The 144179-nt window shown below is 42.4% G+C and overlaps 2 protein-coding genes and 2 pseudogenes across 3 annotated transcripts in view; all 4 read left to right on the top strand.

Moving 5' to 3' along the window:
- LOC115139277 (syntaxin-binding protein 5-like) overlaps positions 1-35160 on the top strand; it is a 159194-nt gene extending 124034 nt beyond the window's left edge. The window contains 18 exon segments of the mRNA XM_065026296.1: positions 1-149; positions 10285-10357; positions 10639-10786; positions 17435-17502; positions 18099-18139; positions 18267-18490; positions 19302-19492; positions 19649-19731; positions 19734-19773; positions 20247-20398; positions 22485-22544; positions 24577-24627; positions 27822-28061; positions 29166-29538; positions 30619-30784; positions 30858-30969; positions 31154-31374; positions 31864-35160. The exon segment at positions 1-149 is cut by the window's left edge and continues 6 nt beyond it. Of these exon segments, the coding sequence (XP_064882368.1) occupies positions 1-149; positions 10285-10357; positions 10639-10786; positions 17435-17502; positions 18099-18139; positions 18267-18490; positions 19302-19492; positions 19649-19731; positions 19734-19773; positions 20247-20398; positions 22485-22544; positions 24577-24627; positions 27822-28061; positions 29166-29538; positions 30619-30784; positions 30858-30969; positions 31154-31374; positions 31864-31905 (2434 nt within the window). The 3' untranslated portion in view covers positions 31906-35160.
- A 1342-nt stretch (positions 35161-36502) lies between these two features.
- On the top strand, positions 36503-37936 carry LOC115140398 (sterile alpha motif domain-containing protein 5-like; annotated as a pseudogene).
- A 27115-nt stretch (positions 37937-65051) lies between these two features.
- Positions 65052-90735, top strand: LOC115139278 (ankyrin repeat and SOCS box protein 2-like). Of its 2 annotated transcripts, XM_029676467.2 has the most exons (10): positions 65052-65239; positions 66367-66681; positions 66971-67140; positions 67274-67429; positions 73386-73631; positions 73946-74117; positions 74219-74816; positions 74903-75056; positions 89421-89548; positions 89819-90735. In XM_029676467.2, the coding sequence occupies exons 2-10, from the start codon at positions 66386-66388 to the stop codon at positions 89828-89830; spliced, it is 1932 nt and encodes a 643-aa protein (XP_029532327.1). In that variant the 5' UTR covers positions 65052-65239; positions 66367-66385; the 3' UTR covers positions 89831-90735. The 2 variants fall into 2 exon arrangements, with proteins under 2 accessions (XP_029532327.1, XP_029532326.1); XM_029676466.2 differs by having other exon boundaries at positions 65054-65239; positions 89421-90735.
- Positions 90736-93217: 2482 nt separating this feature from the next.
- Positions 93218-115920, top strand: LOC115140399 (ankyrin repeat and SOCS box protein 2-like; annotated as a pseudogene).
- The last annotated feature ends 28259 nt before the right edge of the window (positions 115921-144179 follow it).

Genomic DNA, 144179 nt, shown 5'->3' with positions numbered 1-144179 from the left:
CTTCATGATCCTGTCTGGAGGTCTGTCGTATGACACGGTGGGTCGGCGGCCATGTCTGACGGTGATGCATGGGAAGAGTACAGCCGTGCTGGAGATGGACTATCCTATCGTAGACTTCCTCACGCTCTGTGAGACGCCATACTCTAACGGTCAGTGTGTGTGTGTGTGTGTGTGTGTGTCCTTGTGTGTGGTTGTTTGTATGCTTGCTATATCATTATCTACAAATACCCCAGTAAGAGTGTGTTTATGAGTGGAATCAGTTTAATTAGCAACTACACTGACGGCTTTGTTGTTTCCAGCCGGTAATATGTTGTGTCCTAGCCCTTCTCAGCATTGACATTTGACCTTTCTGTTTTTGTATGTGTGTGAGACTGTGTGTGATGAATATAAAATATCCCAGGGGAGGTTTATGCTCGTGATTCTTTGTGGACTACAATGAATGTTAGATTTGTATCTTCTCCCTTGTTCACAATAGCTGTCTGACCTGATTATGTTATTAAATGAATGCCCTGCCCTTTGTGAGATGATGTGTCTTGGGAGAGGGCTTTCATTGATGATGATTTAGATGTTCTGTCTTCTATATCATTATGTAATGACAGAGGTGTTGATTTTGTTTTGTTTTGGGTTTGTTTTGCTAAGATGTGTGTGTTTCAATGGGAACCAATTGATTGGAGGTGGGAATAGACTTAATTCAATTGAATGGTGTTTTACATCTTGTGCCAAAATGTCTGGGTCAGAGAGGGGCTGAGTGGAGAACACACAGTGGAGTAGCCTCCTCTTTACAGCTCACATCTTACCTGCTCTATAGCCCCTGGTAGCCTTTAATGTAGGTCTGCATGGTTAATGAACCAGGTTAAGGTATGTTGGAGGTCTCAGCCTTCTTTTTCAAATGCTCTCATCTCAGTTAGCCCCATATTGATGGGTGGTAGAGAACTCAGTCATCAGCCAAGGTGTCCTTCAAGGGGGAGAAGCAGTGTCCTCTACCACAGTGGAAATTGCTACCACGTTGCCTCTAACAAACTATATGTATTCATTGGTTTGATGCTATAGTTGATATCATGTTTGGATGCTTGTTGTTTTGGGTTGGTTTAAGAAGATTGATGCTCCAGTCGGTTGCTGGTTCAAATGGAAAGGTAGGCCTCACTATTTTAGGATTCTGCATGATCAATGTTGTACATATTCAGACAATAGATGATGAAAATTGTGTCAATTATGTAAAAAATCTAAGCGGGGGGTGGTTACTAAGCGAACATATTGAATTGTTTTAAGATGGTCACACCAATGACCATTTAGTTATTTGAATTTGAATTTTAGGACCCCTTTACGTATACAACAAAATATATATATAATCATATTTGATGAAACATTGAATTTGGCCTTACTGCTATTAGCCCATAGTATCGTGTTTCAAGGTAAGACCCAGATGCAGACTGTGTCATTTACATTACATTTACATTTAAGTCATTTAGCAGACGCTCTTATCCAGAGCGACTTACAAATTGGTGCGTTCACCTTATGACATCCAGTGGAACAGCCACTTTACAATAGTGCATCTAAATCTTTTAAGGGGGGTGAGAAGGATTACTTTATCCTATCCTAGGTATTCCTTAAAGAGGTGGGGTTTCAGGTGTCTCCGGAAGGTGGTGATTGACTCCGCTGTCCTGGCGTCGTGAGGGAGTTTGTTCCACCATTGGGGGGCCAGAGCAGCGAACAGTTTTGACTGGGCTGAGCGGGAACTGTACTTCCTCAGTGGTAGGGAGGCGAGCAGGCCAGACGTGGATGAACGCAGTGCCCTTGTTTGGGTGTAGGGCCTGATCAGAGCCTGGAGGTACTGAGGTGCCGTTCCCCTCACAGCTCCGTAGGCAAGCACCATGGTCTTGTAGCGGATGCGAGCTTCAACTGGAAGCCAGTGGAGAGAGCGGAGGAGCGGGGTGACGTGAGAGAACTTGGGAAGGTTGAACACCAGACGGGCTGCGGTCTTCTGGATGAGTTGTAGGGGTTTAATGGCACAGGCAGGGAGCCCAGCCAACAGCGAGTTGCAGTAATCCAGACGGGAGATGACAAGTGCCTGGATTAGGACCTGCGCCGCTTCCTGTGCGAGGCAGGGTCGTACTCTGCGGATGTTGTAGAGCATGAACCTACATGAACGGGCCACCGCCTTGATGTTAGTTGAGAATGACAGGGTGTTGTCCAGGATCACGCCAAGGTTCTTAGCGCTCTGGGAGGAGGACACAATGGAGTTGTCAACCGTGATGGCGAGATCATGGAACGGGCAGTCCTTCCCCGGGAGGAAGAGCAGCTCCGTCTTGCCGAGGTTCAGCTTGAGGTGGTGATCCGTCATCCACACTGATATGTCTGCCAGACATGCAGAGATGCGATTCGCCACCTGGTCATCAGAAGGGGGAAAGGAGAAGATTAATTGTGTGTCGTCTGCATAGCAATGATAGGAGAGACCATGTGAGGTTATGACAGAGCCAAGTGACTTGGTGTATAGCGAGAATAGGAGAGGGCCTAGAACAGAGGCCTGGGGGACGCCAGTGGTGAGAGCGCGTGGTGAGGAGACAAATTCTGGGCCGCGCCGGAGATGCCCAACTCGGAGAGGGTGGAGAGGAGGATCTGATGGTTCACAGTATCGAAGGCAGCCGATAGGTCTAGAAGGATGAGAGCAGAGGAGAGAGAGTTAGCTTTAGCAGTGCGGAGCGCCTCCGTGATACAGAGAAGAGCAGTAACTGATTTGGATCAAGAAGGTCATTCTGAGAGAGATAGCGGGAGAGCTGGCCAAGGACGGCACGTTCAAGAGTTTTGGAGAGAAAAGAAAGAAGGGATACTGGTATGTAGTTGTTGACATCGGACGGACCGAGTGTAGGTTTTTTCAGAAGGGGTGCAACTCTCGCTCTCTTGAAGACGGAAGGGACGTAGCCAGCGGTCAGGGATGAGTTGATGAGCGAGGTGAGGTAAGGGAGAAGGTCTCCGGAAATGGTCTGGAGAAGAGAGGAGGGGATAGGGTCAAGCGGGCAGGTTGTTGGGCGGCCGGCCGTCACAAAACGCGAGATTTCATCTGGAGAGAGAGGGGAGAAAGAGGTCAGAGCACAGGGTAGGGCAGTGTGAGCAGAACCAGCGGTGTCGTTTGACTTAGCAAACGAGGATCGGATGTTGTCGACCTTCTTTTCAAAATGGTTGACGAAGTCATCTGCAGAGAGGGATGAGGGGGGAGGAGGATTCAGGAGGGAGGAGAAGGTGGCAAAGAGCTTCCTAGGGTTAGAGGCAGATGCTTGGAATTTAGAGTGGTAGAAAGTGGCTTTAGCAGCAGAGACAGAAGAGGAGAATGTAGAGAGGAGGGAGTGAAAGGATGCCAGGTCCGCAGGGAGGCGAGTTTTCCTCCATTTCCGCTCGGCTGCCCGGAGCCCTGTTCTGTGAGCTCGCAATGAGTCGTCGAGCCACGGAGCGGGAGGGAGGACCGAGCCGGCCTGGAGGATAGGGGACATAGAGAGTCAAAGGATGCAGAAAGGGAGGAGAGGAGGGTTGAGGAGGCAGATCAGGAGATAGGTTGGAGAAGGTTTGAGCAGAGGGAAGAGATGATAGGATGGAAGAGGAGAGAGTAGCGGGGGAGAGAGAGCGAAGGTTGGGACGGCGCGATACCATCCGAGTAGGGGCAGTGTGGGAAGTGTTGGATGAGAGCGAGAGGGAAAAGGATACAAGGTAGTGGTCGGAGACTTGGAGGGAGTTGCAATGAGGTTAGTGGAAGAACAGCATCTAGTAAAGATGAGGTCGAGCGTATTGCCTGCCTTGTGAGTAGGGGGAAGGTGAGAGGGTGAGGTCAAAAGAGGAGAGGAGTGGAAAGAAGGAGGCAGAGAGGAATGAGTCAAAGGTAGACGTGGGGAGGTTAAAGTCGCCCAGAACTGTGAGAGGTGAGCCGTCCTCAGGAAAGGAGCTTATCAAGGCATCAAGCTCATTGATGAACTCTCCGAGGGAACCTGGAGGGCGATAAATGATAAGGATGTTAAGCTTGAAAGGGCTGGTAACTGTGACAGCATGGAATTCAAAGGAGGCGATAGACAGATGGGTAAGGGGAGAAAGAGAGAATGACCACTTGGGAGAGATGAGGCTCCCGGTGCCACCACCCCGCTGACCAGAAGCTCTCGGGGTGTGCGAGAACACGTGGGCGGACGAAGAGAGAGCAGTAGGAGTAGCAGTGTTATCTGTGGTGATCCATGTTTCCGTCAGTGCCAAGAAGTCGAGGGACTGGAGGGAGGCATAGGCTGAGATGAACTCTGCCTTGTTGGCCGCAGATCGGCAGTTCCAGAGGCTACCGGAGACCTGGAACTCCACGTGGGTCGTGCGGCGCTGGGACCACCAGATTAGGGTGGCCGCGGCCACGCGGTGTGGAGCGTTTGTATGGTCTGTGCAGAGAGGAGAGAACAGGGATAGACAGACACATAGTTGACAGGCTACAGAAGAGGCTACGCTAATGCAAAGGAGATTGGAATGACAAGTGGACTACACGTCTCGAATGTTCAGAAAGTTAAGCTTACGTAGCAAGAATCTTATTGACTAAAATGATTAAAATGATACAGTACTGCTGAAGTAGGCTAGCTGGCAGTGGCTGCGTTGTTGACTTTGTAGGCTAGCTGGCAGTGGCTGCGTTGTTGACACTACACTAATCAAGTCGTTCCGTTGAGTGTGATAGTTTCCACAGTGCTGCTATTCGGGGGCTAGCTGGCTAGCTAGCAGTGTTGATTACGTTACGTTGCGTTAAAAGAACGACAATAGCTGGCTAGCTAACCTAGAAAATCGCTCTAGACTACACAATTATCTTTGATACAAAGACGGCTATGTAGCTAGCTATGTAGCTAGCTACGATCAAACAAATCAAACCGTTGTACTGTAATGAAATGAAATGAAAATGTGATACTACCTGTGGAGCGAAACGGAATGCGACCGGGTTGTTGAGTGCGGAAGTTCTATTCGGTAGACGTTGGCTAGCTGTTGGCTAGCTAGCAGTGTCTCCTACGTTAAGGACGACAAATAGCTGGCTAGCTAACCTCGGTAAATTAAGATAATCACTCTAAGACTACACACTCTAAACTACACAATTATCTTGGATACGAAGACAGCAAAGACAACTATGTAGCTAGCTAACACTACACTAATCAAGTCGTTCAGTTGAGTGTAATAGTTTTTACAGTGCTGCTATTCGGTAGACGGTGGACGTTTGCTAGCTGGCTAGCTGGCTAGCTGCTGGGCAGATAGCAGTGTAGACTACGTTAGGACGACGAAATACGATAATTACGCAATTATCTTTGATACAAAGACGGCTATGTAGCTAGCTAAGAAGAAATTGCTAAGATTAGACAAATCAAACCGTTGTACTATAATGAAATGTAATGAAATGTAATGAAAAGTTATACTACCTGCGGACCGAAGTGTGGATGCGACCGCTCGCTCCAACCCGGAAGACAACAATATGTCGAAGTAACAATGTTTATTTCCACAACAGGGACAAAGGTACAGGACAGCAGGCAGGCAGGCAGGCTCAGAGTCAGGTCAGGCAGGAGTTGGTAATCCAGAGTAGTGGGGCAAAGGTACAGGACGGCAGGTAGGCTCAGGGTCAGGTCAGGCAGAGGGATCAAAGTCGGGAAAAACTAGAAAACAGGAACTAAGACAAGACAGGACCATGGGGGAAAACGCTAGTGGGTTCTACGAACAAAACGATCTGGCAACAGACAAACAGAGAACACAGGTATAAATATACAGGGGATAACAGGAAAGATGGGCAACACCTGGAGGGGGGTAGAGTCAAGCACAAAGACAGGTGAAACAGATCAGGGTGTGACACAGAAACGCATTGAATAACATGGAAAAACAGATATTCAGAAAATAAATCAGAAGGAAGTTTGTTTTAAAGTGTCCGTCCTATATCTGAGAGATATAAGAAAGCTCAGGAAATTATTTATATATATTTTTACCGATATTTAACAAACAGTGGGCCAAACTGTTTGGACGCTACAGATGTTTTTGTGAGATGACAGATTTTCGGGATATTTCATTGTCTGACAAACACCGCTGTAGTTCAGTGATATCTCAGATTTTGATAGGGATTTTTTTAATGCTAATTGATTTTCCAGAGGGAGCGGACATTGACATTAGGGGGTTCTTAAAAACATAAAATAATAACATCATCCTAAGAGTGTTGGGCCGAGCTGACTAGGAGAAAAATCTGTCAATGTGCCCTTGAGGAATTGCTCCTGTAAGTCGCTCTGCATTAGAGTGTTTGCTAAATAACTCAATTGTAATGTGATAACTTATTACTTTAAGTGGGTAAAAGTTATTACATTAAGCCTTCATCATTTTTATTATATTAACCGGCAAGTTATTACATTAACCCGGCTTTATTACATAAAACAATGTCAAAGTTATTATAAATAAAAAATGTATAACATTAACCAGTACTATTACATTGACCGGTGCTATTACATTGACCGGTGCTATTACAATAACCGGTGCTATTACATTAACCAGTACTATTACATTGACCGGTGCTATTACATTGACCGGTGCTATTACATTGACCGGTGCTATTACATTAACTGGTGCTATTACATTGACCGGTGCTATTACATTGACCGGTGCTATTACAATGACCGCTGCTATTATAATGACCGGTGCTATTACATTGACCGGTGCTATTACATTGACCGGTGCTATTACAATGACCGCTGCTATTATAATGACCGGTGCTGTTACATTTACCAGTACTATTACATTGACCGCTGCTATTACAATAACCGGTGCTATTACATTAACCAGTACTATTACATTGACCGGTGCTATTACATTGACCGGTGCTATTACATTGACCGGTGCTATTACATTGACCGGTGCTATTACATTAACTGGTGCTATTACATTGACCGGTGCTATTACATTGACCGGTGCTATTACAATGACCGCTGCTATTATAATGACCGGTGCTATTACATTGACCGGTGCTATTACATTGACCGGTGCTATTACAATGACCGCTGCTATTATAATGACCGGTGCTGTTACATTTACCAGTACTATTACATTGACCGCTGCTATTACAATAACCGGTGCTATTACATTAACCAGTACTATTACATTGACCGGTGCTATTACATTGACCGGTGCTGTTACATTGACCGGTGCTGTTACATTGACCAGTACTATTACATTGACCGGTGCTATTACATTGACCGGTGGTATTACATTTACCGGTGCTATTACATTGACCGGTGTTATTAAATTAACCGCTGCTATTATAATGACCGGTGCTATTACAATGACTGATGCTATTACATTAACCGGTGCTATTACATTGACGGGTGCTATTACAATGATCGGTGCTATTACATTGACCGGTGTTATTACATTGATCGGTGCTATTACATTAACCGGTGCTATTACATTGACTGGTGATATTACATTAACTGGTGCTATTACATTGGCCGGTGCTATTACATTGGCCGGTGCTATTACATTGAATGGGGCTGTTACATTGACCGGTGCTATTACATTGACTGGTGCTATTACATTGACCGGTGCTGTTACATTGACCGGTGCTATTACATTGACCGGTGCTGTTACATTGACCAGTGTTATTACATTGCCCGGTGCTATTACATTGACCGGTGCTGTTACATTAACCGGCGCTATTACATTGACCGGTGCTATTACATTGACCGGTGCTATTATATTGACCGGTGCTGTTACATTGACCAGTGCTATTACATTGACCAGTGCTATTACATTGACCGGTGCTGTTACATTGACCGGTGCTATTACATTGACCAGTGCTATTACATTGACCGGTGCTATTACAATAACCGGTGCTATTACATTGACCGGTGTTATTAAATTAACCGCTGCTATTATAATGACCGGTGCTAATACAATGACAGATGCTATTACATTAACCAGTGCTATTACATTGACGGGTGCTATTACAATGATCGGTGCTATTACATTGACCGGTGCTATTACATTGACCGGTGCTATTACATTGACTGGTGATATTACATTAACTGGTGCTATTACATTGACCGGTGTTATTACATTGATCGGTGCTAATTACATTAACCGGCGCTATTACATTGACTGGTGATATTACATTAACTGGTGCTATTACATTGGCCGGTGCTATTACATTGAATGGGGCTGTTACATTGACCGGTGCTATTACATTGACTGGTGATATTACATTAACTGGTGCTATTACATTGGCCGGTGCTATTACATTGAATGGGGCTGTTACATTGACCGGTGCTATTACATTGACTGGTGCTATTACATTGACCGGTGCTGTTACATTGACCGGTGCTGTTACATTGACCAGTGCTATTACATTGACCGGTGCTGTTACATTGACCAGTGCTATTACATTGACCAGTGCTATTACATTGACTGGTGCTGTTACATTGACCAGTGCTATTACATTGACCGGTGCTATTACATTGACCGGTGCTGTTACATTGACCAGTGTTATTACATTGCCCGGTGCTATTACATTGACCGGTGCTGTTACATTAACCGGTGCTATTACATTGACCGGTGCTATTACATTGACCGGTGCTGTTACATTAACTGGTGCTATTACATTAACTGGTGCTATTATATTGACCGGTGCTATTACATTGACCGGTGCTGTTACATTAACTGGTGCTATTACATTAACTGGTGCTATTATATTGACCGGTGCTATTACATTAGCCGGTGCTCTTACAATGATATTTATCTTTAGGCAGTGTAATGTTGATAGGCATATGTAAATGGATGTCAAGAAGAAACTGCATCTTAACCACAGAAAATGGGGGGCTAAAGTCATGTGGATGTAGCTCATCCAAAAAGTGTGTGTGTATGTGCGTGTAGCTTGAAGTGTGTGTGTCTTGTTTGATGTTAGCGTTGGTATGGGGGCATGAGGAAACGACGATCAGTTGATGGTTGTGTAATGGTGACCATGGCGACCAACCTTATGTTGGGATGCTTTGATTCAATCTTGTAATGGTGACCTAGGAGACCTGGGATTACACAACACTGGGCTGATTACTGCACCACTGCTTCAATCTACTGTTACTGATGGGGAGGATGGGAGGATGTTGAACAGGACATTTCATCTTTTATTATGGAATTTAGTTTTTTTTAGAAAAGATCAGAGGCAGACCAATGATACAGACAGACACACTGACAGACGGACACACTGACATAGGCAGGCAGGCAGCACAGACAGCCGGACTGACAGACACATCCACAGACAACAAAGACTGAGAAACACTTAGAGCATTTCTGAGACATTCTAACAGACAAAAGGAGATAGTGAGAGAAGGCAAGAGGGAGTTGGAGAGAAACAGAGCAGAGAGACATTGATTGTCAAGGTCGTGGCTGCCCTGGTGTACAATGTGTTTCTTCTGGGACTTACAAGCTGTAACTACACTGACTCTGAAGGGAGGACTCTGAAAACATGTTCTAGGCTTCCAGTCACACACGGTTCTCTCTACAAACACACACACACACCACACGCACGCATGCACACACATGTACACATATACCCACAAACACACACACGCGCACACACTATCCTCTCTCTGGCTCAGACAATAATGCCTATTTACTCTCCCATTGCATCTCAGCCAGACGCTAACAAAAGAACACTGCGTTTTCTCCTACCACCTCTAACAGCATACTGCTATTGTGCTGCAATATTATGTGTAGGTATTTCAGGTCTGTGGTATTCCTCCATATTCCTTCAGTTCAGCTCAGTTCCTTTTCATCCAAAGCTTTATTGGGCAAAATAATGTTCCATAATCAAACATCCCACTGGGCAAAAAAAGGGGTTGAATCAACAGTGTTCCCACGTCATTTCAACCCCCAAAATCAATGTGATGATGTTGAATCAACATATATTGGCAAAAAAGTCATCAGCATAAGGGCATTTCTTATTTTTTTCACCCAATTGTTTACCTAAATCCAATGACATTTCACATTCAATTCATGTTAGTTGACAATTCAACCAAATGTAAATCAAAACTAGACGTTGAACTGACGTCTGTGCCCAGTGGGATGTTAACTCATCTTCAGTTTAATATTGAAATATGCTTTTAATATGTTACTATATATTCCTACTGTACCAAGCCTCAAGCTCATATACAACATCTTGAAGACACCTGGGAATCGTAGATTTCAGAGAATAATTTGAGAGAATATACCCTACATATTGTGTTGATGAATGACATCTATCTTTCTTTTTGTTATGTTTTTGTCATGCAGATTTTCAGGAACCTTATGCTGTAGTGGTCCTTCTAGAAAAGGATTTAGTTGTAATCGACCTTGCACAAAATGGGTACGTCTGAGTGGATGTTAAAGGACTGAACATGCTTTATTAACATACAATATTTAGCTACTGTATTATTTGGACTTCTTGAATGTTCCTACTCATTTGAAACACAACAGTTATTACTAACTAACAGGTAGTATACTTGTTATCCCTGTAGATTTAGCTTAGATTCTGTACTTTCATTCATTTCCATTCTATTGCATGCATCTCTTTCAGTTTCAATGTCTCTTGGCCTGCCATTGTAGGGACTAAAACTGTGAGCTGTAATTCTATGTCCCCTTTCCCAGTTACCCCATATTCGAGAACCCCTATCCACTGACCATTCACGAGTCTCCGGTTACCTGCTGTGAGTACTTTGCTGACTGCCCTGTGGACCTCATACCCGCACTTTACTCTGTTGGCTCCAGACAGAAACGACAGGGCTACAGCAAAAAGGTAAGGACCACACTTTTCTACAATACACCCTCTCAGCTACTGGGCCCCTCATAATGGCAGTACTGTGCTATTGCAGGAGTATTCAACTCTTGCCCTACGAGTTCCGGAGCCTTCTGGTTTTCTGTTCTACCTGATAATAAATTCCACCCGCCTGGTGTCCCAGCTCTAAATCGGCCTGATTAGAGGGAAACAATGAAAAAACATCTGTGGAACTGGCTTGGAGGTCCAGAGTTGAGTTTTAGGGTGCATCATATCCCGTCAATGTTTATGTTGAAGGACACGCAGTAAATAACATTCTCCACCCTGTTCTGCATCTTATCTCCTGTATCCTACATGTTCTCTAATTCTAGCTGTATTCTACCCTCTATCCTGTCTCCACCCTGTTCTGCATCTTATCTCCTGTATCCTACATGTTCTCTAATTCTATCTGTATTCTACCCTCTATCCTGTCTCTCTCTGTTCTGCATCTTATCTCCTGTATCCTACATGTTCTCTAATTCTAGCTGTATTCTACCCTCTATCCTGTCTCTCTCTGTTCTGCATCTTATCTCTTGTATCCTACATGTTCTCTAATTCTAGCTGTATTCTACCCTCTATCCTGTCTCCACCCTGTTCTGCATCTTATCTCCTGTATCCTACATGTTCTCTAATTCTAGCTGTATTCTACCCTCTATCCTGTCTCTCTCTGTTCTGCATCTTATCTCCTGTATCCTACATGTTCTCTAATTCTAGCTGTATTCTACCCTCTATCCTGTCTCTCTCTGTTCTGCATCTTATCTCCTGTATCCTACATGTTCTCTAATTCTAGCTGTATTCTACCCTCTATCCTGTCTCTCTCTGTTCTGCATCTTATCTCCTGTATCCTACATGTTCTCTAATTCTAGCTGTATTCTACCCTCTATCCTGTCTCCACCCTGTTCTGCATCTTATCTCCTGTATCCTACATGTTCTCTAATTCTAGCTGTATTCTACCCTCTATCCTGTCTCTCTCTGTTCTGCATCTTATCTCCTGTATCCTACATGTTCTATAATTCTAGCTGTATTCTACCCTCTATCCTGTCTCTCTCTGTTCTGCATCTTATCTCCTGTATCCTACATGTTCTCTAATTCTAGCTGTATTCTACCCTCTATCCTGTCTCTCTCTGTTCTGCATCTTATCTCCTGTATCCTACATGTTCTCTAATTCTAGCTGTATTCTACCCTCTATCCTGTCTCTCTCTCTTCTGCATCTTATCTCCTGTATCCTACATGTTCTCTAATTCTAGCTGTATTCTACCCTCTATCCTGTCTCTCTCTGTTCTGCATCTTATCTCCTGTATCCTACATGTTCTCTAATTCTAGCTGTATTCTACCCTCTATCCTGTCTCTCTCTGTTCTGCATCTTATCTCCTGTATGTTCCTAATTCTAGCTGTATCCCCTCTATGTTCTCTACCTGTATCCTACATGTTCTCTAATTCCTACATATCCTGTCTCTCTGTTCTGCATCTTATCTCCTGTATCCTACATGTTCTCTAATTCTAGCTGTATTCTACCCTCTATCCTGTCTCTCTCTGTTCTGCATCTTATCTCCTGTATCCTACATGTTCTCTAATTCTAGCTGTATTCTACCCTCTATCCTGTCTCTCTCTGTTCTGCATCTTATCTCCTGTATCCTACATGTTCTCTAATTCTAGCTGTATTCTACCCTCTATCCTGTCTCTCTCTGTTCTGCATCTTATCTCCTGTATCCTACATGTTCTCTAATTCTAGCTGTATTCTACCCTCTATCCTGTCTCTCTCTGTTCTGCATCTTATCTCCTGTATCCTACATGTTCTCTAATTCTAGCTGTATTCTACCTCTATCCTGTCTCTCTCTGTTCTGCATCTTATCTCCTGTATCCTACATGTTCTCTAATTCTAGCTGTATTCTACCCTCTATCCTGTCTCTCTCTGTTCTGCATCTTATCTCCTGTATCCTACATGTTCTCTAATTCTAGCTGTATTCTACCCTCTATCCTGTCTCTCTCTGTTCTGCATCTTATCTCCTGTATCCTATTCATGTTCTCTAATTCTAGCTGTATTCTACCCTCTATCCTGTCTCTCTCTGTTCTGCATCTTATCTCCTGTATCCTACATGTTCTCTAATTCTAGCTGTATTCTACCCTCTATCCTGTCTCTCTCTGTTCTGCATCTTATCTCCTGTATCCTACATGTTCTCTAATTCTAGCTGTATTCTACCCTCTATCCTGTCTCTCTCTGTTCTGCATCTTATCTCCTGTATCCTACATGTTCTCTAATTCTAGCTGTATTCTACCCTCTATCCTGTCTCTCTCTGTTCTGCATCTTATCTCCTGTATCCTACATGTTCTCTAATTCTAGCTGTATTCTACCCTCTATCCTGTCTCTCTCTGTTCTGCATCTTATCTCCTGTATCCTACATGTTCTCTAATTCTAGCTGTATTCTACCCTCTATCCTGTCTCTCTCTGTTCTGCATCTTATCTCCTGTATCCTACATGTTCTCTAATTCTAGCTGTATTCTACCCTCTATCCTGTCTCTCTCTGTTCTGCATCTTATCTCCTGTATCCTACATGTTCTCTAATTCTAGCTGTATTCTACCCCCTCTATCCTGTCTCTCTCTGTTCTGCATCTTATCTCCTGTATCCTACATGTTCTCTAATTCTAGCTGTATTCTACCCTCTATCCTGTCTCTCTCTGTTCTGCATCTTATCTCCTGTATCCTACATGTTCTCTAATTCTAGCTGTATTCTACCCTCTATCCTGTCTCTCTCTGTTCTGCATCTTATCTCCTGTATCCTACATGTTCTCTAATTCTAGCTGTATTCTACCCTCTATCCTGTCTCTCTCTGTTCTGCATCTTATCTCCTGTATCCTTACATGTTCTCTAATTCTAGCTGTATTCTACCCTCTATCCTGTCTCTCTCTGTTCTGCATCTTATCTCCTGTATCCTACATGTTCTCTAATTCTAGCTGTATTCTACCCTCTATCCTGTCTCTCTCTGTTCTGCATCTTATCTCCTGTATCCTACATGTTCTCTAATTCTAGCTGTATTCTACCCTCTATCCTGTCTCTCTCTGTTCTGCATCTTATCTCCTGTATCCTACATGTTCTCTAATTCTAGCTGTATTCTACCCTCTATCCTGTCTCTCTCTGTTCTGCATCTTATCTCCTGTATCCTACATGTTCTCTAATTCTAGCTGTATTCTCCTGTACCCTGTTCTATCCTGTCTCTCTCTCCTGTTCTGCATCTTATCTCCTGTATCCTACATGTTCTCTAATTCTAGCTGTATTCTACCCTCTATCCTGTCTCTCTCTGTTCTGCATCTTATCTCCTGTATCCTACATGTTCTCTAATTCTAGCTGTATTCTACCCTCTATCCTGTCTCTCTCTGTTCTGCATCTTATCTCCTGTATCCTACATGTTCTCTAATTCTAGCTGTATTCTACCCTCTATCCTGTCTCTCTCTGTTCTGCATCTTATCTCCTGTATCCTACATGTTCTCTAATTCTAGCTGTATTCTACCCTCTATCCTGTCTCTCTCTGTTCTGCATCTTATCTCCTGTATCCTACATGTTCTCTAATTCTAGCTGTATTCTACCCTCTATCCTGTCTCTCTCTGTTCTGCATCTTATCTCCTGTATCCTACATGTTCTCTAATTCTAGCTGTATTCTACCCTCTATCCTGTCTCTCTCTGTTCTGCATCTTATCTCCTGTATCCTACATGTTCTCTAATTCTAGCTGTATTCTACCCTCTATCCTGTCTCTCTCTGTTCTGCATCTTATCTCCTGTATCCTACATGTTCTCTAATTCTAGCTGTATTCTACCCTCTATCCTGTCTCTCTCTGTTCTGCATCTTATCTCCTGTATCCTACATGTTCTCTAATTCTAGCTGTATTCTACCCTCTATCCTGTCTCTCTCTGTTCTGCATCTTATCTCCTGTATCCTACATGTTCTCTAATTCTAGCTGTTCTGCATCTCTACCCTGTTCTCTATCCTGTCTCCTCTATCCTGTTCTGCATCTTATCTCCTGTATCCTACATGTTCTCTAATTCTAGCTGTATTCTACCCTCTATCCTGTCTCTCTCTGTTCTGCATCTTATCTCCTGTATCCTACATGTTCTCTAATTCTAGCTGTATTCTACCCTCTATCCTGTCTCTCTCTGTTCTGCATCTTATCTCCTGTATCCTACATGTTCTCTAATTCTAGCTGTCTAGCTGTATTCTCCTGTACCCTCTCTATCCTGTCTCCCTCCTGTTCTGCATCTTATCTCCTGTATCCTACATGTTCTCTAATTCTAGCTGTATTCTACCCTCTATCCTGTCTCTCTCTGTTCTGCATCTTATCTCCTGTATCCTACATGTTCTCTAATTCTAGCTGTATTCTACCCTCTATCCTGTCTCTCTCTGTTCTGCATCTTATCTCCTGTATCCTACATGTTCTCTAATTCTAGCTGTATTCTACCCTCTATCCTGTCTCTCTCTGTTCTGCATCTTATCTCCTGTATCCTACATGTTCTCTAATTCTAGCTGTATTCTACCCTCTATCCTGTCTCTCTCTGTTCTGCATCTTATCTCCTGTATCCTACATGTTCTCTAATTCTAGCTGTATTCTACCCTCTATCCTGTCTCTCTCTGTTCTGCATCTTATCTCCTGTATCCTGTTCTCTACATGTTCTCTAATTCTAGCTGTATTCTACCCTCTATCCTGTCTCTCTCTGTCTCTTCTGCATCTTATCTCCTGTATCCTACATGTTCTCTAATTCTAGCTGTATTCTACCCTCTATCCTGTCTCTCTCTGTTCTGCATCTTATCTCCTGTATCCTACATGTTCTCTAATTCTAGCTGTATTCTACCCTCTATCCTGTCTCCACCCTGTTCTGCATCTTATCTCCTGTATCCTACATGTTCTCTAATTCTAGCTGTATTCTACCCTCTATCCTGTCTCTCTCTGTTCTGCATCTTATCTCCTGTATCCTACATGTTCTCTAATTCTAGCTGTATTCTACCCTCTATCCTGTCTCTCTCTGTTCTGCATCTTATCTCCTGTATCCTACATGTTCTCTAATTCTAGCTGTATTCTACCCTCTATCCTGTCTCTCTCTGTTCTGCATCTTATCTCCTGTATCCTACATGTTCTCTAATTCTAGCTGTATTCTACCCTCTATCCTGTCTCTCTCTGTTCTGCATCTTATCTCCTGTATCCTACATGTTCTCTAATTCTAGCTGTATTCTACCCTCTATCCTGTCTCTCTCTGTTTTGCATCTTATCTCCTGTATCCTACATGTTCTCTAATTCTAGCTGTATTCTACCCTCTATCCTGTCTCTCTCTGTTCTGCATCTTATCTCCTGTATCCTACATGTTCTCTAATTCTAGCTGTATTCTACCCTCTATCCTGTCTCCACCCTGTTCTGCATCTTATCTCCTGTATCCTACATGTTCTCTAATTCTAGCTGTATTCTACCCTCTATCCTGTCTCTCTCTGTTCTGCATCTTATCTCCTGTATCCTACATGTTCTCTAATTCTAGCTGTATTCTACCCTCTATCCTGTCTCCACCCTGTTCTGCATCTTATCTCCTGTATCCTACATGTTCTCTAATTCTAGCTGTATTCTACCCTCTATCCTGTCTCTCTCTGTTCTGCATCTTATCTCCTGTATCCTACATGTTCTCTAATTCTAGCTGTATTCTACCCTCTATCCTGTCTCTCTCTGTTCTGCATCTTATCTATCTCCTGTATCCTACATGTTCTCTAATTCTAGCTGTATTCTACCCTCTATCCTGTCTCCACCCTGTTCTGCATCTTATCTCCTGTATCCTACATGTTCTCTAATTCTAGCTGTATTCTACCCTCTATCCTGTCTCTCTCTGTTCTGCATCTTATCTCCTGTATCCTACATGTTCTCTAATTCTAGCTGTATTCTACCCTCTATCCTGTCTCTCTCTGTTCTGCATCTTATCTCCTGTATCCTACATGTTCTCTAATTCTAGCTGTATTCTACCCTCTATCCTGTCTCTCTCTGTTCTGCATCTTATCTCCTGTATCCTACATGTTCTCTAATTCTAGCTGTATTCTACCCTCTATCCTGTCTCTCTCTGTTCTGCTTCTTTTTAATTCATTGTATTCTTTTTATATTCTCCCGCGCTGTTGGAAATGTCACCATGTACTGACCCTCTCCTCCCTCTCATCTCTCCATCCCTTTATCTCCCTGCCTGCTTCTTTCTACTTTGTGTCAAGTAAGGGGTAGCTATGGGAAGCGTTCTTACTGAAAGATCAATGTTGAGTCATACCACTGACCTTTGTATGTTCTACTGCGTTTAACACAACCTAAAAAACACATTTGCGCTCTCTCAGACACACACACACACACACGTGCATTGACAAACACACACCGTGGTAAAGGTTCCCTCTATCTCTAAGACAAATGATGTCCCATCAGCCCACTGGCTAAGAGAAGGCATGTGTCTGTCCTCTTGCTTCCCTCCTGTCTCATTCCAATGGTCTCATTACAGTATGTTTATTTTATTTGGTTCAATGTGTAGGCTCGATTGGATCTGACAACATCTTATCACTGATTTCCTTATACCTTACGCATGTATCAATCTCAACGATGCTGTTCTGTTTGGTGTATTGTGTTGTCCAGGAGTGGCCAATCAGTGGTGGTAACTGGGGCCTCGGCACACAGAGCTACCCTGAGATCATCATCACTGGGTAGGAGACCCAACTCTATTTAATCATAATGCCTTCCTCTATCCTTCCTCTATCCTGCCTAGCAGTCATGAGAGGAAAAAACTCAGAGACAGGGAGAAGAAGCCTTTTAGAAAACTTGAACTTAGCAATGTGACATTGAAGAATGGCTTGGCAGAAGGGGTCCCTTTTACTCGCCTCTCTCCCCCTCCCTCTCTTGTCACCTCCAGACATCCCTGTGTTAGTATTCCCCCCACGTCTATCTCTGTCTCTCTCTCTCGCGCTCTCTCTGTCTATCTCTCTCTCTCTCTCTCTCTCTCTCTCTCTCTCTCGCTCTCTTTCTTCAGCTGAAGAGAGATTGCTCCTCCAGTTACACAAAGTGCAGATTATACAGGTCAATCCCAGAATGCATTGCACTATTGAGACACAGGGTTATGATGTGTCTCCTCTCATGTGGATGTATTCTTCTGTAGAGCTGAATCTAGACAATCATGACAGGTAGAGCCAAGCTGAATCATTAGAGATGTGGTTGTGTATGCAAAAAGCTGAAGTGGTAATTATTCCCTCTGATTCTCTACCCTCTCTCCTTCCCTCACCGGCTTCTCTTTATGATTTCACAGGCATGCTGATGGGACTGTCAAGTTTTGGGATGCTTCTGCAAGTAAGTGCCTTTACATGGACTTCCTTATGTGTAATATCTCGGGCCTAGATGGCCTTATAGTTTCCCTATTCTATACTGTCTCCCAATGTGTTTGTGTGTAACTGAGCCATCTCCTATCTTTTCCCAGTAATGCTCCAGGTACTGTACAAGCTGAAGACGGCCAAGGTGTTTGAGAAGAGCAGGAATAATAAGGAGGACAAGCAGAACACAGAGATTGTGGATGAGGACCCGTTTGCCATCCAGATCATGGCCTGGTGTCCTGAGAGCAGGATGCTGTGTGTGGCCGGGGTGTCTGCCAACCTCATCATATACCGCTTCAGCAAGCAGGAGATCACCACCGAGGTCGTACAGGTGGGTCGGCATGTGTGTGTGTTTGGAGGTGAAAGAAACGCACACCTATTTAGGTGAGATGCTGGCTAGCGGAGTAGAACACTTGAAAAAGAAAAGGAGAGCCGCACACTCTAGGAGCTCAGATGCAATAATTGAATAACGTAATAGCCAATGTTTCGACGGACAAGCTGTCTTTGTGTGTGTGTTTAACATGTCTCTGTGCTGATCATGTTGGATCGTTGGATAGAGTAAACTGAGAAACACTCCCATTTACTCTTGATGCTTATAGCCTGGCAATATGGATGCCATGACGACAGATGCACAGTGTAGTGGTAAATATAGCCTCCCGTAGACAACTAGACAACTGAGCAGAGTCATTATTGGTTCAATGGTGTTGGATTCTGAATGCTGTTCCTAGAGACAGTGTTTACCTCCCAATGTCTCATTAGATGAGTCTCCAGCCAGTAAGAACACAATATGGTTGCCATGCCAACATAGATAGTGGTAAACAACCTGTATCATTATTTTGTGGCAGCTATGAATAGTGATGATAATAATGATCTGTGTCTGACCAAGATCAAGTGTGTGACCTGTGGAGAGATTGAAAGCAGAGTTTGAGAGAGAAAGAGAGAGAGAGAGAGAGACGGAGAGAGAGACGGAGAGACGGAGAGAGAGACAGAGAGAGAGAGAGGAGACCGATCAGTATCACATGCATAAATGCCAATAGTGCTATTGAGACTCCCATCATACACACACACTGAAACATACTGAAATGATGGCTGCTGAACTCATTATTGAGTCTCTGGAATGTGTGTGTGTGTGTGTTCCCTAGCTGTTGGAGGTACGTCTGCAGTACGAGGTGAATGACATGGAGTCCCCTCCAGAGGGGGGAGGAGGGGGGGACCGTGACCTGCCCACCCCAGGAGCAGCCTCACCTAGCCCCCAGACCACCGGACCCCCGACTCACCCCTCCACCAGCAGCAACTCCTCTGACGGGGTCAGAGACAACGTACCCTGCCTCAAGTATGCATCCTGCACCACCACCGGCTCACATACAGTAGTTACACACGCGTACACTCTGCAACAAACTGTGCCTTAGGGATGCACAACCGGCCCACAATATCTCTGAGGCTATTCAATACAATTACACTCTTTTTCTCTCTCCCTCTCTGTCTGTAGGGTGCGTAGTACCCCTCTGAAGCAGTCTTCAGGGTATCAGGTAGAGTTGGTGGTGCAGCTGGTGTGGGTAAGTGGAGAGCCCCCCAACAGATCACCAGCTTGGCCCTCAACTCCTCCTACGGCCTGTAAGTATAAGGTGGTAGACAGTATATCTACATGAGATTTACTGTGAACCCTAATGAAACAACCCAATATAACACTTCAATCTGGAGCTCTGTGCAAACCAACCAAGGATACTATGAAAGTAAGATCATTTTAGGGAGCTGTAATATTTTTCTCAACTTGAGAAACTGGTCCTCAATTCGAAGAGTCAAAATGTGGTTGTGAGCCATGGATTTGATATGATTTCCCTCGTACAGCTGAGCTGGAATGGAGTCAAGCTGTCTACACGGTTTATGTCCGCAGGGAAATTCTGTCTGAGACTTCTGCTGCTTTGGTTTCTGGAAGAACTAGCTATATTTAATCTAAAACCCAAACCCCAATCTCATATCTCTTTTTACATCTCCCTCTCTTCCTCCACTTCTCTCTCTCCCTCCCTCCCTCTTCCTCCACTTCTCTCTCCCTCCCTCCCTCTCCCTACCCTTCCTCTCTCCAACAGGATTGTGTTTGGCAACAGTAATGGTCTGGCAGTGGTGGACTACCTCCAGAAGACAGTGCTGTTGAACCTGGGGACAGTGGAGCTGTATGGGTCTAACGATCCCTACCAGAGACAGGCTCGCTCTCCACGCAAGGCACGCCAGCCCGCCGGAGGTAATGGTAAAGACCTTTACCACTTCACTGATTTACCACCACACAAATAGCCTTCTGTAGGGTTGTATCATATGAGGCTGCTGAGGGGAGGGCGGCTCATAATAATGTCTGGAATGGAGCAAATGGAATGGCATCAAACACATGGAAACCATGGAAACCATGATGTGTTTGATGTATTTGATACCGTTCCACTAATTCCGCTCCAGTCATTACCACGAGCCCGTCGTCCCCATTTAAGGTGCCACCAACGTCCTGTGGTTTGTACTATATATGGCCTTACAGTAGATGTTTTTTGTAGCATGACTTATGACGTATGTCATCTTAATAATTCTAATACTTACAGGTGTGTAGATATAGGCATACGTAGTCTTGTACGATGTTACAAGGATGAGGGGTATATTTGGTAGATGTGCTTGTATACTGTTCAGTCTGTATCATCTGCACATGTAGGCAATCAAAAAAAGCAATGTTGGTGACAAGGTGGTACGAGGTTCTCCGTCTCCTCTCCTCTGTCTCTGTATCTTTGCAATTCCTTGAAAGGATTTTGAATGGTTACTAAATTGTTATTTTGACTATTCAGTCCGTTGTCTTCTCTCTGTGGTGGCTGGCTAGCACACACACTGACACATAAACAGCCATCCCTCCTACACATACCGTGTCACTGCAGCACGGTGGTGTTATTGACAGACCGCAGCATCGCTGCATTATGACATACTGCCACCTGTTGTTTGATGACATTACTACAGTCTCCAGTAGAACCAAATCAATGCCAATAACCACTCTTGTGTAATGACTGTAACCTGCGTGGCTTAGCAACAGCTTGGTGAGGAAAAGTAGGTGTGTGTGTGTGTGTGTGTGTGTGTGTGTGTGTGTGTGTGTGTCTGTGTGTGTGTGTGTGTGTGTGTGTGGTTAGTGGTGGGCTGGCACCTGTCAGAGTGGGGGGAGTCTGAGGAGTAATTGATCAAATCAATTAAAATTTAATTTGTCACATGCGTCATAAACAACAGGTGTAGATTAACAGTGAAATGCTTATTTACAGGCCCTTCCCAACAATACAAAGATATATAAAATAGAGAAATAACATTAAAGTAAAACATGTAATAAAATGTATAATAAATACATAGTGAGTAAGGATCACTTGGCTATATACACAGGGTACCAGTACCGAGTTGATGTGCAGGGTCTTCCTCTGATTCCGTGTTTGGCCCTCCGTTTCCTGTAGTCCACGATCAGCTCCTTTGACTTGCTGGCATTAAGGTAGAGGTTGTTGTCCTGGCACCACACTGCCATGTATCTGACTTCCTCCCTATAGGCAGGCTCATCGTTGTCGGTGTTGACACTGTTGTGTCATCGGCAAACTTAGTGATGATGTTGGAGTCGTGTGCGGGTTGGGTCTGTATGTCTGACCTACCCATAGTACTGGAGTCTGTCTGGGGCAGTGGGGCTGAGTCTTTGTCTGTGTGGGGCTGTCTGTCTGTCCATCTGGTGGTGTCTGTCAGTCTACCCGTCCGTCCTACCCAGAGGACTGGAGTCTGTCCGGGTTAGGGTCTGTATGTCTGTCCTACCCATAGTACCGGAGTCTGTCTGGGGCAGTGGTGCTGTGTTTGTGTCTGTCTGGGGCTATCTGGCTGCGTCTGTCTCTGTCTGTCTGTCTGGGTCCAGGCCTTCTGTCTCTATGTATGGGGAGGGTGGGGCAATGGCTTGGATAGCAGTCTGTTTAGTCTGTCTCTGTCTGTCTGTCTGGGTCCAGGCCTTCTGTCTCTATGTATGGGGAGGGTGGGGCAATGGCTTGGATAGCAGTCTGTTTAGTCTGTCTCTGTCTGTCTGTCTGTCTGTCTGGGTCCAGGCCTTCTGTCTCTATGTATGGGGAGGGTGGGGCAATGGCTTGGATAGCAGTCTGTTTAGTCTGTTTCTGCTCTGGTCTGCATCATCTGTTTGGCAGACAGGGAAAATGGAGGTATACCCAACAACCTACATATCATAACATCCTTATCAAACAGAAAGGAGAAAAGGACAGAGAAGAATGAAGCTGTAGCTAATGATAATGACATCTAATGTCGTGCAATGTCTGTCTCTTCTGCTGCAGGTCTGTGTGACATCAACGAGGGTTCTGCCTCGGAGGACCGCTGCAAATCCCCCACTTCAGGTAAACTGTCTTTCAGCATGTTAGAGTTGGCATTACACTGGTACAGATGTAGGATCTTAATTTGATCACCCATTTTCAGGTGAACTTTCCTGCAATGCAGTGTATGTAGTGTATTGGAGGTTTAAAAAGACTTCTGAAGTTTGTAATTTCCACTTTTACATTTTAGACTTGATTTTCCTTCACGAAAAATGTATCAACCCCTACAATAATTAATTATAATCCACATAATATTTCACATTTCCTGTTGCTGCAGGATTATCCTACTGTAGCGAACTGGCTCAAATTAAGATCCTACATCTGTATTCACAGCAGTTACAACACCCACTGAACCCAGAACATCTTGTTCAGTAACAGGTTGGTTGTTATGGGTAAAGGGACTCATAAATAAGCATGATTCACTTGAAGACCGTATATTGACCTAACCTGAATATTATGAATCCATGCTAGAAAACTGGTAGTACATCTTTGCCTAAATTTGATTAGAATGCATGTGAGCGATTTGGTTGCTATTGGTGAATATGGTTCTCTCTGAGATGTCACACACACCTTTGGATGTGGGAACCTTTTTCTTGAAAACCAGAAGTGTTGCAGTTCTATCTGTCTGAAAGTTTGATTTCACACAGATTTTATTGAAGGGTCAAGTTTACAACTGGAGTGTTTAGAGTTTTTTTTACAGGTCTCTTTTGTGTACTGACACTTCACTCTCCTGCTTTCAATGAATAAAATATACTTTTAATAAAACAGAAAGAAGAATAAATAAGAGATTAGATAGATTTTGGCAGTTTTAATATGTTTTATCAAAACCTGAGACATTAGCAGTAAACTGAGGCGATGACACCATGATTTGGCATTAACTAGACAGTTTAGGACCATTAAACTACCTGAATCAGTGAATAAGTACTCTATAGTCAGTCCAAGACACAAATGTATTGATTCCCACCGAATAGGACATTAGTTTATAAGGAGGGTTAGTTCATATGGACCTTCCCAAATCTTGGACTTAAAAAAAAAAGTTTTTTAAAATGATACTACGACATGCCCACATATAATTTGTTTTCTGTCTATTGATTTTGTCTGAGTCTTCCAGACCTCATTTGACTTTTATAGGACGGGATGTAGTGGTTTCCTTTCCAGTGGGTTTTACTCATATCATGCTGGGTCATTTTCGGACGTAGGAATGAAACAGAATTACAAACTTCCTTGTGAGATCTGATCATGTAACTAGGAGATGCATATTCAATCATCTGTATGTATTACTACAGTATTACAGAACATGGTCACGAATAGATCAACAACAAACAATAATACTTTTCACACAACTTAATCCAAGCATCTGCCCTTTTCAGATTTGTGCAAACAAAACGTTATAGTCCCTTCCACAGTTACTGTCACGATAAGGTGCTTCCTCAATGGCCCTGTCCTGGACGACTAATCTCAGTTCGCTAAATTAGCATTTGAGGTGATGAGGCATGCTAATTTGAGAACAACCCAGTTCCATCTCATTACTGAGAGCTTGACATTAACACACAGACACTGGGGCTAAAACACAGAGCTGAGCTGCATTTTAAAAGGTCACACAGAAAAAATAAGTAGCCCAGAGACTGAAGTCACACTGCTAGCTATGTTCCAGGTGTTCAGCCAACTACGCCAAACCCCAGTGTCTGGTGTCACTAGCTAGACACTGCCTCTGTACATCTGCTATTTATGAGGATGGCATATCTGGTCTCCAGTCTTGACTTGAGCATATGTCTACACCTAATTGATTCTAGAATTGTCGGGAGTCAACAAGGCTTTAAAGTTTTGGCTGCTAGGAAAATAATTAGTCTGAACAAAAATGTACACTATGTCTACAAATATTCTGCATGCGCCCAGGTAGTTGAAAATTAAGATTGAGGCAAACTGCTATCAATTGGTTCTCATGTTACAATGATAACAAGTAGAAAAACAGTCCTTTCACGAATGTGATTGGTAGGCGGTATGGTAAAGTACCAGGATGTTTCTAACTGCACGTCTATCTACTTCCTCCCAAAAGTGTTGGCGTCAAACCATCAGCAATTCTACAATGGAGGTGGGGGTAGAGGAGGTAAGAGTGGCCAAAGACTTCAACCACGGAGTAGTTTGGGCAGGGATAGTACAATGTACAAGATAAGTTGTCAGCCACTGTTTTGTTGTAGCAACCTGTCTCGGTTTTCACCTCAGTGGCACTGAATCACTGTTTGGCCTAGAACAAACCTTGTATAAAATCTTATACACACACAGACACACACTTATAATGGTATACCCTAGAACTCCATTGCATGCTACATGTTTGTAGCACGTATGTCACATTGTGAAATGTGCCTGTGGCAATTGTCCTTCAATGATTGTCCTTCCTTCACTCCGGCTCCTGATTGGCTGTCTGTAGTTATGACATCACAGCAGTCTATCTGTAGTCACTCTGTACTTTCCCAACTCTGTCTTCTGTCTGTCTGACACTGTTGACTTTGCGGCAAGGTTTATATTCTGAACACTGTCATTCTCTACCTCATAGATTTAGGATAAATGGGCAGTTGAAGAAGTGTGTTCTTTTCTTAAACGACAAATAATTTTAAGATATCTTTGATTTATGTGCAAAGCATCTCTAACATTAGTTAATAAATAATAGAAATGGACTGTAAGGCTAGTCAAATGTCAAAACCAAAACCTCACAAGGCTCCAAAAGTTAACATAGTTCTGACTACCTAGCTAAAAGTGCCTTGTAGGCCCTACCAGAGATACATCTTCCCTGCTTGTACTGTACTGTCATTCCACTGTTTTCTTCCATCCTACTCACTCCCTGTTTCCTTCCTGTCTTTGGTGCATGCTCCTGTGGCATGGGGGTTCTGAATGAATGTGTATCTTCTTACTATTCCTCTCTTCCAGGACACTGTGTGTGCTATGTACGATAGCTTACTTACTTGTTGTTATTTTGTCCGTCCCAGCATGCCTCTGTGATTCAACAGGGTTGTCTCCTCTGATGCCCTAATGCTTCCTTCCTGTTTAATTCTAAAGCATTTTGCCTCCCCTGAAGCAGAATGAAGCAAACGCCAACAGTTATACCAAAGCTTATGTGTGTAGTAATGCTATAAGCACAACCACATCCCAGTCCTAGCTGCTAGCTTCTAACTCCTAGCTCCTAGCTAGCTTTGCATGGCCTGTCGTGTTCGCTTAGGTGTGTGTTTGTAAAGAGGGGTGTTCTCTTTTTTCCAGCAAAGATGTCACGGAAATTAAGCTTGCCTACTGAGCTAAAGCCAGACTTGGGTAAGCCTTAACTTCGTGTTAACATTTTGCGTTTCTTAATACATTTTTTTTCTCCCAAAACTGGACTTCACTGTATCCTTAAGTCCAAATGGTCTCTCGATATGAGCATCTCACAGGAATAATGTGAGCTCTGTAGTTACTATCCATTAATAGAAGCTTATGTCATTTTATGTATATGTATAATGCCCTAGAGGTGGCAAAGAGCCCTGTTGATGGCCTCATGACTACCAAAAGCATAGATATATCCTATATATTTCCTTAAAAATGCTGTCAGACTAACTGATGATCACCATTTGGCAGTGTCTGCTACTTCTTAAGACAAACCTGGAGACAAGAGGTGGAGAGGACAGACATACAGTACATTTCTGTTGGGTATTTTACAAACTGCTACGCTAAACTAACCAGGACTCTGTTGCACAATAGAGCTTTCTGTGTATATGTGTTTTCTGTAGCATTCTCTTCCTATTTTCTATTTCCTACCTGTTTCTTTTGTGATTGGTCCTTTCCAAAAGTTAAAACACTTTTCTTGTAGGAGACCGACAGATATAAATACAGAAAGAAACATTGTTCTTTTATTTTTTTATCTGTACAGTTGACCCAAAAATGAAAATCACAATTTCCTTCCTAGGACCCCAAATGGCAGAACCCCTAAGATGAGGAAGAGAGGGTTTATTGGGGTCAGATCCTTATTGAATATACCAAATCTGTCAAATGCAGAGATATGATAGTCTGGTAAAAGATTTTTGGAGGTGTCGACATATAACACACTAACTGAATTGTGACATACGCTGATTGTACAAAACATTATGAACACCTGCTCTTTCCATGACATAGACTGACCAGGTGAATTCAGGTGAAAGCTATGATCCCTTATTGATGTCACCCGTTAAATTACCTTCAAATCGGTGTAGCTGAAGGGGAGCAGACAGGTTAAAGAATGATTTTTAAGCATTGAGACAACTGTGACACGGATTGTGAATGTGTGCCATTCAGATGGCAAATGGGCAAGACAACATATTTAAGTGCCTTTGAACAGGGGATGGTAGTAGGTGCCAGGCGCACTGGTTTGAGTGTGTCAAGAGTTTTTCACACTCAACTGTTTCCCTTGTGTATCAAGAATGGTCCACCACCATGGACATCCAGCCTAGTTGACATAACTGTGGGAAGCATTGAAGTCAACATGGGCCAGCATCCCTGTAGAAGGCTTTCAACACCTAGTAGAGTCCATGCCCCAATGAATTGAGGCTGTTCTGAGGCGAAAAGGGGGTGCAACTTGATATTAGGAATGTCCCTAATGTTTTGTGCACTCAGTGTATAACAACAGTGTTGTTTGTGATATATACAGTTTATAAACGTTTGTTTATTCATCTTTCCAGCAACTCACAGGGAGCTTCTAAAACTGTATTAGCTTGTTATATTGACACCTGGTTTTACATTTTGATAATGTGTTGTTTTTTGTACTAATGAATAAAACAAGTACAAGGTTGTAAAGTTTTAGTGAAATCTTCCCATGTTTCCTACGTGCAAATCTTCTTCAACCAACGACCAATCATTCATTTTATGAGTTCCATCTGCTCCACAGATAAAAACAAGTCCTTTTCTATTGCTATGTGTCTTAACCTTGCACCTGGACATCGAACTCTCAGTTTGCCATGTAAGGAGAAGAGTTTTCTTCAACAGATCAAGTTATTTTACAGCTGGCCTAATCTATTTTACTCAACATTTCACAAGGTGTTTTAGACCTCTTTAAAAGGAACGTCTGCTCACTGTTTTCTGCTCCTGTATAATTGCTATTTTAGCTTCGTGATACAATAAAATGTCAACCGCAATGTTGTTTGTCAGAATCCAACTGCTCCCACCAATCATACAGCTGTTGTTCACAGTATTCATGTAGTGTGTAGTGTGTTTTCTCTACGTGTGTGCGGGTGCTTTACCTCTCTGTCCTCTCCTCTACTGTCCTCCTGTCTGTATGTCCTCCACGGGGCGCCAACCCATTAGACCACCGGGACAACTCCTTCAGCCGTTCACGATCCTCCTCCGTCACGTCCATCGACAAGGAGGCGCGCGAGGCCATCACCTCCTTCCACTTCTGCGAGACATTCGCCCGGAAGGGGGACAGCGCCATCACACCATGCCTATACGTGGGAACCTCCCTGGGAACAGTGCTGGCTGTGGCCCTCAACCTGCCCCCTGCTGGGGAACAAAGGCTGCTGCAGCCCGTTATCGTCTTACCTAGCGGTGGGTGTCTGGGTTATGAGTGAATGGATGGGTGTGTGTGCGTGAGTATGTTAATGAATACATAAGGAACAACGCTAACAACTCTTTGTTTCCAGACAAAAATTACATCCTGTTCTACACATAATCGACATCTGTACATACCAATAAATGTTTTATACATTCAGTGCTATTCGGAAAATATTCAGACCTCTTGACTTTTTCTACATTGTTATGTTACAGCCTTATTCTAAAATGGATTACATAATTTCTTCCCTCATCAATCTACACACAATACCACATAATGACAAAGCAAAAACATATTTTTAGAAATGTTTGCAAAACAACAACTGAAGTATCACATTTACATAAGTATCCCTTTACTCAGTGCTTTGTTGAAGCACCTTTGGCAGCGATTACAGCCTTGAGTCTTCTTGGGTATGACGCTACAAGCTTGACACACCTGTATTTGTGGAGTTTCTCCCATTCTTCACTGCAGATCCTCTCAAGCTCTGTCAGGTTGGATAGGAGGTGTCGCTGCACAGCTATTTTCAGGTCTCTCCAGAGATGTTCGATCGGGTTCAAGTCCGGGCTCTGGCTGATTGGTGGAGTGCTGCAGAGATGGTTGTCCTTCTTGAAGGTTCTCCCATCTCCACAGAGGAACTCTGGAGCTCTGTCAGAGTGACTATCGGGTTCTTGGTCCCCTCCCTGACCAAGGCCCTTCTCCCCCGATTGCCGGGCGGCCAGCTCTAGGAAGAGTCTTGGTGGTTCCAAACTTATTCCATTTAAGAATGATGGAGAACCACTGTGTTCTTGGGGACCTTCAATGCTGTAGACAATATTTGTACCCTTCCTCAAATCTGTGCCTCGACACAATCATGTCTCAGAGCTCCATGGACAATTCTTTCCATCTCATGGCTTGGTTTTTGCTCTGACATGCAATGTCAACTGTGGGACCTTATATAGGATAGTGAATGTCTTTACAAATCATGTCCAATCAATTGAATTTACCACAGGTGGACTCCAATCAGAGACTTTTCCCAAAGAATAAGGTTGTAAGGGTCTGAATACTTTCTGAATGCACAGTAGATATATTTTCAACACACTCCATCCCACTTATCTGTCCAGGTACCCTGGCACGACTGAAGGGCAGTATCCTGAGGATGGCCTTCCTGGACAACACTGGAACCTTCCTCCCCCCTGCCTTCGAGACCTGGTATGAGCCAAACGCTGCGGGCGCCGACAGTGAGGAGCGAGACAAGGCCCGTAAACGCCGCCCGGTCTCTGTGTCGCCCTCCACCTCCCAGGAGCTGCAGGAGAGCCAGTATGCGGTGGTGTGCTCTGAGAAACAGGCTAAGGTCATAGCACTGCCCTCACAGAACTGCATCTTCAAACACAGCATCACAGAGACATCGTTCGTCCTGAGGGCTGACGTGGTCCAGATGAACATAGGGAACTGTGTGGCCTGCTTCTGTGCTAACGGACACATCATGACCCTCAGGTGAGTCAGTGAGCCATACAAACACACACACACACACACACACACACACACACACACAGACACACACACACACACACACACACACACACACAGGTAAAATAGATGCATCACGATGTCTCTGTGATGCTAAGTCGAAAAAACACACAACCATTTTTCCAGCCAAAGATAAAAAGCAAAAAAGCAGAAATATAGACAAAGTTAATCACTAACCTTTGATGATCTACATCAGATGACACTCATAGGACATCATGTTACACAATACATGTATGTTTTGTTCGATAATGTGCATATTTATTTCCATAAATCTCAGTTTACATTGGCGCGTTACGTTCAGTAATGTTTTGATTCCAAAACATTCAGTGATTCTGCAGAAATACTCATAATAAACATTGATAAAAGATACAAGTGTTATTCACAGAATCTCCTTTTTGCAACCGCTGTGTCAGATTTAAAAAAAACTTGACGGAAAAAGCATAATCTGAGAACGGAGCTCAGAACTCAAATCATTCAGAGGAATATCCGCTATTTTGGAGTCAACAAAGTTAGAAATAACACAATAAATATTCACTTATCTTTGATGATCTTCATCAGAAGGCACTCCCGGGAATCCCAGTTCGACAATAAATGACTGATTTGTTCCATAAAGTTCCATAAAGTCCATCATTTATGTCCAAATAGCCACTTGTTGTTAGCATGTTCAGCCCAGTAATCCATCTTCATGAGGCGCAGGCACTTCGTCCAGACAAAAAACTTGAAAAGTTCCGTTACAGTCCTTTCGAAACATGTCAAACGATGTATGGAATCAATCTTTAGGATGTTTTTAACATAAAATATCAATAATGTTCTAACCCGAGAATTCCTTTGTCTAAATAAAAGCACTGGAACGAGAGGTAACTCTGTCGGGAGCGCGCGTCACGAGACCAAGGCACTCTGCCAGACCACTGACTCAAAGAGGTCTCATGAGCCCCTCCTTTATAGTAGAATCCTCATTCAAGTTTCTAAAGACGGCTGACATCTAGTGGAAGCTATAGGAAGTGCAACTTTGTGTTGTATGTGGTCTCTCTCTCTGTCTGTCTGCAGTCTGCCGGGGCTGAGACCGCTGCTGGATGTAAACTACCTGCCACTAACAGACATGCGGATAGCCCGGACCTTCTGCTTTACCAACCTGGGCCAGGCCATGTACCTCACCTCCCCTACTGAGATACAGAGGATCACATACAGCCAGGAGACCTGTGAGAACCTGCAGGTCAGGACCACGTAAATACACACACTCACACACATGTAATACAACTGTGTTAATGTGTGTATGTGTGTTTCAGGAGATGCTGGGAGAACTGTTCACACCAGTGGAAACCCCAGAGGCTCCCAACCGAGGATTCTTCAAGGGCCTTTTTGGGGGAGGAGCAACTTCCCTGGACAGAGAGGAACTATGTAAGTGACACACATAGAACATAACACACACCTACTATAGTGTACACATGCACAGAGAAACTATTTTATCTATATATTCAGTGTTAAGTTTGCCACATTTCTCTATCCCTCTCAATCTCATTCTCTCCCACTCTTTTTCCTATATCTTTGTCTTTCTGGCTCTCCCTCTCCCCCTCTCCTCTAGTTGGTGAGACGCAGGCGGGTAAGGCGTCCCGTGGCCTTGCCCAGCACATCCCAGGTCCTCAGGGCCTGGAGGGCATGAAGGGGGCAGCCTCGGGTGTGGTGGCCGACCTGGCGCGTGCCCGGATAGCACTGGATGAGAGAGGGCAGAAACTGGGCGAGCTGGACGAGAGGACGGCTGCCATGTTGGCCAGCGCCGACTCCTTTGGCAAACACGCCCACGACGTAAGACATTACATTATGATACGAAACATCAAACTAATCTGAGATCAGTGTCTTGGGGCAACTTCATCCTGTAGGAAGGTGTTATATTATGAGGCTACACTGGAAAAAAGAAGGAACCCACACTCACTGAAATATTCTTACGTTTTAATGTTAGTTTTTTTAGCAGCAGAGGTCAGAAAAAATGGACGTGGTCAGAGCAAACAGCTTTCTTCAGCATTCAAACGCTGGCGAAGGCTGCCCTCGAAACGCTGACAATAAAAACGTAAAGAATATTTCAGCGAGTGCAGGATTTTCCTTTCTTCCAGTGTATGGCTTTTGAACCCTGCACCCAAATATTTTTTGTTGCCACAAACCTTTGAGCTGAGCATGCCAATTCCTCATTTAATTCCTGTTTAATAACACAAATTCGTTAGTGTCCGGAATAGCCCTTAGAGCAAGACAATGGGGAGTTTTCTGTAACACTCGTGTTCCATTTTCCCCTCTCTAAAGATGATGCTGAAGTGCAAAGACAAGAAGTGGTACCAGTTCTGATCTGAGAGGGGGGAGCAGAGCCAAAGGGACATAACTTCATCTGGACTCTACATGCCCCCCTCCTCCATCTCTCTATCCATCCCTCCTTCCATCTCTCCTTCCTCCGCTGGACACGTGGGACACGCTTTCCTAGCACAATATTGTATACTGTATTTACTTCAGTCATAAGGTTACAAACTGAGGAACGGACTGGAGAGAAAAGAGGTGTTCTCTTTTTTGTTCTTGTTTGTTTTTCCCATCTGTGACCTGCCGATTGACTGGAGCTCTGGGGTTCCCTCATCCTCATTCGGCAAAATGTTCTGTGCCGTTGTCTCTGCTCCAACCAATCCGGGGCATACACTAACAGACACATTCAAACACAACTGAGAGAAAAAATAAACAATGAAGAAACAACTACAAAAAAAAATCTAAATGTAAAAAGAGGAAAAAAAGAATATATATACATAATTATATATACATAAATCTATATAAATGATCAAAACTGTATTCACTTCCCACTGTCAAGTGCAAAACAACAAGAGGACAACTTTCAGGCGGAGACAAACTGGTGGTGTGAGGGGCAAAGGAAGCTCTACTCAAAGTCACAGGAGGTGATATCATAGTTGCAGGATAAAAAAACAGGTAATTCCAATGTACACTGGATCCCCTCTCCTTGCTCCGACTAGACTCTCCTCATCATATAGATTCACTGTTTTCACATCGTTCCCAACTGTATTATACATGTTTTAAAGGTAGAGTCAGCTGTATGATGTAGATGCACAAAGTAAACAGCATAGTGGGTCAATTTCTGCAGCAACTAAGAGCTTTGGAGCACGAGGCTAAACCTCTCAGCTGTTTTGGTCCCGTGGCTACCATACTGTAAGTGCGCAAAACGAACCCGTGCGTGCACAGAAGCAGATACTCTGTGTGATTATGTGAGAGCGAAGTCTTGTATCTTGCTCATTGCCATAGCTGTGGTGCTGCTCGTGCAATGTAAATTCGCTAACTCTACCTTTAATTAATCTCTTCTTGTTTATTGTTTGTTTTGTTCTGTTATTGTAAATCTGTTTTTCTTTTTCTTAGCTGTCGTGAACATTGTGAATGATGATGTGTTTTTATTTGGTCATGTTGCCAGTATGTTTTGTGTCTTTATTAAACTCCCATAAAGCTATCCTTATAAAAAAGGGCTGGATTCAAAAACAGGTCATGGATATAAAATACATAGATTTATCATTCAGATCAGTACACGTCACCATCAATAATGTTTCATATCAGGTGTCAGACACAGATCAGAACTCCAGAGGCAAGACTGTCACTGTCTCCGTCTCTCCCTGAAGTCTTTTATTTGACATGTAAATGCTACCTTCCTCCCTGACCTCATCATGCCATTAACATCTGCTACAGTTTGGGCTTGTTAGTGACCCTGTATGAAAGATGTCAGTGTTCCAGTAGGCCTATACACTGCTGGTCTATCCAGACCTATTGGATTGATATTCAGGAGTAAATATACTCTATGGACATGTGATCCTGAAGTGCACGTGAACTTGGTGATTACTATTAACACATGGGAATAAACCTATTTGTTTGTGTTCAAATATGCAGGACTATATATACAGTATGTACGTTCACGCAAAGTCATACGTTTTTGAAGACTGAAACTTTTCTAGTTTTCCTTGAGAATTGTCCGTAAAATATTTTGTCAGTTTGAGTGGTCTGTTTATTGACATTTTATTTATTTAAATGTAAGAGACGCTGCTATATGTGTGGTGTGTCGAAACCGTCTGTTGTTTAGAAATCTGTTTCTATCCCTATTTCAGTGGTGAAAGCACTCATTTGTATGTCCTTCAATGCTCTGCCAGGCTTCTCTATCGTTCTGTTGTAAATAGGTAAATAATTTGACAATCTAAGGCCAATTGGAAAAGTGTTGGGTGTTGCTCAAGCAAGCGACTCAAGGACAGCTGCCATATTTTTAATGACGCCAAAGAGTTACTTTAGCTTTCGTTTCCTTGTTCCGTTACTCAACTTGGCATTCCAGAAGTTTGACTAATTAAAATACAATAGGCATAGGTCTATATGGGGCCTTGGGAACTGTGCATTCTGACCCGGTCACTGGGCTAGGTTCCCTTCTCAAGGAGAGTGGGATATGCAAAAAAAAAAACATTTACAATTCACACATGCATATTAATACACACTTGTACATGTGTGAAATAGGACAAATATAAGCACCCACCAAATGATTATTATTAGTGAGGGTAGCAAGTTTTTAGTATGGAACAACCATTGTATTCACAACATTGTGCCCATCATAAAAGTTCTAAAGTGGTATTTGGCTAACTTCTAAGTAGCCTGCACCTTCTCCTAAAAGGACCATAGGAGCATTCCACTGTTGCTATGACCAGCACATTATCTTAAATGTTCAACTTTGTGGTCTTTGACATTGTTTCGTGCTGTATGATCGATAATGACTTGTTTTCTTGTCTCAAAATGCTTAATTTTGGTGACCAATCAATCTGTGTCAAATCAATTGTGGAAAATCAGCAAGAGTATGGGAAGAAAAGAAAAGAAACAACACAGTAACCACAGTAACGACACAGTAAGCACAGTAATGACACACGAACCACAGTAAGGAGAGGATGTCTGCATCAGCAGGATGATGCAACCTCTGTGTAATGTGGCTCCATCATTGACCGGCCTCGCATGTTCAGTGTCTCAGTCTGCACACATCATGCTTCATCTCTCCCTGGCTTGTCTTCTAATGCATTCTCCTTCTACTCTAGTAACAATTCCAAGTGGCTCATTTTGGAGATCCTAACGTGCAGGTTTGGTCTCTTTTTCTGTGTTCTAGTATGCACTGTTGTGTGGTTGTTGATAGGTAGCCCTGCTTCAATCTTCCAAGGAGAAAAAATGACTTACAAAAAAAATTATTAAGGTCCTTCCCGTTCATTCTAGATCTCTTTTATTTTTCAGATTTTCGATGAGTTTTCTCTTGTCTTTGAGTGAGTTGTTTCTTGCCCACACACTCAGTACGCAGTATTCTTCTTACCTGCTATTATTCATACTCACAAGAGGGAGTCTGTCCGCCATAATGCCATTTCTGTCCTGGATTTAACAGTTATCAGTGGGTTGCAGTGTTTTCTCATTGTAGCCAATTTTCTTGTACAGTTTTATGCAAATTTCACATGGATGTTTATGACTTTATCTGCTGCCACAAACAATTTAGAAATAATTCTGTAGATAGAAATGACTGTGCAATGGAAAATAAAAGTGGAAAACATGCATACCTTTGGTGTCGGTTTATTCTCCATGTTTCTTCATGAAGACTAAGGTGAATGCATTGTGTCATCTTTGCAGGGAGGTGCTGCTCCTTTAATTATTTATCAATAAGTCAGTAATAACTGGTTACAGTACTGACTTGAGGCCGAAGCTATAGTCATACAGCATTGATATAAGATCTGGGATATCTAAAAGTGTGTGCCTCAGACAGTAACATGTAGTTTGAGGGTTAAAGCTGAGCATCAGGATGATCTCATCAAGGTCAAGTCCCAGAATCCAGACTCCAGGCACAGTTAGTGATGAATCAAACATTTTCACTAGATGGCAGCAAACACTCACATATCAGTTCCATTCATTTGAGTGGAATCCAGGCAGGACCTCTAAGACACAAGAGCATTGGTATGGTACTGGGGACTAATCATAGTGGGGCTACTGGGGACTAATCATAGTGGGGCTACTGGGGACTAATCATAGTGGGGCTACTGGGGACTAATCATAGTGGGGATACTGGGGACTATTCATAGTGGGGATACTGGGGACTAATCATAGTGGGGATACTGGGGACTAATCATAGTGGGGATGCTGGGGACTATTCATAGTGGGGACACTGGGGACTATTCATAGTGGGGATACTGGGGACTATTCATAGTGGGGATACTGGGGACTATTCATAGTGGGGATACTGGGGACTAATCATAGTGGGGATGCTGGGGACTATTCATAGTGGGGATACTGGGGACTATTCATAGTGGGGATACTGGGAACTATTCATAGTGGGGATACTGGGGATTAATCATAGTGGGGATACTGGGGACTATTCATAGTGGGGATACTGGGGACTATTCATAGACTGGATACTGGGGACTATTCATAGTGGGGATACTGGGGATTAATCATAGTGGGGATACTGGGGACTATTCATAGTGGGGATACTGGGGACTATTCATAGTGGGGATACTGGGGACTATTCATAGTGGGGATACTGGGAACTATTCATAGTGGGGATACTGGGGATTAATCATAGTGGGGATACTGGGAACTATTCATAGTGGGGATACTGGGGATTAATCATAGTGGGGATACTGGGGACTATTCATACTGGGGATACTGGGGACTTTCCTGTAACTGGCAAACACTTAAGTATGTGTGAAAGGTACATTTGGTCATTGAATATGGAGCTAGATGATGAGGGTACTACATTTGTCAGGATTTTCATTAGGAAAAAGCTAAATAACTCACTACTAGAGTGTTTATCTGGTTATTTACTGAATAATTAGGTTGAGGGAAAATAGTGAAGTGCTGTGAACTTTTTTCCTTCACAATGTTCTTCATTTTGCTCACCAAAATGACCACCAGTGGACCCAGCATCGTGTTTGAGTGGCTGAAGACCCTCAAGCTCTCTCCAGTGCTGACTCCAGGCATAAGCAACATAATTGGTCATTTCGTGCCCCTGGCCACTAGGGGGCCCCTGGCCACTAGAATAGTAGTTTAGGAACTCAATCAGGTCTCAACTTACAAGAGTTGGAATACTAGAAAACACAAGGTGCAAGTTTGAAATGTGGTTGTGCATCAGCAGTTTTTCACTTGTTTTGTCAGTCACTGATAGTCACTCAATTAGCCATGTCAGCTGACAATTATTAGATTGCAAAGTTAGTCTAGTCAGTTATCTAAATGTCTGGTAATCATGGCAGAATGACCAACCGGGCAAGCAGGGCACATACCCAGGGGCCCTGACCTCCATTGATTCGGTTACTCACTCTTGCTCAGATATCATTAACATGGCATGTGTAGAATTGCAGTAAATTATCTGTAAAACTGATCAAATTATTTCTCTCCACCCCATGGCAAAATGAGTAGAATTTCAGGAAATTAGCTTTAAAACTGCAAACATATATATATCTGCCCCATGGCAAAATGAGTAGAATTTCAGGAAATTAGCTTTAAAACTGCAAACATGTATATCTGCCCCATGGCAAAATGAGTAGAATCACATGGAACGTATTTTCAAATTGACAAAAATTCACTAACATCCCAAAATGTGTAGAACTGTAGAAAACTTGCTTTACAACTGCAACATGTTCTAAACGCCCAATGACAAAGTTGCAGAAAATTGACTTTAAAATGTAATTTTTTATCTCTGCTGTCAAGAGGGGGTAGCCATGGCTCTCTCAGTTTGTGGACTCCTTCGTGGATAACGGCTACTATGATCTGGAAGGCGATGGTGTCTACATACCACACCAACTACAAAGGATCCACGAAGCGGTGCAAAGGCTGAAAGCTGAGGATGAGGCGGTTGCCGTATTTCATGCTTGAGCCGATCCCCACCACGCCACCAAACAATCACCTGTTGGACCAGTACGGGTCTAAACTCCTGGAAATCCAAGTCTTGGATCGAACCAAATAGTGACCAGGTTGGGGGGAATGGGGGCGCGTATCTAGGTGCGCAGAGGAACCTGACACTTGGCAACAGGAGGGAGCTGGTGATTTACCCCAAACTGAAGCTGAAGAACATGATTAGGGATAAAGTCATCAGAGATTGAGTCAACCTTGCCAGGCCACCATACTCAAACAAGGTATACAGGTCACATAAAGGTTTTTGGTGTGCTTTGTCCTGTGTTGTTGACCTCATATGTTCAGAAACACTACCCTGTATTGATCTCACCTAAGTGACTGCTGCATCGCAGTGTGCTCTCAGGTTCCCAAGCAACCATTACAGGTGATTGAGCGGTCAGTGGTCAGTGCCCAGTCTGTCTTGAAGGTCACTTTGGGTTTACCATGATGAAATATATTAGTGGCTTCCAATATTTTTTACATCGTTATAATCTAAAAATGAGTTTATGTCAGCCCTCTACTCTGAGGGCAGGGGCTTCAGAGAGAAGTGCCAATCATAATCTAACCTTTAGAATAGGCCATACCCCACAAAACACAAACAAACGGTCTCTGGATCAACACCTCACCTCACACCTGTCAGGCCCGGTGCCAGTGTAACGAGTGTCTAATTGGTCATAGATCAGATTTATTTCATGCCTATCCTAATCACAAACACGAGATGAGAGAACAGAAGTGTCCCAGGCTTAGTGAGTTCAGTTCAACCTGGGGAGGTCTGAGTGAGTGTTGCTGTGGTGACGGCTGCTGAGGATCAATGATGTGCAGGATGATGAGGAGCCTTCAATCAGTCTCTAATTTCCTGTAGAGGGTTGCAATTTACAACCTGATTACTATTCATTAGTGTTCCCCTCCCTTCCCTTGGGGAAACGCTGTTCACTCACACTGACCTCAGCTGTCTAGTGTCCTCAGCTCTCAGGCCCCAGGGCTCTGGCCTAAGATGGTGGTTGAGAACTGGCAATAGAGTGGAGCATTATGAACTGTCATTAGAATGGAGCATCATGAACTGGCATTAGACTGGAGCATCATGAACTGGCATTAGAATGGAGCATCATGAACTGGCATTAGAGTGGAGCATCATGAACTGGCATTAGTATGGAGCATGATGAACTGACATTAGAATGGAGCATCATGAACTGGCATTAGAATGGAGCATCATGAACTAGTATCAGAGTGTAGCATCATGAACTAGTATTACAGTGTAGTATCATGAACTAGTATTAGAGCGTAGCATCATGAACTAGCATTAGAGCGTAGCATCATGAATTAGCATTAGAGTGGAGCATCATGAATTAGCATTAGAGTGGAGCATCATGAACTAGCATTAGAATGGAGCATCATGAACTAGCATTAGAATGGAGCATCATGAACTAGCATTAGAGTGTAGCATCATGAATTAGCATTAGAATGTAGCATCATGAACTAGCATTAGAGTGGTGCATAATGAACTAGCATTAGAGTGTAGCATCATGAACTAGCATTAGAGCGTAGCATCATGAATTAGCATTAGAGTGGAGCATCATGAATTAGCATTAGAGTGGAGCATCATGAACTAGCATTAGAATGGAGCATCATGAACTAGCATTAGAATGGAGCATCATGAACTAGCATTAAATCAAATCAAATCAAATTGTATTTGTCACATACACATGGTTAGCAGATGTTAATGCGAGTGTAGCGAAATGCTTGTGCTTCTAGTTCCGACAATGCAGTGATAACCAACAAGTAATCTAACTAACAATTCCAAAACTACTGTCTTATACACAGTGTAAGGGGATAAAGAATATGTACATAAGGATATATGAATGAGTGATGGTACAGAGCAGCATACAGTAGATGGTATCGAGTACAGTATATACATATGAGATGAGTATGTAGACAAAGTAAACAAAGTGGCATAGTTAAAGTGGCTAGTGATACAAGTGGCTAGTAACAACTTCCGGGTTGGAGCGAGCGGTCGCATCTGCACTCGGTCCGCAGGTAGTATTACATTTCATTACATTTCATTATAGTACAATGGTTTGATTTGTCTAATCTTAGCAATTTTTCCTCTTAGCTAGCTACATAGCCGTCTTTGTATCATAGATAATTGCGTAATTATCGTATTTCGTCGTCCTAACGCAGTCTACACCGCCCTGCAGCTAGCTAGCTAGCTAACGTCTACCGTTAGCTAGTCCACCGTCTACCGATTAGCAGCACAACCTACACTCAACTGAACGACTTGACTAGTGTAGTGTTAGCTAGCTACATAGTTGTCTTTGCTGTCTTCGTATCCAAGATAATTGTGTAGTTTAGAGTGTGTAGTTTTAGAGTGATTATCTTAATTTACCGAGGTTAGCTAGCAGCTATTCGTCGTCCTTAACGTAACAGAACTTCCGCACTCAACAATCCGGTCGCATTTCGCTTCGCTCCACAGGTAGTATCACATTTTTCATTTCATCACAGTACAACGGCTTGATTTGTTTGATCGTAGCTAGCTACATAGCTAGCTACATAGCCGTCTTTGTATCAAAGATAATTGTGTAGTCTTGAGCGATTTCCTAGGTTAGCTAGCCAGCTATTGTCGTTCTTTTAACGCAACGTAACGTAAATCAACACTGCTAGCTAGCCAGCTAGCCCCGAATAGCAGCACAGTAGCACAGTAGAAACCATTACACTCAACGGAACGACTTGATTAGTGTAGTGTCAACAACGCAGACACTGCCAGCTAGCCTACAACGCAGCCTGTGCCAGCTAGCCTACTTCAGCAGTACTGTATCATTTTAATCATTTTAGTCAATAAGATTCTTGCTACGTAAGCTTAACTTTCTGAACACTCGAGACGTGTAGTCCACTTGTCATTCCAATCTCCTTTGCATTAGCGTAGCCTCTTGTGTAGCCTGTCAACTATGTGTCTGTCTATCCCTGTTCTCTCCTCTCTGCACAGACCATACAAACGCTCCACACCGCGTGGCCGCGGCCACCCTAATCTGGTGGTCCCAGCGCGCACGACCCACGTGGAGTTCCAGGTCTCCGGTAGCCTCTGGAACTGCCGATCTGCGGCCAACAAGGCAGAGTTCATCTCAGCCTATGTCCCTCCAGTCCCTCGACTTCTTGGCACTGACGGAAACATGGATCACCACAGACAACACTGCTACTCCTACTGCTCTCTCTTCGTCCGCCCACGTGTTCTCGCACACCCCGAGAGCTTCTGGTCAGCGGGGTGGTGGCACCGGGATCCTCATCTCTCCCAAGTGGTCATTCTCTCTTTCTCCCCTTACCCATCTGTCTATCGCCTCCTTTGAATTCCATGCTGTCACAGTTACCAGCCCTTTCAAGCTTAACATCCTTATCATTTATCGCCCTCCAGGTTCCCTCGGAGAGTTCATCAATGAGCTTGATGCCTTGATAAGCTCCTTTCCTGAGGACGGCTCACCTCTCACAGTTCTGGGCGACTTTAACCTCCCCACGTCTACCTTTGACTCATTCCTCTCTGCCTCCTTCTTTCCACTCCTCTCCTCTTTGACCTCACCCTCTCACCTTCCCCCTACTCACAAGGCAGGAAATACGCTCGACCTCATCTTTACTAGATGCTGTTCTTCCACTAACCTCATTGCAACTCCTCCAAGTCTCCGACCACTACCTTGTATCCTTCTCCCTCTCGCTCTCATCCAACACTTCCCACACTGCCCCTACTCGGATGGTATCGCGCCGTCCCAACCTTCGCTCTCTCTCCCCCGCTACTCTCTCCTCTTCCATCCTATCATCTCTTCCCTCTGCTCAAACCTTCTCCAACCTATCTCCTGATTCTGCCTCCTCAACCCTCCTCTCCTCCCTTTCTGCATCCTTTGACTCTCTATGTCCCCTATCCTCCAGGCCGGCTCGGTCCTCCTCTCCCGCTCCGTGGCTCAACGACTCATTGCGAGCTCACAGAACAGGGCTCCGGGCAGCCGAGCGGAAATGGAGGAAAACTCGCCTCCCTGCGGACCTGACATCCTTTCACTCCCTCCTCTCTACATTTTCCTCTTCTCTCTGCTGCTAAAGCCTCTTTCTACCACTCTAAATTCCAAGCATCTGCCTCTAACCCTAGGAAGCTCTTTGCAACCTTCTCCTCCCTCCTGAATCCTCCTCCCCCCCTCCTCCCTCTCTGCAGATGACTTCGTCAACCATTTTGAAAAGAAGGTCGACGACATCCGATCCTCGTTGCTAAGTCAAACGACACCGCTGGTTCTGCTCACACTGCCCTACCCTGTGCTCTGACCTCTTTCTCCCCCTCTCTCCAGATGAAATCTCGCGTCTTGTGACGGCCGGCCGCCCAACAACCTGCCCGCTTGACCCTATCCCCTCCTCTCTTCTCCAGACCATTTCCGGAGACCTTTTCCCTTACCTCACCTCGCTCATCAACTCATCCCTGACCGCTGGCTACGTCCCTTCCGTCTTCAAGAGAGCGAGAGTTGCACCCCTTCTGAAAAAACCTACACTCGATCCCTCCGATGTCAACAACTACAGACCAGTATCCCTTCTTTCTTTTCTCTCCAAAACTCTTGAACGTGCCGTCCTTGGCCAGCTCTCCCGCTATCTCTCTCAGAATGACCTTCTTGATCCAAATCAGTCAGGTTTCAAGACTAGTCATTCAACTGAGACTGCTCTTCTCTGTATCACGGAGGCGCTCCGCACTGCTAAAGCTAACTCTCTCTCCTCTGCTCTCATCCTTCTAGACCTATCGGCTGCCTTCGATACTGTGAACCATCAGATCCTCCTCTCCACCCTCTCCGAGTTGGGCATCTCCGGCGCGGCCCACGCTTGGATTGCGTCCTACCTGACAGGTCGCTCCTACCAGGTGGCGTGGCGAGAATCCGTCTCCACACCACGTGCTCTCACCACTGGTGTCCCCAGGGCTCTGTTCTAGGCCCTCTCCTATTCTCGCTATACACCAAGTCACTTGGCTCTGTCATAACCTCACATGGTCTCTCCTATCATTGCTATGCAGACGACACACAATTAATCTTCTCCTTTCCCCTTCTGATGATCAGGTGGCGAATCGCATCTCTGCATGTCTGGCAGACATATCAGTGTGGATGACGGATCACCACCTCAAGCTGAACCTCGGCAAGACGGAGCTGCTCTTCCTCCCGGGGAAGGACTGCCCGTTCCATGATCTCGCCATCACGGTTGACAACTCCATTGTGTCCTCCTCCCAGAGCGCTAAGAACCTTGGCGTGATCCTGGACAACACCCTGTCGTTCTCAACTAACATCAAGGCGGTGGCCCGTTCCTGTAGGTTCATGCTCTACAACATCCGCAGAGTACGACCCTGCCTCACACAGGAAGCGGCGCAGGTCCTAATCCAGGCACTCGTCATCTCCCGTCTGGATTACTGCAACTCGCTGTTGGCTGGGCTCCCTGCCTGTGCCATTAAACCCCTACAACTCATCCAGAACGCCGCAGCCCGTCTGGTGTTCAACCTTCCCAAGTTCTCTCACGTCACCCCGCTCCTCCGCTCTCTCCACTGGCTTCCAGTTGAAGCTCGCATCCGCTACAAGACCATGGTGCTTGCCTACGGAGCTGTGAGGGGAACGGCACCTCAGTACCTCCAGGCTCTGATCAGGCCCTACACCCAAACAAGGGCACTGCGTTCATCCACCTCTGGCCTGCTCGCCTCCCTACCACTGAGGAAGTACAGTTCCCGCTCAGCCCAGTCAAAACTGTTCGCTGCTCTGGCCCCCCAATGGTGGAACAAACTCCCTCACGACGCCAGGACAGCGGAGTCAATCACCACCTTCCGGAGACACCTGAAACCCCACCTCTTTAAGGAATACCTAGGATAGGATAAAGTAATCCCTCTCACCCCCCTTAAAAGATTTAGATGCACTACTGTTCCACTGGATGTCATAAGGTGAATGCACCAATTTGTAAGTCGCTCTGGATAAGAGCGTCTGCTAAATGACTTAAATGTAAAAATGTAAATGTAATACATGTATTACATAAGGATGCAGTCGATGATGTAGAGTACAGTATATACGTATGCATATGAGATGAATAATGTAGGGTAAGTAACATTATATAAGGTAGCATTGTTTAAAGTGGCTAGTGATATATTTACATAATTTCCCATCAATTCCCATTATTAAAGTGGCTGGAGTTGGGTCAGTGTCAATGACAGTGTGTTGGCTGCAGCCACTCAATGTTAGTGGTGGCTGTTGAACAGTCTGATGGCCTTGAGATAGAAGCTGTTTTTCAGTCTCTCATTCCCAGCTTTGATGCACCTGTACTGACCTCGCCTTCTGGATGATAGCGGGGTGAACAGGCAGTGGTTCGGGTGGTTGATGTCCTTGATGATCTTTATGGCCTTCCTGTAACATCGGGTGGTGTAGGTGTCCTGGAGGGCAGGTAGTTTGCCCCCGGTGATGCGTTGTGCAGACCTCACTACCCTCTGGAGAGCCTTACGGTTGAGGGCGGAGCAGTTGCCGTACCAGGCGGTGATACAGCCCGCAGGATGCTCTCGATTGTGCATCTGTAGAAGTTTGTGAGTGCTTTTGGTGACAAGCCGAATTTCTTCAGCCTCCTGAGGTTGAAGAGGCGCTGCTGCGCCTTCTTCACGACGCTGTCAGTGTGAGTGGACCAATTCAGTTTGTCTGTGATGTGTATGCCGAGGAACTTAAAACTTGCTACCCTCTCCACTACTGTTCCATCGATGTGGATAGGGGGTGTTCCCTCTGCTGTTTCCTGAAGTCCACAATCATCTCCTTAGTTTTGTTGACGTTGAGTGTGAGGTTATTTTCCTGACACCACACTCCGAGGGCCCTCACCTCCTCCCTGTAGGCCGTCTCGTCGTTGTTGGTAATCAAGCCTACCACTGTTGTGTCGTCCGCAAACTTGATGATTGAGTTGGAGGCGTGCGTGGCCACGCAGTCGTGGGTGAACAGGGAGTACAGGAGAGGGCTCAGAACGCACCCTTGTGGGGCCCCGTGTTGAGGATCAGCGGGAGGAGATGTTGTTGCCTACCCTCACCACCTGGGGCGGCCCGTCAGGAAGTCCAGTACCCAGTTGCACAGGGCGGGGTCGAGACCCAGGGTCTCGAGCTTGATGACGAGCTTGGAGGGTACTATGGTGTTGAATGCCGAGCTGTAGTCGATGAACAGCATTCTCACATAGGTATTCCTCTTGTCCAGGTGGGTTAGGGCAGTGTGCAGTGTGGTTGAGATTGCATCGTCTGTGGACCTATTTGGGCGGTAAGCAAATTGGAGTGGGTCTAGGGTGTCAGGTAGGGTGGAGGTGATATGGTCCTTGACTAGTCTCTCAAAGCCCTTCATGATGACGGAAGTGAGTGCTACGGGGCGGTAGTCGTTTAGCTCAGTTACCTTAGCTTTCTTGGGAACAGGAACAATGGTGGCCCTCTTGAAGCATGTGGGAACAGCAGACTGGTATAGGGATTGATTGAATATGTCCGTAAACACACCGGCCAGCTGGTCTGCGCATGCTCTGAGGGCGCGGCTGGGAGTGCCGTCTGGGCCTGCAGCCTTGCGAGGGTTAACACGTTTAAATGTCTTACTCACCTCGGCTGCAGTGAAGGAGAGACCGCATGTTTTCGTTGCAGGCCGTGTCAGTGGCACTGTATTGTCCTCAAAGCGGGCAAAAAAGTTATTTAGTCTGCCTGGGAGCAAGACATCCTGGTCCGTGACTGGGCTGGGTTTCTTCTTGTAGTCCGTGATTGACTGTAGACCCTGCCACATGCCTCTTGTGTCTGAGCCATTGAATTGAGATTCCACTTTGTCTCTGTACTGACGCTTAGCTTGTTTAATAGCCTTGAGGAGGGAATAGCTGCATTGTTTATATTCTGTCATGTTTCCGGTCACCTTGCCCTGATTAAAAGCAGTGGTTCGCGCTTTCAGTTTCACGCGAATGCTGCCATTAATCCACGGTTTCTGGTTAGGGAATGTTTTTATCGTTGCTATGGGAACGACATCTTCGACGCACGTTCTAATGAACTCGCACACCGAATCAACGTATTCGTCAATATTTTTATCTGACGCAATACGAAACATGTCCCAGTCCACGTGATGGAAGCAGTCTTGGAGTGTGGAGTCAGCTTCGTCTGACCAGCGTTGGACAGACCTCAGCGTGGGAGCCTCTTGTTTTAGTTTCTGCCTGTAGGCAGGGATCAGCAAAATGGAGTCGTGGTCAGCTTTTCCGAAAGGGGGGCAGGGCAGGGCCTTATATGCCTCACGGAAGTTAGAGTAACAATGATCCAAGGTTTTACCACCCCTGGTTGCGCAATCGATATGCTGATAAAATTTAGGGAGTCTTGTTTTCAGATTAGCTTTGTTAAAATCCCCAGGTAGAATGAATGCAGCCTCCGGATAAATGGTTTCCAGTTTGCAAAGAGTTAAATAAAGTTTGTTCAGAGCCATCGATGTGTCTGCTTGGGGGGGGATATATACGGCTGTGATTATAATCGAAGAGAATTCTCTTGGAAGATAATGCGGTCTACATTTGATTGTGAGGAATTCTAAATCAGGTGAACAGAAGGATTTGAGTTCCTGTATGTTTCCTTCATGATGTTTGTTTCTGTCGGCGCGATGCGTGGAGAAACCCGTTGGCTGCACCGCATCGGATAGCGTCTCTCCAGTGAACCATGTTTCCGTGAAGCAGAGAACGTTGCAGTCTCTGATGTCCCTCTGGAATGCCACCCTTGCTCGGATTTCGTCAACCTTGTTGTCAAGAGACTGGACATTGGAAAGAAGAATGCTGGGGAGTGGTGCGCGATGTGCCCTTTTTCGGAGTCTGACCAGAAGACCGCCTCGTTTCCCTCTTTTTCGGAGTCGTTTTCTTGGGTCGCTGCATGCGATCCATTCCGTTGTCCTGTTTGTAAGGCAGAACACAGGATCCGCGTCGCGGAAAACATATTCTTGGTCGTACTGATGGTGAGTTGACGCTGATCTTATATTCAGTAGTTCTTCTCAACTGTATGTAATGAACCCTAAGATGACCTGGGGTACTAATGTAAGAAATAACATGTAAAAAAACAAAAAACTGCATAGTTTCCTAGGAACGGCCATCTCTGTCGGCGCCGGAAGTAGCCTTAGAGTGTAGCATCATGAATTAGCATTAGAATGTAGCATCATGAACTAGCATTAGAGTGGTGCATCATGAACTAGCATTAGAGTATAGCAATATGAACTAGCATTAGAGTGGAGGATCGTGAACTAGCATTAGAGTGGAGGATCGTGAACTAGCATTAGAGAGAGAGACCCCTGACAGAGCTGGTGTAACTGAGTCAGGTTTGAAGGCCTCCATGTTAGCTGATGTAAGAAGGGCTGTATAAATACATTTGATTTGATTTGATGTCTTGAGATGTTGCCTGAAAAGTATGTACATACTTTTCCTTTCTCATGACGCCATCTATTTTGTGAAGTGCAGCAGCTCCTCCTGCAGCAAAGCACCCCCACAAGTTGGGATGCTGTTCTTCAGATTGCAAGCCTCCCCCTTTTTCCTCCAAACATAACAATGGTCATTATGGCCAAACAGTTCTATTTTTGTTTCATCAGATCAGAGGACATTTCTCCAAAAACTACGGACTTTGTCACCTTGTGCAGTTGCAAGCCGTAGTCTGGCTTTTTTATGGTGATTTTGGAGCAGTGTTTTATTCCTTGCTGAGCGGCCTTTCAGGTTATGTCGATGTAGGACTTGTTTTACTGTGGATATAGATACTTTTGTACCTGTTTCCTCCAGCATCTTCACAAGGTCGTTTGCTGTTGTTCTGTGATTGATTTTCACTTTTGGCACCAAAGTACGTTCATCTCTAGGAGACAGAACACGTCTCCTTCCTGAGTGGTATGATGGCTGCCTAGTCCCATTGTGTTTATACTTGCGTACTATTGTTTGTACAGATGAACGTGGAACCTTCAGGCATTTGGAAATTGCTCCCAAGGATGAACCAGACTTGTGGAGATCTGCAATTTTTTTTCTGAGGTTTTGGCAGATTTCTTTTGATTTTCCCCTGATGTCAAGCAAAAATACAAATCTAATTAATTCAAATGATGTCAATTAGCCTATTAGAAGCTTCTTAAGCCATGACATCATTTTCTGGAATTTTCCAAGCTGTTTAAAGGCACAGTCGACTTAGTGTATGTAAACTTCTGACCCACTGGAATTGTGATACAGTGAATTATAAGTGAAATACTGTGTCTGTAAACAATTGTTGGAAAATTACTTGTGTCATGCAAAGTAGATGTCCTAACTGACTTGCCAAAACTATCATTTGTTAAGAAGAAATTTGTAGAGTGGTTGAAAACACCTCTGACTTCTGACTTCAACTGTACCTACCTAAGTCAGGATTCTCAAGTACAGAAACAGACTGAATGCTGAGAAACAGACTGAATGGTGAGAATGACCAGTGTTGTACTGTCAAACTGATCCCACAATAGACCTGCTTGTTGAATCTTCAACCAGCCACACACCTCTCATTAGGACTGCTACCTCTGTGTTAGGTGATCAATCAGTTTATTCCAGTTCAGAATAAAAACATATGTATTTTAACAGCAACAGTTCCAACCTAGACCTTCTATCAACAATACTTCATACAGTAAGATGTACAGGAGGCCTGATCATTTTTCATCTGTACTGTTACTTAGTGTTGCACTAAAAGGGTTGCACTAAAACTGAGCCTGTGTGTTTTATGTTATACATCTGTGTGATGTGATCAATCTGTTTATTCCAGTTCAGAATGAAATTATTTATTGTATTTTAACAGAAACAGTTCCAACCTAGACAGGAATGTAAGAGTGTTTTTAATGGGGAAAAATAAACATGAACATATATTTAATGGGTATTTCATTGTTTTTTGTTTTTGTATATATTGCATTTTTTTTTAGGCATAAGGGCAATTAAATTTTCCGATATTTACGTATAGTTGCATATTTTCCTGAGCTTGGGTCCCAGGAAAACACAGCATTTCTCATTTGGGTCCCAGGCTGAAAAAGTTCATGAATCCCTACATTAGAGTGTAGCATCATGAGTCAGCGAGTCCTCTCCGTTTTTGGGGTTCCAGTGTTTCCCCTAGATTATTTTCTAGGTTGCTGCCCAAAAAGCAGTGTGATGTTTCATGGGGATTGATTTCCCCTTCTCTATAAGTGATTGAATTTGTATTTTCCCTGTGGAAAGGGTAAGACAGTCATTTTATGATCAATGTAAGTGAAAGCCAATACAATACCGTACAGCATTGATAGTCCTGGTGGAGCTGTTCCTTTCTTACGGACCCATAAATCAGAAGTCCTCTTCCAGAGGAAAAACAGATCCTATTTTTTTTATGTATCATCCGGTGTGTACAGTTGGGAGAACATTTGGCAGGATCACCAATATGTCTGTCTGTCTGTCTGTCTGTCTGTCTCTCTCTCTCTCTGTCTCTCTCTCTCTGTCTCTCTCTCTCTCTGTCTCTCTCTCTGTCTCTCTCTCTGTCTCTGTCTGTCTTTGTCTATCCTTTCCCCCTCTTCTCTCTCTCTCTCCTCTCTTTCTCTCTGTTTGTGTGTGCAACCGTGTGTACTTGTGCATTCATGCATGTCTGTATGTGCATCTGTATGATGTGAGTCACTTTGATGTGAGTCTATGTAGCCTCCACAGTATGTGAGCCTGTGAGCTGTGGTAGGCTATAGGGAGTTTAGTGCTGCTAATGCTTTATTTACCAAAACAAAATTATCTGGCAAATTGAGGTCTTAATTTGATTAGGTAGTGAAAATGTGTTTTTCATCAACTGGAAGGATCTGTGTGGGTGTGTGTTATGATGTTGTTGGGTGAGGTAGAGGGGTGAGTGAGAGGAGAGGGGGAGGAGAGTGGGTGAGAGAGAGGAGAGGGGGAGTAGACGGGGTGAGTGAGAGGAGAGGGGGGAGGAGAGGGGGTGAGAGAGGAGAGGGGGAGGAGAGGGGTGAGTGAGAGGAGGGGGGGAGAAGGGGTGAGAGAGGAGAGGGGGAGGAGAGGGGGTAAGTAAGAAGTGGAGGACGAGAAGGGTGTTGATTTGTTATAATTTGTTATAAGTCATGGTCATTGAGGAGAGCTGTTACCATGAAGCCATGGTCATTGAGGAGAGCTGTTACCATGAAGTCATGGTCATTGAGGAGAGCTGTTATCATGAAGCCATGGTCATTAAGTCATGGTCATTGAGGAGAGCTGTTATCATGAAGCCATGGTCATTGAGGAGAGCTGTTATCATGAAGCCATGGTCATTGAGGAGAGCTGTTATCATGAAGCCATGGTCATTAAGTCATGGTCATTGAGGAGAGCTGGTACCATGAAGCCATGGTCATTAAGTCATGGTCATTGAGGAGAGCTGTTACCATGAAGCCATGGTCATTAAGTCATGGTCATTGAGGAGAGCTGTTACCATGAAGCCATGGTCATTAAGTCATGGTCATTGAGGAGAGCTGTTATCATGAAGCCATGTTCATTGAGGAGAGCTGTTACCATGAAGCCATGGTCATTAAGCCATGGTCATTGAGGAGAGCTGTTACCATGAAGCCATGGTCATTAAGTCATGGTCATTGAGGGGAGCTGTTATCATGAAGCCATGGTCATTAAGTCATGGTCATTGAGGAGAGCTGTTACCATGAAGCCATGGTCATTAAGCCATGGTCATTGAGGAGAGCTGTTATCATGAAGCCATGTTCATTGAGGAGAGCTGTTACCATGAAGCCATGGTCATTAAGTCATGGTCATTGAGGAGGGCTGTTACCATGAAGCCATGGTCATTAAGCCATGGTCATTGAGGAGGGCTGTTACTATGAAGCCATGGTCATTAAGCCATGGTCATTGAGGAGGGCTGTTACCATGAAGCCATGGTCATTAAGCCATGGTCATTGAGGAGGGCTGTTACCATGAAGCCATGGTCATTAAGCCATGGTCATTGAGGAGGGCTGTTACCATGAAGCCATGGTCATTAAGCCATGGTCATTGAGGAGGGTTGTTACCATGAAGCCATGGTCATTAAGCCATGGTCATTGAGGAGGGCTGTTACCATGAAGCCATGATCATTAAGTCATGGTCATTGAGGAGGGCTGTTACCATGAAGCCATGGTCATTAAGTCATGGTCATTGAGGAGAGCTGTTATCATGAAGCCATGGTCATTAAGCCATGGTCATTGAGGAGAGCTGTTACCATGAAGCCATGGTCATTAAGTCATGGTCATTGAGGAGGGCTGTTACCATGAAGCCATGGTCATTGAGGAGGGCTGTTACCATGAAGCCATGGTCATTGAGGAGAGCTGTTATCATGAAGCCATGGTCATTAAGCCATGGTCATTGAGGAGAGATGTTACCATGAAGCCATGGTCATTAAGTCATGGTCATTGAGGAGAGCTGTTACCATGAAGCCATGGTCATTAAGCCATGGTCATTGAGGAGAGCTGTTACCATGAAGCCATGGTCATTGAGGAGAGCTGTTATCATGAAGCCATGGTCATTAAGCCATGGTCATTGAGGAGGGCTGTTACCATGAAGCCATGGTCATTGAGGAGAGCTGTTATCATGAAGCCATGGTCATTAAGCCATGGTCATTGAGGAGAGATGTTACCATGAAGCCATGGTCATTAAGTCATGGTCATTGAGGAGAGCTGTTACCATGAAGCCATGGTCATTAAGCCATGGTCATTGAGGAGAGCTGTTACCATGAAGCCATGGTCATTAAGTCATGGTCATTGAGGAGAGCTGTTATCATGAAGCCATGGTCATTAAGCCATGGTCATTGAGGAGAGCTGTTATCATGAAGCCATGGTCATTAAGTCATGGTCATTGAGGAGAGCTGTTATCATGAAGCCATGGTCATTAAGCCATGGTCATTGAGGAGAGCTGTTATCATGAAGCCATGTTCATTGAGGAGAGCTGTTACCATGAAGCCATGGTCATTAAGTCATGGTCATTGAGGAGGGCTGTTACCATGAAGCCATGGTCATTGAGGAGGGCTGTTACCATGAAGCCATGGTCATTAAGTCATGGTCATTGAGGAGAGCTGTTATCATGAAGCCATGGTCATTAAGCCATGGTCATTGAGGAGAGCTGTTATCATGAAGCCATGTTCATTGAGGAGAGCTGTTACCATGAAGCCATGGTCATTGAGGAGGGCTGTTATCATGAAGCCATGGTCATTAAGTCATGGTCATTGAGGAGAGTTGTTATCATGAAGCCATGGTCATTAAGCCATGGTCATTGAGGAGAGCTGTTACCATGAAGCCATGGTCATTAAGTCATGGTCATTGAGGAGGGCTGTTACCATGAAGCCATGGTCATTGAGGAGGGCTGTTACCATGAAGCCATGGTCATTGAGGAGAGCTGTTATCATGAAGCCATGGTCATTAAGCCATGGTCATTGAGGAGAGATGTTACCATGAAGCCATGGTCATTAAGTCATGGTCATTGAGGAGAGCTGTTACCATGAAGCCATGGTCATTGAGGAGAGATGTTACCATGAAGCCATGGTCATTGAGGAGAGCTGTTACCATGAAGCCATGGTCATTGAGGAGAGCTGTTATCATGAAGCCATGGTCATTGAGGAGAGCTGTTACCATGAAGCCATGGTCATTGAGGAGAGCTGTTATCATGAAGCCATGGTCATTAAGCCATGGTCATTAAGTCATGGTCATTGAGGAGAGCTGTTATCATGAAGCCATGGTCATTAAGCCATGGTCATTGAGGAGAGCTGTTATCATGAAGCCATGGTCATTGAGGAGAGCTGTTACCATGAAGCCATGGTCATTGAGGAGGGCTGTTACCATGAAGCCATGGTCATTGAGGAGAGATGACTGTTACCATCAAGCCATGGTCATTAAGCCATGGTCATTGAGGAGAGATGACTGTTACCATCAATCCATGTCATTGAAGAGAGCTGACTGTTGACTTTGCATTCTGACCTACTGGCCTGTTGACAGGGTCGGACACACACTCACACAAACACACACACGCATGCCGGCATGGACACACAGACACAGTCCCTCAGACAGGGTCAAAGCTGCCCTGCTCAGTAGATGACACATCAGTGTGAGTGGTTGCCAAGGCGACCCAGATTATGAATGACCCTGCACAGCAGCGAATCTGTGTGTCAGGAAGAGCGAAAGAAAAATAGAAAAGAAAAGGGAACAGGAGAGAAAAGAAAGAGAGATCAGTCTGGTCCAGGCCTATGATAGGTTATTATTTAGAGGCTTTTAAAGGGGCAATATGGAGTTGCTACATCAATTTTTTTAACCAATTAATGAATGATATGTACCCATCGATTCTTGAAGAATATAACTTATAAATGCCTCATGAGCTTAATTCAGCTGTGATACCTCATCAAAACCCAAAATATAAGCTTGTTTTACTTTAAATAAATTAAATGTAACAAACACTGTACAGTATACTCTCAAAACATGGTTAATAACTATCATTTTGATATCATTGATGGTCAGTCCTTGCATCCATAGCTCGGTCTAAGAACTTGAGAGTGGTATGTTTCTCCAGCCCTATCCCTCAGTTTTTGACCGAAACAAGGGCGGGGGGGATGCTTTGTTATCGTTTCTACTGCTGACAGCCGCTTTAAAACATCAGTCGATGGCAGGAGAAAGATGGCTGTTTGATTTTCCACCAGACAGGGAGTGTTGTCTTCCTATACTATGTGAGGTTAATAGGTTTCCTCATGGTGTTTGAGCGGTTATTCTTTGATCGCTCTACTGTAGATAGTGAATGGCACCTCACTGTTACATGTTGTTTATCCTTACCTGAAGACATGTGACACTCTTCCCAATGGAGCCTGAAACAACACAATTAAGAGCCATTGGTGGATGACATTATCTCCTCATCTTCTCTTCAGCTCTATATTTACAATGTTTTTAAAATTAGTTATCCCTGCCTCCTTATTTACATATCATAACAAGGTCATATCCACGATAGGATCAAGAGATCACATGGGGGGTTTGACAAAACAATAAACAATAGGTACTTTATTTCTCACATACACCAGGTAGGTGCATCGAAACTTGTTGTTTTACAGGGTCAGCCATAGTAGTACAGTGCCCCTTTTGAGCAAATTAGGATTAAATGCCTTGCTCAAGGGTACAGCAACACATTTTGAAGTTTGTTGGCTCGGGTATTCAAACTAGCAACCTTTCAGTTACCGGCCCAACGCTCTAACTGCTAGGTTACCTGCCGCCCTAACCCTATAGACATACTATAGCCTACGTTCAAAACAATTCAAGGTGCCTATAGATACAGGTCAGTGACCTGTACCTTTTCCCTTATTAGAATGCTATACATATAATGCCCTTTAATTAAGCGGTAAATTAGCCATAGTCATGGTTAAGCATTAAAGCGGTAAATTAGCCATAGTCATGGTTAAGCATTAAAGCGGTAAATTAGCCATAGTCATGGTTAAGCATTAAAGCGGTAAATTAGCCATAGTCATGGTTAAGCATTAAAGCGGTAAATTAGCCATAGTCATGGTTAAGCATTAATGCGGTAAATTAGCCATACTCATGGTTAAGCATTAAAGCGGTAAATTAGCCATAGTCATGGTTAACCTCTTTCAGCTAGGGGGCACTATATTTTTATGTTTGGAAAAACATAAAAAACATAAACATAATAATTTCTCAGGACCATATGCTAAAATATGCATATAATTGACAGATTAGGATAGAAAACACTCTCAAGTTTCCAAAACTGTCAAAAATATTGTCTGTGAGTATAACAGAACTGATATTGCAGGCGAAACCTGAGGAAAATCAGACCAGGAAGTGGCTTCTATTTTGGATATCAACCAGATTCCTTTTCCTATCGCTTCCTCAAAGTGTCAACAGTCTTTAGACATAGTTTCAGGCTTTGATTTTGAAAAATGAGCGATAAAGATAACATCTCGTCGGTGGATAGCTGGGTATTCCCTTGAGTTTTGCTTGAGTAACACAGTGGGGCAGCCACTAACTCTCCCTCTCCTACTGAAAAAGACAGTGCCGGTTGAGATATTATCGATTATATATTTTAAAAACAACCTGAGGACTGGTTATAAAAAACGTTTGACATGTTTCTGTGGACATTACGGATATTATTTGGAATTTTCGTCTGCGTTGTCGTGACAGCTCTTTCCTTTGGCTTTCTGAACATAACGCGCCAAACAAACGGAGGTATTTTGGATATAAAAATAATCTTTATGGAACAAAAGGAACATTTGTGGTGTAACTGGGAGTCTCGTGAGTGAAAACATCCGAAGATCATCAAGGGTAAACGATTAATTTGATTGCTTTTCTGATTTTCGTGACCAAGCTACTTGATGCTAGGTGTACATAATGTTTTGTCGAGCGATCAATAAACAATTCAGCATTCTGACATAGGACCGTCATCCTACCTCATCGGAACAGGAAGTTATGTTGTCGTCAAGGCTTTATATAGGAAGGGAGAAGAGGGCGTGTTTGAAAAGTTTTATAGCCCATGAATATCCTATGAAAACCCACATCTCACATTTTAGAAGCTAAAATCACATTTCATCCCATCACAAATAATTTCATATTCAAACATTTAAATTGAACAACAATTCCATGTGAATCCGATAACTCTAAATGTGTAGACTTTCCACAACCGAACTGACATCATATTCATTAAGTACCACCGCATATGTTAAATTGTTCGGATTACCAGAATATAGTTCATTTCCCCCCACATTCTGACGTTCCCAGAATCTCTATGTTAACCAAGGGTTTTGCAAATGTAACCTTAGTAGGGTAGAGAGAGGAAAAAGGGGGGAAGAGGTATTTATGACTGTCATAAACCAACCCCCCAGGCCAACGTCATGACAACTCTCTACTGAAGATTCCCTTATACCCGACCTTTCCCCGCTGTGAGCATTCATAGAAGTGAAAGTATGGCTTGGGAGCCATGGCTTGGGAGTATCGTGGGAGCCATATTCCTGATACACCATGAACCACCCCCCGAGAAGGCCAAAGAGGGTAACTTGACTCATGTGCTAGACGAGGGGAATTTGATATTACCAAAGCATCTCAAAAGGTCACTGGAACTGAATAGTAAGGAAGTGAGAGTGGAATTGGGGAAGGATAGCTCAGTCTAATTTTATGTAGAGCAACTGGGGTCATTCACTCCTTGGCAGTCTAGAACCATGGGTCTCTATGGAAGGTATTTGTGTAAATCACTGTGTAATTCATGGAATCAGGTCATAGCTCACATTGAGAGGGATGGCTATGTAAACCTATACACCCAATTTGGGAGCAGATGGAGTCTAGTAAAGGTGGGAGTTTCTGACTGTGTTCCCGAGCAGGGGAAGTATTGTATAAATGTACTAATTACCATTAAAACGGTAAAGAGCCGGGATCTCGGGTTATGGTATGTTGGTTTCGACCAGTTATCAACTGATACTATGGTCCCGTTCCAGGTGGCAGAGGTTAGAGCTGGTAAGGACACTATGGTCGGCTGGAGTTCAATCAATCTCCCTAACACAACAGATATTCCTAGTGTAATCATCCAGGGCCAAGGACCAGTACGAATAGTTCAGACAAAATACCTTAAATCCTTATGGCTGCAATCCCGTTAATGGGAGCGATATGACACCAGCCAGTGAAAGTGCAGGGCGCCAATTTCAAAACATCAAAAATCGTATAATTAAAATTCCTCAAACATACATGTATCTCATTCCATTTTAAAGCTTGTTGTTAGTCCCACCACAGTGTCCGATTTCAAAGATGCTTTACAGTAAAAGCACCACAAACGATTATGTTAGGTCACCACACAGCCACAGAAAAACACAAATAGAGAGCAAATTAATCATTAACCTTTGATCATCTTCATCAGATGACACTCATAGGACTTCCTGTTACACAATACATGTATGTTTTGTTTAATGAAGTTAATATTTATCAAAATATGAGTTTACATTGGTGCGTTACATTCACTAGTTCCATAAACATCCAGTGATTTTGCAAAGCCACATCATTAAACAGAAATACTCATCATAAATGTAGATGATAATACAAGTTATACACATGGAATTATAGATATACCTCTCCTTAATGCAACCGCTGTGTCAGATTTCAAAAAAACTTTACGGAAAAAGAAACCCATGCAATAATCTGAGACGGCGCTCAGAAGTAAAAACACCACAGCCAAAGATGGCGTCAACATAAACAAGAAATTACATTATAAATATTCCCTTACCTTTGATGATCGACATCAGAACGGTACGGTCAGTACAGGTGCATCAAAGCTGGGACTGAGAGACTGAAAAACAGCTTCTATCTCAAGGCTATCAGACTGTTAAACAGCCACCATTGAGTGGCTGCTGCCAACACACTGTCATTGACACTGACCCAACTCCAGCCACTTTAATAATGGGAATTGATGGGAAATGATGTAAATATATCACTAGCCACTTTAAACAATGCTACCTTATATAATGTTACTTACCCTACATTATTCATCTCATATGCATACGTATATACTGTACTCTACATCATCGACTGCATCCTTATGTAATACATGTATCACTAGCCACTTTAACTATGCCACTTTGTTTACTTTGTCTACATACTCATCTCATATGTATATACTGTACTCGATACCATCTACTGTATGCTGCTCTGTACCATCACTCACTCATATATCCTTATGTACATATTCTTTATCCCCTTACACTGTGTATAAGACAGTAGTTTTAGAATTGTTAGTTAGATTACTTGTTGGTTATCACTGCATTGTCGGAACTAGAAGCACAAGCATTTCGCTACACTCGCATTAACATCTGCTAACCATGTGTATGTGACAAATAAAATTTGATTTGATTTGAAAGCACTCCAGGAATCCCAGGTCCACAATAAATGTTTGTTTTGTTCGAAAAAGTCTGTTAATTATGTCCAAATACCTTCTTTTGTTAGCACGTTTGGTATACATATCCAAACGCTAATTCTGGTCAGTGTTATAACGGACAAAAACTTCAAAAAGTGATATTACCGGTCGAACAAACATTTCAAACTAAGTACAAAATCAATCATTAGGATGTTTTTAACATATAGCTTCAATAAAGTTCCAACCGGAGAATTCCTTCTTGTCTTCGTGAGCAATGGAACGCAAGTGACTACCACGAGGAATAAACATGATCAGAAAATGGCTGACTGCCAGACACCTGACACTCCCACAACATCATAGAAGTCTCATTATAATTTCTATTGATGGTTGACATCTAGTGGAACCCCTAGGCAGTGCAACATCATTCATATCTCAAGGGGATTTCATTGGGGACTGTATGGTGAATACATACAAAGCTCAGATTTCTGACTTCCTGTTTTGATTTCAACTCAGGATTTTGCCTGCCATATGAGTTCTGTTATACTCACAGACATCATTCAAACAGTTTTAGAAACTTTAGAGTGTTTTCTATCCAATACTAATAATAATATGCATATATTAGCAACTGAGACTGAGGAGCAGGCCGTTTACTTTGGGCAACTTATTCATCCAAGCTACTCAATAATGCCCCCCAGCCATAACGTAGAAGTCCGTCACTGGCCGAGGACAGTATTTGGTACTTTAACGCACGCACACATTCATCACTCCTCCCTGCTCCATTATAAGATAAATTAACACTGTGGGTTGACGCACAAATTAACTTCTGTCTTAGTACATACATTTCAATTTTGTCAGTGTTCATATTTAATATAAGCAATATTTATTATACTTATCCATGTTGTGGATGAGCACGTTTGCTTGTTCTGTTCCTCTCTCTCTATCTCTGCAGCTTTCGGGTATACTGGATAAGGACCCGAGCTAAGGGAATTGGGCTGACTTTGTAGTGCCTGTCCCGAATGGTTCATTCATGTAAATGGGCATATAGAAAGAAACTGTCAGTAGTGATGTAATGTTGTAAATGTTATATTGGGATATTGTTTCATAAAAAAACATGTTGAAATGTATATCCTTTAGTATATTTAGTTAAAGGAAAATGTAGGTTTGACTAGTTAATTGCTTAATTAATTAGTGTTAATTGTTCTGAGGGGAGGGGCTAGCCCTATAAAAGGAGCCTCTCTTTCCGTTCATGGAGAGGCATTTTGGATTGAGCTGTGGATGGTGTAGCATTGTTTTTAGCGGCCCATAAGGTATATGTTTGATGGCAGTACTGTTGTTTTTGTTCCGGAATCACTTTGTAAATAAACACCCTTGCACAGAATAACTTATGCAGCTCCGACATCTTTTTATTTTGATAGAGGTTAGGTTTTCCAGTATAGCCTTCTGGCCTACTCTACGTGACAGAAGTTAAAGAAGTGATAGATTCAATATACACCCAGATCAGTAGCTAATGAAGAATGTTATGCCTGTGCCACAGCTAAACCTCAGTTGACAACTATCCCTTTTCCACTTAATGTTAATTCACCTAGAGGTATGGCCTGTATGGTAAAGCTGTTCATAAAAGCAGGAATGCCAGATAATGACAGGTGCGCTGATCTGCACTATTTGTATCCACATGTACCCCTTAGATCTAGGCTCCCACCCTTCACTGTGGCAAGAGGAGATTATTATTGTATGGCTCGCTACATCACACGGATGGGAAGTAAGAACATGCAATAGGACAGAGAATGTTACAACCGACAAGACAATGAGGGACTTGACTGGCAGATGAAAAGGCCTGGAGCGAAACCCAGATAGAAATCCAATCAGGAAGTGCTGCATTTTTTGAAACCGCCTCATGCCAATGACTCCTTATATGGCTGTGAATGAGCTACGAATGAGCTTACATTTTCTACGTATTCCCCGAGGTGTCTACAGCATTGTGACGTCTTGTTACGCATTTATGTTGAATAATAGCCATAAGGGACCACATTTAGCAAGTGGTCACATGATGGCTCCCGCAGAAAATCTTGCGTAAAGTACACAAGTAGTCATTTTTCCAATCGCTTCTTATGAGAAACCAATTGTCCCGACGGATATATTCTCAAATTGTTATGTGAAAAACACCTTGAGGATTGATTCTAAACAACGTTTGCCATGTTTTTGTCGATATTATGGAGCTAATTTGGAAAAAAGTTCAGCGTTGTAGTGACCGCATTTTCCGGTCGATTTCTCAGCCAAACGTGACGAACAAACGCGAGCTATTTCGCCTACAAAAATAATATTTTTGGAAAAAAGAAACATTTGCTATCTAACTGGGAGTCTCCTGAGTGAAAACATCCGAAGTTCTTCAAAGGTAAATTATTTAATTTGATTGCTTTTCTTATTTTCGCGAAAATGTTGCAATATATTTCATTTGTGATTTTCATGAATAGGAAGATTTTGTAGGAAGATTTATGTCTGCTGCGTTATGCTAATTCGTTTGAGGCTATGATTACGCTTCCGGATCCGGGTTTGATAGTCGCAAGAAGTTTTAACCACCCTAGCTCACGAATTGGCAGAAAATTCTGGGGTGGATACTTCTCTGACTAATTGGGTTGACAGTATGTTTGGAAAATGGAAAAATGTAATGATCATTGTGTTGTGGGCTACCTTCACCTGTGTGACGGTGTTAGTTTTGTGCGGCTGTTGCTTTATTCCGTGCGTGAAAGGTCTCATTTCTAGGACTCTGGAGAAATCGATGACACACCAGATGGTGAGATAAGGAAAGAACCAAAGCTCTCACCAGTGGAATGATGAATACATGCCCCCAGACCTAGAGGATGGATCCGGTTCCTTCACATACGAGGAGCCTAAGCTGGGTGAGACCATTTTTGATGTTTAGGGTTTTTAGTTTGTTTCCTGTTTTGATGTTTAGACTGTTTCTTTGATTAAGATTGTAACGAAAATCCTGATAAGAAGAGTTATGATTCTGATGTAGACCTAGAACAGTCGGTGAAAATACAGATGTTGGTTTCTGTTAGGTTGATTTTGGGTACCCATAGATATTGTTATCTAATAAAAATAGACGTGTGCTTGTGAGTATAATATTTAGTCAAAGTGTGGATTGTTATGAATTTTATGAATAATGACTAAACAATGTATACATTTAACTATAACTATAACTAATTTAATTCTACCCTGTTTTACTATATCTGATTAATAATGTTAGTTCATAAGAAAGAGGTTATGTAGCATGGACAAGGGGTAATTAGAAATGATAACCCTTGTGGAAGAAGGAATGTATGTGTGTACCGAAAGTAAGCAAAGATAATCCTTAACCTATGTTTGAACCGACCAAGCTATAACTCTGTGGAGATAAAATAAGACAGTGAGAGCCCCTCCAGGTTTTCCGTATCTGGGGGGACTGGAACTGTCAGCTAAGTGGTAATAAACTGTGGTGAGACTTCAGATGATAATCCAGATATAGTGTGTAATGTATGTGCGTTAGTGGGTTGGAATGGACTTTTGAAGCAGCTTTGTCCTTGTCGGAGAGGAGGAGGGACATTTAAGACGCTATGACGTTATGTGTGATATATAAACTAATGTACATGGAATTTTAAGCAGAGCTCTCGGGAATAAACGCTATTGATTCATTTTGAGACTGATCTTTGTCTATTTTATGCAAATAACAACCTTACAATTTCTTAGAAACGGACAAAGTGTTTTGCTTTGTTATAATTGAATTGGTTAATGAACATACAGAAATTAAATTCCTCTAACACTATCATACATGGAACTTTAGATAAACTTCTCCTTAACTTCTTAAGGTATAGGGGGCAGCATTTTCGCTTTTGGATAAATAGCGTGCCCAATTTCAACTTCCTGCTACTCATGTCAAGAATATAAGATATGCATATTATTAGTAGATTTGGATGGAACACACTCTGAAGTTTCTAAAACTGTTTGAATCATGTCTGTGAGTATAACAGAACTTATGTTCTGTCTGTCTGTTCACTGAGATCTCATTGGCAAACTATATTTCTTAGGCACTTGTTTTCAGTTCCTACCGCTTCCACTGGATGTCACCATTCTTTGGAATTTGGTTGAGGTTATTCATTTGTGCAATGAAGAAGTAGGGCCAACTAGGAACTGCGTAACACTGTTGAGAGTTGCGCAAGACTTGAAAGGTAGCTTGGTTTGTTGTCTTCCTGTATTGTACACAGATAGACCCAGATAGAGTCTTCAATTTGATTGATTATTAACGTTTAAAAATACCTAAAGTTGTATTACAAAAGTACTTTGAAATATTTTGGCAAAGTTTATAGGCAACTTTTGAAATATTTTGAAGTGACGTTGCGCATTTTGGAAGCTGTTTTTTTCTGGATCAAACGCGCCACATAAATTGACATTTTGGATATATATGGACGGAATTAATCGAACAAAAGGACCAATTGTGATGTTTATGGGACATATTGGAGTGCCAACAAAAGAAGCTCATCAAAGGTAAGGCATGTTTTATATTTTATTTCTGCGTTTGTGTTGCGCCTGCTGGGTTGAAATATGCTTCCCTTTTTTTAATACCATAAGAAGTGAATGCAACCGCTGTGTCAGATTTCAAAAAAACTTTACGGAGAAAGCAAACCATGCAATAATCTGAGTACAGCCTTTAGACAACAAAGCAGCCAAAAATATACCCTCCATATTGGGTAGTCAACATTACTCAGAAATAGCATTTTAAATATTCACTTACCTTTGATGATCTTCATCAGAATGCCCTCCCAGGAATCCCAGTTCCACCATAAATGTTTGATTTGTTCGATAATATCCATCAGTTATGTTCAAAGTCTTCTTTTGTTAAGGCGTTTGGTAAACAAATCCAAAAGCACGTTCGGGTCGCGCCGAACATCGGACAAAGGTTCAAAAAAGTTCCGTTACAGCCCGTAGAAACATGCCAAACTAAGTATGGAATCAATCTTTAGGATGTTTTTAACATAAAACTTTATTAATATTCCAACCGGACAATTCCTTTGTCTGTACAAATGAAGTGGAACGTAGCTACCTTTCACTTGAGCGCGCCAGACCGAGGCTGTGGCACTCTGCCAGACCACTCACTCAAAGAGCTCTTATGAGCCCCTCCTTTATAGTAGAATCCTCAAAACAGTTTGTAAATACTGTTGACATCTAGTGGAAGCCTTGGGACGTGAAACATAACTAATATCCCACTGTATCTTCAATTGGGGGCTGAGTTGAAAAACTACAAACCTCAGATTTCCCACTTTCTGGTTGGATTTTTTCTCAGGTTTTTGCCTGCCATATGAGTTCTGTTATACTCACAGACATCATTCAAACAGTTTAAGAAACGTCAGAGTGTGTTCTATTCAGATATACTAATTATATGTATATTCTAGCTTTTACGGCTGTAGCAGGCAGCTTAATTTGGCCACGTTTTTCATCCAAGCTACCCAATACTCCCCCCTACCCCAAAGAAGTTAAACTGCCATATGTAACTTTTTGGGTGACCCAACCAAATTCACATAGAAATGTGAGTTATAGACCTGTCCTTCTAATTGAAAGCAATGTTAAGAAGCTGTAGATCTGTTCTATATGCGACAGTTCTATGCTTTCCGTTCTTAAGTTTAGTTTGTGTGTCTTTTACTTTCGGTTCTGTACACCAACAGATGAAAATACAATATTTTTAGTTATGGAAAATATATTTCACAGCGGTTTAGATAGTACAATGATTCTCTGCACAATGACAGCTGGTTTTGTCACATAAACAGAAATTAGGCAAGCTATTAGAATTTTAGCAACCAGGAAATGGAGGAGTGATTTTTGCATGATGCATGTTTAAGGTTACAACCACAAAATGTAAACACTCCGTAATGGCTGAAATGGACTCAATGGAACACAAAGCTTTTCCTTGCATCTATAGGAATGCCAACTTGTTGGTTGGGGATTTAATGCACCATCTTGACAGTCAAAATAGAATAAATATATTTTTGTGCAATTGAAAAAGTAAGAATTTAATACAGTTGAAATATTGACACATTAGTGATAAGAGAATTTCCAATCCCAGTGATAATAGCAATCAATCAATAGCTCGGACCAATTCCCGAGGTTTGTAAGACCATGGGTATAATAATAATTAGTAGTCAAGAATTAAAGTCAAGAATACAAAACAATTCATTTTATACTGACTTCTCACGCCCACACATTCACACAGCCATACGCACACACACACAAACAGACATGTTTGACACATGTCCTGCTACCCAGCCGCCAGAGCTTTGTGACCTTGTTCTTGACACGTACTCCCTGTTCTCTCCCAATCTATAGTCAGGTCGGTACCAAGCTCAGACAGTCTGTGTTGAAAATACCATAAAGACATATTGTTTTACCCTAATTCTGACTTCGACTACACATTTATTGATTATGATTTTATACATTCTAATCAATTCCATACAATTATATGTTTCAGGGCGGAATATTCTAATCATTCAATTAACAGACAATTCTCACCTATCAATTAGATGCGCTGAAATGAAAGCATCTTCGAAAATAAACACTTTGATTATGGCCATTACATTAATTTTCTCATTTTTTTACTCCTAAGAGTCTAAGTCTTTGTGGGGAGGGGGATTCTACTAAGCTAACAGATGGACTTTCTTTTAAATGTATGCCACTTACTGTAAAAGGGAAGGGAAAACTCTTTGCTGAACTTTGGGCTCCACTTTTTCTGAGCGCACATGCAGTATAATGTGAGGGAACTGAATAGAGGGTTAGGGTTAGGCAAACAAACAGCTTGGCAAACAAAACATAAACTTATGCACATAATCACATTTGTGGAGATAGGTCCAGACAAGGTTGCTGTATTGTACTGTACAGTACACATTGAGTACATCTTGAGTACCCACTATGGAAAGCTGGGACTCTCACGAACAGAGACTCTCCTTTTTGCTCAACGAGCCCCACAAGCTTCACGGGACTTGTCTAAAGTCGGTAACTCCGATGTGCCAACTTCTGTCTGTAGCATATGGATGGTTTGGGCTACAAACTAATATGACCCCACCTTCTGAGACTTTCACAAACACGTACAAAAGTAGCCCGACACTGGTTTAAAAATGAATGGGCGTATTGAAGTAGTTTTGTGGCCAAAAAAGTGTTATGGGTATTTTTTTAAACTATTTCCTGAGCTTTCTTATATCTCTCAGATATAGGACAGACACTTCAAAACATAATTCCTTTTTATTTATTTTTGCCTTGTAGTAATGTATTATTCAATGCATTTCTATGAGCTAATAGTAGTAAGGCCAAATTCAATGTTTCATCAAATATATATATATTATACCTACAAGGGTCCTAAAATGTTAAATCAAATATCTAAATATATATTCTTAATTCCATTCCTTTACTTTAGATTGTGTGTATTGTTAGATATTACTTGTTAGATACTACTGCACTGTTAGAGCTAGAAACACAAGCACTTCGCTACACCCGCAATAACATCTGCTAAAAACATGGGACAAATATGATTTAATCATGTTTTTTTAGATAGATCCTTGGTATAACCTAAATAATACCCCCAAACACACACACTCCCCCACCCCCCTCTAGGAACTTAGCTGTCAGCATAAACCATGCCATATCTGAAGAAGGGCACCCTATTCTGAGCAACACATGCAAACAAACTTTGTGGTCATAGGTCAGCTTGCCAAAACATGAAATCAAGACCCACTTTGGAATATATCATGAACATTGGAGCTGCTGCTTTTTCTTCATTCACATGGTGGACCACTCAGAGTAAAATACTTTTTCAAATCCTCATCACCTCTCGATAACTACAATCTAACAACTACTGGTCTACAGTTATAGTGTTTTGACTGCACACTGCCGACTCTAAAAGGTAGCGATAGCATGTCTGTACTTTTTATTTTATTTTAAACTTAAATTTTAAGGACTTAATGCATGGATATTTTCATTAATTGCAATTTACACTAAGTTTCCTTCAGCAAAATTACTTTGGTAACCAGCTAGTAAGTTATTGCTCAGATGTATCTTATAACTGCACTCTCTCAAAACAATGGTCTAGAAAACAATGACTTCATTGAAAGAAATGGTTGAATTACTTTTTAAAATTGGATACTGGTATAGTTGCTGCAAAGAAATGACATCAAGAAATGTCATGAATTAACCCTAACCCTAACCATGTGGTTTGCAATCGACATTACAGTCTAAGATTTTCTGTCATTTCCATTTATGAATGGAATATGATGTAGGAATATGATATAATGAGATTGGTACAGCTAATGTATGTTACGTTATCATAACCAAAAACTAAATATATACTGCTCCATTGTTTATGTTTATGTTGCCATAGGAGACTTTGTAAACAAATGATGTAAAGCTTCAAATCAATTTAAAGAAATATGCATTTTTCTCTCCCTTAAGCTTTTGACTTCAGTTCCCACTGTCTGTTTGAAATGGGTTCTATGATGTGTATATTTATGTTATATCCCAGCGTTAACACTTATCAAGAGCTTGGTGGCAAGTAGAATAAAGGTGTGTTAGTCCTAGACTAAAACAATACACTATATGCCCACAACACTGACTTGGCAAAAAAATATTTGAACTCAAAGTTGTCTTGAATAACCTCTTTGACATTAGTACATGTGCAGCAAATTTCAGCAACTACTTGTGCAGTCTTTCGCAACTTGTTGACACACTCAAGTTACATGAGTATTACAGGCTAATTACATTTTTTTGGCAATTGATACCAACATTGAAGCTGAAATGTATGCTATAACTTAAATATGGCGCCAATAAAATCTGAATCCTTAATGATCTCTAGTTTTGACTGAAGTCATATATTGGTTTTCATATAAAATATGTATTTTTTTCTCCATTTTTAGCAATTTTACTTTGACGTGCACATGCTGTTGGTGATTTTGGTTACGTACTGAATGCAGTTTTAAAAATGCAGTTACATCTTAATGAGTTTCATTGTCGTGACTTTTGTATCCTTGCAACCAGATCGACCATATCTGGAGCAATGGTCACCCCTACAGGTTTTGATGACTACAGTCTTTACAGTGTCCTGTCAGATGAGGAGCTGATGAAGCTGGCCATCGATCGCAGCCTCATTGAGGACAACAACTCTATTGGGTCAATTCAATCATCACAATCTGTGAATCGACAACCCAATTACCAGCCAAACCAATTTACGACCCGTGTCAGGCTCCCCTCTGCAACAAGGCACATGTATGACTTTCCCCGAGCCAATCCAAACCCAGCCAACCCACATCCAAACCCATCACCTGCAAACCCTCCATCAGCAGACCCTATTATGTGAGTCTGTCAACCCTTTAACTTATTTTGACAGTATGAATTCCAGAAAGAATGAGTGTGAAAACAATTATTATTTTGATGAGCATTAAGTTGGTGCACAGGTGTATTATAATTCCAAAATGCCCAACATAGAAATCCGATGGTGAGTATTGATACATTTCCCTAACAGGGACAGCAGTAATAAGGGTGTTCCACAAATGTGTGTCCTGATGCTGCTAATGTTTAGCAAGATCCACAATGACACTAAACTGAATGACAAATTTCCCCTTCCTCTTTGCCTATGCTTTAGAGATGCAAGACCTCTGGTGAATGTGATCAAGAATGGGGATTTAAAGGCTCTGAAAGAGATAGTGAAATGCAACCCAATGAGTCTCTTGGTACCAAATGAGGGAGGATGGATTTCTCTCCACGAAGCTGCATATTACGGTCAAATAGAATGCCTCAAGATTATATTAAGAGGTGAGAGTGAAATAAAGACAAGTGTAATTGATTTTATACACACAAGTCTTGAATCTCAGGCAGATCCTTTATCAGTACGTGCTGATTATTTTTCATTTTCTTGGGTCACAAAGTTCTGTTGTCGTTCCTATAGCCCATCCTGGTATGGTGAACACATGTGGTAGTTACAATCAGACCCCACTTCTTTTGGCTGCCGCCTTTCACCAAGTGAACTGTGTGGAGTGCCTTCTGGACAGAGGTGCCAATCCAGACATTGCCAATGAGAATGGAGAAACACCACTCTTCAAAGGTAAATAAATCCTACAGATGTTAGATCTTAACTTGATCACTCTTTTTTGTCAAGGAGAATTTCAAATGAGGCTCGCTAGTGGCTAAAAATAAGTAGTTCTCTTTCTCTCCATGTGGGGGCAGTCAAGTCATCGGAATCAGGGCTCGCTATCTTAAAATAATGTTCTCGTTTCCTCAAACACTATAGGCATAGGTCCTATTACTGCAACATTCAAACGTACCAAAATGTATCTGAAATGCAGCCATACACATCAACAACTGTCATTTTAATAACACAATATAGATATTGGCAAAGGTGCTAAGTACTTAAGTAAAAATACTTCCAAGTACTACTTCAGTAGTTTTGTGGGGTATCTGTACTTTACTTCACTACATTCCTAAATAAAATGATATACTTTTTACTCCTTACATTTTCCCTGACACCCAAAAGTACTTCTTACGTATCAAATGCTTAGCAGGACAGGTAAATGGTCAAATTCACGCACTTATCAAGAGAACATCCCTGGTCATCCCTACTACCTGATCTGTCGGACTGTGCCTCTGCCTATCCGTAATTTAAAAACAAGAAAATGGTGCTGTCTGTTTTGCTTCATATAAGGAATTTGAAATTATTTCTACCTTTACTTTTACTTTTGATACTTAAGTATATTTAAAACCAAATACTTTTGCTAAAGTAGTATTTCACTGGGTGACTTTTACTTTTACTTGAGTCATTTTCTATTAAGGTATCTTTACTTTGACTCAAGTATGACAATTGGGTATTTTTCCAACACTGGATATTGTTCTCCACTAGGCTTTAACTTAGTGTGTCTAGTGTATCCCAAGGATTCGATCAAGGCCCATGGCTCTTCTGGTACTAATGATGCAATCCACATATTGACTTGATGTAGTTACACATTTCAAATATGGACAGTCCAGGGTTAATTTACCCCAGATCTTGACAAGAAATAACCATACCAGACACTTATGAATAACATGAATAATAAAATAATAACAGTCAGTAGGGTAGGCTATACCAAGATTTGTTTCCATTTAAACAAAGTGCCAGGTAAATACAGTACTTCTATAGCAAGGTTTCCATCCAATTGGCGACAGTTTCATGAAAATATCCGCATGGAGAAAATATGCGCATTTCCCACCAGTGGTATGTTTCCACCAAACGGACTTGTGTGTGATGACAAAGTGCACACAAAATGTACCTTTTCACTTAAGTTTTCATCTACCGAATAAAAATCTGAAGTTCAATTTGTTTACATTACATTTTCAACTCTACCTATAGTTTTTCTACAAACTGTTGCGTTAAATAGCAAATGTGCCTACTCTGTTCTTGACACTTGAGCTCTAGTTAACCGCTGGCGGATACAGTGCCGGTAATGTAATCTATCATACATGATGAGATTATTATGGATAAGAGCGAGAATATTTTCAATTGTCAAACGGCAGTCAAGCATCGATCATCATGTCACCAGAATAAGACCCTCAATATTTATTGGAAAGGAGAATCAAGCTCATCGCCATGCACTTTCACCACCCTGTGAAGTTAATCATTATTTGTTTCATTTGTAGCCTAAGAAACTGCATGGTTTCCCAAGTCATAGCGGGAGGTTCACACACCATATCATCATGTGACTTCAGAATTCTATGGCAGGTTATTTAAGTGTCAGCCATTGTTGCCAGAATGACGCAATTTACTACAATCTGCCACCATCTACCACAAACGGTCGCGGCAAAAGCTCAAAAGAAAGAACCACTGTATGTTCAGGTTAGAATAATTTGGTAAGCAACATTATTTGGTTTTCTTGCTGGGGAACATAACATAAATAATCCAAAAGTACAGATATCAATTGTGATAGTCAACTCAATCATCTTTTTCCTACCAAGGTCATTTACCGGTCATGTCTAGATGGGATACAGATTTTGTCAAATTGAAATCAAAAGTGTATTGTATTTGCATTTCAGCAAACTCTAAACCTTTTTCTAAGCTTAAGCTCATAACTTGCTACATTCATTCTCCCAACTTGCTATGAAAAGTACATTTGACAAAAGCTGTATCCCCTCTAGACAAAACCGGTTTTACCCTCCATCCTCCTTCTCTTCTGAACCTCTCCTTTTTTGAAGGGTATTACAGCGACAAGCTGTAAATAAAAACACACACATACACAAAAACCTGTGATTTCTAATACATGGCACAAAAAGCTTACTGAGATGACATTTAGGCACAGACAGACAGACATAGAGACAGAGAGAGACATAGAGAGAGAGAGAGTGCAATGCGTGGGAGGATGCTGCATTGGACTGACCCGCTGATCTAGCTAACTTTAGCTAGCTACATGGTTGTCTCTGCAGCTAGCTAGCTTAGCCAGCTTACCTAGTGGCAACCTAATGTATATTGCCAAACTAATATGTTCGCTATTGCCACACACATCTGATTAATCTGTTCACTCTTTACGCCACAGTTGGCAAGTTGGCTGACAAATATAGATCATATGGGGAGCTAAAACAGGAGATTTAACTTATTTTTCTCCCCAGTTGGTAGTTACAGTCTTGTCCCCTCGCTGCAACTCCCGTACGGACTCTGGAGAGGCGAAGGTCTAGAGCCGTGCGTCCTCTGAAACACAACCCAACAAAGCCGCACTGCTTCTTGACACAATGCCTGCTAAACCCGGAAGTCGCCAATATGTTGGAGGAAACACCTTACAACCGTGTGCTACTGCGCTCAGCAAGCTACAGGGTGACTGGACAAGGATATCCCTGCCGGGCAAACCCTCCCCTAAGCCAGACAACGCAGGGCCAACTGTGTGCCACCCCATGGGTCTCCCAGTCATGGCCAGTTGAGACAGAGCCTGGACTCAAACCAGGATCTCTAGTGACACTGTGATGCAGAGTCTTAGACCACTGCGCTACTCAGGAGGCCCCCAATGTGTAACTTTTTATGTGACATTCTGGATTAGTCAAAGATAACTAGCTAGCTAGTTAACTACCTACACATTTGATTTACACTTGTCCTCAAAACACAATTGCAACAGCAGAATTATACAGTACATGATCAAAAGTATGTGGACACGTGCTCGTCGAACATCCATTCCAAAATCATGGACATTAAGATGGGAGTTGGTCACCCACTTTGCTGCTATAACAGCCTCCACTCTTCTGGGAAGGCTTTCCACTAGACGTTGGAACATTGCTGTGGGGACTTGCTTTCATACAGCCACAAAAGTATTAGTGAGGTCGGGCACTGATGTTGGGCGATTAGGCATGGCTCACAGTCAGCGTTCAATTATTCCCAGAGGTGTTTGATAGGGTTGAGGTTAGGGCCAGTCAACTTCTTCCATACCGATCTCGATAAACCATTTCTGTATGGACTTCGCTTTGTATACGGTTGAATTGTCATGCTGAAACAGGAAAGGGCCTTCCTCAAACTTCCAAAAAGTTGGAAGCACAGAATCATCTAGAATGTCATTGCATGCTGTAGCATTAAGATTTCCCTTCACTGGAACTAAAGGGCCTTGCCCGAACCATGAAAAGCAGCCACAAACCATTATTTCTTTTCCACCAAACGTTACAGTTGGCACTATGCATTGGTGCAGGTAGCTTTCTCATGGCATCCGCCAAACCCAGATTTGTCCGTCAGACCGCCAGATGGTGAAGTATGATTCATTACTCCAGAGACTGTATTTCCACTGCTGCAGAGTACAATGGCGGAGAACTTTACACCACTCCAGCCGACACTTGGTATTGCGCATCTGATCTTAAGCTTGTGTGCGGCTTCTTGGCCATGGAAACCCATTTCATAAAGATCCTGACAAACAGTTATTGTGTTGACATTGTTTCCAGAGGCAGTTTGGAACTCGGTAGTGAGTGTTGCAACCGAGGACAGAATTTTTAGGTGCTCCTGTTCTGTGAGCTTGTGTGGCCTACCACTTTGCAGCTGAGCCGTTGTTGCTACTAGATGTTTTCACATCACAATAACAGCACTTACAGTTGACTCGGGCATCACTAGCAGGGCAGGAATTTGACAAACTGACTTGTTGGAAAGGGAGCATCCTATGACGGTGCCACGTTGAAAGTCACTGAGCTCTTCAGTAAGGCCATTCTACTGCCAATGTTGGTCCATGGAAATTGTATGTGATTTTTACAGCTGTCAGCAACGGGTGTGACTGAAATAGCCGAATCCACTAATTTGTCCACATACTTTGTGTATATAGTGTATCTTCGAAATGCTTATCTTACTCCAGAAATATATCATATTACAAAGGCAGAAGGTCATTAAAGTGCAGTTTATCTTTGATCGCTGATCTGGCTAAGAACCAAAGAACAAGAAATCCTCAGGAGTGAAGACTAGGGATGTGCAGTTCGCGAACAATTCTTACTTTTTGAATTACTCTTTTTACTGACAAGAGTCACAATTAATTTTTTCCAAGTTACTCGTTCATTTTAGTCTGCTGGCTGCAATGAATTCTACAGTAGGATTAATACGTGCTCCTCCAACTCAGCAGCTACAGAGATGTGCTCCAACCAGTAACTGTCTATCATGTACACGACAGGAAATAGACATGTTTAGAACTGATAATTGATTACATGGTGCAAGAACGAATGCTATTCATTTATTGAATGTTACTTGATGGACACAGCTTTTTGTACAACCAAAACACACTCAGCCTGCCTTGCTCAAAACTCGAACTTGAGAACTAATTGTTTGGGGGCTGCTGCAGGTCGCTAACAATATTGTGCTAATCTCTCTCGCGGCATCAAGCAGTTGCCTTACAGCTCAATCTGAATTCTCCCGCTGCTCTAACGTCTGTGGATGTAGCATAGCATTTGGGGCGTAGCACGGAGTTAGGGTAGCCAGGGCGGCATCAAGCAGTTGCCTTACAGCTCAATCTGAATTCTCCCGCTGCTCTAACGTCTGTGGATGTAGCATAGCATTTGGGGCGTAGCACGGAGTTAGGGTAGCCAGGCAAGCCGAGTAGTGTCATTACGCCAAGAGTGGTTCACAATCTAGTCCGGTTGTGGCCGCAACTAGACCTCGTTTCAAAGGTATCAATAGACAGCACCAATAACACGCCCCATATGGTGAGCGAGAGAGTTGTAGAATCATGATTCTTTCGAGTTTACATTTACATTACATTTAAGTCATTTAGCAGACGCTCTTATCCAGAGCGACTTACAAATTGGTGCGTTCACCTTAAGACATCCAGTGGAACAGCCACTTTACAATAGTGCATCTAAATCTAGTTTGTTTGAAATTCATAATTCACCGGTAGGGGGTCCTGCGTGCTCTGGGCATTAGAAATTACTTGAGTAAGAGTATAAGTACAGCCCATAGAGAATAACTAGAAAAGTACTAGTTTCTCCAAAAATTCAAAGGTTAGTAGTGAGCCAGTTTTGAACCCATGCCTACTTTGACATATGTATGCCATGGTCACTGGCTGTACCTGCTGGACCACACAGGCACTGAGACAACCAAACATTTAGTCTGACTATTGGTTGCCTTCAACATATAATAAAATAATTGATATAAAAAAATATTTTCCCAAAATAAAAATACATCTACCCATACAAATATTGACAATTTATTATAATCCACATAAGAATTCACACGAGACACGCAGCCTATATAGGCTACTTGACTGACGCCCAGTGGACCTGCAGACTAATTTATTGTATAGCCTACAAACACCGATTCCAGCTACCCTCTGGCGGCGGTTAAAAATATGAATTATACATTCAAATCCTCCTGCTGCAGGATTATTTTCCTCCTGCGACGAAATGGGTCATATTAAAAGATCTGACATCTGTAGGTGTTAGCTCTTGGGGCTAAGACAAGTCTCCAGGTCTCAAGCTAGGTTACTGGTCATACTGGTGAAGTCCACCACTGTTACACAATCAGCTTATGTTTTACAAACAGCAATATCCAACAACAATTACCTGTGTTTTTTGTCACAATGTGTTTTCAGCTTGCGAGAAGCCCAATGTGGAGATTGTAGACCACCTCCTGAAGTATGGAGCCTCAGTACACAAGGCTTGTGTTCAGGGTGTGACACCTCTCCATGAAGCAGCCGGGCATGCTAACGTGGAAATTTGCCAGATGTTGTTGGAGGCCGGCGCCAAGCTTAATGCAGTCAATAATTACAGGATGGAACCTTTCTATATGGCAACACAGAATGGGGGATTGGATGTGTTGCACTTCTTGATTAGAAAAGGTGAGTTGTTTTCAAATTTTCACATGCCAGTTTCAAGATTATTTTTAATTGATTGTTTTAAAGATGCAGTCTAGGATCGTAAGCACAACAAGTTCATAACATATTGAACCTGAATTCTACTTTAATGTTCAAACCCTTGTTGATGGGTTTCCTTACATCTTGTAGAAAGTATCATGTTCTTTACAATGGCATGAATATAATTGAAAATAACCATTAAGCATGCAGACCATCTGTTGCTGGTGATGTTGCGGTGTTGCCAGTTTTCCTTCATTTCAACATTGTATAAATGTTGTGTATGTTCTTGTATATTGTAGGTGCTGATATAAACTGCCAGGCAAGGAAGGGGGAAACACCTCTGTATGAGGCAAGTAAGAATGGTTACAAGGAAGTTGTGGAACTGCTTCTATCTCATAAAGCAGATGCTAACCGAACAACGAAGTCTGGCCTCCTGCCGCTTCATATTGCTGTCCAGAAAGGTCATTTTGAGTGAGTGCAATTCATTGATTGATTGGTTAATTTAAAGCATTGGTTTCTCTTCAAGCCAAACATTTCCCTTTCAATTTGATCCCTGTGCTTCCCTTCTGTAGCATTGTGTCCATGCTGATCCCTGCCACCAGCATGGTCAAAGTTCAACGCAGTGGCATCAGTCCCCTCCACCTGGCTGCCGAGCACAACCGGGACTGGATCCTGGAGATCCTTATCGAGGCAGGCTATGACGTCAATTTACAGCTCGCAGAAGACCGATCCAAAATGTATGAGGACCATCGCAGCACAGCACTCTACTTTGCAGTCTCCAACAGCAACCTAGAGGCGGCTGAAATGCTTCTGGATGCAGGTGCTAACCCCAACCTTGATATGTTAAACCCTCTTCTTGTTGCTGTGAGGCAGGGTTACATGGAAATGATCACCGCTCTGGTGGAGCATGGAGCTAACATGAATGCGTCCATCCCCACACACCCCTGCTCCTTCCCGGCAGTGGTCATGCTCGGTATGAAGTATCTGCACATCCTGAACTATCTGAAGTATCTGATGTCCAATGGCTGTGATGCCCTTTCCTGTTTTGATTGCACATATGGCAGCAAGCCACACCCACCCCTGAAAATTTCAAGAAGGGTCAGCATCTTTGGCGAAACTTTGCGCTACGTTATTGATGAGGACGAAGCACGACGCAACACTTGCGTCCAGGTAGGTTGGGTTTATGTGCAATGTATATGGTTTCCAATTCCATTTCGGGTTGTTCTTTGAATCCAATTTGAACCCTTAATTTTCAGTTCTGTGAGGCAATCTCCGATCCGACAATTAGCCGCTGGGCAGGACCCATCATAGATGTGCTCCTGGATTACGTTGGCCATGTGAAACTCTGCTCCCGGCTGATTGAGAACCTGGATAGCTACAGTGACTGGGCAGGGATCAAGGTGAAAGCAAGTAAGTGAGCTTACACCATAGAGTTACACAATATACCGAAACTTCAGTTCTCAATATTAGAACATGAAAAATGGGTACTAGAATTTTTGTTACTTTTGTTGCTACTGTCAAACTGTAGCATACAAGCCAATGTACCCGTTACAGCGTGAGCGCACCGTGCCTGCTCCACTTAGGCTGCACTAGGAGTCTGAGCAGCATCATGTCAGCATGTCATCATTCATACTGCACACTTGAATGATGCAACATGGCATGTAGAAATATTTAAATGGTTCATTCCTGTTTGCAAAGCAATGTCCATACAGGCTAGAACACTTTACAATGCAAGAAGATACCGGTAGCTTTCAGCTTTGTAGACTAACTTTCCTTGCCAGCTTAAAGCCAACATGAATTCACTACCCCTAGTACTGATAATACGCAAACCATAACTCAAAATGTGCTGATTTCAAAGCTGATTGCCACCAAAACATTATTAATTCACTTAATAGGTCTCTCGCTCACGTCTCTCCCAAAGATTATCTATTGCCTCAGTGAACTGACTCTGATGAGTCTGACTCCGAGCTGGGGTAGTTTGTTTCACGTCTTACTGGCCCTCGGCCTGTGCAGCAACTTGCATGTGGGCGGAGTTAGCCGGTTGAGATAGTGGTGAATGTGCTGCTAGCAAGGAAAATCCGGGGGGTGCATGGGAACATAAAGAACAAACAACTGTTCATGATTCGACTCGGTCACAAAGATGCAGGCACACTCAGATCAAGAATTTGAAGCATTCTGAGTTTTGATCATTGCTGTGAATGCAATATAAGTGGGTAAATGCTCATTTACAAAATGAAAGGGTGCGTAAACACTATTGCAGAAATTATAAGGTGCATAAATGGCATTTATGTGTGTTTACCCTCTACTACATCTCTGATTGTGTCATGGTCATCTAGAAATTATGTCTAGATCCTGGTTTGTCCCAAGGACGTCTTCCCCATGGGTGATTTTAGGATACTGTCAGGACTTTCTGTCTTGGTCCCCTAGAGATTTTTGTCTAGTTCCAGGGTTGTTCCGAGGACATCACCTGATGGTCCCAAAGAAAAGTGCAAAGATGCATGAGAAAGCTCTCGTCGTGAGCTGTTCGGCCATTACAGAAAACCACATACCAGACTTTTAAAACGTCTTAGGGATAACACTCATTTTTTCAATTTTTGCCTAAAATGACACACCAAATCGAACTACCTGTAGCTCAGGCCCTAAAGCAAGGATTTGCATATTCTTGGTACTATTTGAAAGGAAACAGTTTGTGGAAATGTGAATTGAATGTAGGAGAATATAACAGAATAGATCTGGTAGAAGATAATACAAAGAAAAAACCAAACGTTTATTTTCTACCACCATCTTTGAAATGCAAGGTCCCAGTTCTAGCCATGGTTGTAATTCCAATGGTGTCCACAAGATGGAAGCAGTGTATGTGCAAAGTTTCAGACAGATAACTTGAAGTATGAGACATGACATTTAGTGTGAAGTCACCCAGGTACATTTGGGCAAATTGTGAAGGAGACCTTTGCATTTATATTACATTTTTCTGAAAGAATATCGTCAAATCTGTATACTTGGACTTTGATTTAGCTTTTCCAGTATTAGTAGCCATATTATAAGTTCAACATGTGCAAAACAACCAGTTTTCATAACTTCATAACTCTGAATATTCTAATAATTTTTGTCCAAAATGAAAAGGCATGCTGTCGTACAAGGTTAGTAGCTACATTTTACGACAGATACATGGTTTTCGGATACTCCCGTAAAGCCCAGCTCATTGGCTATCTAGCTAACACCGATTGGTGCTTATTTGACAAAGTTAGAGTCGTTCAAGTGAAGACCGCCCACGTCATCGGCGTGCCATGAAGGCGTCGCTCTCTGACCAAATATGGTGTCCTATAGGATATACTACACCCCTAATGATATAGTGAAGTCTGGTTATGTTCTAGGATCTACATACGAACGCGATTTGACTGGTTGAAACAACGTTTAGGGTGAGATTTTCACAGATTCCTTTCTTTGCAAATTAAACGAGTAGAAATACAAAATCGATCATGCATGATATATGGACCTTTTTAGGATATGAAAAAGGATTTTATCTAACCAAACGACACCTCATGTTATCTCTGGGACCCTTTGGATGATAAATCAGAGCAAAATTTCAGAATGTAAGTATACATTTCACCTTCAGAGGTGAATTTATCAAACCTATCACGATGAAAAAAGTGTTTTGTTGTTAGGAGCTCTCCTCAAACAATAGCATGGCATTTTTTCACAGTAATAGCTACTGTAAATTGGACAGTCCAGTTATATTAACAAGAGTTTAGCTTTCAGCCGATATAAGACACAACATTTGTTGTTTCTCCCAAATCTAGGATCTTGACACAAGGCGCTGCATGATTTACAACTGCCCTGTTGACGGGATGCCGATCCCTATTAACAGGGTCATTAGCAATAGGAAAAAAAATTGAATTTCTTGCTCAACATCTGGGCGTCAGATAAGAACGAGACTACCTCGTCCATAAAGTGACCATTAGACTTGCCAACTTTCAGACTGAATACGCTTGTAGATGCAACAGTTTTGATAAAATGTATAATTTATCGCTCTCATGTGCTCAATAAAAACGAATGGGGTGGTACCATTTTTCTGCATTTTGAACAATGCTAACATACTTTTAACAGAGTTCTGTCTAAAACCGGGCCCAGCAACTTGGTTGCTCAACAACACAACTGGCAGCCTGTAACTACTGTAGATGTTGTTGGTATGTTGGTATTCAAGCTGAGGTTAATCAACAAATGCGTACAGATAATTGGTCCAACATAAAAAAAAATGGGTTGGTTGTTATTAGTTATTCTTGTCATTATAAACCAACTTTGAAATATGCATTTTTCAGTCATTGAGTCTATGGCCAAATTTCAACTGCGCACACATTATCAATGAAGAAAGCATTATATCAGAATGATATGTTTTTAAGCCTCTTAATATAGGAAAGAGGAGCAGGATTGTAGTGCTGCCAGAGCGTGGGGGAGCAGTGTACCCTCACTTTTTTCAATTTGAGATTACACAGAGCTGGTAAAACTATTTCTGGAACATTTATTCTGATAAATCCTAAATACATTCTATTTAATTACCACAATTTCCATGAAAATCGATAAATAGCCTATGTAATGTAAAGCACTCTAGGTAAATGGTGGTTTCTTCCCTGTCTTCTCTCTGGTGGTGTCGAGAATGATGAACTATAGGTGTGTACTGCGATGGTCGGTCATAGGCTTGACCACTTTGGCCAATCAGAACATTGAAAAATGATAACCAGCAGTTCCTATCCAGCCTGGGTGGCAGGTAACCTTGTGGTTAAGAGCATTGAACTGGTAACCGAAGGGTAGCTGGTTTGAATCCCCCGAGCTGACTAGATGAAAAAATCTATGGATGAGCCTTTGAGCAAGGCACTTAACCCTAATTTCTCCTGCAAGTCGCTCTGGATAAGCACGTCTGCTAAATGACTACAATGCAAATATAAAAACATAAGAAGCCGCCTGTTCAAAACCACAAGCATTTAAAGGTGCAACTGACGAGCAGTCCATGCCCACATACACCTGACAAGTCAGGCAAACATCCTGCAGAGAGAGCTGGCCAGAGCCTCTCAATTTGTGCCAATGCTTCTCCCTCCTGTGTGCCTCCACCATCAATGGCTTTAGGAACTTTGTTCACAGTAGGGGAGAACATGTGCATGTGAGGTCATTCCACTGCTTAACTGTACAAGTGGAGGCTGGTGGGAGGAGCCATAGGATTATTATTATTTGACCCTGCTGGTCATCTATGAACATTTGAACATCTTGGCCATGTTCTGTTATAATCTCCACCCGGCACAGCCAGAAGAGGACTGGCCACCCCTCATAGCCTGGTTCCTCTCTAGGTTTCTTCCTAGGTTTTGGTCTTTCTAGAGAGTTTTTCCTAGCCACTGTGCTTCTACACCTGCATTGCTGGCTGTTTGGAGTTTTAGGCTGGGTTTCTGTACAGCACTTTGAGATATCAGCTGATGTAAGACTTTATAAATACATTTGATTGAAATGTGATTGATAGGAGGATGGGCTCATTGTAATGACTGAAATGGACTGCTATCAAACATATGGAAACCACATGTTTGACTTCATTCCATTGATTCCATTCCAGCCATTACAATGAGCCCATCCTACTATAACTCCTCCAACCAGCCTCCTTTGAATTGTACATACCCTGCAGCTTGGCAGAGTAAGAGGGGGTTTAGCCAAATGAAACTAATCATCAGACCAATGAGATCTAGGATCCAAATTCACTGTGTGTCTCCTTGATGTTCATAAAACTCCATGGACCCCGTCTTGCGCAGAAGAGTCCAGAACGATATGTGACCACTTGGTTACAGTGACACTTTTCTTCTGAGGTCACCCAAACCAGAGAGGCCACAGCAAAGCCCAGGAAGCCTGACCCTCTCTGGAAGATGCTGTAGCCCTGCTTGGGATATTTAACCTACATTGGCTATTGGTTGAGACACAGGGCCCGTTCTAGCTTGGTATGTCAGGGTGGGCAAGTGGAAATGTGAATTGGGGCAAGTTGGAGGTAACAATGCATTACGATTCTAGTTTACTAAGATGCATGAATACACCACACCAAAAGATGGATTCTTGTTGTTTGTTCCTGAACTGGCTGAATGGCAGAGCTATCCTTCAGACTTCCTTCAGCACCACATCCGTTGCAAAATCCTGGGGCTGTCCTATCAGCACCACAAAGGGACTCAATCTCTTAAAATAACAGTCATCAAGATCTGTTGCCTATGCTTAATAGTCCTACTCATCAGTTATAATTATTATTACAAATAGAAGATGAACACTTCTCGCAATGGTAAGGGAAGGGAAAGGGAAAGGGGATACCTAGTCAGTTGCACAACTGAATGCATTCAATCGAAATGGGTCTTCTGCACTTAACCCAACCCTGTTTAGTAAAGTTAGATCAAAGCTGAATCGATGTCTCGCAAGTTCACATAATAATTCATTAGCATTTGACATATAATAACACAGCATCGTAGGCCTGCAGTGCCTTCAGAAAGCATTCATACGCCTTGACTTATTCCACATTTTGTTGTTACAGCCTGAATTCAAAATGGATTAAATGGATGTTTTTTCTCACCCATCTACACACAACACCCCATATTGCATTCAGGGCAAAGAGTTACATTTTTGTCTCATCAAACAACATATTCTTTTGCCTAATGCTCTCAGAGTCTTTCGCATGCCTTTTTGCAAACTCCAGGCATGCTGCCATGTGCCTTATTCTTCAGGAGTGGCTTCCACCACTCTCCCATAAAGCCAAGATTTGTATTCAGTGCTGTCGAGACTGTTGTCCATCTGGCAGGTTCTCCCATCTCAGCCAAGGAACTCTGTAGTTCTGTCAGGGTGGTCATTGAGTTCTTGGTCACCTCCCTGACCAAGGTCCTTCTTGCCCATTTGCTCTGTTTGGTCGGACAGACCACTGTGCTCTTGGAAACTTTCAAAACTCTAGAAATGGTGTTATACCCTTCCCCAGATATATTCCTCATCACAATTCTCTCTTGGAGATCTTCGGACAGTTCCTTGGTCTTTTGCTCTGACATGCACTGTCTAATTTTTGTTTTAACATTCTTCTTCTTCTTCTTCTGTGGGTTTTATGGCGGACCACAACCCAAAAAGGTGTATGGCTGCCACCAACTGGACGGGTTGAAAAAACAAGGTAAAAATAACATCCGTACATGATAGGGAAAACTAAATGATTCCACCCAAATAAATTTGTAAATTGACAAAAACAAATCAAAACTCCCACTTCTTCATTTCTTAAAATCTCCATATCTCCCTTCTCGGGCTCTAGGTCCTGAGAGGGTTGTGCGGCTTGCGACAATAATCCATTCAACTCCTCCTCCGAGAAATCTTTCAGTTCCAGGTACCGCTCCGCCGCATCCACAATGATGTCTATTCTCCTGGACCTTCTCTCCACCTTGGCAGTGCCATTAATCACCATAGCTATAAAGGCCACAAAGTCCACCTTCTTAACCTTTAAAATACCTGGGTCCTGATGGTGAAAGGCAACCCCTGCAGCCTGCAGTGAAGGCCTATCCACCACAATGGACTCTTCATGAGCACCATTCAAAGCCTCAACCCGTTAAACAGCCGCTGTATATGAAAAGTTCTGGACAGCCCTGAATTTGGCCACCTCATTATCTTTTACCGTTGTCGGGCATTCCAAAGAGGTGGCTTCATGGTTCTCACTACTATTGCGACATATCACATTTTCATCACTTTTAAAACACATAACATTATCTTTTCCACAACTTGGACCTCTCGGCTTCTCCCTTCTGCAAACACTTGAAACATGTCCAAAAGCCTTACAGTGATCACACTGCATTGGTCTTGGGATAAATACGCTGTAGTTTATACACAACATGGATGACGTGGATTGTGGCGCATCCAATGCAAAAAAAAAATCTTCAACTGACAGATTTTTATGGCGATTTTTTATCATGATGATTTGATCTACACGGGGATGCGGACATGGGCTCTAGGGGGTTGTTAAGCATCCTAAATAATGACATAGATTCAGGCCATAAGGGAAGCATGATGTAAGATGCAAACCTGGTATTCCAACTGATTATAGATTACTAAAGCCAACAACATACTACTGCGCCACAGAGTTTTGATAAAAACAGTGGAGGGAAAAAAACATATCTGATAATCGCACTCTGCAATTTATTGCTGTCCAGCAGATGTCACTAACTTGCATTGTGAACAGATAATGACGCTGAGTAATTAACCATTTTTCAGCACAAGCACAACTTGGCCTTTAGAAAGCCTTGGTTTATGATCACTAGTGAAGATGAGCCAACTGAAGATTGCAGCAGACTATGTATTGTTGCTCCCATCTGTTACATGCACTTATGTTAGCTTTTTCAAAAGCTTTAAAACTGGCAGCAATTGTGTCGAGGCACAGATCTGGCGAAGGGTACCAAAGCATTTATGCAGCATTGAAGGTCCCCAAGAACACAGTGGCCATTCATCCTAGAGATGGCAACCCTACCAAACTGAGCAATTGGAGGAGAAGAGCCTTGGCAACCCGATGGTCACTCTGACAGAGCTCTAGAGTTCCTCTGTGGAGATGGGAGAACCTTCCAGAAGGACAACCATCGCAGCAGCACTCCAATCAGGCCTTTATTGTAGAGTGGCCAGACGGAAGACACTCAGTAAAAGGCACATGACAACCCACTTGGAGTTTGCCAAGAGGCACCTAAAGACTCCCAGACCATGAGAAACAAGATTCTATGGTCTGATGAAACCAATATTGAACTCTTTGTCTTGAAAGGCAAGCATCACATTTAACATTTACATTTAAGTCATTTAGCAGACGCTCTTATCCAGAGCGACTTACAAATTGGTGCATTCACCTTATGACATCCATCACGTCTGGAGGAAACCTGGCACCATCCTTACGTGAAGAATGTTGGTGGCAGCATCATGCTGTGGGGATGTTTTTCAGCGGCAGTGACTGGGAGACTAGTCAGGATCGAGGCAAAGATGAACAGAGCAAAGTACAGAGAACTCCTTGATGAAAACCTGTTCCAGAGCGCTCAGGACCTTAGACTGGGGGCGGGGGTTCACCTTCCAACAATACAACTACCTTAAGCACACAGCCAAGGCAGGAGTGGCTTCGGGACAAGTCTCTGAATGTCCTTGAGTGGCCCAGCCAGAGCCCAGACTTAAACAGATCGAACTTCTCTGGAGAGACCTGAAAATAGCTGTCCAGCAACTCTCCCAATCCTACCTCACAGAGCTTGAGAGGATCTTTAGAGAAGAATGGCAGAAATTTCTCAAATACGGATGTGCCAAGCTTGTAACGTCATACCCAAGAAGACTCAATGCCATAATCGCTGCCAAGGGTGCTTCAACAAAGTACAGAGTAAAGGGTCTGAATACATATGTAAATGTAAAACTGAGGAGGAAAAGGGGGGGAAATGATTTAATTAATTTTAGAGTAAGGCTGTAACGTACTTGAACTAAATGTGGAAAAAGTCAAGCAAGTGGTCTGAATACTTTCAGAAGGCACTATAAATAAATGTTTTATATATAGAGACCCGTTCCAAATGGACCAAAGGACAACAAGACTCGTTCCATATAGACCTGGTCCGATCCAAACCTGGTCTGATCCGATCCGAGTGAGGGAAGCAGGGGTCCATACTGTGTATGTAGGCTACTGTGAGTGTGAGCAACTGACACGGGGTGCAGGGAGGAGGGAGAGAAGAAGACAGCAACCAAAAAAGTCAACTCGCACTATTTTAAAAACATTTTTATTTCACCTTTATTTAACCAGGTAGGCTAGTTGAGAACAAGTTCTCATTTACAACTGTGACCTGGCCAAGATAAAGCATAGCAGTGTGAACAGACAACACAGAGTTACACATGGAGTAAACAATTAACAAGTCAATAACACAGTAGAAAAAAAAAATGGGCAGTCTATATACAATGTGTGCAAAAGGCATGAGGAGGTAGGCGAATAATACAATTTTGCAGATTAACACTGGGGTGATAAATGATCAGATGGTCATGTACAGGTAGAGATATTGGTGTGCAAAAGAGCAGAAAAGTAAATAAATAAATAAAAAAAACAGTATAAAAACAGTATGGGGATGAGGTAGGTGAAAATGGGTGGGCTATTTACCAATAGACTATGTACAGCTGCAGCGATCGGTTAGCTGCTCGGATAGCTGATGTTTGAAGTTGGTGAGGGAGATAAAAGTCTCCAACTTCAGCGATTTTTGCAGTTCGTTCCAGTCACAGGCAGCAGAGTACTGGAACGAAAGGCGGCCAAATGAGGTGTTGGCTTTAGGGATGATCAGTGAGATACACCTGCTGGAGCGTGTGCTACGGATGGGTGTTGCCATCGTGACCAGTGAACTGAGATAAGGCGGAGCTTTACCTAGCATGGACTTGTAGATGACCTGGAGCCAGTGGGTCTGGCGACGAATATGTAGCGAGGGCCAGCCGACTAGAGCATACAAGTCGCAGTGGTGGGTGGTATAAGGTGCTTTGGTGACAAAACGGATGGCACTATGATAGACTGCATCCAGTTTGCTGAGTAGAGTGTTGGAAGCCATTTTGTAGATGACATCGCCGAAATCGAGGATCGGTAGGATAGTCAGTTTTACTAGGTAAGCTTGGCGGCGTGAGTGAAGGAGGCTTTGTTGCGGAATAGAAAGCCGACTCTTGATTTGATTTTCGATTGGAGATGTTTGATGTGAGTCTGGAAGGAGAGTTTGCAGTCTAGCCAGACACCTAGGTACTTATAGATGTCCACATATTCAAGGTCGAACCATCCAGGGTGGTGATGCTAGTCGGGCATGCGGGTGCAGGCAGCGATCGGTTGAAAAGCATGCATTTGGTTTTACTCGCGTTTAAGAGCAGTTGGAGGCCACGGAAGGAGTGCTGTATGGCATTGAAGCTCGTTTGGAGGTTAGATAGCACAGTGTCCAATGACGGGCCGAAAGTATATAGAATGGTGTCGTCTGCGTAGAGGTGGATCAGGGAATCGCCCGCAGCAAGAGCAACATCATTGATATATACAGAGAAAAGAGTCGGCCCGAGAATTGAACCCTGTGGCACCCCATAGAGACTGCCAGAGGACCGGACAGCATGCCCTCCGATTTGACACACTGAACTCTGTCTGCAAAGTAATTGGTGAACCAGGCAAGGCAGTCATCCGAGAAACCGAGGCTATCGAGTCTGCCGATAAGAATATGGTGATTGACAGAGTCGAAAGCCTTGGCGAGGTCGATGAAGACGGCTGCACAGTACTGTCTTTTATCGATGGCGGTTATGATATCGTTTAGTACCTTGAGCGTGGCTGAGGTGCACCCGTGACCGGCTCGGAAACCAGATTGCACAGCGGAGAAGGTACGGTGGGATTCGAGATGGTCAGTGACCTGTTTGTTGACTTGGCTTTCGAAGACCTTAGATAGGCAGGGCAGGATGGATATAGGTCTATAGCAGTTTGGGTCCAGGGTGTCTCCCCTTTGAAGAGGGGGATGACTGCGGCAGCTTTCAATCCTTGGGGATCTCAGACGATATGAAAGAGAGGTTGAACAGGCTGGTAATAGGGGTTGCGACAATGGCGGCAGATAGTTTCAGAAATAGAGGGTCCAGATTGTCAAGCCCAGCTGATTTGTACGGGTCTAGGTTTTGCAGCTCTTTCAGAACATCTGCTATCTGGATTTGGGTAAAGGAGAACCTGGAGAGGCTTGGGCGAGGAGCTGCGGGGCGGAGCTGTTGGCCGAGGTTGGAGTAGCCAGGCGGAAGGCATGGCCAGCCGTTGAGAAGTGCTTATTGAAGCTTTCGATAATCGTGGATTTATCGGTGGAGACAGTGTTACCTAGCCTCAGTGCAGTGGGCAGCTGGGAGGAGGTACTCTTGTTCTCCATGGACTTCACAGTGTCCCAGAACTTTTTGGAGTTGGAGCTACAGGATGCAAACTTCTGCCTGAAGAAGCTGGCCTTAGCTTTCCTGACTGACTGCGTGTATTGGTTCCTGACTTCCCTGAACAGTTGCATATCACGGGGGCTATTCGATGCTATTGCAGTCCGCCACAGGATGTTTTTGTGCTGGTCGAGGGCAGTCAGGTCTGGAGTGAACCAAGGGCTGTATCTGTTCTTGGTTCTGCGTTTTTTGAACGGAGCATGCTTATCTAAAATGGTGAGGAAGTTACTTTTAAAGAATGACCAGGCATCCTCAACTGACGGGATGAGGTCAATGTCCTTCCAGGATACCCGGGCCAGGTCGATTAGAAAGGCCTGCTCACAGAAGTGTTTTAGGGAGCGTTTGACAGTGATGAGGGGTGGTCGTTTGACTGCGGCTCCGTAGCGGATACAGGCAATGAGGCAGTGATCGCTGAGATCCTGGTTGAAGACAGCGGAGGTGTATTTGGAGGGCCAGTTGGTCAGGATGACGTCTATGAGGGTGCCCTTGTTTACAGAGTTAGGGTTGTACCTGGTGGGTTCCTTGATGATTTGAGTGAGATTGAGGGCATCTAGCTTACATTGTAGGACTGCCGGGGTGTTAAGCATATCCCAGTTTAGGTCACCTAACAGAACAAACTCTGAAGCTAGATGGGGGCGATCAATTCACAAATGGTGTCCAGGGCACAGCTGGGAGCTGAGGGTGGCCGGTAGCAGGCGGCAACAGTGAGAGACTTATTTCTGGAGAGGGTAATTTTCAAAATTAGTAGTTCGAACTGTTTGGGTATGGACCTGGAAAGTATGACATTACTTTGCAGGCTATCTCTGCAGTAGACTGCAACTCCGCCCCTTTGGTAGTTCTATCTTGACGGAAGATGTTATAGTTGGGTATGGAAATCTCTGAATTTTTGGTGACCTTCCTGAGCCAGGATTCAGACACGGCAAGGACATCAGGGTTAGCAGAGTGTGCTAAAGCAGTGAGTAAAACAAACTTAGGGAGGAGGCTTCTGATGTTGACATGCATAAAACCAAGGCTTTTTCGATCACAGAAGTCAACAAATGAGGGTACCTGGGGACATGCAGGGCCTGGGTTTACCTCCACATCACCCGCGGAACAGAGAAGGAGTAGTATGAGGGTGCGGCTAAAGGCTATCAAAACTGGTCGCCTAGAGCGTTGGGGGCAGAGGATAAGAGGAGCAGGTTTCTGGGCATGGTAGAATATATTCAGGGCATAATGCACAGACAGGGGTATGGTGGGGTGCGGGTACAGCGGAGGTAAGCCCAGGCACTGGGTGATGATGAGACAGGTTGTATCTCTGGACATGCTGGTTGTAATGGGTGAGGTCACCGCATGTGTGGGAGGTGGGACAAAGGAGGTAACAGGGGTATGCAGAGTGGGTCTAGGGGCTCCATTGTGAACTAAAACAATTATAACTAACCTGAACAACAGTATACAAGGCATATTGACATCTGAGAGAGACATACAGCGAGGCATACAGTAATCACAGGTGTTGAATTTGGAAAGCTAGCTAAAAATAGTACATAGTACACTAATAGTTGCAGTAGTTAGGTTATTTCACATCCAAAATGATTACGTAGGAGCTGTCTTGACTGCGTCAAACCGGAAAAGGCTAGTTAAGCTAGCTAGGTAGCTAGGCTAATTGAGGCTGCATGCACTTTCTCGTCCTACACAGTTAGAAACAACAACAACTACATTCAAAATATTAAGTTAGCAGCCTACCTGTAACTTTTAATTCCATCACTTTAATTCCATCTTCCATTGATTAGATATCTCCTAACTTTTGCTACATAGAGGCTCTATGTCTGTAGCCTATTTCCGCTTTGATGACTAACGCTTGGCCAAAACAAGCTACACGTGCCACTCTAGTGAAAAGCAAGAGCAGCAGCGTAAATGACGATGATCCTAATGCTTTGTACAGTCAGTGTACATTGAACTACATTTACATTACAATTTATCCATTCAGCAGACGCTCCCATCCAGAGTGACCTACAGCTAGTGCATTCAGCCAAGGGAGACATACACATATCCCTGTCGTATCCCAACCACGTTTCACATACATAATACAATGTAAAATACAATACAAAATGCTTAAAAATGTCTGTGTCTATTCACAGTTCCCGTCGTGTTGCAATGTATTCTTTCAGTTTTCTGAATCAGTTTTTATTACTAGCTTGAGTTACCTGGGGTGGTAGAGAGTTCCATTAAGTCATGAATTTATTTAATACTGTGTGTTTCCCAGCCACTGTTCTGGACCTGGAGACTGTGAAGAGACGTCTGGTTGCATGTCTTGTGTGATACCGATGAGTGTCTGAACTGTGTGCCAACTGCTTGAACAGACAGTTCGGTACCTTCAACACATCAATACCTCGCACAAAGACCAATAATGATGCAGTCAATCTCTCCTCAATTTTGAGCCCAGAGAGATTGACATGCAGGTCATTTACATTCGCACTCCATGTACATCTAAGAGCAATATGTGCTGCTTTGTTTTGGACCAACTGTAATTTGCTTATGTCCTTCTTTACCGAACCTGACCACACAGCTGGACAGAGGTCTAGGATTCAAGATAGCACTGACCATCTGTGCTCAGCGAAAAGAATATGACATACTTCTAACTCGGTTAGGTATAAATGAGACCGTTTATAAACATCAACTGTTTTAGACAAAACAAATGTAACCAAGCAAGATAAAATAACATTCAATCAATACTGATTACGTGGTTACCACAGGGTTAGCAGCGTAATGGTTATCGTTACCACCCGAAGACAGGAGATTGGGGATTTAAATAGCTGAACACAGTAGTGTGTTCAAGTGTATTATCCCACCGAAGAGTATGAATTAGGCTGCTTGAGAAGTTTAAATCCTAAGCAACCTGCCTACACATAGTTTGAAGTACAATAGACCAGCATAGCTACAGTTGTACGCCAAAGCTGTGTGCAAGAAAACCTTGGTAGAGCATGGGTGGAGTAGGCATTGCGGTGTCCATGTGAACTTCCTTTATTTTTCAGGCTTCAGACCAATGCCTACTTCTCACTTAAAACACAGTTTTTTTGTTTTTAATCATAGGTCATGAATGTGTAGGGGACTTCTGACCGCAAATACTACAGATTTTGTGGTGCAGCAAAAATATAACTGTATCCCAGTAAAGAGATTGTGTGTTCAAATCCCAGGTGGGGTGATATTGAAAAGTCAGTACTAAGGGATCATGTAAAATGTGAACATATTTTGATTGATTAAATATTTGTTTGACTATTTTAGATGAACAGCATACCACTTACCTTAAAACCCCATACAATTTCATTACTTTACTTGTAATGAATTGGGACACCTGGAACCATCACATGATGTCCCGACGACTGGTAAAACAAATGTCTTGAGAACATCTTACAAATGTCCAAACATGGTCCTCAATGAAATCCTGGTAACTTACAAGGAACTACACAAAGGTCCCCAGAGAAGGTTGCCTTGGGACCATCATGCAACATCCCCTTGACCATCATAAAACGTCCCCTTGTGGTCATTGAATGGCCCATGGATAGCATCCTATCAGAACCAAGTAGGAACCTTTTCGAAACGTTCCCTACTGGGACCTGCGACCAAACCGGAACCTGTGCTGAACGTGTTCTTAGTGTCCCAAAGTTAATGTCATGTTTTAATATTCCTAGAACGTTCTCAGAACGTCAGTGGGATAACATCTTGCCAAAACTCTTAAAGGGACCTATTGAGAACATAGCCAAATGTCCTTAGATGGTCCCCTGTTTGCTGGGATACTACAGTACTATAGTTTTTTTTCATGTTGGTTAATAAGCAACTTTGCACTTTCAGTGCCACCACATTCACTGATGCAGTTGTGCAGACTGAAGATCCATCAGCAGGTTGGAATCCCCAGACTGAGGCACATCGACACCCTGCCGCTCCCACCAAGACTAATCAAGTTCCTCAACTATGATAAGGTACATTTCCAGGATGTCTAGGAATTTATTTTTGTTTTGTTGACTCTAAGTCCACAGATTCCGTGACTTGTTTTCAATAAATGTGGTTGTTTTGCATATTGTAAGTCAGTTGAGATGAAGGGGGAATGTTTCTTTGCACAGTTGTGTACTGCATAATAGGCTTGATTTGATATTACAATGGCAGGAGTAACATTTGAATGAATCTATTGTAAATTATGTGTAAATGTAACTATTTACTTACTTATTCCTATTTGATTATCAACAAAATAGGCAAACAAATAATGCATGACTGGCTACTGCTAGCCTGAAGAAAAATTGTGTGACTTGCTTCAGCTGGTCAAAAGTATTGTTATAGTAGTCAAAGAAGAAACTCTGAGACTGTCCATCTAAACAATGTGACAGGATTATTGCTTTAGCAAATGTTGGTTACAGACATAACAATGTTGAATTAATGTTTATGTAAGATTTGTTTTGTCACTTTACATTAAGTTAACTTTTAATCCAAGATCTAATTGGAGAGGTAAGTTTACTCAAGTAAACAGCAACTGACAAATTAGTTGTTTTCTATTTTTGTTTTGTTGACTCTTAAGTCCACAGATTCCGTGACTTGTTTTCAATAAATGTGATTGTTTTTTATATTGTAAGTCAGTTGAGATGAAGGGGGAATGTATCTTTGCACAGTTGTGTACTGCATAATAGGCTTGATTTGATATTACAATGGCAGGAGTAACATTCGAATGAATCTATTGTAAATTATGGGTAAATGTATGTACTTGTAGGTATTTGGGTTTGGTTAGCAATAGCAACTCTGACTCTTATTGATTACTAAGTTAATTGTTTACCCTGCACAGTGAGATTTGATTTGACTAAAGTACAGTGAAGTTGCCTGTATCAGAAAATAAACCACAGCTTGGAATGCTTCTCAGGCAATCAGATTGTTTGGCCAGAACTATCCATTATATAGTTGAATATAGTGATTTCAGTACTGCATTGTGTACAAAGGTCTGTTGCCACAGGTGGGTGGAATTATTTCAGTGTTTAATGTTTAAAAAAAAGTTCATTTTTCTATGAATATTGCAGATTTATTGACAGACTCATGTAATGCTAATGATATCATCAGTACTTGCTTGCAGTAGAGCCATACAATGTCAAACACTGTATAAATAAAGTCTTAAAGGAAAACGATATTCATTAGTCCATTGTTGATACAGTCCCAAAATGTTTTGCATGTCAGCAGTCAAGTTGTTAAGATATTGGACTTCCAAGAAGCAATATTGCACCGGCCACATCATTATGTTGATGCAGAAAGGTCAGATGACATAAAAATGTAGCTCTTTGACCACGCACAACAGTGGAAGTTTGGCATAGAAAAAAGGATACATTAGCATAACAATATGGTGATGGATCTTTGATATGAACGGTTTGATGTGTTTGCATTCGAGAAGTCAAAGAAATGATCCTGATAGCTGAAAGTGCACTATTTACTTACTTAGTCCCATTCGATTATCAATGAAATACATATAATGCATGGCTGGCTACTGCTGCCTGCATTTGAGCCTATTCCAGACACAGATTTAGGTAATTCACTTGCCCCATATATTTGTCATTCAGTTTTTTACTGATCTGTCGCTTTGTAAAAATGTGCATGGGTTTAGCTCAGGTCATAATGACAAAGACGTTGGGGGAAATGAGAGGGAGGGGGAGTGATGCTCAAATCCAATAATGACAGGAAGCGTAATATGCACCACATACATTTCTTTACAGACAGCCAAACTAGACCATTTAGTTATTTAGATTGCACAGCGCAGCACAGATTTAGTGACAGAGAGATGCGTCCTGGCAGCTGAAAATGACTTCATCCTGATCAAGTATAATTACAAAAATGTGTCGTACCGTAAACATATTCGAAAAATTGTCAATTTCCGTTACCATGCTCGTTTTGTCTGAGTACTCAGCACACCCCTAATAGAAAGGGGAATTTTCACCATGCACAACCGGGGAGGTTTGGCATAGAAATAAGGATGCATAAGCATAAAAATATGATGGTGAATCTTTGATATTTGATATTTGAATGTGTTTGCATTCGAGAAGTCAAAGAAATGATCCCCACAGCTGAAAGTGCACTATTTACTTACTAATTCCTATTCGATTATCAACAAACGAGGCAAACAAATAATGCATGACTGGCTACTGCTAGCCTGAAGAAAAATTGTGTGACTTGCTTCAGCTGGTCAAAAGTATTGTTATAGTAGTCAAAGAAGAAACTCTGAGACTGTCCATCTAAACAATGTGACAGGATTATTGCTTTAGCAAATGTTGGTTACAGACATAACAATGTTGAATTAATGTTTATGTAAGATTTGTTTTGTCACTTAAGGTGTTAGGGGGCAGTATTTTCATTTTTGGAAAAAAAAGGTTCAGTTTTAAACGGGATATTTTGTCAGGACAAGATGCTAGAATATGCATATAATTGACAGCTTTGGATAGAAAAAGCTCTAACATTTCCAAAACTGTAAAGATATTGTCTGTGAGTATAACAGAACTGATGTTGCAGGGGAAAGCTTTAGAAAAATCCAATCCGGAAGTGCCCCAGGTTTTGAAAGCGCTGCGTTCCAATGACTCCCTATTCAGCTGTGAATGTACCATAAACGAGCTTACGCTTTCTACGTATTCCCCAAGGTGTCTACAGCATTGTGACGTAGTTTTACGCATTTCTGTTGAAGAATAGCCGTAGGTGGCCACATTGCGTAAGTGGTCACATGGTGGCTCCGAGAGAGTTTCTCGAGTAAAATACAGAGGTAGCCATTATTCCAATCGGTCCTAGTGAAAAACTAATTGTCCCGACGGATATATTATCGAATAGATATTAGAAAAACACCTTGAGGATGGATTCTAAACAACGTATGCCATGTTTCTGTCGATATTATGGAGCTAATTTGGAATATTTTTCGGCATTGTGGTGACCGCAATTTCTGGGCGATTTCTTAGCCAAACGTGAAGAACAAACGGAGCTATTTCGCCTACAAAAATAATATTTGGGAAAAAAATGAACTTTGGCTGTCTACCTGGGAGTCTCGTGAGTGAAAACATCTGAAGTTCATCAAAGGTAAACGATTTAATTTGATTGCTTTTCTGATTTCCGTGACAAGGTTGCCTGTTGCTAGCAAGGCATAATGCTACGCTAGGCTATGATAAACTTACACAAATGCTTGTCTAGCGTTGGCTGTAAAGCATATTTTGAAAATCTGAGATGACAGGGTGATTAACAAAAGGCTAAGCTGTGTTCCAATATATTTCACTTGTGATTTTCATGAATAGGAATATTTTCTAGGAAGATGTATGTCCGTTGCGTTATGCTAATTAGTGTCAGATGATGACAAAGGACCCGTTCACGGGATGGGGTGTCACTACAGGTTAACATTAAGTTAAGTTATAATCCAAGATCTAATTGGAGAGGTAAATTTACTCAAGTAAACAGCAACTGACAAGTTAGTTGTTTTCTATTTTGATGTAATTTACAAAATAATGTTCAGTAGGCATGCACATTTTCACACTTATATTTCCACTTTAATACAGTAGGTAAAACTAGAAATTGTGAACAGCCTTTGTTCTTCATTACAATAACTTCTTAGGCGAGAACTGAACTAACCCCTGACCTTAGTATAGAGGTCAGTATTGACTTAACCCCTAAGCTCTATACTCAACGTGGTATTAAAAGACTGATGACATGACTGTAACTGTAGTGGCTGGTATGCTGGAATACAGCTTGTGGGGTATCTATGACCTTGCCCTCATACGAAAATAAATGCAAAGTGCCCTCGGATCAAAATGAAACAAACACATGACGCAGCTTGACCTGCCAAAAAAATGGGAAGAAGTCAACCTTGTTGATAAACTTGACCCTTTTTCCATGGATTTTTTTGTCTAAAAATAAGAAACAGGCATCCGCAATAAACACCTCTTTCCATTACATTGATTGTAACACAACACAATACCAGACCTCTCAACACAAGGAACAAGGCACACCAACTCGCCACAACCAAACCTGACACAGACACAACAAGAGTCTGACCTAGCACAGGAGGATTACAAGCCTGAACACTGTACTTGGGACAACTCACAGTTTCCATTGAACACAGTCAGTCATTGTAATATACACATATTATATGATTAACACATTTTCTGATTAGTAAGATACTCACCATGTTTTGGGATTCCTCGCTGTTACTCCCAGGAGTTCCAGCTATTTGTTTTGTTGTTCAGTGTTATCTAGGCCAGCTGCCTCTCAGGAGTATTCTGAGCTATGAAGGTGGAAGAGGAAAAGTTGGCCCACTACCCTATGGATATCATGTGAAGCTCCCAGAAATATTCCAGATGGTTGGATCAGAAGCCCTGTCTCAGAAACATCTACTGACAGAGGAGTGGAGAAGTCTTAGTGGGGGAGTTTAACCGGAGAGCGAAACTTTGACACTCTTTTTTGGAAAACTGTAAGAGCTTGTGAGAAAGGTAAGACATATTTTTATTTACATTGTTATTTGGCAACTTTGGTGCACTTTTGTTGTTGTGTAAAAAAAATCCTACATGGACCTTTCTGTTCCTTTTTAAACATCTGAGATAGATTTGTTTTTACATTTAGCTCAACATTAAATTACTCCACCAATCACTGCCGATAGAGCAGCTTGCTATGGATCAGGCAAGCTATTTAAAGGCATTGGACAAATGAGTGTAGGGTGCTAGATGCAACTGAAAGAGAGTGAGATAGGGTGGAGGAGGCTTGGTTTGAAGTGGTGGGCATCTTGTTGTTATGACATGTATCATCTGAATTATGCGCATAGAATTATATCTACTGAGGAGCGGCTTATATGAAGGAACTTTTAATGTCTTAGACCATCAGAAAGTTGGCTTAACGTTGGAACAGCTAGCTAGTGTGCAGTGCAGCACAAGAATTTAAATAAACACACTTACTTTTACTAGTTAATCAATTGTGATAATGTGACAACTATAGTATCCTTAAGGAGTATTTAAAAGTTGAATCCATTATTTTCGAATGAAAAATCGCTTGTTGGACAGGAAAGAAATGCCTGTAATGTAAAATAATGTTTTTAACTGGTTCCCATACTTTTAAAAGAACGATTATTTTCGGGAACAGTTTAGATCACTTTCGTTTGTGGTTCTGATTCTATTCCAAAAAAAAAGGGGGTTCGGTTCTGTTCCCTGAACCAGTTCCAACCCTTGGTTATTTCCAAATCCCTTTAATGATTTTCATGTGAAATGTGAAGACTATTTGAAAGGGGAGCATATCATAATTTCATTATCCAATCTTAACATAATCCCAGCCTCACCCAACCTAAACAAACTCATTCAATAAAAGTTTTTCCTTCAAGTCATCCATTTGCATGGTATGCTATCTTAGGAGGGAGTTCACCTTAATTGACAAGCCCACTTGTATATATGTTCCTTTACTTTACTCAAAACCATTCTAGAATTGGATGACAGTGGGACTGCTTCATAAATGCCACATTGTAGGTTCAATTGAATCAATCCCATAGTCTCTGGCTACAGTACGTCCCAATTATCTCTCCTTTCTCCCAAAGTGTGCACTTGTTCACTTCCTTTAACTGATTTGAAAGGAAAAGCCTAGTGGGAAAAAAATATGGTGGAAACTCCCAAGACCATGCCTTCATCAATCCAATGCTTTTAGATTTTTGCAAAGTAGTGAAAAGGTCAAAACCCCTTCAGCAGGAATGGGTATTTGGGACCACCCTATGTAATATATGTCCTACATTGGACTTAGGGGGATGATGTAGTGTGTTCCAGTCAAAATTAAAGGGAAATCTCACCCCAATTACATTTGATTGTCCTACACAGTAAGCAGTATGGACACGGTAATACAGTGATACTTTGTAACTTTTTTTTAAAGACACGGGCAATGTCTACACGTTATACGTTTTTTGCATTTCTGGAACAAGACCAATGCGAGTCAATATCCCCGATAATAACATTTTCGCACGTCAAGTCCAAATCATCTTAAAGTAAATTAATTTAGCTGAACAATCAAGACCAATATGTCATTTTGTAATTTGGGTGAACTATCCCTTTAATCATGGTCTCTAGACGGAAGATGTTACAGCACCCGCCCAGATCAGGCTTGGCCACCCCTGGTGTATATTGATTAGGAATGGGTCTCTCAAGATCCAACATGGTGGACATAATGCATCATACATAAGTGATACATAAGTGATACAGTTTACAATTGGCTCCTTCATCCCCTTCCTCTCCCCTGTAACTATTCCCCAGGTCGTTGCTGCAAATGAGAACGTGTTCTCAGTCAACTTACCTGGTAAAATAACGGATAAATTAAAAATAAAAAAATACACTGTATCCTCTCTTTTTCTCTCCAGATCCAACATGGCAGTTGCCAGCATATCTATCCCTGGTTCCACGCCGGGCCACAAACTGGGGTTTGATGACTACAGTCTCTACAACAACCTGTCAGATGACGAGCTGATTCTGCTGGCTATCGAACGCAGCCTCAGTGATGCCCACAATGCCACTTCACCCAGTGAAGCCAGCAACACCCCAACAGCTCTAGGCAGAAGAACAGTCCAGTATAGGTCAAATCCATCCCCAACCATGCCAAACCCACCGAGGCAGGAACCAAGACATAGGCCGCCTACTGCCAACCCAACTGACGCGTATGTGCCAGCTGAAAAGAGCCTTCCACTTTTGGTTTTGGGCCACCATTTATATTAAGTTGTAGGCTATGAATAGTTACATACAATTCCAATTTCATGGCATAATGACATGCTGCACTATAACTGTCCATATTACATAACATATCTGTAGTTACAGTGTACAGCAGTAATTATCTGGTCATTACAAAGTAGTTCCAAATCAAATCAAATTGTGTTGGTCACATTCACATTGTTAGCAGATGTTATTGCGAGTGTAGCGAAGTTCTTGTTACTTGTTACAAGTCACTACATGGCACAAGGACAACGTAATAAAAAATGTTGCCAGTCAAGACATGGTCAAGGAAAGTGCTCTCTGATTATTATGTTGCTCTAGTCAGTCATATACTTCTATGTGTCACTGTACAGACTCCATCAATGCAAATGTTTTCCGAATCATGTAACCTTACGTTTATTGTGGGTTTTGCCATTCGATATCATATCTAGGTTGCAGATATGCATGAGAGTGTTTTCTCAAACGAATGACTTGACTTGTGAGGTGTTTACGTCTGCTTAGCTAACTTGACTAAACTATTTAACCGCTTACTGCTAGCTGGAAAACCGAGACGCCTAGAGTATCGTTTGTTGACATACAACACCTCGTTTACAGGCTGGTCTGATTGATTCCAGTGGGCCACGTGCCAAACACCTGTCCCATCAAATCTCGTGATACTGATCCCTTACCCAACCTGCTTTTTGGGAATACATCCAAATAGCATGGTCTGAAGTTCACATGTCACCAAGGTTGAAAAATAGCAACACTGATGAAAACAAGTCTCTGTGCTGAGTTGGATGCAAGATTGCAGGGTTCATAAGGTTTAACTAGGTCATGTTACAGTATTGGCAGGACAATTGCAGCATTGCGTGTGCTTGTGCAACACGTTACTATAGCATCTCCTAGCGAAAGTTTGTCGCAAAAACCTGTAGCATGGTACAAGTTTTAAAAAATAATATTAAACTAACTTTTTAGTGCCCTGCAACAGTCTTAAGCCTACCCCTAAGAAAAGCTTTCAGAGGAACATTATAGTGGCGATATGAACTAGAATTGAAGACAGGTATTTTAGATGTGTGTACTGTAGTGATTGATACAGAGCTTCTCATAGTAAGCATGTCAGCAATGAGAATCAAACGTTTCACTTTGAAGAAACACACAATATCCAATGAGCTTAGGGTCCCACACTATTAGCTTAGTTCATTTTACGTACACATTTGCAGCAGTCAACTGTGACTGTCAACTGAGTATATCTCACTGTTATTGTAGCAGGAGAAGGAAATGTGAAGAAAGAAGGAAATGTGATGACGTTGTGGTGACTCATTTTGTCACAGGCAATGGAAAGCGCATGCTGGCAATGCACAGAGGCGACGGCTCCATTCAGTATACTGGAGACAGAGGAGTAAGTGTCTTCTTTCACAAAGGGTATCTTAGCCACGCATCGTCCCTTCACACCAAGACATGAACACCAGGATATGTAATGATGTTTGTATTAATATGTGACGGCATTTATTGTATGTTAGTTTTCCAGCTCATAGGATACAAACCTGCTGGGAATGATCTTCTTAAAAGGAAATTCCACCACTTTCACTTTTCAAGATAAGAAAATGACAAATACAACTGAATAATAGTGCACAACAATGATTTTCTAAATCTGCAACAAGTTTCTAGCCATGGAAGGGCCTTTTCCTGCTCACCGTGTCACCACCATTCTAGTAGTGTTTACAAATCACTGCTTTTAAAAAGGTTTTTAGTTTTGATGATATCATCAAATTGCACTATTTTATCTAATCTTTTAACCACAGCGCCATTTCCACAAATGTAGACAGTGCTATTGTGCTTGAGATAAAGTGGTGGAATTCCCCTTTTAAGGTAACCAATGTTTTTCCAACACCATAAACCCTAACTAAGGATGAGTGAATTTTGTTTTAATCCACTATCCATAACTTAAAGTTACCTAATTAAAAAAAGAATCACTGACAGAGGTACTGAGTTTGAGAATGATCTGGATTTCCACTTAATGTCTTATATTGTACATGTGGGCTAGAGAAAAAAAGCAAGTGGATGATGATGGGTATGTTTGCCTATTAGGGAACAGGACACTATTGTGCAAGCAGTCCTGAATGGTGATGTGACTATGGTTCAAGCTATGGCTAAAAACAATGCGAATAACATACTGTGGCCTGACAAGTATGGATGGATCCCGCTGCACGAGGCTGCATATTATGGCCAAGACCAGTGTGTCAGGGTTCTTCTTGGGGGTAAGTGCAATTCAAAACTCCATGTATGAACATGTATAGCGATAGGTTAATGTTTAACATTAGTACAGTAATTTTGGGGATCATTGTTGTTGTCCTTTTTGGTAACACTTTTATTTTACAATCCTATTTCAGCTAGTTGACCTGATATTTACCGAGAAAGTTTGTAGTGGTAACTAGGGCTGTTACGGTGACCTTAATACTGCCACACCGGCGGTCACGAGTCATGATGGCAGTCAAATTCCACAAGACAGTTTAGTTTACGGAAATTAGGCTTCTCCAAGCGCTGATGCTGCTGATGGTCATTAGTAGCCTACCAAACTTGCTAACTGTCTGGTACTCAGCACTCTATTGTCCCTCTAATCACTCTCACATCATTGCAAATGTAATCAAACATTTCATGAGATCCCATGAGCTTATGTTTTGCAACATTCCTATAGGCGATGCAATTGCATGAGAAAACAGAGTGATGGCCTCTATTAAAAAGTGGAGGCCATCACTCTGCTTTCTATAGGCTAGGCTTACTATATTTATTTCACAACGTTCCTAATATTAAGTACATTGCTTCTCTTTACAACAGGAGTATAGCCTACCTGACTGGCATGAACATGAACCACAGTAAAAGCGTCCTTCATTCTCTAGGTGCATACAGATGACATGTATTTTTCCCTCTATCCCTGTTTCGACAGGTGGATGATAATGGTCCATTCTAAATAAAAATACATTTTATTATATGTAAAGACAATAATAAATCAAGAATAGACCATATTATCCTATCACATGTGAATGATATATTATCACTTGTGAATGATGCCCAGTTTGTGTGCAGTAAGGCAAGAAACGCATGCATTGTTTTTGCGACTTTTTCAAATCAAGGTCACACACCTCGTGCATTCTAGGCCATAGGCCTATATGTTTTGATAATGTTTCAAAAACATCTTAAAATTAAGCACATTAATCCACTTTCCAACAGGTGTAAAGCCTAACTGGCATACATACACAGCACGTGAGTTTCAAGTTTTGGAAAGATAATTTTCACCATAAAAATGCACCTTCATAATAAAAGCATTACATGCATAATCACATTTGCAGTCACTTTCGATAATGGTGTTTTCTAACTAATGGAACATTTCCGCTTATAGCCTACTGCCATGTGCGTCATGTTGCGCTTATAATGTGAAGATATAGTTGAATAGATTATCAACATTTTTAAGCTAAACGTTCTGATCTGTTGTGTCAGCCTCATTGCTTAAACGTTTTTGGGATGATAGTGGTTGCATTCATTTGGGATCTATTCCATTCTACAACTGTCCCAGACTATGTTTGAAATATTTATTTATTGCACAGAATAGATAAGTCATCTTTTTTACTATGGGGGATAGAAGATTGACATAGGCTAGTGATTTTTTGCTGTTTGTTAGGCCTACTCATCTTGTTGGCTGACAAAAAGTAAATGTGGACAGTTTTTCCAATTTCTTCAATATGCGCCTCGGAATTGGATAAGGACGCATGCAGTTGAGTCCCCGGTGTGTCTGTCTTAACTTGTAGCCTTTGAGAAAGACCTGATCACATGATGGAGAGCCATTTCAGTGAGAGGTGCTTTGGAGCATGTAGCTGGGAAAGGGGAATTATAATTATTAGATTCAGCCCAAGGGCACAATGGCCACTGGCCGCAAAAGGCACAGATTTTTTAGGGGGCATTGCGGCCACACAAAGAGGATGGCATTATCAAGTGCTTGTCAAATTGTGAACGAGGGACTGATGAAGTGTGTACAGCCTGCACAAAAAACAACAAAGCAGAGCTCATGCCTTTCATGCAACTTTTTTCAAATAGTCATTTGTCTCATCATGCAGCTTTAGAATGTATTAAAACTCAAAACGTATAGCCCAACGTTTGTATCACAACTAAAGTTACATAAATAACTCTAAATGAAGCATACATTGTAGGAGCACCTGATTCTTTGTCAAGCGCTCAACACAGAATTGATGCATGTGCGCACTCCCTCAAATTGTTGGAGAGAAAATATGGAGAAAATATCCTTTCTATTTTATTCAGCTATGTTCAATTGTATTCTTAATAATAATACTAATCCTAATACTATAAAATAATATGAAACAATGCCATATGAATGAACAATGAATTATAAGCTAATCTTGTCTGCTAAATGAACTAGTGTACCCCACAACCATATGGCATAGCCAGATCAGGTCCTAACATAACGACAACTCAGAGTACGCTATTCTTTTCTTCTGGTATAGACATTTTCTTCATCTCATGTTTCTTTAGACCTGTCTAAAATAAAGAATGGATTTGTTGTGATGGTGTAGGCTATTCTACATAGATTTATTAGACTTTAATATATAGATGTTCCAATGGTCTGCATCAGTGGCTTGAAGGCAATTTATATTTTCTCGGCTCGGAACACCCCTTTTCCCACATAATTACCACGTATTTGACCATTTTACCAATTAAAACCCAGCTAAGTAGCAGACTAAAATACAATATAAAATAAAGTATAGCCTAGTCTCATTGTTATCTCATGTGTTCTTTTTTTCACCCTTCAAGCTCAACCTAGTATGATTAACAAGTGTGACCTGAAAGGCCAGACTGCTCTCATCTTGGCGCTGTACAGGGAAAAGGTGGCCTGTGTAGAGATGCTTCTGGAGAAGGGGGCTGACCCAGACCTCGCCAACAAGGACAGAGAGACCCCACTCTACAAAGGTAACAAATTTGCCATAGAGACCTACTAAGACCTAGATTATATCTCTTTGTAATTATCCTTTTATTTTCAGCGTACTAAGTCATAGGCTACTTGACTGATACTAAAATTATGTGTTGGGCAGCAAGATCAGCACTCTGTGAGAAAAAAATGAATGAAAAACTTGCCCTTCATGGATTTGTAAGAAAATGACTGGTACAAGAATTCCTCCAGCCCAAGCCTACACCGATCTAATGCTTTAGGATTTGTGGGGAATACAAGTGAACAAGTGCACACTTCATGAGAAAGGAAAGGTATATGGGGGGGGGGGGCTACAGCTACACTCAAGATCTGCCATTACAGAAGGTCTCTTCCAATACCATTCTAAGCTGTCTTGCATACACTGGGAATACCCCCAAACCCGTGTTTAGGAAACAGTCTTCCATGACTAACAAAGTCTGGGATTTCTTCTATTTAACTTCATCTTTGACTGTATTCCACAGCTTGTGAAAGTGGTAATGCTGAGATTGTGGTCATGCTTCTGAATCACGGTGCTGTGGTGAACAAACACTGCATTCAGGGCTGTACAGCTCTCCAGGAGGCTGTGAGCCGCAACAGTGTGGAGATCTGTGAGATCTTGGTCCAGGCCGGGGCGAAGCTCAGCCCAACCAACATGTACGGTATCGTGCCCCTATTTACTGCAGCCCAGAGTGGGCACGAGGAAACACTTCGATTTCTCATTAAACACGGTATGTCTTTCCCCTGGAAAAATGGGTGAACTCTGTAGGCCAGCGTTCACCAACCTTTTCTGAATCAAGATTACTTTCGCAGTCAATAAGCAAGCATAGAGTTACCACTCAGATGTTTTTTAATGACTTAAAAAATGTACCATTAACCTAATATAAACAATTATTCTGTAAGATTGAGGTTTGTGGAGTAGGCCTAATACATGTTCACAGCATATTAGCTACAACATGCCTGGCCTGCCAATATTGTTCTTCTCAGACCATATTATATTTCAAAACTCGAGCTTTGATTACTAAATAGATCAGTTGGTGTAGCACTTACGAGGCACAGCTGAGCATGAATTGAAATCATTTGCAAATAAGTACCTTTTTTATTTTACTGGACTGATGGTATCTGCTTCTGATGGTAATGGTGGTTTCAAGAGAACTGGGAACTCGAAAAAAAAAACAAGGTCAAATCATTACGTCAGTAATCAGAGGTCTAGAAAGATGCTAGAGTTTCCGACTTGGAATTCTGAGTTGGATGACCGTTCAAAATGACTTTTCACAGTCGGATCTCGTTTTTTCCCGATATCCCAGTTGTCTTGAACGCACTGAAGACGGAAGTCAGAGATTTCCCAATTCCCAGTTGTTTTGAACACGGCATTAGTATCAACGGAGGGAGGGAGAGAGCAGCAGAGAGTACACCTCTCACGGTCCCTGCCCTCTCCTTCCTTTTTTCTGGTGATACTGACCAGAGAGAGGGGACACCATCTTAACCAGATGTCAAAACTCGAGTCGCACCGCATTCTCCTCATGCACAAATTCATGTTATTCCTATGACCAGAAAAAGTTAAATATTCCTTGATATTAAAAGAGACATGACAAGCTGCTAATAATGGGAGCACTTTGCTTATCCGGTGCGCCGGGCTTCTAAATCAAGTACAGCTACCGCCGACAGCAAGAAAGAAAGGGAGCACAAGTCTTTATCACAGCCTTTATGGTTGTGTTTTTTACAGACATGTTTGGTGATCGACTAGGAATGCCGTGAAGATCGGCCAAAGGGCGCAGATCACATAAAACTGTCATGTAGCTCTTACTATGGATCGTTTGTTGACTTTTTTAACTGTCAGTTGCACTGAATATGTTCTAGGTGCTGATATCAACAGTGAGGCAAGTGATGGAAGCGGCTAAGAATGGCCATGAGGACATTGTGGAGCTTCTTCTTTCTCAGGATGCTGATGCCAACAAAGCAGGCAATAAAGGACTTCTGCCACTACATATTGCTGCCCAACGAGGAGCTGATGGGTACCTGCAATTAGCTTACAATACCTTGATACATGGGAATACTACAAATATCAATGCACAGCACCCTTAAAGCAGAACTGAACTCTAGAACTAACTTCTCTTGTCGAAAACAGCATATGTAGCATCACAACTAGTCAGAAACATTTATTCCAGTCATAAAGTCAGTATCGTCCAAAACAGAGTTTTGTGTACAAGAGTTCTCCATGACTTACATGAAGGTTGGCTTTTGATTTCAACAATGCCCACTAACACGGGATAAACATTGGCGTTGTTTGAGCTCTATCCAGAACACACAGACAGTGAGACCGACCTGCCCAGCAGCACAGCTGTTTGGATTTGTTTACATAAGCAGTGGTGGAAAAAGTATCCAGTTACCATACTTGAGTAATAGTAAAGATACCTTAATAGAAAAGGCCTCAAGTAAAAGTGAAAGTCACAAGGTAAAAAAACTACTTGAGATAAAACTACTTGAGTGTTAAATATACTTACGTTTCAAAAGTAAATATAATTGCTCAAATGTGACTCGTTTCAGGAAACTAGGTGTACTTCCCAGAAGCGCCATTTGAACTCAAATTAGCTTAAATAGCGAGCGATGTTATTTCTTTGTTATTAGATTCGTTGTTGGATTAAAAACATTGTAAACTCACCAATAATTCAAATCAATAGAGATACATAATGGTGTCTCATAGTAATCAAGCTTTGAAATGATAACATTATTGTAAAATGTTATCTGTTTGTGCTACTTGCAGTCAATTTGCAGTGTACAAGTTATTATAACTATGTTCCAGCCCCTGACCATCTGCACAGAACAGACTTTTTAAATCACTCAGCAGTGCCATTTGCAGAAGGACACATAACTTGGGAGGGGGTTTGGGTGTCCTCCCATTTTTTCAGGCATCTAAAGCCCATTTCCTGCATTTCTACACAATGGCTCTTTTAGCCATCTCTATTTAGAACAACAGAAATAAGCAAAAATGCCCACAGTCATTAGGGAAGATATGAATAAATGTTTAAGTGATAGATAAGACTGAACTAGATCCATGATAATTCATTAATCAATGTTGTGTTGCACCTTTATCCAATAGCCCAACAAATGAACAACTCCTACAGATGAAGTACAAAGATTGTCTTTAAGACATCCTCTATATCAAATGTCAGCCAGACGGCCCAGCCAGCCAGAGCTAACTGCACACGGGACCCCCACCAGTCTCGTCAATAACTCAACTCTCTCCCCAACAAAACTTCCAAACACACATCAACACACAGAAACAGTACACCCTCCACATAATTCATATCATAAGCCTAATAGTACTGTAGAGCTCATTTTACTTGCACACAATATAGCTGTGTCATCCTGCCTCTAGGGGTGCACGACCCTGTAGCGCCCCAACCCAACACACCCCACTCAGCTTTAGGATCTTAGTGAAATATTAATTAACGGCTTCAGGTGTGTTAGGCCAAGCCCAGAGTGACAAAAGTAAGGACTGAGCAGCCCAGCAGCTAGGGATTGTCTAAATCTCCCCTGATGTGGGCATGTTTTCAATACAATACAGTATTCCATATAAGGCATGGAGACCCTATGAAAGTTGCACAGTGTATCCTTAATCTTAAAACAAAATCTAATGACATAACTTTACATTTCCTACATACATTGTGGGAGGATAATCAACCTTCCAATTAATGGCAATGCATTTATTAGCCACTATTTTATTTATTTATTTATTTAACTAGGAAAGTCAGTTAAGGACAAATTCTTATTTACGATGACGGCCTACCCCGGCCAAAACCTAAACCAGACGACACTGGGCCAATAGTGTGCCGTCCTATGGGACTCGGAATCACAGCCGGTTGTGAACCAGGGACTGTAATGATGCCTCTAGCACTGAGATGCAGTACCTTAGACCACTGCGCCACTTGGGAGCCCATATAAATGCTAGGTTACATAGTTTCTTCTGATAGCGGTTTCCAGTATAAACATTTCCAAGCAAACAGAAACAGGGACAAGGGAGAATCTGTAGACATGCTGAGATAAAAGTACATACTCTTTGCGAGAATTCAGCCAGCCTTCACAAGGCCACAACATATGCAAATATGTCCCCTTTTGAGCTTTACACCTCCAGCAGATTAATACAATTTCTGAGTGCATGATATTCTGTTTCACTAGCATATAGTAGGTTCTTTGGATGGTTTTAAACTGCAGTAATGTATGTCTCAGATTATATGAACATGACTGGGCATTCTAACATATCTGTATCGTTTCATCACCAGGTCTTCCTCACATTTTAGATTTACATCTTTTGTGTCATCGGGAAAAGCCTCTATCAACTCTTGATACAGTTTGGAAATCAACTTTGGAGGTTTGTCAGACTGCCTTAAATTAGCATCTGGCTTGTTCAGTGTTTGCTGGACAGAGAGGATAAAGTGTTGTATCTGCAAAAATGCACCTCACCTCTGTCACAGACTTGTCTCGCCTGGCTGCCTAACTCTTCTGAGACCTCTGTCACCAACTGATGCTCATAAAATGAGGCAAGATAAATAATTACTTTGGTGTACATTTATACATTATATTATCCATGGATCAATAATTGATATTACCATAATTCCCAGATCCTAGACTGTAGCTTTGAACTTAAGCTGCTGTCCTGTAGCTACTGTAGGTCATTCAATCAATCTGTCACGTTCTGACCTTAGTTCCTTTGTTTTGTCTTTGTTTTAGTATGGTCAAGGTAGCCTGTTTTCACGTGTGAGTTGTAGGTGATTATTTTCTGTTCTGTGTTTTGTGTATTCACCGTACAGGACTGTTTTGTTTCGTTCGTTGTCGCTTTATTGTTTTGTTCTTTAGTGTTCTGAGTTATAAAAATATCATGAACACTTACCATGCTGCGCATTGGTCCTCCGATCCTTCCTACTACTCCTCCTCGTCGGAGGAGGAAGACAACCGTTACAGAATCACCCACCAACCAAGGACAAAGCAGTGTGGTAACGGACAGCAGCAGCGATCTCCAGACTCCTGGACATGGGAGGAGATTTTGGACGGCAAAGGACCCTGGGCACAGGCTGGGGAATATCACCGCCCCAAGGCAGAGCTGGAGGCGGCGATATGAGGAGGCAGCACGGCAGCGCGGCTGGGACGAGAGGCAGCCCCAAAAATGTATTGGGGAGGCACACGGGGAGTGTGGCTAAGTCAGGTAGGAGACCTGAGCCAACTCCCCGTGCTTTACTGTGGAGAGAGGTTTACCGGGCAGGCATGCTGTGAGGTGCACGGTGTCCCCGGTGCGCAGGCATATCCCGGTGCGTTACATTGCAGCGCCTCGTATCGGCCAGGCTAGAGTGGGCATCGAGCCAGGTGCCATGAAGCCAGCTCAGCGCATCTGGTCTCCAGTGGGTCTCTTCGGGCCGGGGTACATGGCACCAGCCCTGCACATGGAGTCCCCGGTTCGCCAGCACAGCCCAGTGCAGTCTATTCCACCTCGCGGCAATGGCCTGGCTACGGGGAGCATCCAGCCAGGTAGGGTTGTGCAGGCTTGGTGCTCGAGACCTCCAGTGCGCCTCCACGGTCCGGTCTATCCGGTGCCTCCTCCACACACCAGGCCTCTGGTGGCAGCCCCTCGCACTAGGCTGTCTCTCCGTCTCCTCCCTACAGGTGCTCCCGCCTGTCCAGAGCTTTCCAGAGTCTTCCGCCTGTCCAGAGCTTTCCAGAGTCTCCCGCCTGTCCAGAGCTTTCCAGAGTCTCCCGTCTGTCCTGAGCTGCCAGAGTCGCCCGTCTGTCCTGAGCTGCCAGAGTCGCCCGTCTGTCCTGAGCTGCCAGAATCGCCCGTCTGTCCTGAGCTGCCAGAGTCGCCCGTCTGTCCTGAGGTGCCAGGGTCGCCCGTCTGTCCTGAGCTGCCAGAGTCGCCCACCAGTCAGGAGCTGCCAGAGTCACCGGTCAGTCAGGAGCTCCCAGAGCCGCCGGTCAGTCAGGAGCTCCCAGAGCCGCCGGTCAGTCAGGAGCTGCCAGAGCCGCCGGTCAGTCAGGAGCTGCCAGAGCCGTTCGTTACTCCGGTGCTGCCGGAATCGCCCTTCAAGTCAGAGCCGCCACCGCGGACAGACGCCCACCCAGACCCTCCCCTATAGGTTCAGGTTTTGCGGCCGGAGTCCGCACCTTTGGGGGGGGGGGTAATGTCACGGTCTGACCTTACTTCCTCTGTTTTGTCTTTGTTTTAGTATGGTCAGGGCATGAGTTGGGGTGGGCAGTCTATGTTCATTTTTCTATGATTTGGTATTTCTGTGTTTGGCCTGGTATGGTTCTCAATCAGAGGCAGCTGTCAATCGTTGTCCCTGATTGAGAACCATACTTAGGTAGCCTGTTTTCATCCGTCAGTTGTGGGTGATTATTTTCTGTTCTGTGTTTTGTGTATTCACCATACAGGACTGTTTCGTTCGTTGTCGCTTTATTGTTTTGTTCTTTAGTGTTCTGAGTTTTAATAAATATCATGAACACTTACCACGCTGCGCATTGGTCCTCCGATCCTTCCTACTACTCCTCCTCGTCGGAGGAGGAAGACAACCGGTACACGATCAAATGTATTTATAAAGCCCTTTTTACATCAGCAGAAGTCACAAAGTGTTATACTGAAAACCAGCCTAAAACCCCAAGCAGCAAGCAATGCAGATGTAGAAGCACGGTGGCTAGGAAAAACTCCCTAGAAAGGCAGGAACCTAGGAAGAAACCTAGAGAGGAACCTTGCCGTTCACCTTCGCACCCCTGGGCCAGACTGCATTCAATCATAGGAACTACTGAAGAGATGAGTCTTCAGTAATGACTTAAAGGTTGAGACCATGTCTAGGTCTCTCACATGGATAGGCAGAATTTTTCCATTAAAATTGAGCTCTATTGGAGAAAGCCCTGCCTCCAGCTGTTTGATTAGAAATTATATGTATGGCAGGACCAAATCGGAGAGATATGTAGGAGCTAGCCCATGTAATGCTTTGTAGGTTAGCAACAAACCTTGAAGTCAGCCCTAGCCTTAACAGGAAGCCAATGTAGAGAGGCTAGCACTGGAGTAATATGATTAAAAAAAACATGTGCTTCTAGGCAGGATTCTAGGCAGCTGTGTTTAGCACTAACTGAAGTTTATTTAGTGCTTTATCCGGGTCACCGGAGAGCAAAGCATTGCAGAAGTCTAATCTAGAAGTGACAAAAGCATGGATTAGCTTTCCTGAACATTTTTGGGACAAAAAGTTTCTGATTTTACAATGTTAAGAATAGGAAAAAAGCTGTCCTTGAAATACTCTTTATATGTTTGTCAAAAGAGTGATCAGGGTCCAGAATAATGCGTTCCTTCACAGTTTTATTTGAGACAACTGTACAACCGTCAACCATTAATTGTCAGATCCAACAGCAGATCTCTTTGTTTCTTGGGATCTAGAACTAGCACCTCTGTTTTGTCTGAGTTTAAAAGTAAAACCTTTTCCATCATCCACTTCCTAATGTCAGAAACACAGGCTTTCTGGGTAGGCAATTTAATTGATGAGTACAGCATTGTGTTTTCGAATGACATCAGCAAGAGGAAAAATATATAGTGAAAACAATAGTGGTCCAAAAACAGAACCTTGAGGAACGGCGAAACTTACAACTGATTTGTCAAAGGACAAACGATCCACAGAGACTAACTGATATCTTTCTGAAGTTCTAAACCAGGCAAGAACATGGTCTGATGCCATTAAAAGGTCAATTACCACCTTCCCGAGTGCATTAACGGTGCTATGATGGGATCTAAAACAAGACTGAAGCATATTGTATACATTATTTGTCTTCAGGAAGGCAGTGAGTTGTTGCGTAACAGATTTTACATTTTGTTTTTAGAGTAATGATAGATTCGATATAGGCTGATAGTTTTTTACATTTTCCAGGTTAAGGTTTGGCTTTTTCAAGAGAGGCTATATTACTGCCACTTTTAGAAATGGGGATAAACATACCTGAATTGTCCAATAGAAACTCTTGTTGCAATTGTTGAACTAATCATTACACCTTAGATCAGCTAGATGGAGACAAGAATGTGGAAGGCGGTATTGAATGTGTCAATGTCTGTCACCTTGATTACTAAAATTTCTCTTGACCCGTTCACCTACGTTATAAATTTGAATTCATAGGCTAGGTTGTAGCAACCTCATGCTGGGCATAAGGAAAATGTGAGTATCCTATAGTAGCCTAAACCTATCGATATTGCATTGAGCTGGTTGAATGGAATATGAATGACAGTCACCCAGTATGCTGTAATTGAAATAAGGCCATGCTCATAAAAAAATAAATATTGTCCTCCCTCATCTTAAACGGCACCGATCGCCGCTGTACTCTACCCCCTAGTTTCTGTTTCCAACTCCACTGACTTACATCTCACATGCACCTCCGCACCTAAACTGAAAGGAACAGAAGTTAGAAAGGGACTCTCAACCAATGAAAATGCTACAGTAATCTTTCAGTTAGTAAAGTACACAATGCAAAATGCTATGTTTAGTCAGAACTGTGACATATATTCTAGACACACCACAACAAAGCTGTGAAGATATGTTATTTTTCGGAATAGAATGTGTACTGTATGCCTTGTGTCTACAGTATTTCTTGTGGAGACTTGGATTCCTCGGATTCCGGTTGGAGGATTCCTGCTGGAGGATTCCTGCAATCAGAAGGGTAGTAACCAGGGAGGATATTCTCCCTGGTTACTCTAACTGTGATTTCTGAAAAAATGAAAAACATGAAAACTTTAGGAATGTTTTAAGGGAATGCTTTAACCCTAATAGTAATCTTCCACTCTGGGCACCCCCTAATTTCCTCTGTGTGGTTTTTTATTTCAGTATTGTGTCATTGCTGATCAAAGTGACCAGCAAGTACAGAGTGAATCGCAGTGGAGTCAGTCCCCTCCACCTGGCCGCCGAGTGCAACAGGGACGCAGTTGTGTAGATCCTGATTGAGGCCGGCTACGACGTCAACGCCATGCTGTTAGATGACCGCTCCATGATGTACGAGGACCATCGTAGCACGACTCTCTACTTCGCCGTCGCCAACGGCAATGTGGACGCAGCCACCATGCTTCTAGATGCCGGCGCCATCCCAAACCTGGACACCTTCAACCCGCTACTGGTAGCATTGAGGCAGGGTAGTATCGAATTGGTCACTTTGCTGGTGGAGCACGGTGCCAATGTCAACGCCTACGTACCCACTCACCCCACCTCGTTCCCGGCCAACCTCATATTCGGTATGAAGTACCTGTCCATGCTGAAGTATCTGATGGACAATGGCTGCGAAGCCCTCTCCTGTTTTAGTTGCACTTATGGCAGTGGTCCACACCCACCACATCAGGAGACCTCTGAGAGGGATGACTTGCGCTACAATACCAATACACTCAGAAACACTGGGGAACCTGTTCAGGTAAACAAAATAACAATGAAATGTTTAGTATGTGCATATGTGTAATATATTTACATACATTCTAAATATAATACCATTTAAGAATGAGGGGGATTATTAGGTGGCCAAAATTGAAATTTAGCCAGGACACCAGCTTTAACACCCCTACTCTTGCAATAAGGGGGATTTTTAATGACCACAGAGTCAGGTCACCCGTTTAACATCCCATCCGAAAGACAGCACTCTGAACAGGGAAATGGCCCGTTCACTGCCCTGGGATTCGATCTTAAGACCGGAGGCCAGAGTGCCCCCTACTGGTCCTACAACACCACTTCCAGCAGCATCTGGTCTCCCATCCAGGACTCACCCTGCTTTGCTTCAGAGGCAAGCCAGCAGTGGGATGCAGGGTGGTATGCTGTCGGCAACAGTTGTAAGTACTATGTAACAATGGCAAGAAAGTGTAACCAAACGCGCTTTAGCCCAGCTTGGACAAAAAAGGTAATCAGTTCCTAGACTGAGGGACTTGAAAATCCCCAAAACATTCCTTACCCCAGGACACTTCACCGGGTTGAAATAAAGAAAAAGGAGCACTCTGTTTCATAATATGTACCATCAATAAATGATCAGATCTATGCAGAAACAGAGATACATTTTTCCCCCTTTATAGTCACTCATTGAAGTGTCCTGTGGTAAGGAATGTTTTTTTGATTTACTATGTAATAATGTTTACCTACACTGTAATCGCCTACAATTGTTATGCTGTCATGTTAGCACATAAAAAATACAATATACCATAGCCTATCATTGCTTTTTGTGTTTCCATCATTAGTTCTGTGAGGTAATCTCTACACGCTGGGCAGGACCCATCATAGATGTACTCCTGAATTACGTTGGCCATGTGAAACTCTGCTCCAGACTTACTGAGCACCTAGATAGCTTGGAGGACTGGTAAGTTATCAAGGAGAAAGCAAGTGAGTGTCTTGTACACATACTGTACATGCACACAGACACACCTACACATACTACACAACATAAGGTAGCATTTTGGTATAGCAGGACTGTATGCGTGGCTAATAAGCAGGGTTCATACCAGCCTGTTACAGTGGTGCCATGACCTGGATCCCAGAGCTAATGTCTAGCTATCAGCTGCTGGCAGACTCATAAGGGACCGAGTGGCACTGTGGTCTAAGGCACTGTATCGCAGTGCTAGAGGTGTCACTACAAACCTGGGTTTGATCCTGCGCTGTATCACAACTGGCTGTGATCGGGTGGCCCATAGGGCAGTGCACAATTGGCCCTGCATCGTCCGGGACATGGGAGGGTTTGGCTGGTGTAGGCCATCATTGTAAATAATAATTTGTTCTTAGCTGACTTGCCTAGTTAAATAAAAACTTGTGAGGGGTATGGGGATGGACAGGTCTAGTTAACACCTCAATAACATACCATAATGAATTTGATTGATTCAAAATCATTTTCCCACTGTGAAGTGTCAGGTAGCTACTGGCTTTCTGTTGCTTTACAGCACACAGGGCTTCTCAATTGTTCATTTTATGATTGGATCCCCCTGCCACCAATTATGCTTTTGGTTTGACCAGGTCCTCAGAGGGGGAAAAAAGTTGAGCAAGGCTTGTAAGGAGAACAGAGAAATGTGCAATATCTCCTCTCTTTCTCTCTCTCATCTCTCTCTTCTTAGCAAACCCTCAAAAATGTGAGCTAACTTATAACAAATAAAGTAGTACAGTCAAATTTTATGGTAAATTCATAAGCACGAAAAATAATTATATTGAAAATTATATTTTGTCAAATGGGGAAAGTTTCTATTGTGAAGTTATGCACATCTCACATGTGAATGCTAGTTTTCAAGACAAGTGGTAGTTGGTAACGGTTAATTTTGAGAGCTCAATGACAACGGTGGAAGTATTGTCAACCTTTAAATAATTATCTGAACCTCAGGCAGTAGGCTCAAGCAAGCCTGTTTCTCTCAGTGCAGCTTGCCCTGCCTGCCTCTCAGACTCTGGCCAGCATCGAAAAGCCTATCCTCCTTATTAATGCTCAGAAAACTCATGTGAAGGCCAAAATTCTGGGGGGATAGCACTAATCATGTTTATGCAACCTAATAATCATCCTTAGAATACTTCTAGAACCAACTTAACACAAGTTTGGGAAGCACTGATCTGGCTAAATGCACAAATGCCAGTATGCTGCAGCCATCCTGCATGCTGCATCAGTTAGGCTACAGGTTATTTAGCTCACTACAGACCTAAATTACACACCAGCCTGATAATACGGACCAGTATGTTGTTAGCCTAATTTCTGAAAAGTGATGAAAAGTGTGGTGAACTGTACACAAACAGAATAATGGGTTATGATATTTAAATGTAGATAAACAGGGGTTTGGTGGTGACTTTCTGAATTATGTTAGTTAGACCAAGAGTTTAAAGTAATACAGAAATTATTGGTATTTCAGTTGTGATTGTCCAAATTATCAGAAAGGTTTTGTATGTATTTTCCCTTAAAAATTAACCAGAAAGGACCATTTCACAGCTATTTATTTTTTTATTCTTTTTTGGGGGGTAGAATGCCCCCAAACCCCCCTACAAGGGTGTCAAACCCTGAATCCATTGACTCTGAACCCTCCCAATATTCAACACAAAGTTATGCCCTTGGCTGCTGGGGTTACTGATGTGATGAGGGGGAATTCATGCATGCACACTCGACACTGCCCAAACAGCCACTTATTTGGAATGACTTGTGCACATGTTATGTACTTTCTATATTCAAGCGTCACATACAGTATTATTGAATCTGTTGCCATTGTCTTCCAGGGCATTCACGTCCACTGATGCAGCTGTGCAGGCTGAAGACTCGCCAGCAGGTTGGAATCCACAGACTGAGGTGCATCAAAAAACTGCCCCTCCCACCACGACTAATCAAGTACCTCAACCAAGAAGAGCGCAACCAAGAAAATGTTTTGTGAATAATAGTCTGTGACATTATAGTCAAGGTAAGAGATGATGAGGGACTACAGCACAAAATCTCTTGACATAATCAGTGTTTTGGTGTGAATCTTTTTACTCATATTTGAGCGGTAATATAGAGCAGTGCTTACCAACATGGGGTACTGCAAGTGGTTCTCAATTTATTTTATTATTATTATTATTTAATATTTTTCTTCCAAACATAATACCATAGGGGAGTATAGTATATGGTATTATAAGCAATTGTACATACATTTTTACAATGCAAATTGTGTTGCCCCTTAAATGACAGATTTGGACACTGATAAACACACCGAGTGGCTGTACAGTAACATGCTATACATTACATTTCATTACTTTACTTCTAATTGTTGTGGACACCTGGGACCATCAAGTGACAAAAACCTCCAGGGGACCATGACACAATGTCCCAAGAACATCCTAAAAACATCCTTGGGGACGACAGGAGGCTGCTGAGAGGGGAACGGCTCATAATAATGGCTGGAACGGAGCAAATGGAATGGCAATAGACACCTGGAAACCCATTCTCTCCAATTAAAGTGACACCAACCTCCTGTGTTGGGGATGTCCCCGGGACAAACCAGGAACTAGACAAAACCTCCAGGAGACCATGACACAACGGCCCAAGAATTACCTAAAAAAGCGTAATTGGGGATGTCCCGGGACAAACCGGGAACCAAAGAAAACCTCCAGGGGACCATGACACAACATCCTGACCACTTTAGGCGTCCGTTTCATGATGATCCGGGGACATTCTAACGACAAGTTTTTTGTTTGCAGGGTTAATGTGAAAAGGAGGGGATGCAGGGCTCAATGGCACAGCTAGGAGCTCTTCTTTGAGTCATAAAATTGCATTGAAATTATTTAGGAACTGTGCACACTTTGGAGAGGTGTGTGGCCACTTGGAAACACCAGTTAGACCTCTCAGTTAAACCCTTGTATTTTTTTTGTCTTGTGTTGCACCTACCCCAAATTTTCCACAAATATTCTTGTCATGTTACTGAATGTATCCAGAGTATTTTCAGATTTTGTTAATAACAAATGCTGCGACAAGTATGACAAATATAAAATGCACATAAAATGTTATGTTTGGATTCAGTCTCTTGTCAGGTGAACTGTTGTCTCTTTACCTTTAGTCTAATAATTGTCCCATAATCTCCTAACTGTTCCCTTATATTTGCTACCATGGTTATGCATATGCTTTCCATTTTCTTCTGTAAAAAACTAATTCAATTTAGGCCAATTCCCACCAGTGTAAGAGCTTTACAAACATACATCTGTAATAATAGTCCTGTAATCTGTTACATTCTTTGATAAAATGTACTCTAAATTTGACTGCTAAGATATTTTAAGTTAAAGAAATCTGTGACTCCGCAAATGGTAGTTCTTTTGAAGATGATTTGGTGGTCCCCAGAACAGAAAAGGTTGTGAACCGCTGATATACGGTACAATACAGTCCAGCTAGGGTTTACGATTCAACTTTAAGATCAGACTAAGGTAGACTTACCAAGTTGGTAACACTTTATTTTACACTTGTAGACATTACTAGGTGCTAGTATTTACTATTATTTGCAAGTACATAGTAAAATGGTAATTACACATAAATAACCTATGAATTATTTATATGTTTCAGTTGTGAGAGCTATTAATTAACTATACAAATGAGTGAATTAGTTTTTGTCAAGCTTTAGAAATGTGCCTGTTTGCTTGTTTGAGTGTACTTGAGGGGCATTATAGAACCCTGGCTATAGTGCAGGCTTTTTTCATTAGTTTAGTGTTATTTGAGGTGTTATAATGTTCTTATTATGAATGGTCTAATCAATTTCTCAATGGAAGATAAATAAGAAATAGATACATGAATGGCTTTTTGTTAAGGTTTTGAAAGCTGCTTATTTGATTTTATAGTATTTTTGGGGCATTGTTGGACCCTTTTAGGCTGCCTTATAAGCATTGTGTTTTTGTAAATATTTGATTTGAACAGTTATCAAAGTTGAGAGTTTGAACATAAATGTTTAAAGCATTACCTGACAGTAATTGTATTACCATCATCACAGTAAAGATTCAGAATAGGAGAGGGAAACAGTAGACGTAATTTAATATTTGGTGTTGATTCACTTAAATAGATTTCATTGCAATATTTGTAGTATTTTGTATGATCTCTGAGGTAAGGGTCTCATTTTTTAAATAATTGTTGTTGTTTTTTTTGGTGACTTGGTGACAATTCAATCTTGTGCTATTTTGCCTGTGAAAAAATAAAATAAACATCATATCCATTTTCTATGGGTTTTCCAGTATTTCAAAGGCCATTAATCCTGTATTTTGTAGTTTTCTAGTTCATTGGGATGTGCAATATTTCCATTGTTTTTATATTTATGTATTTCCCGATGTATTTGTCCAGGATTCCTGGATGATGTTTGATCGATTGCTTGATTGCTGAATGACTGTTGCTTAGGGTTAGGGTCTTGTTTGCAGGTCAACATTAGGGTTAAGGTTAGGGTTAGGTTTAGGGTTAGGGAAAATATCATTTTGAATGGTTGTAAATTGTGTGTGTGTGTGTGTGTGTGTGTGTGTGTGTGTGTGTGTGCATGCTTGCGTCCATAACATGATGGCCCATATGAATGAGGTATGGCTCACTGATCTGAGAGTGTCAAGAACTGCAAGAACTGGGTTTTTCACCCTCAACAGTTGTGTATCAATAATGGTCCACCACCCAAATGACATCCAGCCAATGGCAGGCCAGTGGTCGAATATACAGTAGGTAATTGATGAAAAATGACAAAGGAGGCTGACACGATTTGTGCAGAGCAACAGACGGGCTACAGTTAGTCAACTGACAGTCCAGTACAACACTGGTCCCCAAAGACCCATAAAATAATGCACAATTCATCGTACTTTGACGCAAACAATTTGACACAAAAGGGTATGGCAGCCGACGATCTTAGAGTTCCAATTCTTTCAGCAAAAAACAAACCACAGTTTTATTTTATTTATTTTTATTTAACCTTTATTTAACCAGGTAGGCTAGTTGAGAACAAGTTCTCATTTAACAACTGTGACCTGGCCAAGATAAAGCAAAGCAGTGCGACACAAACAACAACACCGAGTTACACATGGAATAAACAAACATACAGTCAATAATACAATAGAGAAAGTCTATATACAGTGTGTGCAAATGAGGAAGGAAAAGGGGTGTGAGGCAATAAATAGGCCATAGTGGCAAAATTATTACAGATTGGCAAATTGAACACTGTGGTGATAGATATGCAGAAGATGAGTGTGGAAATAACGATACTAACAATATGGTGATGAGGTAGTTGGATGGACTATTTACAGATTGGCTATGTACAGGTGCAGTGATCTGTGAGCTGCTCTGACAGCTGGTGCTTAAAGCTAGAGAGGGAGATGAGTCTTCAGCTTCAGTGATATTTGCAGTTCGTTCCAGTCATTGGCAGCAGAGAACTGGAAGGAAAGGCGGCCGATGAGGAATTGGCTTTGGGGGTGACCAGTGAAATATACCTGCTGGAGCGTGTGCTGCTATGGTGACCAGTGAGCTGAGATAAGGCGGGGCTTTACCTAGCTACGACTTATAGATTACCTGGAGCCAGTGGGTTTGGCGACGGATATGAAGCGAGGGCCAGCCAACGAGAGCATACAAGTCGCAGTGGTGGGTAGTATATGGGACTTTGGCGACAAAACGGATGGCACTGTGATAGACTGCATCCAATTTGATGAGTAGAGCGTTGGAGGCTATTTTGCAAATAACATCGCCGAAGTCGAGGATCGGTAGGATAGTCAGTTTTACTAGGGTACGTTTGGCAGCATGAGTGAAGGATGCTTTGTTTTGCGAAATAGGAAGCCTATTCTGAATTTAATTTTGGATTGGAGATGCTTAATGTGACTCTGGAAGTAGAGTTTACAGTCTAACCAGACACCTAGGTATTTGTAGTTTTCCACATATTCTAAGTCAGAAACATCCAGAGTAGTGATGCTGGAAGGGTGGGTAGGTGTGGGCAGCGATCGGTTGAAGAGCATGCATTTAGTTTTACTTGCATTTAAGAGCAGTTTGAGGCCACGGAAGGAGAGTTGTATGGCATTGAAGCTTGTCTGGAGGTTAGTTAACAGTGTCCAAAGAAGGGCCAGAAGTGTACAGAATGGTGTCGTCTGCGTAGAGGTGGATCAGAGAATCACCAGCAGCAAAAGCGACATCATTGATGTATACAGAGAAAAGAGTCGGCCCAAGAATGGAACCCTGTGGCACCCCCATAGAGACTGCCAGAGGTCCGGACAACAGGCCCTTCGATTAGACACACTGAACTCTGTCTGAGAAGTAGTTGGTGAACCAGGCGAGGCAGTCATTTGAGAAACCAAGGCTGTTGAGTCTTCCGATAAGAATATGGTGATTGACAGAGTCGAAAGTCTTGACCAGGTCGATGAATACAGCTGCACAGTATTGTCTCTTACCGATGGCGGTTATGATATCGTTTAGGACCTTGAGAGTGGCTGAGGTGCACTCGTGACTAGCTCGGAAACCAGATTGCGCAACGGAGAATGTAGGGTGGGATTCGAAAAATGGTCTGTGATCTGTTTGTTTACTTGGCTTTCGAAGACATTAGAAAGGCAGGGTAGGATAGATATAGGTCTGTAGCAGTTTGGGTCTAGAGTGTCTCCACCTTTGAAGAGGGGGATGACCGTCTAGAGTGTCTCCACCTTTGAAGAGGGGGATCTCAATCTTTGGGGATCTCAGACGATACGAAAGAGAGGTTGAAGAAGCTAGTAATAGGGGTTGCAACAATTTCGGCTGATAATTTTAGGAAGAGAGGGTCCAGATTGTCTAGCCCTGCTGATTTGTAGGGGTCCAGATTTTGCAGCTCTTTCAGAACATCAGCTATCTGGATTTGGGTGATGGAGAAACGGGGGAGGCTTGGGCAAGTTGCAGTGAGGGGTGCAGGGCTGTTGACCGGGGTAGGGGTAGCCAGGTGGAAAGCATGGCCAGCCGCAGAAAAATGCTTCTTGAAATTCTCAATTATTGCGAATTTATCGGTGGTGACAGTGTTTCCTAGCCTCAGTGCAGTGGGTAGCTGGGAGGAGGTGCTCTTATTCTCCATGGACGTTAGTGTCCCAGAACTTTTTGGAGTTAGTGCTACAGGATTCAAATTTCTGTTTGAAAAAGCTAGCCTTTGCTTTCCTGACTGCCTGTGTATAGTGGTTCCTAACTTCCCTGAAAAGTTGCATATCCCTTGGGCTATTCGATGCTTATGCAGTATGCTAATGGTTGCAGTGGGCTAATGAACGAAAACATTGAACTTTGGAGAATTGGAAAAACATTGCCTGGTCTGATTACTCCTGGTTCTTGCTGTTTCAAGCTGATGGGATGAAACCACATGAGTACAATTATCCATCATGCAGCATGTCAACATTGCAGGCTGGTGGTGGTGTGTTTTCATGCCACACATTGGGTCCCTTGATAAAAGTGGACAAATGTTTGAATGCCACAGGATATTTGAACATCATTTCCAATAAGGTGCATCCCTTCATGGCAGCAGTGTATCAATCTGCAAATAGTGGGATGAGATGGAACGAGCTATTCGGAGTAGAGATCCACTACCAGTCAACTTGACACAACTGTGGGATGCATTGCAGACAATATGGGCCAGCATCCCTGTGGAATGCTTTCGACACCTTATTGAGTCCATCTCCCAATGAATTAAGGCTGATCTGAGGGCAAAAGGGTGTGGAACTCAATATTAGCAAAGTTTTTGTAAACTTGGTGTACATTGTCTCTTGCGAAATAACGGAAAATTAAACACAGAACCCCCTCCCAGTTAGGGGGAGTGATGAGCTCTACAGCAGTGTCTCACAACTCAATTGCTGATTAAAACGTCTTATGGCTTAGATCCCACTAACGGGATCGATATGACAACAGCCAGTGAAAGTGCAGGGCGCCAAATTCAAAACAACAGAAATCTCATAATTAAAATTCCTCAAACAGAAGTATTTTACACCATTTTAAAGATACACTTTTTGTTAATCCCACCACAGTGTCCGATTTCAAAAAGGCTTTATGACGAAAGCACACCAAACGATTATGTTAGGTCTTTACCAACTCACTGATAAACAGCCATTTTTTCCAGCCAAAGAGTCACAAAAAGCAGAAATAGAGAGAAAATGAATCACTAACCTTTGATGATCTTCATCAGATGACACTCATAGGACTTAATGTTACACAATACATGTATGTTTTGCTCGATAAAGTTCATATTTATATCCAAAAATCAGAGTTTACATTGGCGCGTTATGTTCAGTAGTTCCAAAACGTCCGGTGATTTTGCAGAGAGCCACATCAATTTACAGAAATACTCATCATAAATGTTGATGAAAATAGAAGTGTTATGCGTGGATCTTTAGATAAACTTCTCCTTAATGGAAGGAACCTGTGTCAGATTTCAAAAAAGCTTTACGGAAAAAGCACACCATGCAATAATATGAGTACAGTGCTCAGGCAACAAAACAAACCATACAGATATCCGCCATGTTGTGGAGTCAACAGAAGTCAGAAATAGCATTAGTAATATTCACTTACCTTTGATGATCTTCATCATAATGCACTCCCAGGAATCCCAGTTCCACAATAAATGTTTGATTTGTTCGATGAAGTCCATCATTTATGTCCACATACCTCCTTTTGGTTCGTGCGTTTAGTACACAATCCACACTCACAACGCACGGGCAAGTCCAGGCAAAAGTTTGGGCGAAAAGTCATATTACAGCTCATAGAAACATGTCAAACGAAGTATAGAATCAATCTTTAGAATGTCTTTATCATAAATCTTCAATAATGTTCCAACCGGAGAATTCCGTTGTCTGTAGAAATGCAATGGAACTCAAGCTGACTCTCACGTGAGCGCGCGTGATCAGCTCATGCCACTCTGGCATTCCTCATTCCCCAATCCTTCACAGTAGAAGCTTCAAACAAGGTCCTAAAGACTGTTGACATCTAGTGGAAGCCTTAGGAAGTGCAATATGACCTCATAGACACTGTATATTGAAAAACTACAAACCTCAGATTTCCCACTTCATGGTTGGATTTTTTTCTCAGGTTTTTGCCTGCCATATGAGTTCTGTTATACTCACATACATCATTCAAATAGTGTTTGAAACTTCAGAGTGTTTTCTATCCAAATCTACTAATAATAAGAATATATTAGCAACTGGGCCTGAGTAGCAGACGGTTTACTCTGGGCACCTTATTCATCCAAGCTACTCAATACTGCCCCAGCCATAACATGTTAAACTGTTTTCTGCCCCTCCCAAAAGATAGAATTTGTAGATAATTCGCATTCTTTCTGGGACTCACCCACAACTATCGGACCTTGTAGTTACGGCAGATAATGTTCACATTTTTGGTGACTATAATATCCACATGGAAAAGTCTATGGACCCACTCAAAAAGGCTTTTGGAGCATCATCGATTCAGTGGGTTTTGTCCAACATGTCTCCGGACCTACTCATTGCCACAGTCATACTCTGGATCTCGTTTTATCCCGTGGAATAAATATTGTGGATCCAAATGTTTTCCTAAATGTAAACCTGGACTATAGGACCACCATCTTATTATGTTTGTAATCACAATAAATAAACTGCTCATACACCAACCAAGGATCATCAAAAGCCAAAGATTCCTAGATGCCCTTCCAGACTCCCTCCACCTACCCAAGGATGTCGGTGTACAAAAATTGGTTAACCACCTAACTGAGGACCTAAATTTATCCTTGTGTAATACCCTAGATGCAGTCGCACCCCTAAAAACAAACATCTGTCACAAGAAATTTACTCCCTGGTAAAAAATACCAGAGCCCTGAAGCAAGCTTCCAGAAAATTGGAATGAAAATAGCGCTCCACAAAACTCGAAGTCTTCTGACTAGTTTGGTAAGACAGTACCTTGCAATATCAAAGAGTCCTCACTGCTGCGTGACCATCCTATTTTTCTAACCTAAATGTATTTTTGATACTGTCGCAAAGCTAACTAAAAAGCAGCATTCAACAAGAGGGTAACTTTCACTTTAGCAGTGATAAATTCATGAACCTTTTTGATGAAAAGATCATGGTCATTAGAAAGCAAATTACGACGCTTCTTTGATTCTGCATATTTGCTATTTACATATGCTGATCCAAAGATCAGTTGTCCTGAGTCTGCATAGAACTGCCAGGACCTAGGATCAATGGAGAAACACCTTTTTAATCCTGTATCTCTTCACACATTCATGAAAAAAGTCAAGTCATGGCCTCCAAACCTTCAAGCTGCATACTGGACCCAATTCCAACTAAAATACTGAAAGAGCTACGTCCTGTGCTTTGTCCTCCTATGTTGAACATAATAAATGGCTCCCTATCTACTGGATGTGTACCAAACTTGTTAAAAGTGATATAACCTCTCTTGAAAAAGCCAAGCCATGACCCGAAAAACGTTTGTTTTTTAAAGAATCTGCATATTTCGAATCTCCCATTCCTCTCAATTATTTAAAAAACTCACTGTCTTCCTGAAGGCAAATAATGTATATGAAATGCTTCGGTCTAGTTTTAGACCCCATCATAGCACTGAGACAGGCACTAGTGAGGGTGGTAAATTACCTTCTAATGGAGTCAGACCAAGGCTCTGCATCTGTCCTCACGATCCTAGACCTTAGTGCTGCTTTTGACACCATCGATCACCACATTCTTTTGGAGAGATTAGAAACTCTAATTGGTCTACACGGACTAGTTCTTACCTGTTGTAAAGATATAAGTTTGTCTCTGGATGGTTTGTCCTCTGACAAATAAATTGTACATTTCGGCGTTCTTCAAGGTTCCATTTTATGACCACTATTTTTTCCAGTATATATTCTACCTCTTGGTGATGTCATTCAGAAACACAATGTCAACTTTTACTGCTATGCGGATGACACACAGCAGTTACATTTCGATGAAACATGGTGAAGCACCACAATTGCCTACTCTGGAAGCCTGTGTTTTAGACATAAGGAAGTGGATGGCGGCAAATGTTTTACCTTTCAATTTAGTCAAAACAGAGATGCTAGTTTTAGGTCCCTAGAAACAAAGAGATCTGCTGTTGGATCTGACAATTAGTTTTGATAGTTGTACAGTCATTTAAATAAAACTGTGAAGGATCTCAACGTTGTTCATCTCTCTTTTGACAAACATATCAAGAATATTTCAAGGACAGCATTTTTCCATCTTCATAACATTGCAAAAATCTGAAACTTTTCGTCCAAAAATTATGCTGAAAACTGAATCCATGTTTTTGTTACTTCTAGATTAGACTACTGCAATGCTCTACTCTCCGGCTACCGGATAAGAACCAAAACATTTGATCATATTACTCCAGTGCTAGCCTCTCTACATTGGCTTCCTGTTAAGGCTAGGGCTGATTTCAAGGATGTACTGCTAACCTACAAAGCTTTATATGAGGTTGCTCCTGCCTATCTCTCCGATTTGGTCCTGCCATACATAGCTACACATACGCTACGGTAACAAGATGCAGGCCTCCTTATTGTTCCTAGAATTTCTAAGCAAACCGCTGGAGGCAGGGCTTTCTCTGTCTTACTTGTGCTCTTCATTGCCGTCCCAGGAGGTGTGTGTCACTTGAGTGGGTTGAGTCACAGATGTGATCTCCCTGTCCGGTTTTGTTCCTCCTCTAGCTCATGTGTAGGAGGAGATCTTTGTGGGCTATCCACAGCCTTGTCTCAGGGTAGTAAGTTGGGGGTCTGTTTGGTGTGGTGTGGGGGCTGTGCATTGGCAAAGTGGGTGGGGTTATATCCTGTCTGGGAGTATCGTCGGACGGTGCCACAGCGTCCCTCGACCCGCTCCTATCTGTCTCCAGTATCTATGCTGCAATAGTCTGTGCTGGGGGGCCAGGGTCAGTCTGTTATATCTGGTGTAATTATCTTGTATTATCTGTTGTCTGGTGTGAATTGAATTATGCTCCTCTCTAATTCCCTCTCCCCCTCTCCTCCCTGAGGACCTAAGCCTTAGGATCATGCCTCAGGACTACCTGGCCAGATGACTGCTGGATGTCCCCAGTCCACCTGGTCGTGCTGCTGCTCCAGTTTCAACTGTTCTGCCTGCGGCTAGGGAACCCTGACCTGTTCACCAAACGTGCTACCTTTTCCCGGACCTGCTTTTCTTGACTGTCTTTCGCTCTCTCTACCACAGCTGCTGCCTCGACCTCTGAATGCTCGGCTATGAAAAGCCAACTGACATTTACTCCTGAGGTCCTGACCTATTGCGCCCTCTACAACCACTGATTATTATTTGACCCTGCTCGTCATCTATGAGTGTTTGAACATCTTGAAGAACAATCTGGCCATAGATACTTATTTTTAATTATGTTAGAATGCAAAGATAAAGAAAATCTCTCTTCTCACTAACGGCAAATGATTGCATCTTTTCAATCAATCACATCAGCAGATGTCACAAAGTGCATATACACTTTATACACTTATGCAATGCAGATGTAGAACCATGGTGGCTAGAAAGAAACATAAAGAGGATATTAAAAGAGTACATGTCCCTTAAGGCTATATCGTTCTTCAATGTGTTAAAATGTTCATAGATGACCAACCAAGTCCAATAAAAATCAGTGGTTATGGAAGGTCAACAGGTCAGCACCTCAGGAGAAAATGTCAGAGAGGTGAAGATGAACCTGCTTTATGTTATGAATAAGCGTGTTCATCATACCCCCCCATTTTCACCAAATACTAGGCTCCTTGCAATGCAATACTTCAATCACTAGAAACTGTGTGTACGTATGTTCTAAAGTTTGCGGGAGGGTAGTTTCATTTTTATAAATGGCAACTTTTGCGTGAAAACTGGCACACGCATGTTTACCGCTTCCAGTCTGAGTGTGTGTAACAGTGTGTGTTTGTAGATGGTTGCGAATATCTGTCTATTGTGCTTGAAGCTATTTCACAGCAGCCTTTTCAAGATGCTGGAAGGCACTGAGAATATATTTCCCTAGTTCCAAACGACTTTTCTACTAGTGCTGAATTCTGCATAAGTTCACCATTCGTGCCTGCAATATGGCCCTGGGCTATCTAAGGATACCTTTCAACCTAACCCTTCATTTGTGCCCAAAGTTAGCAATTCATCCTTGTCTTAGAGTATTTGACTTTTCACCCACCTCCTTTTTCTCGTCAACGGTTATCCCATTGGATAGTGGAGGGTATTACTATATATTTACTTATAATATCAGGTGAGTTCAAATGCCTGAGGCATTTGTTTTAGTGCATTTCTGTACAACAGATTTGCAATGCGGCAAGTTGGCATCCCCTCACACGTTTATGAGGTTTAACCGGATGGAAATCATTGTGCCTTCACTGGAACATGTAGTACTCAGTGTTGGGGCATCTGAGGGATAGGAGCAGTTACTATTTTCCCTTTTTAACTCTGAATTTTTGGCAAAGTGCTCATGAGTAAGCATTTTATAGTTAAATCTATACCTGTTGTATTTGTCGCATGTGACAAATACAATTTGATTGATTTGATTTATAAGCCAGTTACAGCCATTAAAACTATGTTTCAGTAGTGACACATTTTGTGGGGGGTGTGGAATTCAGGTAAATATTTCAAATATGCAATACAAAGTGTGTGAGCAGTATATACCTGACATGTGTTGGAAGACGTGTGCTGAAAATTTGAAAAAAATTCGAACCCCCAATTTGCACTACAGTACTTCTGTAGAATGACCCATATCAAATGTGATGGAATGCTGACAGTTAAACCACCAATGGGAAGGGCTGACAGAGATGATTAGCAATATGACTGTGGCAGTAGTGAGGTCATTGTGTGACCTCATGTTGGTTGTTGTGTCTTGGCAGCACAGGAGGTTGGTGGCAATTTAATTGGGGAGAACAGGCTTGTGTTAATGGCTGGAGCGGAATAGGAATCTAGAATCCATAACTCTATTTTACTTGATATGTCGTTATTACGCAATTAGAAACCATGCTGATCTGAGCAAGTGGGAAGAGAGAAGTGCTGGTTTTGGTCAAGGCTCATTGAAATACGTATGTTACTATTTGTTACTATCTAATTGGCATCCAATCCCCACAAGTCAGTGTAATCTATGAACAGGTTGGACCAAATTAGCCTTTTTAACTGAGAAACATACAGTGTCTTCAGAAAGTATTCCACCTCTTGACATTTTCCTCATTTTGTTGTGTTACAGCCTGAATTTAATGGATTACATTCAGATATTTTGTCACTGGCCTACACACAATACCCCACAATGTCAAAGTGGAATTATGTTTTTTTAAATGTTTACAAATTAATAAAAAATGAAAAGCTGAAATGTCTTGAGTCAATAAGTATATAACCCCTTTGTTATGGCAAGACTTAATAAGATCAGGAGTAAAGATTTGCTTAACAGGTTACATAATATGTTGCAGGGACTCACTCGGTGCAATAATAGTGGTCACTCAGTCAAACAGTAAATTTAAGACAGATTCAACTGCAACGACCAGGAAGGTTTACCAATAACTCACAAAGAAGGGCACCTATTGGTATATGGGTAAAAAAAGAAAAAAAAGAATATCCCTTCGAGCATAGTGAAGTTATTATTTACACGTTGGATGGTATCAATACACCCAGTCACTACAAAGATTCAGGCCTCCTTCCTCTATCAGTTGCCGGAGAGGAAGGAAACTGCTCAGAGATTTCACCATGAGGCCAATGGTTACTTTAAAACAATTAGAGTTTAATGGCTGTGATAGGTGAAAACTGAGGATGGATCAACAACATTGTAGTTATTTCACAATACTAACCTAATTGACAGAGTGAAAAGAAGGAAGCCTGTACAGAATACTAAAGTAATACTGTAAAAAATGTGAGATGTGTCTGTTACTTGAACTCTGTGAACACTCTTCTGTATACCACCCCTACCTCGTTACAACACAACTGATTGTCTCAAACGCATTAAGAAGGAAATAAATTCTACAAATGTACTTTTAAGAAGACACACCTGTTAATTTAAATGCATTCCAGGTGAATACCTCATGAAGCTGGTTGAGAGAATGCCAAGAGTGTGCAAGCTGTCATCAAGGCACAGGGTGGCTATTTGAAGAATCTCAAATATATAATATACACTGCTCAAAAAAGTGTAGGTTTCTCCTCCCTCTGCCCCTGAGAGGAGATGTCCACTCCCCCGGAGATGGTCAGGGGGAAACAAGGAAACAGACCAGGGCCATTTGACACAAAAGGGCTGACCTCCAAGGCCTTTGCCTGCGTGACCGATATCAATTTGCTCTAATGACTGGTTTTGAAATACCAAGGCAGTAATAAACACAAATTGAGGTCCTGTGTGTGTAATTAGGACAAGCTCTGGATTTACTTTAATTAATCAGGCTGGGGCTGTGAGGCATGACTAAGGAATACCAGACCCACAGAGGAGACAAGGGGTACGTTTTTGGTTGTTTCAGGGCTGTGTTGTGGGTGCTGTTGTCCTCATAGCTTTGGATCCTTTGAAACCTGGTATGTTGTCGTGTTGAAGTATACAGTGCTGTGATAAAGTATTTTCTCCACTTTTGCATAATTTTGATAACGAGTGTTATCAGATTTTCAACTAAAACCTAATTTAAGATAAAGGGAACCTGAGTGAACAAATAACACAACAATTACATACTCATTATTTTATTTATTTCATAAACAAAGTTCTGCAACACTCAATTCCCCTGTGTGAAAAAGTAATTGCCCCCTTACAGTCAATAACTGGTTGTAGCACATTCAGCTGCAGTGACTCCAACCAAACCCTTCCTGTAGTTGTTGATCAGTTTCTCATATCGCTATGGATGAATTTTGGCCCACTCTTGCATGCCCACTGCTTTAACTCAGCGACCTTTGTGGCTTTTCAAGCAGGAACTGTTTGTTGGGACTGTCGTGTCTTTGGCTATGCCGGATTAAGTGATATGACATGCTATTCTATAAAATTATTTCTCCGTTATTAATATTACCTGATTGAGCTAATCATGTAAATGTAATTAAATAGAGAGTCGGGGCTCCACTAAATAATATTTATAGAGCTGTTATCTTCCGAATAAACTCTTAAAGACCTAGTAATATTTTACATCAATAGCAGTCAATATTAATCGTCACCTTAATTCAGTCTCATCTGAAAGTTGTAAATTCTTGGTTATCTTCACGAACCCTGGCTAACAAGTTGAATCAGCAATACAAAATTGGGTTCATTATTTATTTACTAAATTCCAAACTAATCACACAGAATTACATATACACAGAATTAATCATACCTTGTTTACAAAATACGTCATAAAAGAAAACGTTCCTAGCGGGCGGAACAGATATGACAGCTGGTTGCACAAAAGAAAAGGGCTGGGTTTGAGTGAAAGAGCGGGAAGACTGAGGACCAAAGGAAGAAGCTGTGCTATCGTAAATACAGTATTTTATGCATTCTAAATTACCACCCATTTGGAAAAGGAAAATGCAACAAATATTTACTCTGAGCTGCGCTTCGGTAGATAGATGGAAGGCCGTGTTGCCAAACCGAGTCCTTTGTCCTTTGAAGAATGTCTCTGGTGGTCAATTGGATACGTGGTAGTAACATCGTTGTGTGATAGATGGAATACTCTGTCTGTTCCTTCCTAACCCTCGTTTGCAGCTGCTGTTGCTAACTCAACGGATAGGATGTCACGCCCTGGTCGAAGTATTTTGTGTTTTTCTTCATGTATTTGGTCAGGCCAGGGTGTGACATTGGTTTTTGTATGTGGTGTGTAGCTTAGTGGGATTGTAGCTTAGTGGGGTGTTCTAGGAAAGTCTATGGCTGTCTGAAGTGGTTCTAAATCAGAGGCAGGTGTTTATCGTTGTCTCTGATTGGGAACCATATTTAGGCAGCCATATTCTTTGGTTGTATTGTGGGTGATTGTCCTGAGTGTCTTGATGTCCTTGGTTGATGTTAGTTGACACAAGTATAGGCTGTTTTCAGTTTTCGTTTCGTTTATTGTTTTGTAGTGTTCGTGTTTAGTCGTGTTTACGTTTGTTTATATAAACATGGATCGCAATCGACACGCTGCAGTTTGGTCCGACTCTCCTTCACCATATGAAAACCGTGACATAGGAGGTATCAGTTCCGTAGTGAATAAGAGTTCAAAGTTCATACCATTCGCAATCAAAGCTCACGTTGATGTTGGCTTCGTTCTGTATTATTATCTGAACCATTCTGACATCGGACCGTCGTCCTCACATCCTCGGAACAGGAGGTTACATTTTTGTCAAGGCTTATTTAGTGGAGGAAGAAAAGGGGCGTGTTTCAGAGTTTACAACCTATGTCTCTTCACGTGGGTGGGCCACTGAGTCGGGCCTAATTCACTCATGAAAACCCAATTCTCACATTTTAGAAGCTAAAATCACATTTCATCCCATCATGAATATTTTTTTTTGTGTTGGAGGTGATGTCGGGTCCGGGTGTTGGAGCCGGGGCTACCTGGGAGGTCTCAGCGGGTTCGATAGGCTCCCATGCCTCAGCTGGGTGAACAGGTTCCCGTTCCTCGACCGAGGCAACCAGGGAGGTCTCAGCCGGCTCATCATGCTCTCACTCCTCAGCCTGTTCGTCAGGTTTCTGCACCTCAGCAGAGGCGACCGGTCCGCTCCGGATCCCCGGATCATCCCTGTGGTTGGCGTCCTGCGGCTGGAGCCGAATGCCCCGGCGAGGGGGTACTGTCACATATGCTCTCTCTAAAGCACTCTAGGTTCTCATGCTCCCGCGCCTCAGCCGGATCGACAGGTTCCCGCGCCTTAGCAGAGGTGACCAGTCCGCTCCTCATCCCCGGGATCGTCATCTTGGTCAGCGTCCTGCGGCCGGAGCCGCGCATCTGGGAGGGGGAACTGTCACGTGTGCTCCCTTTCCGGCCTCTAGGTCACGATGTTGGTCGTTATGGTGTACACCTGTCACCAGTGTTACCCGCATCTGCGCATAACGGTCTGCCTACCCATGTCAGAGACGCAAACTCTGTCTCAACCTTTAAGTTTTTACTGAAGACTCATCTCTTCAGTGGGTCATATGATTGAGTGTAGTCTGGCCCAGGAGTGGGAAGGTGAACGGAAAGGCTCTGGAGCAACGAACCGCCCTTGCTGTCTCTGCCTGGCCGGTTCCCCTCTTTCCACTGGGATTCTCTGCCTCTAACCCTATTACAGGGGCTGAGTCACTGGCTTACTGGGGCTCTCTCATGCCGTCCCTGGAGGGGGTGCGTCACCTGAGTGGGTTGATTCACTGTTGTGGCCATCCTGTCTGGGTTGGCGCCCCCCCTTGGGTTGTGCCGTGGCGGAGATCTTTGTGGGCTATACTCAGCCTTGTCTCAGGATGGTAAGTTGGTGGTTGAAGATATCCCTCTAGTGGTGTGGGGGCTGTGCTTTGGCAAAGTGGGTGTCCTTCCTGTTTGGCCCTGTCCGGGGGTGTCCTCGGATGGGGCCACAGTGTCTCCTGACCCCTCCTGTCTCAGCCTCCAGTATTTATGCTGCAGTAGTTTATGTGTCGGGGGGCTAGGGTCAGTTTGTTATATCTGGAGTACTTCTCCTGTCCTATTCGGTGTCCTGTGTGCGTTCTCTAATTCTCTCCTTCTCTCTTTCCTTCTCTCTCTCGGAGGACCTGAGCCCTAGGACCATGCCCCAGGACCACCTGACATGATGACTCCTTGCTGTCCCCAGTCCACCTGGCCATGCTGCTGTTCCAGTTTCAACTGACCTGAGCCCTAGGACCATGCCCCAGGACTACCTGACATGATGACTCCTTGCTGTCCCCAGTCCACCTGGCCATGCTGCTGTTCCAGTTTCAACTTCCACCTGACTGTGCTGCTGCTCCAGTTTCAATTGTTCTGCCTTGTTATTATTCGACCATGCTGGTCATTTATGAACATTTGAACATCTTGGCCATGTTCTGTTATAATCTCCACCCGGCACAGCCAGAAGAGGACTGGCCACCCCACATAGCCTGGTTCCTCTCTAGGTTTCTTCCTAGGTTTTGGCCTTTCTAGGGAGTTTTTCCTAGCCACCGTGCTTCTACACCTGCATTGCTTGCTGTTTGGGGTTTTAGGCTGGGTTTCTGTACAGCACTTTGAGATATCAGCTGATGTACGAAGGGCTATATAAATAAATTTGATTTGATAATGACACTCACCTGGACTCCATCACCTCCTTGATTACCTGCCCTTTATATGTCACACCCTTTGGTTTCTTCCCTAGTCGTCGTTGTTTCTGTATCTGTGTCATGTTGGTGCGCTGTTCGTGTTTCTTGTTGTGTTAGTTTATTTATTAAATGTATTCACTCCCTGAACCTGCTTCCTGACTCTCAGCGTACATCATTACAATTTTTTGGTTATTTGTAAGATCAGGTTCCCTTCATCATATTAGGTTTTGGTTGAAGATCTGGTAACATTCAGTATCAAAAATATGCAAGAATAGAAAGGGGCAAATACTTTTTCACGGCACTGTATATATTCATAATTCTCCCCTCATTTGAATTAAACCTACAAATCGAAATTGTTTTGTAGAATCTCTGTTCACTCTTCACGCCACTCGAGAGCTGTACATGTTTTCAATTAACGGCTGCTTGATGTTCACCACCCTCCTTCCTGACCTTTGTGTGGAGTTGAGTCAGACGTGGGAGTACTGCACCATTAATAGCAGATGAGAGGGTTTCATGTATTCATCCTGTTGGACCTGGGAAGCTCGGAGAGAAAAGCCACATTGACAGACATGTGCCACATTTGTGAAATTATCTGATTTCCCCTTTCCTTGAATCATCTGAACATCTTGCTTGTCAAAAGATTTTATGCTGTTGAAAAGGAGCCGATTGGTTCTCCAGGAGAGGCTGTGTTTGATTATGCAAGGCATGTCGTGTTTTAGCATAAAAGAGAACTATAATGGATGTTTTTTAAAGCCATCGTCTGTAATGCAGTCGTCCACATGAGCCACTTTCACTGCACGGAAAGTTTCTACAGCACTGTTACATAAAAGTTTGCTCCCCTCATCCTGGCTGGAGTACAGTATATTATGAATGTACAACTACAAAAATATAATCGCAACATGCAACAATTTAAAGGATTTTAATGAATTACAATTCATAGAAGGATATCAGTCAATTTAAATAAATAAATTAGGCTCTAATCTATGGATTTCACATGACATGCGCAACCATGGGTGGGCCTGGAAGGGCCCAGCCAATCAGAATTAGTTTTCCCCCACAAAAAGTGCTTTATTCACGGGTAGAAATATTTCTCAGCCCAGGTGAAGAAGCCAATGTGGAGTTCCTGGGTTGGCATGGTTACCAGTGGTCTGCCGTTGTCAGGACCCTTGGACGTACTGCCAAATTCTCTAAAACGACATTGGTAGAGAAAGAACTTTCAATTCTCTGGCAACAGCTCTGGTGGACATTCCTGCAGTCAGCATGCCAATTGCACTCTCCCTCAAAACTTGAGACATCTGTGGTTTGTGTTGTGTGACAAAACTGCAGATTTTAGAGTGGCCTTTTATTGCCCCCAGCACAAGGTGCAACTGTGTAATGATCATGCTGTTTCATCAGTTTCTTGATATGCCACACCTGTCAGCTGGATGGATTATCTTGGAAAATGATAAATGCTCACTAACAGGGATGTAAACATATTTGTGCAGAACATTCTAGAGAAATAAGCTTTTTGTGAGTATGGAATATTTCTGGGATCTTTTATTTTAGCTCATGAAACATGGGACCAACACTTTACATGTTGTGTTTATATTTCTGTTCAGTATATTTAGTTATTAGGCATTTTGCAGGATGAAACCTCTTAAGATGCACTATTTTGCAAAATAGTGTCCAAAAAAGTGTCCAAAAAAGAAAAAACGTTTTTATTTTTATTTTTATTTAACCTTTATTTTATTAGTCAAGTCAGTTAAGAACAAATTCTTATTTACAATGACGGCCTACACCGGCCAAACCCGGACGGTGCTGGGCCAATTGTGCGCCGCCCTATGGGACTCCCAATCACGGCCGGTTGTGATACAGCCTGGATGATACTTAATAACAAGAATAATACGGCAACTACTGTCTAACAATAACAATGAAATAATAATAATAATAAAACGTACATTAACAGCATGAAAACCTTTTGTGCAATTACTAATAGGCCTACAGCTAATAAAAACTACTGTTGCAACTACTATTATGACTCATATACCTTAGTACCTATAATATACAGTATACATATATACATATTCACAAATACTTTCACTTGGTGATGTTTCGATTACATTTACATTTAAGTCATTTAGCAGACACAAACAGTTTGATCTTAACATTTGAAAAAGGGCTTTCTTAAATATCAAAGTGTGATTTTAATGTCCTTATTTCTGTATGTAAAATATTTCAGTCAGTTGGGCCTTTGTATCTGAAAGGTCTTACTCCAACCTTATGATGTACCCTTGGAATTTGTAATTGCTGCTGTTGTCAAAAGGAGTTCTGTGAGTCTTAGAAAGTTAGCTGTTCCAGGGAAATTTAAGTTGTTATATTTAAAAATAAATTGCTATCAATGCATTTGTCTTCTGCTTGGGAGTGAAAGACAATTTAGTGACTCCCACAGTCTTATAATGCAACACAAAAATGAATCTGCAAGTAAGGTCGTGGTTGTGTTTTGACAGATGATGTCACCATAGTCTGGTATTGGAAGCAGCAGTGGGCTTACTACGGTCTTTCTAATGGATACAGTAAAACAATTATTAGATCTGTAAAGTAACCCAAGCTTATAGTTAATTACTTTTGTAATATAATCAATATGTTTTCCAGAAGATAATTCAGTATCTATCCTCCAACACAGATATTTCAAACAATCAACACTTTCAATAATTGTTCCATCACTTGCATGAATTTCTAAATTGCCAGCTGTGGAGTTTATTGTGGAGTTTATTGGGGAGTTTATAAGAGCACGCAGGTCCACCGGAGCACTAGTATCCGCTTGTGCCTGCCTGGTCTCTTCTTGTGTCTATTCTTGTGTCTCTGCTTCCATATGGAAAGATAAACATGACTGAAGTACAAGCACACATACATACGCAAGCATTCATACATGCATGGACACACACACACACACACTCACACACACACACACACACAGCTCTGTGCCTGATGAGCCACTGCGTAAACAGTTGTTCGGCACACAGGTATAACACCCAGGCGCCAACTCTCTCTTCGGGAACAGAAAGAATACAATAATGTACTTCTGTTATAAGATAATGGATGTCATAATGTATTCCTCTGCCAGCAAGTTTGATGTGTATTTGATCATGTAAACAGATCAATTCTAACATTCGTTCCCATTTAATAATTAACAGGCATATTTACAGAAGATAAAGAAGGCAGGATGTTGCTTTTCTATAGGCTGGTGCAATTGTGTCATATAACACCCTATCTCTCTGATATTTGAGCCCACAAAGAGAATTGCTAATGTTGTTTACTGTTGGTATAGATATCCTCTGAAGTGTCGTTGATTGCCACATTCTTGTGAAGGCTATAGGACCATAAGCCAATGCTTCACTACAAGGGCTCTGCTGGGAGACATTAATACCCATGATCCTTATCGAGACCACAGGGAGCCCTTGTCTGGGAGGGAGGGGGGGATGAGAGAGAGGTTATCATTGCTTCTAGATGTAAACAGAAACTCATCTGAACAGACTGTAAATGCCTGTATGTTTCAGCTGAAAACAATAGGAGAGGCTATTACAGGGTTTTCATCGTGTAGGCTATTAGTGATAATTGAATCCTAGAGGTTTCTCTATGGCTGTTCTGTTATAGATTTACGTTGAGCAAGGGTCTCATTTAGGGCAAGTGGAATAGAGGCCAATACCCCTTTGCATGAAAATAGTTTAAGCTTGCAATAGAATGATGTATTTCAATTCTATGAAATCGTGAAGTGGGCACCAGCTCGAGGGCGCCAGGCTGCCCATCATTACGCACACCTGTCACCATCATTACGTGCATCAGAGCTCTTTGGACTCACCTGGACTCCTTTACTTTGTTGATTGCCCCTTTATATCTCTCTGTTCCTCAGTTGGTTCCCTGCGTCAGCCTTATTGTCATACTGTCGTTTTGTTCCCCCTGTCCAGACACTGTTCTTGTTTTGTTATATGTCCGTTGTTTCACTAAATGTTCACTCCCTGTACTTGTTTCCCATCTCCAGTGTCTGTCCTTACAGGTATACAGCTACTGTACCAGAGTAATAGCAATTTGATCCCCACATTGATGTCCTTTTGACTTTATAGTTCAGTTCATCATGAATAATGAATAATGTTTGTCCAAAGCTACAATAGAATGAACAAGCAATAGATTGTCCTCTCACCAGAATACTAACACCAAACAGCCATACAGCAGAATGCCCCCATTCAACCTCATGTGTCCAGTCAAGGACATCCAGTTCCTCTTCTGTCCTGCAGCCAAGCTGACTGTATGGCCTGCTGTATGACCTGCTGTATGGCCTGCTGTTTGGCCTGCTGTATGGCCTGCTGTATGGCCTGTTGTATGGCCTGCTGTATGGCCTGCTGTTTGGCCTGTTATATGGCCTGCTGTATGGCCTGCTGTTTGGCCTGCTGTTTGGCCTGTTGTATGGCCTGCTGAAAGGCCTGCTGAATGGCCTGCTGTTTGGCCTGTTATATGGCCTGCTGTTTGGCCTGTTGTATGGCCTGCTGTTTGGCCTGCTGTATGGCCTGCTGTTTGGCCTGTTGTTTGGCCTGCTGTTTGGCCTGCTGTTTGGCCTGCTGTTTGGCCTGTTGTTGTATGGCCTGCTGTATGGCCTGCTGTTTGGCCTGCTGTTTGGCCTGCTGTATGGCCTGATGTTTGGCCTGTTGTATGGCCTGCTGTTTGGCCTGCTGTTTGGCCTGTTGTATGGCCTGCTGTATGGCCTGCTGTTTGGCCTGCTGTTTGGCCTGTTGTATGGCCTGCTGTTTGGCCTGTTATATGGCCTGCTGTTTGGCCTGCTGTCTGGCCTGCTGTTTGGCCTGTTGTATGGCCTGCTGTTTGGCCTGTTGTATGGCCTGTTGTTTGGCCTGCTGTATGGCCTGCTGTTTGGCCTGCTGTTTGGCCTGTTATATGGCCTGCTGTTTGGCCTGCTGTTTGGCCTGCTGTTTGGCCTGCTGTTTGGCCTGTTATATGGCCTGCTGTTTGGCCTGCTGCTTGGCCTGTTGTATGGCCTGCTGTTTGGCCTGCTGTTTGGCCTGCTGTTTGGCCTGCTGTTTGGCCTGTTATTTGGCCTGCTGTTTGGCCTGTTATATGGCCTGCTGTATGGCCTGCTGTATGGCCTGCTGTTTGGCCTGCTGTTTGGCCTGTGAGGAGTGTCTGAGGTTGGGACGCTTTGTTGCTTTACTCTAGAGCAGCAGCATAAAACAGTGATTTGGAGCACCATGGCTCATCCTCTTGCTGTGTTGTGGTGACAATGTTGCCATTCCAGAGCATGGAGGCTGAGGAGACACAAGGAGAGAGGGGGGAGGGAGTAGTGTGTTTTACATATTCAAGCTGTATGCATACAGATGGATCTTGTGAGGGATTTTGTACATTCCTTTTACATTCTCCACATTCATATTGGAAATCCTCCCATATGTTTAGATGCACAAACACATTCTGTGAGCTTTTTTCCTTTGCAATCATTTTTTCTACAGCTGAACTGATTAGTTTTATTGGCTCGAAAACTTACTTTAAATTAAAGCCTTTAAATCAGTGAACATTTCAAATGTATCTGTATGTCCTAAAATAAAACATTTAGCAAGATCTCCAGTGGTGGTAAACATTGTTTGCACTGTATTCATCCTGTAAAGCTGTGTTGCTGACTGAGCATCGTCCTTTTAAAAGATGGTATTACTTCCCAGGGCTGATGTGCTGTGACATGGCCTCCATTAAAGATTCAGCGGCAGCAGAACGCTCTCTCTTTGTGTGTGTGTGTGCGTGTGTGTGTGTGTGTGTGTGTGTGTGTGTGTGTGTGTGTGTGTGTGTGTGTGTGTGTGTTTGTTTGTGTGGAGAGGAGAAGCACAGTGATTTACACACTACCTTCTGTTTTTGTTAGACTAAATGGAGGGGAGTTATACATGACCATTTACTATACTTTAGGGAGGGCTGGGTGTTTTATCCCTGTTCGGGTTGCAGTAGGGCAGAGCCAGGGGGCGAGGGTAGCTGTTAAAAACATGGACGCTCACCTCAGTACATTAATGGGCCAACAGTACTGGGCTGCCTGAAATGGATGATGAAGGATTTTGGTTTAAGCCAGATATTTTAAAGTAGAGTTAATGGAAAAAGTCAAAGGGTTACCATTATCACCACTCCTAGAGATGGGGTTTACCTGTCCCAAATCCTCAGACCCCTGCCTCTCTCTCCGTCCATTCAAACATGGAATGTTTGACTAATTTATCCAAAAGAACCTGCTTAGGACATAATCATCCTCTTTGAGTTTTGGAGTCCTCTTATGTTTGGGGTTTCTCCAAGACATGCTACCGTAGGGATGGTGAAAGACCAGAAGTGCAGAAAGTGTGAGACTTGACTTGCATTTGCTCATAGTTAAAAATCGATTGTTTAAATAAACAATGAACGTTTTGCTTGAGTAACAAACTACAAATCCACAAGTGATAGTTGTGCCTCATGTATGTGTAAACATGTATACGCAGGGCCCAGCTGTAAAAGAGACCATGGTCTCAGTCTGTGTTCCTTGTTGAAATAAATAATAATAATAATACACTTTCTGAATTTGTCTATTTCCGGAGCTCGGTTCGACGGCAGTTACACCACTGAACCATTGTGAATGCCCAGTCCGCCCTGCTCAGGCTGCTACAGTTGTAGGATCTTAATTTAATCCCGCAGCAACAGGAAATGTGAATTATTATGTGGATTCAAATTTTTGTAGGTTTTGATACATTTTTCATAAGGGAAAATCAAGTGAAATTTCAAAGTGGAAATTACAAACTTCAGAAGACTTTTTAAACTTCAAATACACTACAAGTTGAAAATGTCATGCACTGCAGCAAGGGGATCAAATTAAGATCCTACATCGGTAGCAGCACAAACCATCCCCATCCCCACCATTGACACCAAACATCCATTTGTTGCACATAACCTATGATATGCAGGAGTTGTAAAAGCGCTTGTATTGTACATAAAGTGTTTATATTTAATCTCTCTGGGTGAGCAGCATAAAGTGTCTAATTAACATGTCTGGGCTGAAAATTGCTCTGGTCTCCCGCAAGAGCAATTTGGTCCGGTAATAAAATCACAGAATAAACAAACTGAGCCACTCACCAACTGCTTGTAGAGACATGAGAACAAACATAGGAGATGATGAACAAGACCATAAGACTGTTATATAAAAACATAAACCACTAACTGTTACGGCTTGGTTCTGCCTCCTAATTTTATTTTCCTTTCCTCGCAAAATGCATGTCATGTCAGGTCACCTAGCTGTACAATAATTTGTTAATGGCTGGTATGGGGAATTGAGGTGTTATGGAAAATCAGTTGGCTAACTGGGCGTTAACTGTTTTCTGTTTCTGGAGAATGGCGCTTCAGTGAAAAATATTCCACCTCTGGAATTTCCATAGAGATTCAACTGTCTCATTTTGGAATTTTAATACGATTGGCAACTGCTGGCGTTTCCTTGGCAACTGTGTCGTTGGGAGAAAGGGATTTGAGTGGTGACTGTCGAGTGAGAGAGACATTGAGCATTGCCTCAGGGCTGTATTTTAACATTAGATGTAGGTTAATGAATAGTATAATGTTTAAGAGGTGCTCAGGCAACCAAATGATCACAATGTCCATCCATTTAGTAATTTCCAGCATTTTCCCTTCTAGTTAACGGTCTATGATACACATTACAATTTGGCCATATGTACTTGTTTCCAATCAAATAGCTGCCCTGTCCTGTCACCCACCATAATACAGTGTCTCTCTCCTCTGTAAACCCTGTGTCTGTGTGGTAAGGAAGTGGAAGCTAAACATAGGGAGACTCACCCATTGTTTGGCTGCAGGCTGTGGCTCCATCAAGTCCTTTCACTAGTGCTGTGTTTTGGTGCTCTCCATTTCCGTCCATTCACAATGACAAAGGCGGTGGGAGGAGAGGGACAGACAAAGACCAGAGAGAATTGTGTCAAGAAAAATCAGGTATACATTTGAATAGAGGTCAATTAGGTTCTGATTTCCGATGTGTAAATGAAGAACTATAATGAGGTACAACAGGTTTCAGGTAGGGTAAACATTTCAAATTTAGTATGACGGTGTAACCAGTAAACCAATAAAGGCAATATGGAGGTCAGTCATGCACTGTACAGTATGTCTCTGAGTCACATTTTAACATGCCGAGCCAAACTACAGAGGGTTTTGTTCAAAGTGTTCCGGAGTCTTTGAAGTGGAAAATAGACGTGGGCAGTTCATGTTGAGTCTGTCGGTAAAGTGTGGCCACTTGGTTGTCATGGCAACCCTCTGCTCTTGAGTCATGTTGTGCCAAGGCTGATGGTGCCACGCTGGCAAACTGCGATGGTGGTTGCCGCCTCGAATAGCCTAGATATGCATTAGGCTCAGGTGATATCAGGATATTCCATCAGTTAATATGACAAAAAAATGAAGAAAAAGATATATAATTCCAAAATGAGACCACATACAGTGCCTTCAGAAAGTACTCACACCCCTTGACTTTTTCCACATTTTCTTGTGTTACAGTCTCAATTTATTTGTCGTTAGATTTCCTCTAACGACTCCTTGTTGCGGGCCGGGCGCCTGCTAGCTGAATTCGGTCACCAGTGTCAAGAAGCAGTACGGCTTGGCAGGGTCATGTTTTCGAGGACACACGGCTCTCAACCTTCGCCTCTCCCGAGTCCCTATGGGAGTTGCAGTGATGGGACAAGATTGTAACTACCAATTAGATATCACGAAATTGGGGAGAAAAGCTTAAATGTTTTGAGTCAATAAGTATTCAAACCTTTGTTATGGTAAGACTAAATAAGAGTTCAGGACTAAAAATGTGCTTAACCAGTCACATAAGCATTGCATGAGCAAAACATATTTTGCTTTATCTGGGATGCTAAACCAGACCAAATTAAACGTGCCAATCTATATAATAAATATGAATTGGGTGGGTTGAGATGATTAAATATAAAAGCACTAAACCTCTCTCTAAAAGCATAACTCATTCAAAAGTTTTATTTGAACCCTAAATGGTTCTCAAGTAGATTACTAAGAAAAGCTCATTGTTTAAAATGGCCTTTTTGCCTTTGTCACGTTCTGACCTTTCTTCCTTTGTTTTGTCTTTATTTAGTATGGTCAGGGCGTGAGTTGGTGTGGGCAGTCTATGTTAGTTTTTCTATATTTTCTATTTCTGTGTTTGGCCTGATATGGTTCTCAATCAGAGGCAGCTGTCTATCATTGTCCCTGATTGAGAACCATATTTAGGTAGCCTGTTTTTTTGTTGGGGTTTGTGGGTGGTTATGTTCAGTCTTTGTGTGTCTGCATCAGATAGAACTGTTTCGGTTGTCACTTTGTTGTTTTGTATTTTTGAAGTGTTCAGTTGTTTATTAAAAAAGATGAACACTAACCACGCTGGACTTTGGTCCTCTCCTTCTTCCATCCAAGACAACCGTTACAGCCATGTGTTTTTTTTTTCGATTAATTGAAAATTATACTTTTTTTAAAGTATCTCTCTTTTTCAAGCAAGCATTGCAGAGCTGGCTACAATTTCAATTTCATCCCCCTGAAAAGATAGAACAAATATTATGGCTGAACTCAAATGTGCAGGTTGATAAAATACCTGTATTTATGCGAAAGATGTTTGAAAATGGTATTTTGTTCTTAAATGATATTGTAAATTGGCATGGTAGAGTTATGTCCTTCATGGAGTTATCAGAATTGTACAGGAAGGTCTGCTCAATCCAAGAGTACAACCAATTGATTACAGCATTACCCCAAAAATGGAGGAGGCAGGTGGCAGTGGGAGGAGGTAGGGAACTGGTTTGTCTACCCAATATAAAGGATCAAAACTGGTGGAGGAATAAAAATAGCATGAATAGGAAAGTATACCAGTTTCATTTGAGGACCAGGATGTTGACAACTGTGCCATAAAGATTGCAAAATAGTTGGGAAGAGATTTTTGATGTACCGATTCCATGGTACAGAGTGTATGAGTTGATATATAAAAACAACACAAGATTCAAGACTTCATGCTTTTCAGCTAAAATTATTATATAATATTCTTCCACCAACCAAATGTTGAATATTTGGGGCATAAAATCATCGAAGCGCTGCAGATTTTGTTGTGAGGATACAGAATCAATAGACCATTTATTTTGGTATTGCCCTCAGGCAGCCTGTTTCTGGTCTCAGGTTCAGGAATGGTTGAAAATGCATAGCATTGATCTAAAATTGACCCTAGGAATAGTTCTGTTAGGAGATCTGGAGAGACTGGGTCAGTCAATTACTAATATACTAATACTTTTAGTAAAAGTATTTATCTTCAACTCGCAATCTGTGGATTCTATTCGATTAGATAGATTGAAATTGTGCGTTAAACATCACAGCATAGTTGAAAGATGTGTGTTGCGTAGAAACACGAAGTGGGTGGCCAGCAGAGATAGATGGGATGGGCTGAGGGAAGCTGAGGGTGGCCAGCAGAGATAGATGGGATGGGCTGAGGGAAGCTGAGGGTGGCCAGCAGAGATAGATGGGATGGGCTGAAGGAAGCTGAGGGTTGGGATGTGGAATTGGAGACAAGTGGGAGTGGAGTTGCTGTGTGAGAGATAGAATGATGGTCAAAGATAAAAGTTTTTTTTTTATGTCTAAATAAGACATAATAAAAAGTACATTTGAATGACACTAAGTGGCAGTGTTTTTACAACTAATGCCGGTTTGCCTGAGGCTGATGCCGTGCAGGTGTACACATGCATATACACACACTCTCATTCAAATAAACACATACAAGATCACACACATACATGTAATAGTGCCAGACATGCACACAAACATAAACAGTTGGCATTACTGTTATGATTTTAGTTGTCCTTGATGTCCTTTGTTTTAAATGTGTTATTTTGTTTTATTATTTTCTTGAGTTGTTGTTTGCTGTTTTCTTCTGTCTTTTCCTTTTTGTTCTCTTTAGTTCATTCTCTTGGTTGTTGGTGCATTGGGGTGTTCTTGGGGGTGGGGAATGGAATTCGTTGTATTTTTTATTTTTCTTCCTGTGGGAGGGGTCTCTAATGGTTGAGGGACAGCTATTGGGGAACTTTGGGGGGGGGATCTTGGAGAGTTCGGTTTCATGTTTTTTGGCCTGGTGGTAGATCTGTCAACGTGCCCTTGAGCAGGGCATTGACCCTGGATGCTTCTGTGTGTCGCTCTGAATGGGAGTCTGTTGGATGACTGGTATGATGTAGTTGTTGGATGACTGGTATGATGTAGTTGTTGGATGACTGGTATGATGTAGTTGTTGGATGACTGGTATGATGTAGTTGTTGGATGACTGGTATGATGTAGTTGTTGGATGACTGGTATGATGTAGTTGTTGGATGACTGGTATGATGTAGTTGTTGGATGACTGGTATGATGTAGTTGTTGGATGACTGGTATGATGTAGTTGTTGGATGACTGGTATGATGTAGTTGTTAGATGACTGGTATGATGTAGTTGTTAGATGACTGGTATGATGTAGTTGTTAGATGACTGGTATGATGTAGTTGTTAGATGACTGGTATGATGTAGTTGTTAGATGACTGGTATGATGTAGTTGTTAGATGACTGGTATGATGTAGTTGTTAGATGACTGGTATGATGTAGTTGTTGGATGACTGGTATGATGTAGTTGTTAGATGACTGGATGATGTAGTTGTTAGATGACTGGTATGATGTAGTTGTTGGATGACTGGTATGATGTAGTTGTTGGATGACTGGTGATGTAGTTGTTAGATGACTGGTATGATGTAGTTGTTGGATGACTGGTATGATGTAGTTGTTGGATGACTGGTATGATGTAGTTGTTAGATGACTGGTGTGATGTAGTTGTTGGATGACTGGTATGATGTAGTTGTTGGATGACTGGTATGATGTAGTTGTTGGATGACTGGTGTGATGTAGTTGTTGGATGACTGGTATGATGTAGTTGTTGGATGACTGGTATGATGTAGTTGTTGGATGACTGGTATGTTGTTGTTAGATGACTGGTATGATGTAGTTGTTAGATGACTGGTATGATGTAGTTGTTGGATGACTGGTATGATGTAGTTGTTGGATGACTGGTATGATGTAGTTGTTAGATGACTGGTATGATGTAGTTGTTGGATGACTGGTATGATGTAGTTGTTGGATGACTGGTATGATTGTTGTTAGATGACTGGTGTGATGTAGTTGTTGGATGACTGGTATGATGTAGTTGTTGGATGACTGGTATGATGTAGTTGTTGGATGACTGGTGTGATGAGTTGTTGGATGACTGGTATGATGTAGTTGTTGGATGACTGGTATGATGTAGTTGTTGGATGACTGGTATGATGTAGTTGTTAGATGACTGGTATGATGTAGTTGTTAGATGACTGGTATGATGTAGTTGTTAGATGACTGGTATGATGTAGTTGTTAGATGACTGGTATGATGTAGTTGTTAGATGACTGGTATGATGTAGTTGTTAGATGACTGGTATGATGTAGTTGTTAGATGACTGGTATGATGTAGTTGTTGGATGACTGGTATGATGTAGTTGTTAGATGACTGGTATGATTAGTTGTTAGATGACTGGTATGATGTAGTTGTTGGATGACTGGTATGATGTAGTTGTTGGATGACTGGTATGATGTAGTTGTTAGATGACTGGTATGATGTAGTTGTTGGATGACTGGTATGATGTAGTTGTTGGATGACTGGTATGATGTAGTTGTTAGATGACTGGTGTGATGTAGTTGTTGGATGACTGGTATGATGTAGTTGTTGGATGACTGGTATGATGTAGTTGTTGGATGACTGGTGTGATGTAGTTGTTGGATGACTGGTATGATGTAGTTGTTGGATGACTGGTATGATGTAGTTGTTGGATGACTGGTATGATGTAGTTGTTAGATGACTGGTATGATGTAGTTGTTGGATGACTGGTATGATGTAGTTGTTGGATGACTGGTATGATGTAGTTGTTAGATGACTGGTGTGATGTAGTTGTTGGATGACTGGTATGATGTAGTTGTTGGATGACTGGTATGATGTAGTTGTTGGATGACTGGTATGATGTAGTTGTTCACTTCACTGCAAGTATATTGTATGTTTCGAATATTCAATAAATACAAAAATAAAAAATGAAAGTAAAAATCCTAGAGGAAAACCTGGTTGTCTGCTTTCCAACAGACACTGGGAGACAAATTCAGTAATACATTATTTCAGCAGGACAATAAGCTAAAACACAAGGCCAAATATACACTGGCATTGCTTACCAAGACAACATTGAATATTCTTGAGTGGCTGAGTTACAGTTTTGACTTAAATCGGTTTTAAAAACCATGGCAACTTGACAGAGCT

Source organism: Oncorhynchus nerka, linkage group LG13, assembly GCF_034236695.1.
Source record: "Oncorhynchus nerka isolate Pitt River linkage group LG13, Oner_Uvic_2.0, whole genome shotgun sequence".
NCBI classification, from domain to species: domain Eukaryota; kingdom Metazoa; phylum Chordata; class Actinopteri; order Salmoniformes; family Salmonidae; genus Oncorhynchus; species Oncorhynchus nerka.
Note: the sequence above shows the minus strand (reverse complement) of the source record. Positions and strands in the feature narration are given on the sequence as shown.

Bases quoted from the DNA above. Each gene is read 5' to 3' on its own strand.
- LOC115139278 (XM_029676466.2), top strand. From the start codon at position 66,386: ATGGTCACCCCTACAGGTTTTGATGACTACAGTCTTTACAGTGTCCTG. The intron at 67,141-67,273 runs GTGAGAGTGAAA...TCGTTCCTATAG, and splicing joins CCTCAAGATTATATTAAGAG to CCCATCCTGGTATGGTGAAC. The intron at 73,632-73,945 runs GTGAGTTGTTTT...TGTATATTGTAG, and splicing joins GCACTTCTTGATTAGAAAAG to GTGCTGATATAAACTGCCAG.